Consider the following 144,179-nt stretch of genomic DNA (forward strand, 5'->3'; position numbering starts at 1 on the left):
TAGGGGTGGAGGACAAATTACCCATTGATGTCTTCCTTAACATTATTTTATGGTTTTAGAAGCTCCCATGCTGGAAGCAGGTTTGATATTTTCAGCTAGTTCAATAGATTAGTGGCGTGGTATTTAACTCGCTCTTTGAGACATACCTATTAGGCAAATAGCAGTGATTGGAAGATCTTGTTCATCAGAATACAGCACTGAATACATTACTACTTCCAGTCTAAGCAGTCTTTAGTGCAACATACACTACAATTCATACAGCATGTATAGCTTTTTTATTAAAAAATAAAAAAGACTACTACATATTACTTCATCAACATAAATAAGTAAAATAATTATAGTACCCAGCAACCATTTGAGACTTTAACTCTTTTTTATGTGTTAGCTCCACTACGCCATAAGCATCTTAGAAAATATAGGATATGTAAAATACTGCTCATTTAGTTTCCAATTTCAAAATAGTAAAAAGAAAAGTAACTGTCTTTACTCTTCTACTGCTGCACCTTTGCTCCATGAGTCTCAAAATACCTTAGAAAACATTCATTAATGAAATCTCAGTGAGGTAGGTTCAGCTTGGGTGCACCACTGAGCCTCAGTTTCCCCTCATGCACCACACTTTACGTGTTTTGACTAACATCTTTCTCTCAAGGTCTGCTCTATTATGCCAAATCAGGAAAACAGACAGCTTGCTTGGCCTACTTAAAGCACTGTCAGTTCTCACACTGGTCAGCAGGGTTTTACAGGTCACCCTCCACTATCTGTCCTAGGCCAGACACTGTCAATTCTTTTAAGTCTTTGAAGAGTCTCTTGGCAGTTCCTGCTCTCCATATGCCCCCTAGGTTTTCTGCCTGGCTGGTGCAGAGATCCCTATCTCAGATACTTGCCTAACCCCCAGCTGCTGCTTCCAAACTGCATTTTGCTAATATTAATCCTAACCAGGTTGTGTGCTCCATCCATCCCTCTTCTGCTGGGGGCTTTACTGGGAATCATCATTCCCATGCCTTTAGGGCAAACCAGAAACAGGCGGAGCTATGTCCAGGTTTCCATAAAAAGGAGTAACCTCAGCCTGTGATATTTTACGGGTGGGATACAGGAAACAGGAGAATATGTGGCCACCCTAATATCACTGAAGAAGTCAGTAGTAGTAGTAAAGCTGGTTTCTTGGTTCTTTATTTGAAGCCCTTTCCTGCCTAATGAGGGAGAATCACTGCCCTTGTGAGAAATTAAATACTCAACCGCATTTTAATCTGGAGAAATAAGAGAACACAAACTCAAGATATGTAATCTCTTGCTCCTTTCTCTCTGATTCTTAACCAGATTGAGCATATGTCTGAATTATTATAAATGCATTGATCTGACTTCAACCTGAAGTTACCAAGGTTTTATAAGACTGCAGTAAAGCTTTCTTTGCATTAACCAGCCAAGCACATAAACATTTTAATGAACTGTTTTTACATGGTTCATTGAGTAGCTCCTAGTCTGCTATAATACAAATCACTTCTATGTCACATTCAGCTTTCTCATACAGCCTTTACTTCTCAGTTTACAAAATGCAAATTGAATAGCATTTCTATGGAAGTTTGGCAATTATTAGGTTATTTCCTAATATTGAAAATTACTTTGCAGTCTATCCCTTTTCAACTTGACAGTTCTAACAATTTAAATTGTTGTACCTTACACTAATAATTTCCAGTATCCTCACACAATGCAACAATATGTTTAGAAAAGCAAGCCAAATTATCATCATGAAAACTACTATAGACCAGTAACAAAAAAGCCTTTTTTATGTTAGTTACCATGTTACACCAAGAAGATTTTAAACAATGAACAACAGTGTTGCAATGGAGTGTTGGAGGAGCTAAATCATCATGAATCATAAATAGCTTCTCTCCCCAAACAGGTATTTATTTTATATTGACCTAAAGGCTAAAATGAATTATTGAAATCAACATGAATGCAGATCGAATCTCATTGGAATAATTAAATGGCAATAAAGACAAGCATTTTGGTGTATTCTAGTCAACCTTTAAAAAGGAACATGAAAAACATCAAATATTTAGTGTTATGTTTCAAAATAAGCTTTACAACACATTATGTATTTTTAAGATTAAAGATTAGTTCTAACACATGATTTAATAATGAATGCAAATTATATATGAATATTTAACAAACCATATCACGTTTTATGTCTTAACATATCCTCTGCCATTACTATGACTGAATAAGAAATGGCTGCTTGATGTATTGTCCTGCTGTCTTAGGCCCTGATGTTTTCACCTTGATATGGCCTTTAAAATAAATTAATTTGTTAACATATAAGAATTCAGTGTAACAGTTGACATAAAACATTTATTAGTCTGTTTATGATCTAACCAGCCATGCACTAATCAGATAATATTTATTTTAAAAATATTTATTTGGTCAATTGTTCCATGAAAAAGATTTGGAAATGTTTATTTCCAAGTTGAGCTTGGGATTAAATGGTACTAATGGCACCATAAAGATGTTATATAGTGTTAATATAACCTGAGTATTAAAAACATAATACATTTGCTATTTATGAACCATTAAGTTTTACCTCGCCCCTAGAATAAACTTAATACCATTACAGACCTATTAATAACTTTACTCTCTCTTTTTCTTCTCTTTATCCCATCCCTCCCTTTCTCTCTGGTAACAAACTACTAGATTTCTAAGTGTGTGTATAAACTTTAAAAAAACTTCAATTATTTGTTTTATTATAGGACATATTTCTTTATTTTGTTTACTTAAATAAAAGGATAAGCAATTGCAGAAGTAGAAAGACTGTTCTTTTTACCAAGTCTTTATTGCTATTAGTTTTTAATGTTTCATTCAGCCCCCTAAAAATAATGTTAATTCTATCGATCATTGAGGGAATGCAAAAGAAATATAACCTTCCTACCCTTAGAACTTAGTTGTATTCATATGGCTTGATTCAGACCTACCATTAGAAGGTGCAGTACTTACACGGACCTTTAACTATTGCACTAGGTCTTAGAAACCTCAGCAAGTTTATTTAAAGCAAAAAAAAAAATGTTGTTTCTGTGGTGTGTTTATACAGCCTGATCCAAACAGATTGTTTGGAGGCTGTAGACAAGGCTTGAAGCATATAATAATTTAACTGGACTTTTCTATGCAGGGTGCAATCTTCTACAATCCATGTTTCATCTTCCAGATTTTTTAAAGGAATACATTTAAAACAGGATTTCCCTCTGCCCTGCCTGTTATTTGTCATTCCATTTTGTTTGACTTCCTTTAGAATCAGGTATTTAGAGATGATGAAGGAAAGAGCCAATGAGCTGAGAAGATTAGGAGAAAAATCTTGGCATATAGAATGGGCACAGGAGAAGGGAATGGGAAAGACACATGTGAAAGTGAATTATTTTAATTTAAAAAAGGAAACTCACTGAACAAATAGCCTTTTTGATGCAGAAGAACTTTAAAAAATAAAGTTAATGTGATGGATATAATTAAAAGCTAGAGGGAATAAGGCTACCTATATTAGCAGCTCCCACTCTCCATGCCTGTTGCGTTATATATATATTGGCACCTTTAATCCCTTGGACTTTCTAGAGTTATTTCTTATTAACTCCTTGCTATGTATCCCTCCCTTCACCCTAGCCCAGCCCTTTTATTGCCTTGGAGGGCTGTTCTCCCATTCTCAGTCTGGGGACTCTAACCACTGGGACCTTTCTGCCACTCTCTAGCAATTGCTATTACATCTGCAGGGTGCAGTGTTGTGTAGCACCCTGTAACTGAGAGAAGAGAGAGGAGATGTACAGACATCCTGGAACACATGAGAAAAGTAGGTATGCCCCACAAATTGGAAACCCCTGTCCTAGAGCCACAGGTCTAAATGTCAGGAGATCCATGCAGTCCTTTGGTTTCTCTGAGGTAAATGAACAGTTTCCTGAGTTTGGCTCTCAGATAATCCTCAAAATACTGTGGGTCTGGCCCCTCTGCACATAAACATTTCCATGACTCTTTGCATATGAGTTGAGTTTACCCCCACTCTCTTCAATGCTTCTCATCAAAGAACTAATTCTGAGCACCTGCACATCTTACTCAAGTCAATGAAAGCTGGGGTACTCAGGAGGGTGACTACCTGCAAGATGGCAAGGTGACTGTCACTTGATACTTTATAAAAGTTTGATGCTTTAAATCCTGCAGAAGCCCTCTGAGAACACAAGAGCCTCCATGCACAGGCATTGCAATAGCTGCTGCTTGAGAAAGACAAAGACACACTCAGCAAGCCCCAACTGTGCAGTTAGCTGCTGCATTTCACTGCCATTAATTTCACTGAGTTTTAGGCTGCCTGTAGCATATCAGTGCTAAGAAGCATTAGTCAAGTCAGAAAGGAAAGAGGATAAAGACAAAGTTACTAAGTTTATTTTGAGATCTATTTCATATTCACCCTTTTATTCCCCCTGGCTCCAAACCAACATTCCTCAGGATGCTGTGCAGCTCTGTGCAACTCTGGACACACAAATGCAAGGTGAAGTGAATGATAACTGACCAGCTCAATCGCTAGGACAAAAGAACTCTGATACTGTCTACTGGATTTTGCACTGATAACTTCTGAAACTACCTTACCACCAAGACTAGGAGTAGGTATAAGCCAGGGTGGTTTTAGACATTGTGAGGCATACCTCTTTATATGGAAAGTACTTACTGGAAAATGTGCACTGACTCTGAGTCAGCACTGACCAGCACTTCAAATTGCAGAAGAAGCTTGCAGATTTTAGTGCTGTTGGGGAGGGTAGAGGGGGAGCTGTTCCTGTTCTGTTTATTTCCTAGGGAAGGGACAATCAAAAAAATGAAAACTGGAAACTATGAAAGAAAGAAATAACATTTTTGCAAACCACTTGAGATGAAAGGAAGGGGAAGAAATCCCTCTTCTTTAAATGGCTGTTGAGATTTCCTTCTGCAGGCTTATCTATATGCTACTGACCAGGTCCTGCAAGCACTTTAATCTGTATCAGTGAGCAACTTGACTCACAGAAGTAGTATCATTGTACCAGAGGCTGTGCAAATACATATACACTGAATGTGCTGTCACATAAGTCAAATGCAGGGAATTACACCTAGGTTTAAGTGCAGGATTGGGATCAGGATTGTCTTACTGAGTGTGTCCAACAACACCCAGGAAGCTGAAGCAGAATATGAGACCCTGGCTGCTGCTTCAATATACATTAATAAAAATAACTTATAAGGAAATATCAAAGAAACTTTGAGTTACTCATTATTAATGCAGACAGTTCAGAAAGCAAAAGCCAACAGCATGTGGAAGAAGAGCTTTGTCGTTAAGGAATTCAGTCTGGAAACTATAAGGTAATTGATAGCACATGAAAATGATTATCTGCCTCTCTTTTTATTCCCATCTTCTTAACATAAAAATGTCATTTAGGGCACATTTTCCAAATGATGAGTCCTCCCAATATCTTACACAGCTTTGCCAGAAAGCTACCAGCTGCTTCTGGAAAACATGCAGCATGAGAGGGGAGTGAGTACTTCTTGGATGATGCCACAGTTCAAATGCTGTGGAGTACAACAGAAATGGAGCTCACACAAATGGGTTAAAGCACAGTGCAAAGAAGGGAGGAGTTAGAAAGTACAGTCCATGTGGAATCGTGCTATTTGACTGGACGACTAACAGAACCCCTTCTTAATTAGTCCACATTCTTTCCGCAGCATACATGGGTTACCAGTCTTACCTAAAATGAAACCCAAGCTCACCTCTATCTCCTGAGCCATGCCTACTAGTTCAAGCTTCATCCACCTTCAAGGCTTGCTTGGAGGGTTGTCTGGATGGAAGCACTCAAACTGTTGAACAGGTTTGCCCTACACTTAAGATATATCCTGAATGCTGACTAAAAATTTGATTCATGTGCATCATCAGCACAGAATGTCCCCCTATTGAAGAAAATTGTCAGTGTGACAGGCCATTTAGACCAACTAGTGTATTTAGTCCAACCAAAGTGAAGCTCAGTTCACTTCAATCCACTCTGGTACAATTCCCCTTAAGAATATGAGCAATAACATAAGTTATAACAGGGAGCAAGGAGTTTCTAAAATGGGCACTATAGTAAATATAGTAAATAAGATGGCTTGGTGGTCCTGGCCCTTTTTGTCTATGACACATGCCATAAACCAACAATAAGTGTTGTAGGTTTGAGTTTCTTCATTTTTTGTTGTTGATGTTGCTAAATAAAAAGATGTCTTTTTTACTCTATTTGGAAATGAAATGAGGAAGTCTGCACTGTCTGGCTAAATGACAAAATTATTAATATTTCTCTGGTGCCACAGACATGCACATTATGCATACATTTGAAAAATATTGAGAGATCCTTGCCCCACTGCCATGAGCAGCATATTCTGACATCTTAACAAATCTTAACATAAATACTTAAATAAATAAATAAGACAAAGATGAAGAAGGAGACACTAGATGTGATCTGTTCCTTATTGAAGGGATCTATCTGTTCTAGGAGACAGCTTGACAAACCAGCATCAAAAGACATGGTCACTCCCTAGGATGGTGCTGTGAAAGATACATTGGCTTCTGAACAATCACTGAAGGAATGACAATAGCAGCATAATGTGATAGCACCCTACCCAAGCCACCAACTTACCAGCTGGCAGGTGATCAGCGCAAGTCTGGAGAAGAAGAAAGGCACGTGGCCCCACTGGAGGGGATGCATGCCTACCTGTTCCAGATCAGCCTGGGCCCAGGTGGCTGGGCTGTAATCTGACCAGTTGGCACTATGCCGGCCAGAAGAGATGTGCTAATAGGCCCAGAGCCAGAGGAAGAGGGGTAAAAGACAGGCCAAAGGGAGACACTATTGCCAACTCCACAGTGTCAAAAATCAAGAGACAAACTCTTAAAAATCAAGAGATTTAGTATGTAAATCATGAGATGCTATTTTTTGGTGTGGGCTGGGTATTTGTGAAGATGTGGGGAGGGCTGTGGGGAGAGCTGTGGGTATGTGTGGGGGTTTGGACCCCAGGGAGGGGCACCTCGCACATCCTGGTGGGATGCAGGATACTGTGGGTCAGGAGTGAGGGGCAGCAGTAGGGATGGGGAGGCTTTGGCTTGGGTGTGAGGGCCAAGCACACAGACAGTGCCCAGCAGGTAAGTCTGTGTAGGGAAGGGGCATGGGGAGAGGGAAGGGGTGGAAGGGCAGATCAAGGCCCTCCTGGTGATAGAGGGAGTGGAGTAAGGGCAGGGGCTGGGATAAATGAGGGCCCAGGATTGGTGGGGGTCATACAACAAAGCCCTGGACAGCTTCTCTGGGGGGCACGCCCCCTGGGGGAGGCATGGGGGCCATCATGTGCTCACCAGATTACTGCACAGGGCAGAAGTGGGCTGCCCACTGTGGACTGAGGGTCTGTGCCCTGCTGCCTTTGCCCCAGAAGCCACACAATAACGTAAGTGCTCCTGCAGCCAGGTGGGCAGGGGACATGTGCGGCACAGCGTGGCCAATGTGCAGATCCCAGGGCAAAGTTGTGCACTGGCCGTGATGTGCGTCCCCCGTCTGCCCAATGGCAGGAGGCACACTAGTGTCATGCCACTCACAGTGCAAAGGCAGCAGGGTGCAGAGAGCCCCAGCCCACAGTGGACAACCCACCTCTGCCCTGCACACAAATCTGGGGAGCACATGATGCCCCCCATGCCTCCCCTGGGGGTGTGCACAGCAGCTGGGAGCCGTACTCCCCCTGTGCCTCTAGACAAGCCACTCATAGCTCTATCACATGATCCACCCAAGCCCCAGAGCCCCAACCCCTGCTCCCTCCCACCCCCACCCCTTCCCCTCCACAGGCTTACTAGCTGGGCACTCTACATGTGCCAGAAGGAAAAATCCTGAGATTTGAGGGTTATATCACAAGATCAGAAGTCAGAGTTCATTTTGCTTAGAAAACTACAAGTCTCGTGATTTTTTTTGCAGAAGTTGGCATTACTGGGGAGAGGACAGGGAACATACTGGTATGCAAGGAGGAAGCCCAGGCACACTCAACACTACTGGAGCAAAGGATTTGGCCTCCAATCCATAGACACTGACAGATCACAAGCCATGTCAGGGCCTCCATGTGGAGCAGTGCAGGTCAGGCAGGAAAGGGATCGAGTGGCATGGAGGAGCTGGGCACAGGAGCAGCTGGGGTAGCTGCACAGAGACAGTTGGCAAGTGCAGTACAACTGGCAGGGAAAGCTGTGGTCCAGGAATGCTCCAGGCATTGGTGAGCCAGAGCATGGGACCCGCATATAGGAGCTCAGGCCATCCTGAGCAGTGCTACACCCTGCAAAGGACACAGAGGCAGCCTGCCAGATCATGCAGACCAGAGGCAGCCTGCCAGCAGACACAGACAGCCCACATCAGGGCTGTCAGAAGTAGTATCCCAAGGCACCCCAGGGCTAACTGCATTACCCCAGTAGGGGGGACATAGCTAAAATCAAGGCACCAATGCCATGCCTAACTAACTAGCCTGAGCAATTTAAGTTTAGTTACCTGTTTTGTTGCAGTCCTTTTGAAGCAGAGGCACAGGTGTTGTCCTGAACCAGTTCAATCCTCAGATAACACCTGGAAGGAAACAAACCAAATGGAAAGCCCACTTACCACCAATGTCCGACATCAACACCTGAGTGGAAAGCGGTAAGGTGTAGGAGAGGAGGAGCCCCACAGAAGTCCAACACAGATGTGACTGGACCAAGTCCACTGAGTGACCACAGGTACCACCTCCCCATAATAAAATATTCACCCTATAGAAACAAGTTGTAGCAGGAAAGAGGAGGAAAGTGTGTCGCAACCAGATGAACAGGGCATGAACACCACCCATTGGCAGATTTCTTGGAAGTGAACCTATGACAACTAATTATGGATTGATCCAAGACTACTGGAATCAACAAAAGAAGTTGTCCCATGCATGGCAGCATGCTTTGCCTCAAGTCCAAAGACTCTCACTCATCAGAGAACCAGACTGACAGTCTTCCCTCACACATCAATACAAAATTTGGTTTTACTTCAACACGTTGGTTCTTTTTCCCCAGCATTTAGATCTGAGCTCTGTTAACTATTTAAACAGGGAGCACTAATAAAGAACAACCTGCCAAATTATGCAAGACTTATTTGAATAACATCTATCCTGTCCCCATCAGCCAACACCATCAAAGTCAGCTCATCTGTAACTAAACATCAAATTGAAGCCAGTGTTTATTTGAAGTATGAGTTACAAGATCCTGTGGGTGAAACTACCCTTCAGTGTGCTCCTAGGTACATTCTCTTCTCTGGCCATAAGCAGCAATACTGGTGCCCAGGAAAAGAAACAAGCAATTTAGATCTAAAAGATAACACTGTTTAGATATTAGTGATGGAGAAACACTGGAGGACAGTCAGACAGCTGCTTCAGAAAAGCAACAATGTTCTCAATATTTCCACATGTAACCCTAGGAAGGAAGGAAAACAAAAACAATTTTACTCAGAAGTATAGACAAAAGAGATAACCCTCCCAAAGGAGCCCAGCATGATAAGTAGCCACAGTGAGAATCACTGTGATCAGTCAGAAAGGCAGGAGAGTTATTAGCTTAGCCCTGAACCTCCTACTTAATGTGGGGCCAGTGGTGATAGTTAACAGACCCTGGCTAAGGTGACAAGCTTTGGACCTGCTTGAGGAAATCCAATTGAAAAGCAGCCAAGAGGAACAACAAGCTAGAAACAGATGTTCCAGCTACCAGGATGTGCACACATTTAACCTGAATATGTAGAAAAAGTATTATTTTCCAAATATAGTGATTTCATCTCCTTCTGAAGCCCAGATATTGTCAGGTAACAATATCCACACCTAAAATGCTTCCCTTCAGATTTTGAAATATATCTTAAGCTGAGTAGGTGTCTGAGCAATAGTTACAGAATAAAACATTTAGAGTACTTGATTGATTTTCTGAATATCATTTCACTGTCCAAGCAAAATGAGGCTGAACTTCAGAGCATGGGAAAACATACAATTCCAACCCAAAGTTAAACTACTTGCTAATCTTCATTTAACTTAAAAGGTAAACCGTTACATGAGGAAACCTAGTTTCTTTTAACTGTCAATTCATATTTAGCAACTACTGCAGATTACACGCATTTCTCTCAACAAATATCCAGCCCACTGCAAAAGGGGACAAAGAGTGGCTTGTCAAAAGGAACTAATTACGCTTGAAGGAGAGTTGTGCCAGATTCAACAAAAGAAATGTCAGGGAGTCCTAGATAGTCTTTTGTGCAATTCTGGGCTCTGTAATGTGCAGAGGACTGTGCACTGGTCCTATGGGATATTAATCTCTTGTACATAAAATATACAATTTCCTTGGCTGCAATTCCATACTGTTCATTTATATTAACAAGAGTTATATATTCACCTTATGAAGAGAAAATACCTCATTGTGCTGATTTTTTAACATTTTCTAGTCTCAGTAGAACATGTCTAGTCCAGATTTCACACACACACTTTTTATGGGCATAAAACAGTTCGATGCGGTCAGACCTAAGTATGCTTGTGCTCCTACCTTTAAAAGTAGAATAAATAATATAAGAAAAACTTGATACCATGATACCACTGACTAATGGATCATCCTACTTGTAAATATCTGAGGAACAGATTTAAAAATAAATTAATAAATAAATACATACATAAAAAATCTTTCATGATTAGCAGTTATTTCCTGAGTTCTAATCCTGTGTTTAACTCAGGGAGGGGCAGATGGAAATAAATTTTTAATTTCAATCTCTGAACTATTTTGTTTTTATTGTTATTGATAAAAATAAGCTAAATTATATTACTTTAGGTTCTGTTTTACTCCTGATATTTGCAAGAGGATCATATTGGGAACACTCAAATATTTTTGAAAAGCATAAAATGAAGACCTTGCACAGCTATTTTTTAATCTTTCCCAAATAGATATAAAGTATTTCAATATGTTACCCCAATATTGTTTTTTTAAGTTGCGCATGAAGTTTTTGGAAACCAGCAATATTTTCAGTTGCTTTTCTTCTTGAAAATAACAGTAAGACTAAATAAAGGTTAGCATTTGTAAAACCAAAACATCACTCTGAAATGCAACCAATACGTAACAATCAGGTTATCCTAGGTGCATCTATACATTATATTAGCACTCAGCAATAAACTCCAACACATATTGTGCCAGAGTGTATTGCTCCTGGGTGCACCTTTGAACATACACCCAGGATCACAACACATTGAGCCAAGCTGGAGCAGTCCTGGCTAGGAGGGAGGGCCAAGGGGGTCAGCCTGCTAGCTGGGGCTGCTCCAACCTACCTCAGCATGCTGCAGAGAGGCTGGCTGGGGCATAAAGGTGCTCCTGTTCAGGGCTTGCCAGGAAGCAGCCCCCGCACTGAAACACCCTCAGTCAGCTGTGCCAGCGTTTACATATGCAGTGATATGGAGTAAAAAACAAGATAGTATCTGCATTTACAAGTACTATCCTGCTGCTGCAGAATTAATTGGTTTCCTGCAGCCTAATAAGGCCGCATGTGTAGACGTGAGATGTTTACTGAGGAGCTAATTAGTCTGCTCCATCTCATGTTGATACACCTCCTCTGATTTACGCAAACTCATGAACAATGCACGCCCCAGGAGGCTTGGGGGGCACAGCAACTGCCTACAGGTGGCGGCGGCAGCAGGGGTGGCTGTGGGGGCGTGGCAGCAGTGTTGGGGGGGGTGGCAAGCATTGACCGGCTGTCGGCGACCACCCGCAGGCATCGCCAGCAGCATCGGCGGTGGCCAGTGGCGATCAGTGGCCGCCCACAGATGCTGCCTACGGTGTCAGCAGCGAGCGGGGGCGTGCTGAGTGGTGCCCGCCCACAGGCGCTGCCAGCATCATTGGCTGCACTTCTTTCAGGGGGTGCACCACCAATCTCAGGCGGTGCACATGTACCCATGTGCACCTTCTATGGGTCGCCAATGTGCAAACTCAAGAGAGAGCTTTGTATTTTTTTCCCCTTCCCAACTAATTCCTGAATTCCAACTTGTCAAAGCCTAAGGTTAATGGTACCTGTCCTTTCCCTGTTATTTGCAGTTAAGACAATTTAAAGAGATATAAATGATTGTCAAATATAGATTTGCGTTATATGGTTTCTCATTAACTAAAAGACAAACTTGTTTTTGATTTCTTTTAAATTGGACTTCTTTTTCTTTTAAGCAAACAAACAATATGTGTTTGCAAAGCTTTCAATTTGGGGATCATTTATAAAGACAAAAATGGCATTTCTCAGCTGCTGTTCTATGGTAAAAGGATTTATTGGCCAAGAAGTCAGCAATTTCCCTCCCTACTGATATATAAAGCTTTAATATTTATTTCTATTGGAATAACTATATAACATTTTCCAACATTGAAATATATTCTTTACTAATGTATGTTAAAACCTGTCTATTACCATGTAATACAATTTGTTTTACCAATTCTCCAAATTCATTCATTTGAAAATATGTTTGCACCTTTATACCTATAATAACTAAGTACAGACATTCAAAAAGAACCTGGTGAAAGTGCTTTATCACATTTACTTGAAGTGCTGTAAGTTAGAGTGGGAATGAATCAAACAGACATTTGCTATTTGGGCAGGGGGGGTGGCGGCGGCGCTCAGTGCCTGCCTGCACTGGCCAAGGCCAGCAGGCGGAAAGCACTCCTGCATGTGTTCCAGAAGGCTGCCAGAGTGGCCCCTCTTCCCCAGCCTCACCTGCTGCACCAGCTGGCAACTGTCAGCAGCAGATGGGAGGTAGGGAACAGAGCCTCCCCCACCATGAGGGCCCTCCCACAGCTTGCTGGCTGGGGTCTCAGGTAGAGACCAGGTCCATGCAGCAGGGGGGCTCCCTCCCCCCCCATACCTTCCCTCGCTGCAACCAGGAGCTGCAGTGTGTGCTGCCTGGCTGGTTTTTACCACACCAGGAACTGGAGACAAAGGAAAGGGAGCCCCCCTGCTGCCCGGACTCAATTCAGCCCCACCCCCTGGAGACCCTAGCCAGCAAGCTGTGGGGGGGACTTCATGGAAGGGGGGTTGGGGAGGAAATGGAGCCTCTCTTCTGTGTGGACCAGCCCAGCCTCTACCAAGACCCAAGCCTGCAAGCTTGGTGGAGGATCTGCATGACAGAGGGGCCCCCAAGATGGCAGCAGAATGTGATCTGCAATGAAGTGTGATGGATGTGGTACTGACATTCAGAAAAGCACTCTAACCTAAAGCACTTTAGTCTAATACCACATCCTTCAAGGGTTACCTTAGAACAGGATCTGCCTTTTTTAAAACACTTGAAGTGCCATGACTGTCTGTTCTCTTACAGCTTTAAAGTGCTTTCTGTGTACTAAACACAAGTTAAGTATAACATGTGTACCTAGTCTAACTTAATAAAAAAGACATCCAAACATAAAGCAGTACCTAAATCAAAGTAAACTGTCTTTTGGTGGTGGAAAGAAAACCCGCAAAACTGGCTGACTTACTGAATGTGGGTGCTGCTCAATGCTAAGCATCACTTTCATTTGCATGTAATGACTTTTACATCTTTTTCAAACAATGCTGGCACAGGACGTGCATCTCTTGCTAGAAAGCGCTGGCTAGAAATGACTAAAATGAAATTGTCATCTCACACTGATGATGCCAGATGGAAATTTTCTTTAGGGCTCTGAACCCAAAATTGATAGCAGACTTGTGCCTTCAACAAGCCCCAGATTTTAGGGATGTTCCAAGTGAGCACAACACTCCAGTCATGTGCTATTCATTGCAGAATTAATTATGGTAACTATTAAAGATAATTGCATGAATCTTATTTTTGTTTACATTATACTTCCTGTAGCAGCTCTAAAAAAATACCAAACTAATCAACCAAAGAATTTACAAAAATGTGGTTGAGAAACAGTTAACTCAGCAAAAGCTAATCTCCACCAAGAAACATATTACAAAGTCCCATGGAAAAAGCTAGTGGTATGGAATAATACACATTTGAAAACTTCTCAATGTTAAATGACATTTCCTCATAGGGAAGTAATAATTAATAATAATAGACATCATTTATTTAGTGTTTTCCTTCTCTAACTCTCCAAGAGCTTGACAAAGATGGAAATCTTTATCCAGATCATTATCCAGATCTTACTTCTGGGCAAGCTGAAGTATCAACAGATTGAAGTGATGTACTCAACATCACAGAACCAGTCCATACCAGTCCCAGAAATAGAACGCAGTTCTCCTAACTGCAAGACTGATCCCTAACCAATTCAGTCATACTGCTTTGACTACAAAATGCAAGGTAGGCCCTTCTCACAAAGCAGAAAACTCATTGCTAAGTCCCTTAAAACTGGACTAAGTAAAAATACAACTGACACAAGTTTCAACAACTTTATGAGATGCACAGGATGGCCAAATTAGCACAATTCTCAAAACAGGGCAGTGCACAAAAATATAAATGCTCAAACAACTGTTTCTACATGCAAAGTGGTATTTGGATCAGAAGCTCTTTGGGGCAAGAACCATCTTTTCGTTCTAATACAATGAGGTGTTGGCCAATAGCTGGGCCTTTTAGGCACTGCTGTAACATCAATAAATATGGGTCAATGAGCCTGCACACAATTCATGTGTAGAATGACTTTTTGGCTTAAGAGAGTGAGATTTGTTTTGATTTTAACAGTGTATGGAAAGGAAGGTAGGGGCTTGGCATTTTGCAAGCCCACAGGTTCTCTCTCCCTAGTAAAATCTACTTTTCTAATTTGGTTTTCTATGCTATTGAATAAAGGTCCTCAAAATTATGTTTTTAATGCTATACTTTACCTAAATTAGATTCCACTGTTACAAAATTTTAAGTAGCAATTGAATGACACATTAATTGTCAGGAGTTGAACATTTTTACATCCTAATGTATGTGCGGGCAAGGGGGGGCCACCTATACCTGCTACTGTGATGTCTCTTCCATAGTTAATGATTTACCAATATTTTCATCAAAGAAGTTTTCTTTCAGGGCCTTAATATGCAGTGACAGCATGGTCTCCGTTTAAGGACAAAGTATGATTTTCACTAAAAATTATTTAAAATTAATTTAAAATATACGACCAAGTTCAGATATGGTGTGATTGCAAGCAATTCAGCAAAAGAAACATACTGGGCACATCCAGATGAGCAAGCTCATGCCTGTTGCGACATCACAAAGCAGTTTGAAATGCCGCAAGAAGCATGCTGGGAATAAAAAATGTTCCCCGCACTGAATATTTGCAGCACAGACTCTAGTTTTGGTATCAGGAAATCCCGGTATCAAAAAAAAAAATGCCAAAAAAAAGTGGTGCAGAGCACACTCCTAGAGCATGTATAGATATTTAGAATTCATTTTATTATGATGATGGAGGAACTGGTAGACTTCCAAACTGCTTTAAAAATGTAAATGTATTAATAAAACATTGTCTACCTGATCTCTCTATATACAGTGGCATTTCATTTTAATCATGGAAGAACATGGATTTCAGGTATTTTAATGAGAAAACTTGGGTCTTTTATCAGAGAATTTGCTATTTTTAAACGGGGAACACCAGGATCTCTGTTGATGAGGCCAGTGGTGAGACCTGGGCAGAGGAGCCTGCCCAGGGCCAGCACCAGGGAGACAACTGGACAGCAGATGAGGTGGCTGACCTGGCCATTTGGGGCCAAGAGGATAAGCTTTGACAGTTCTAAGTGGGCCACCGCAAGGAACACATCTTCTGGGCGATAGCAGGGTCACCAGAAGACATGACAGCAGTTCCGCACAAAGGCCAACTGTGCAGACACAGCCCACTGGCAGCTGGCCCAAAGGTGTAGGAGGCTCCGGTACAGTGCCCATACCACAGGCCAGGTGGCCGTGCAGTCCCCATCTGGGTCTGGCAGGTATGCACCCATGGAGCAGCAAGTCCAAGGGAGAAGATACCGTTGCAGGTGGCAGCAGGTCACAACCAGGCAGCACCTGCCACTGCCAGACTGCTACAATGGGTAGAAGGTGCAGGGGCCGCTCTAGGTTAGGGCTGCTTCAGCAGTCTAGCTGGCACAAGGGGCTAGTTCCCCAGATACCAACTGGCCAGGCCTCAGAAGCTCCTGAGGGCAAGTAGCCCTGAGCTTCTCACCAAGGTAGCTTTTTATACTCCTGGGCCCAGCACAGCCTCTAGCTCCCCCTGGCTAAAGATCTGGGAGGAGCTGGGCAGGGTCAGTTTCCCCCAAGTGGCACAATTTGACCCACACCAAAGTGCATGTTCAGGCACAAATCTCTGGAACAAATTTGTGCTGCTGCTATTTGAGCTGCTGCAAGCCCTTCATGTGTGGACATGCCCACTCAGGCTAAATTTGGCTCTTTGAGTATCAAGTACAGAAGTATGGAAGAGCTGAGACTTTCTCATGCACTCCACTCCCATTCCAAAACCAATTTCAGATTTAATGGGTCAGCATGCAGGCCCATACTAGGCATGAATGCCTTTTATATTTATTCTAGGAGCAATAATATTCAGATCTCATCTTACCTTAAGGACCATACATCCCCAAAAGTGGTAAGGCCAGCTCTGACTTATCTCATTAAATGATTTTCATTCCTGTCTCATCTTTTCTTTCAGATATTAACTGTGACTGAGATTATGGAAAGTTAGCAAGGTTATAGCCCCACAGGTAACTTCTACTATATAAAAATGGAGAGGGCAGGGAATCTTCAGGTTCCTTCAACTTCCTTGACAGTCTCTTGCTACAGGAGAGGAAGAACCAAGCCATTTATGCCAAGATCCGTACACAGTGGAATATTTTTTTGTACATGTGGAAGGTATCCAAATAAACCAGGGTCATGAGGGCTGCAAGGTCACCAAAGCCACAATGAGCATTCTGATGAATTTTGCTCTTCTGATGTATTTAACTTGCATTACCACAACTCTGATGTGAGGTACATAAGTATTATCTCATTTACAGATGGGTCAAGTAGGACAAGGAATTTTTAATTATTTATATACCAGGTTTATAAAGGGCTGGCCTTTGGCCCCTGCGGGGGGGGGGGAACCTTCACCTGGAAAAAATTTTTTTCAGGCCCAGCCTAGGGGAGCGTGGCCAAGCGGTCCAAGGTGCTAGATTAAGGCTCCAGTCTCTGCGGGGGCGTGGGTTCAAATCCCACTGCTGCCACAGATTTATGTACACACAGCTGGCACAGGTAGATCACAAACACACTATGATGTAGTCTTTCATCAGAGCATTAATGCATGTGATCGATTCCCACCACTCCCAGTTTTTGGATTCAAGCCGGGCTTTCCAGCCGAGAGATGAGGGCAGAGAGAGGGACAGGGACTCCGGGCCCCTCCTGCAGCTCGGGCAGGCGGGAGATCAAGGCAGAGAGAAAAGGAGGACAAAGGCCTCGCTCGCTCGCTCGGGGGGAACTCCGGCAGACCCCCTCTTATGGAGCCCAGGCTCTCTGGCCCAGGGGGCCACAAGTTCAAAGCTCGGCAGTGGTCTCAAACCTCCGCTGGCCCAGCCCAAGAGTACCACACACCTGGTGCACCAGGCCACCTTGGCTTTTAACAGGGAGAAATTCTTCTTACAGTGGAAAGGGGCCATTGTGTTTTGGCGGATCTCCTCCGGCGGGCTTTAAACTAGGCTCGTCGGGGGGAGGGGAGTACGAGGGCAGGGGAAGCTGTGGACCACCAAACCATGTGGCACCCACAAGGACAGCCCAGCCTGAAGAAGGAGAACATTGGGAACCTGAAAGCCATGGGGAGGCCAGCACAACAGAACAGGTAAGGAACAAGAAGGTAAGAAACAATGGGCCCCTTGGGACCCGGAGCAGGGGGGCAGCAAAGGCACCAGTCGCAGGGCTCAAGTGCCTATATACTAATGCTAGAAGCATGGGGAACAAGCAGGATGAACTAGCGCTCCTGATTGCACTAAACACCTATGACTTAGTGGGGCTAACAGAGACCTGGTGGGATTCATCCCATGACTGGGCGGTACATATTGAGGGCTATAGATTGTATAGAAAGGACAGGTCGGGGAAGAAAGGGGGGGGGTTGCACTTTATGTCAGTGAGCAATATACATCAACCCTCATCAAGACGGAATCCGAGGCTGAGGAAGTAGAAGGATTGTGGGTTAGGCTACATGGGGGGCAAGGAGAAAGGGATTTGGTGGTAGGGGTCTGTTACAGACCCCCACACCAAGGGAAAGAAATAGATGCGGGGCTCCTGAGGCAACTCTCAGAGACCATAAAAGCTAAAGAGGCGGTAGTCATGGGGGACCTAAACTACCCGGACATCTGCTGGGAGACGCAGACAGCAAGGTCCCAACGCTCACGCAGGTTTCTAACTTGTGTTCAGGACCTCCACCTGACACAGGAGGTGTATGGTCCCACTAGGGGGAATGCCATACTGGATCTGGTATTGGCAACGGGAGATGACATGATAGGGGACCTCCAGATCGGTAGCTATCTGGGAGACAGTGATCACCTTATGATAGAATTCAACATAAGACGGCGAGTGGGTAAGGTAACTAGTAGGGTGAAAGTGCTAGACTTTAGGAAAGCTGATCTCATTGCACTCAGGCGATTAGTCAAGGAAGCACTGCAGAGTAGGAGTTTTGATGGGATGGGTGCCCAAGAAGGGTGGCTGTGCCTAAAGGAAACAATCCTTTGGGCACAAAGCAAGACGATCCCCGAGCGAGGCAAAAGAGGGAAAGGGGCCAGGAGGCTTCCATGGCTGACCAGAGAAATCCAGGGCAGCCTAAGGGCCAAAAGGGGAGCACATAAAAAGTGGAAACAGGGTGAGATCACTAAAGATGAATATACGTCCTCTGCTCGTGCTTGTAGGGAGGCAGTTAGGCGGGCCAAAGCTACCATGGAGCTGAGGATGGCAACCCAAGTAAAGGACAACAAGAAATTGTTTTTTAGATACATAGGGAGTAAAAGGAAGGCCCAGGGAGGAATAGGACCCCTGCTAAATGGGCAGAAGCAATTGGTGACAGATAGGGGGGACAAGGCTGAACTCCTCAACGAGTTCTTTGCCTCAGTGTTCCTAAGCGAGGGGCACGACAAGTCTCTCACTGGGGTTGTAGAGAGGCAGCAGCAAGGCGCCAGACTTCCATGCGTAGATCCTGAGGTGGTGCAGAGTCACTTGGAAGAACTGGATGCCTTTAAGTCGGCAGGCCCGGATGGGCTCCATCCCAGGGTGCTGAAGGCACTGGCCGACGTCATTGCAGAGCCACTGGCGGGAATATTCGAATGCTCGTGGCGCACGGGCCAAGTCCCGGAGGACTGGAAAAGGGCTAACGTGGTCCCCATTTTCAAAAAGGGGAGGAAGGAGGACCCGGGCAACTATAGGCCGGTCAGTCTCACCTCCATCCTTGGTAAAGTCTTTGAAAAAATTATCAAGGCTCACATTTGTGAGAGCCCGGCAGGACAAATTATGCTGAGGGGAAACCAGCATGGGTTTGTGGCGGGCAGATCGTGCCTGACCAACCTAGTCTCTTTCTACGACCAGGTTACGAAACGCCTGGACACAGGAGGAGGGGTGGATGTCGTATACCTGGACTTCAGGAAGGCCTTCGATACGGTATCCCACCCCATACTGGTGAACAAATTAAGAGGCTGTGATGTGGATGACTGCACAGTCCGGTGGGTGGCAAATTGGCTAGAGGGTCGCACCCAAAGAGTCGTGGTGGATGGGTCGGTCTCGACCTGGAAGGGTGTGGGCAGTGGGGTCCCGCAGGGTTCGGTCCTTGGACCGATACTCTTTAATGTCTTCATCAGCGACTTGGACGTGGGAGTGAAATGTACTCTGTCCAAGTTTGCAGATGACACAAAGCTATGGGGAGAAGTGGACACGCCGGAGGGCAGGGAACAGCTGCAGGCAGACCTGGATAGGTTGGACAAGTGGGCAGAAAACAACAGGATGCAGTTCAACAAGGAGAAATGCAAAGTGCTGCACCTAGGGAGGAAAAATGTCCAGCACACCTACAGCCTAGGGAATGACCTGCTGGGTGGCACAGAGGTGGAAAGGGATCTTGGAGTCCTAGTGGACTCCAAGTTGAACATGAGCCGGCAGTGTGACGAAGCCATCAGAAAAGCCAATGGCACTTTATCGTGCATCAGCAGATGCATGACAAATAGGTCCAGGGAGGTGATACTTCCCCTCTATAGGGCGTTGGTCAGACCGCAGTTGGAGTACTGCATGCAATTCTGGGCGCCACACTTCAAGAAGGATGCGGATAACCTGGAGAGGGTACAGCGAAGGGCAACTCATATGGTCAAGGGCCTGCAAACCAAGCCCTACGAGGAGAGACTAGAGAAACTGGACCTTTTCAGCCTCCGCAAGAGAAGGTTGAGAGGTGACCTTGTGGCTGCCTATAAGTTCATCACGGGGGCACAGAAGGGAATTGGTGAGGATTTATTCACCAAGGCGCCCCCGGGGGTTACAAGAAACAATGGCTACAAGCTAGCAGAGAGCAGATTTAGACTGGACATTAGGAAGAACTTCTTCACAGTTCGAGGGGCCAAGGTCTGGAACAGGCTCCCAAGGGAGGTGGTGCTCTCCCCTACCCTGGGGGTCTTCAAGAGGAGGTTGGACGAGTATCTAGCCGGGGTCATTTAGACCCAGCACTCTTTCCTGCTTATGCAGGGGGTCGGACTTGATGATCTATTGAGGTCCCCTCCGACCCTAACATCTATGAATTTATGAATCTATGGAACACATGAAAACCAGGTCAACAAGTTTATACATGCATATATAAAACGGATTGCCACAAAGAAGTCTGTCAGAGACAGAACTAAGAAACCTCCACTTGGCCAGTGCTCCTGGCTCTGCTAAGAGGAACAGAGATTACACTGACACTTAGTAGAAAGCCCTGCTCATTAGCTAATAGTTGGTTAAAAGATTGCAATAGCCCTACTATGACATCTTCACAGCAACTTGGTGACCTGGTTTTCATGTGTCCCAAAGGTCAGCTCTGACTTCAGTTACAATACAACTAGCCATTTATTTATTGATAATTAAAAAGTCAATAGTCAATGAATAATCAATGCTCAGCTGAAACTCTAGGCTCCTGATGAATGAACCTAAGTAATATTATTAGCCAAAGGCCCTGAGACAGCAATTACGTAATGGTCAAAACTGGTAATAACTAAGGCAGATAAAGCATCTGCTACTAGACTCTCTTATACCTAGCAGATAAAGTCATGACATGATTTACTGATCAGGAATGAAAGTTAGAAAAATTCAAACAGGAAATAGCATTCTTTCTTTTGTTTTGGTTTGGTTTTTTTAGCAATAAGAGGGTGATTTAACCACTGGAATGCCATACCAAGTAATGTGATGGATTCTCCATTTCTCAAAGTCTTTGAATAAAGCCTGGGTGGCTTTCTAAAAGGTATGCTATAAGTTAACGAGAACCAGAACTAAGGCCTGTGTTATGTAAGAAGTTAATCTAGATGACCATAACAGTCTCTTCTCACCTTAAAAATTCTATGATTCATAAATAGCTAAATTCACAGTTTTTTTGATGTTTAATTGGGGTTATTGTACCACTAGTATATTCATTAACATATATCAGTCATTAAAAGACACCTCTTCTCTATGCAGAGCCAGTGTATTCAGAGCCTATGGAAAGGTTACTATAGCTCTCTCAGATGATCTGTTAGCTTTTATATTGGCCTTTCTTCTTTCCACAACAAGTACAAGACATTCAGCTTTTAAGGGAATTCCATGCTCCTATATAACATGGTACATTATTGCAGAGAAAGAGTCAGAGCATGTTAACAGAAATGTCTTTCTTCAGCATGATCTCCTTTCCATATGTCTCATCTTTACACAACTCTGCTTTCAAGACACAGGCCTCAAACTCCTCTGACCAGCCTCTCCTTTCTTTCTCTGTGTATATTTTGGTTGGCTGGCAGAGATACCTAGATAGCTTCTGGGCCTTCAAGCTCCTTATCTTCTTGTCCCATCCCTTGTGGTGTGCAACCAATACATCCTATCACAACACTGTATACTCATTAATTAGATGAGTGTTTTAAGTGAAATAGTTCACATAAAAATGCAGAATAATTATTCTGTTAGGAACATAAAAGTTATAGACATACCTACAGGTACTAGAAAACAGCACATTAGACTAATCTACTGTGTAGTAATTGCTGCATGTGTGTAGATGGTGACATTTACTGAACATTAGATTAGTCTAATGCATAGTATAGTATCTCATGTAGACACACCTGCTGAGTAAAAGGTGTTCCACACTCAATAAGAGCCATGGTGCATATCTTTGTATTTATTGTATGTAATGAACTGGTCTGCAATCAAAATGTAGCATACAAAGAAAGATTTTCACTCAAGATTCCTCTCCTTCCATGCTTTTAACACCTTTAATGTTATTTGTTGTGTAGTCATGCTAAATTGCTTTTAGCCCACTCAAACTATAGCTTCAGGGCTTGATCCTACTCACAATTAGAGTTTTTCTACTGAATTCAGCTAAAACAGTGACAAAGAACATGAAGGAATATTAATTAATCAGGCATCAGTTCCTACAAAGTCAATATTTCAGTCTACTAGTCATAATTCTGCTTTCCTCAAGATAATCTGCCTTTGCAAAAAAATCTAGAAGATACTGATAGTCATCTAAAAAACCCTAGGGAAAAAATGAAAAAGTCAAATTCAGCAGTCAAAGGCGAGTAGTAAATTTGATGATATGCAGCAAAATAAATACTTTGCAGTTAAAATTAAATACAAATGCTCTCTTCTCCTGAATTAAATACAAATGCTCACTTCTACTGCAGGTCTTTTTTTGAAACTGTTCTACCGTTGATCTAGCATTCTTTGCTCTTCAAATGTTTATTAAAATACTACCAATAAAAATAAAATACTGCAGAACAAAATATTTTATAATTATATTTGAAATACAGATTCAAGTCTCTTGCAGATGATTGGTGTGTTTAAAGTACAAAGTTGATTGACACATGCTTTCACTTAATGATGGTAATTACAAAGAATAACAACTCCAAACCACATCTGTTCAATGTAACAATCTTGTAGTTCTATGCAGATTACATTGAGAGCTGTCAGAAATGCCAATTTTACCACAAATCATGCATAAGCACATTTGTAAGACAAGAAACAGATTAATAAGCATCAACACTTTTCTGTAAACACTTGTTGAAGAGAATAAAAGCTTTTAGCACTGAAGGAAATGATACGACATTGGAAGCTTTCTCTATCAAGCTTGAAATAAAAAATCACAGGAAGGACAAAAGTGCATTCTGGAGTCCTAAAGAACTTGTCCCCCTACAATAGATCAAATGTAGAAAATTAAAGACCCATATTTCATATGGATCATATTCAAACAAATTTACTCTGTCTCTCTGTCAGCTCTTAACTAAAATTCACATTTAACACATTCTTTAATATTACCTATTATACCAAAAGAGATATACTTTTGAGCTGAATTAAAACTGCATAGTTAGGAAGCCCAGCAATACTTTAAAAATGTTTAATTTTTCTTAAAGTAAATAATAATGCTTGTCTGTGTATGTGTGTGTATAAAATAAGTGCCCACTATTTTAATATTGTATTAATGTTATGAAATATTAATTAGCTTTCAGTCTTAATGTATAAAAGAATAAAGTAACATTGAAATAAAAACTAAAGTAAAACGAAGAAAACCAAAATAGCTAAGTCATAAATAACACGAACTTTGTTACCATATCATAATTGTAGGTTCTTTTATTCAAAAGCTGTTTAAGATTCAGGGTCATGTTTTTTATAGCAAAGGGGCATGGAATTATAGCCAGTCAGTCATATGATCTCAGACAAGTCATTAATGTAACATGACTTTGTTTGCTTTTGTATGACACAAGGCATTACAAGATATAGCTGACACACGGTATAATTGCAGAATAAATAAACAGTATGATTTTTAAAACAAAAAAGTCCTTAGATACGTTCCTTTCAGTATATGTATTTTACTTAAAAATGCAAAAGTTAACAACATTTATTTATTTGTTTGCTAGAGAAATAATTTTCCACTAAACATGTCTCAGTCATTTATAAACAACTGATACAAAAGTTGTCATACATTACAATATGTGCACACATGATGGAAGTTAACAAATCTTCTCTGAGATGAAAATATTTTCCAGAAGTTCTTTAAAAATATTCTCATGTACATGACTTTAGTAGACAAATTAGTTACAGATTTTGTATTAAATTGACTCAAAGTTAGGACTTTTTTATTTTGCATCGTTTCCTTTCAAATGCTCTGATATGTGGAAAGTAGTCCTTTTAAAAAAAGTTTGCATTTGTTGGCACACTTAAAGCTGCTAGAAAAATATAATAGAATTCTGATTCTTTGAAATAGATGCAAATGCACACACAGAGATAGCATCAGTCTTTAGTATCTATTTTCCATGTAGATGCAATACTAAGATAATGCTAGAGTTACTCACAAATTCTATACTTAATCAGCTGTACATTTTGTTCATACTCCTTAACTATTTTAAGGGAATCGGTAAGAACAATAGGAAAGATGAGACCCCTTACATAAATAGTTCCACTAAAGTCAGTGAGATTACTTGTATGAATAAAGGAAAGCATCTGTGGTATATCTGCAGAATGAGACCCTAACTCTGTCTGCGCTCACCTAACTCTGTCTCTCTATTAAGCTGCAAGCCTCTATAGGTGTGTACATATCTGATTTATCTGTTATGCACTCTGACCTGAGAAACAATCAGCCAAATATCCTCAGCTCATACTCAAAATTGTAAAAATGTGCACATATGAAGAAGTCTATAATATTTACTGAACATTACTTCAGGGTATGACAGCTAGCAGGATTTAATAACATTGTAGCGTTATTTCTATCAACCCATTAGCAATAAAATTAACATTCAGTGATTATTTACTGTACCTGTCAAGCAGGAACAGTGATATTATCTAGCTGACTTGGTTGTAAACTCTGTGTGTAACAAGGTTGAAACTTCTTGACTAAGGGCACACCTGCCCCATAGAACCATTGTTTGACCTGTTCTTCAGTGTATAACATGATGTGCTTTCTATTTCTATAGCAAAGGGCTCTCTAAAGTATTATTCTTTGCCACAACAAATCCGTAAGCCTGAGCAAATTTTCTTAAAAACAGCTGCTTCTGTGGTATCTTGGCATCCAAAGTAAATGATTTGCAGAAATTCCACAGGGAAGGAGGTACTTTAAAGGCTGCCAGGGAGTGTGATAGGGGTAGAAGAAGAAGAGTGAAGAGGCACAGCTGTGACAGCTGAAAGCAGGATAAGCTGCCACTGATCTGTTTCCATGCTTATCACAACACCCATTAATCAATTCCAATCACAGCAGGCCCACCAACTAAACCACACTCCACCTCTCAAAAACTGACTACTCAGCCTTGTAATCCTCTTGAAAAATTGTTCATCTGAGGAAATGTCAGAGGGACAGTGTGTTGTTTACTTTATTACAAATATTAAAATTATGCTTGGAATTGAAAAGAGAAGGAAAGTTCAAGCAACAGTTAAAATACCCACTGGAATATCTTCCTGGGTGTCTTATTTTCCTTCATATTGTTGTGTACTAAGCTGTTTTGGATCATTTTAAGTAAAGCAACTCCCTCTGCCTTCTATTATAAGTTGTACTATAGCTAATCTTTTTCGACAACCTAAATTTTCATCTGTTTACTGCTACGCAGTTGTAAGCTGTGTAACTTAAAGTATAGCCAAAGCTGAAGCTTGTTGTGACAGCATTATTAACGCATACACATGCACAATGGCTATGTAAAAACGTAACACTAGCACCACTCTTAAAAATGTCACAAAATGTACAGCATTATATACCAAATATCACCAACCAAATGATAGTTGCATGTGTTAGGCACAAGTGAATCTTTTTTCTTCTATATGTATGTACATCCCATTAATGTTAACTTTTGCATGAGCATTAGTTATGTGCTGTACCATGGGTTTAAAGGACACCGCTGACCAATGAATACACATTTAATGTCACTACTGGAATGTAAGTACTGCAGGTTTCTTAAATGACTGCCTACTATTTATTCAGAACCCAATTAGATAACACTTGTTTTCACTGAGTACCACTGAATCGAGCAACCCCTGTAACTCATTTGTTCACACACTTCCTACTGCTTACAGATTTCGGTCCTGCCTATGATGCCCTGAGTCTGCCCACACTGGCCAGATCCAGATGTGCAGATACGTGTGGTCGGACACGCCGCAAACCTCTTTGAGGTGCCACAAACCACATGCCTGACCACATGCCTGACATGTCAAAATGTGCCCCGCGCTGCAAATCTGCAGTGCAGGGACAAAAAAAAAAGTCCACAAAAAAGCATTCACAGTGAGCATGCACTGGCAGACACAGAGGCTCTGTTCTCCAGGAAGATGCTCTGGCTGCCTGCTAAAGTGTCTCGGCTCCTTTAGTTCTGCCCCGGATCCTCCAGCATGCCAAGAGCTGGAAGAAACTGGGAAAGGGTAGTTTCCAGAAGTGGGGTATTTTGTCCCACACCAAAGCACACGTGCAAGGGTGTGCATGGCAGCAAAAAGTAGCAGCACCAACCTGTGCAGCTACTGTTTTTGCCACTGCAAGAAGACACCCCTGCATGTAGGGACATTCCCACTGAGGCAGTTGCAAGACTGGGGCTTTTTTGGGGGGTTCTACTTTTTTTAAATCAACAAGCCAAATGAAACATTTGCAAAAATGTTTCCGTTCTGTAGCCTTGAGCCCATACACAGAGGTAAGCACATGCAGATTCTACATGCAGTTCAAGGACAATACAGTAAAGACTTTATGCACTTTAATGGGAGTCCGAGTGAGCTCAGAACTCCTACAGTGAGGAGTAGAGACATTTGGAAACAATGGGCCCCCATGGCCTCTGCTTCTGTGCTGCATGGAGAGAGACAGATTTCAGCCCTGTGTTGACAAGCTTGAAGCTTTAAAGCTTGACCAGGCATCCAAGAAAACACTTAGACAGAAGCCTGGATACTTAAAACCTCCACTTGGAGGGATTAGATGCACTTTGTGAGTCTCTGTGAAAGGTCAGACTTAAAGCACAGAAGAAGATTTTCAGACTTGCCAAAGGGATTTAGAAGCATGAGTCTCATTCACATTCAATGGGACCTATGCTCCTAAATACTACTGCAGCTTTTTAAAATCTTCCTGTGTATGACAACTCTGCAATGGCCTCCTTATTTATCCAGCTGTTATTCCTTACTTCAGCGATTATATTTAATCCTTTTCTAAAGGAGAAAATATGTTTTAATGATGCCATAAATTTACAAGTACGGGGCTCCTGGTGTGATAGTTGTGCAGTTTTCCTGGTTTCCAGAGATCACATGACAAGCACATGCAATTTATAGGACTTCAGTTTGTGCTTTAGCTGAGAACTGCAGTTATTTATACAGCACCAATGGTCTTAATACATCAGGAAGACTGAGGAATAGTTAATGTAACACAGCACAGGATACAGGACAATGCCTAAGCGGTATTTCACGTAGTCCACCCTGCCTCTCACCAGCCACCAGGTTTGGCATCCTCCCCATGAAGTGGCTGCTCTCAGGGCAGACCTCCAGTATACTCCCCACTCCAGAGCCTATGTCTCCAGCACGGGCCTAGATCTGTGCCTGTTTAGCACCTTTGCAGGCTGCTGTTTGGAAGTTCCATATTTGACTTCCCCTCCCAGCTCTGGAAAGAGGAGCAGAGGTTACATCTTCCTCTCCCTGTAGTGAAGCATGCAGAGCATGGAAAGAGACCATTAGTGTCGGGGAGTAAAAAAGGACACCTAGGGCAACGAGAAACTGCTTCCAAATTGTACCATCTACTGGCCCAGGTAAGAAGGGCATTTTTTTTAATCTATTCAGGGCAGAGACAGCAATAAAAGTTACACCACTCTGCTCAGAGCTGAAATCAAGCCAGTCCTTTAATGTATTGCCAAGCAGTCATAGGTGCACTCAGTTTGAGATGGGATTTTAAGGATTTTTAACACCAATGAGTTTGTTAAGAATTTCTTCACTGTCTTGTTTCATGCTGCCAAGTCACACCTAGCACAATCCTGTCTCACTAAATAATACTACTGATCCCAGGATGCACTGAAGTATCTTAGGTATAATCTCTACAAAGAATGTGTCAGAATAAATGTGAAGAGTAATATTCCAGCCACAAAGCAAAGAAGGATTCTCACCGAAAATACTATAAATTGGAGAAACTTTTGCTACAGGGGGTGTCTGCACCTTTATGTGTCGCAACAATGCAGAGAGGAAAGTCAGTTTTGAAAATAAAGGACTGGACTAGGATCAGAAACTCCAGGTTCAACTCTAGATCTGAATTAATCTGTGCTTGAGTTACCATCATCATTGTAGAGATGAATAACTCCCATGCCTTACCTCTCTGTCTAAACAGATAAGATCTTGGAAGCAAAGACTGTTTTTCACCATATATTTGTAAATCACCTAGCACAATGGGGCCCTGAGCTCAGGTGAAACTCTTAAGTGCTACCAAAATACATAGAGTTAATGATAGGGTGCCTGAATATTCTTTCAAATGGAAATTAGAGATTAAATTTATTACTTTGATGAGCAGACAGGCAGGCAGCCATCATTTCAGTAGTGTACAAGCAGTTTGGAGATTTTGCTTGCTTAACCTCCCTTCAGATTATAGAATTGTGGAATTTATCATTCCTAAAAACACTCTTTCTAGGAATAATGTTATAGCAGAAGCAGATCTGGATAAAAGAGACGCCAAGGAATTTTGACTCTGAGTCCTTTGCTCTAAATAGCACTTTTCCACTTGTTTCCTTTGAGCTGACTTCATCACCCTCTTCATTTGGAAAGTACTTACCATGTAGTGAGCACTGATGCAGTTTAAATCATAAATGAAAATGTCCTGAGACTAAAGAAACTGTGTTAACTTGTTCAATGTCACTTTACTTGAACTCTTCCCTATTAAATTAAAATTGAAAAGCTAATATTGCACTTTATATTTTAGGTATAAAACAAAATGAAAAACTGAAAAATAGACTTATTTCTTGCAGACGCAGCCTAAAAAAGAACAGAGAACATAAGCCTAAATATTTGTGTCATATGAAGACAAGATACATGTGCTCTGATTACTGTGATATTTGAACATATAGAAATAATAGAAAACAGATCAGATGAGCCTGTGTGCACAAACATTCAAATAAAAATGTGCCTTTTTGGCTTTATTTACAAAGAAAACAGTGTAATAGTGGATCCCCTACACAGTAGCAGTGAATTAATCTAACAGGAAACTGACAACTCAGTCATAAACCACTATACCAAATGAATATGGCTTTTATTGTCCTCATTTTTAGTCATAAATAAACATCCTTAAGATCCAAAGGAGATGTATATGATTTTGATTTACTGAACACAGAAATATTCAAGCATTGAATAACCAGAAATGTGGCTGTGATTCAACATATTGGGTACCTGTGCATATTCAGAATCCTACCTTTCATTCTAGTAACAAAGATAACATTTAATAATACTTAATTCCTGTTATAGCTATGGAGCCCACAGAGCTAGGGAAAAGCAAGCTGGCTCATGTGTTTGCTAAATGCCCAGTGAACATTCTTTGCAATTGACTCCTTCCCCACAAAAGCTGTAGGAAAATAAAGACATTTTGTGACAAAGGGACTTCTATTATGCAATGTTAGGGTATTATACAATGACAATTCAGGTCAATATAGCAAATATAGACATTCATGTTATATGTAGAAGCCCAGTATATGAAATAAGTTGTTCATCAAAAATCACATTATGCCTTTATTTCCTAAGCAGCTTCCTTTGTTAGTTTATATATGTAAAAAACCCACCCTAAAGCTCTTTTTCTATTATTTAATGTTTGCACAATGCTTTGAATGTTTAAAATGCTGTGGGCTTCCATTTTCTCCTTGTACATTTTAGTTTTACTAACAACATAAATGGCTTAAGGGTATTTCTTTTTAAACGTTTAAAGACCAGAGGATTTGTTTTCTCAGAAAGCTTCAGCTATCTGACTGCTGAGAAACTGGAAGACGAGCTTTCTAAAGTGATCTATTTTGCATGTGTGCACATGAGCACATTTGAGAACTCGAGTCCTGATGGCTCGACTTCTGGATGTAGGTGACACCTGTAAGTGAGCTCCTTCAGGACATAGCATTGGTTGCTTACAGCACATAGCACAGAACTATCTTTATTCTCTGGACATCATAACCTACCAACATGGCTTTGCCATCGCAATGTATCGTAAATGTGTTTTATGTATTGTATATCTCACTGAAGTCTCATCTTTCCTGGACCATTGCTATAAGCTAATAGCATGGAATAAAGTCTAGTCTCAGACACAATGAAAAAAAGGGGCCATCAAGTAAAGAAAGTTGACAATAGCCTCTGTTGGGGGTCCCAGATGTTATAATACTGTCATCCTTGCTTGCTATCATTAGCACTGCTGGACTACATGCTGAATTGCCAATCTGTATATAGGATTTGTGGGTGCATCGTCAATGTCAACTATTCTTGTTAACATTTCTACTTTACCTATGCCATATAGACACCTATACTAGAAGAACTACAGAATTTCTAGAAATAAATTATAATGATATAAGCACCTTTATAGCAATATATCTGCATCTACGTTGATTCTAAACTGATATCGTTAAATCCATACCACAAAAAACTCCATGTAGACTGTTTCTAAGGACTACATTGTGTAAACTGGTTACAGAGTCCTGCTGTCAGTCCGAAAGATGAGAGCTTGAATCTCCACTCTGGATTCCTGCCAGTTGCTACACTTGTTGACCCATCTGTAAATGGGTACCAGTTCATTCACTATAGAGTCAAAAATGGCCAGGCATAATACTAGCCACGTTACTCCCTGATATCTTTCTGCTGTGCCATGCCTTCTCTATGGGCCATAGTCTTAGCTGGATTTTTGACTTCAAAAGAACCTGCACCTGCAACAGGGGCAGTTCATGAGGTCATTATTAGACCTGGATTCTACTCCCAGTTCTTCCACTGATTTGCTATGTTACTTTGCACAAAATAGTTAACCTTTCTGTGTCACGGTGTCCCTATCAAAAATATTTAGATAATGATTTTTTTTCTCCCTTTGAGGCATAAGATGAGAAATGCTACATACTTTAATCTAATTCCAGCCATAGCAACCTCCCACCCAGCTGTGGAGAAATACAAAGTCTGAGGATGACTCAAGGACACAGAAGGTCGGAGAATTCACTCTGTGAAAAAAAATGACTGCGGTATACTCCTACTCTATAAAAACTGTAGCAAACTGACTCCTTTCACAATACCCCTCTACACTTGGCTTGCTGAAAAAATACGAAGTCAAGCCCTCAGGTACCAGATATGAGATCCATGCACAATGACTGATCTGTTTGCAGCGCATGCTGTGTTCACATACTCCATAACGTAAATGGCAAAAGGATCCTCTAACAAGAGAAATTCAGCAGCACTACTCACCTCTACACATTTTCTAAGTTGTACTTACGTGTTATGCTAACACTTTCATCCTGGAATAGTGCTACTAAAGGCAGACAAAACAATGTCCAAACAATCTCAGACTGTCAGGATACAGTTAATAAATCAGATTCTGAATCCATGGTCTAAATTTTTGCAAGCACGGTAATTGACAGGTTGGATTGCTTCCTGCCCATTTTTATTGGAGGGGTGGGATTGTGGGTGGGATTGTGGGTAAATGCAGATTGCTCGCTAAACCAGGCATCTCCCTTATTTTCTACACAGACTGTGTAGTTTATAGCCTCAATCTCCTGAAAAGCACAGCTGAGACTAGGAAAAGAAACAGACAGTTAATCTCAGTTCTTTGCCAAGCCACTGGATACAGTGTTAAATGCAACTGGCATCATAATTAAACAAATATCAGTTTATTTTTAAGTAGAGGACAAAGGAAAGGTTAGCTCTTAATCAGCTCTGAGCAATGAACTTCCTTGTGGATAGGTAGCTGTCTCCTCTCAAAACATACACCTGATATTGAAACAGAAAATATAATCTTTCACAAGTCTTTATTTCACCATGCAAAACAAATTGAGGCCAAGTTCTTTTTTTATTTTTTTACAATATTTACTTATTCAAAGTTGCATAGAGAAATTTGTAACCTACGTATTATCCATTATAATAAGAATCCAGTATAACAAGAATTCCTGGGTTCCATTCCCAGCTCTGTATCAATCCACCTGTGTGACCATGAAGAAAGCCACCTAGACCCCACCGATATACTTGAGAACATGTTTAAAAACTTTTCTGAATAAAGACAGCTTAAGCATTAACTTAAGCACATATTAAAAGTATTGCTGAACTGGGGTCTTTATCTCTCTGTGCTACACCTTCCCCCAAGTAAAAAATGAGCTAGGAATATTTGCATACCCCACAGAACATTACAAGGAAAGCAATTAAGGTTGCCTACTTAGTAAGGTTCAATATTTTGAGATTGTTTAAGTAAACAGTTTTGTAATTATTACATATATGCAGTCAATTACATTAGATTGCAAACAAAAGTTAAAACATAATGGGATTAGGAGTTATTTTGCCATATTGTTTTGATCTTAAAGTTTGTTAGCGTTGTATATTTTTCATCTTATTGTATTCATGACTATGGCAAGTGTGTGCTGGGAGGCCACATACAAACTCTTACTTGAAGTCCAAGTAATTATTTGTGAAGATATACAACAAAAAGGGGTGTTTTGCGATCTTAATAAGGTAAAAGCACACTGTAGAAACTGCTTTTCATGTTTATACTACAAATCTTTTAGCTAGATTCCCTTCACAACTGTGGTTAATACAGAAGCTGCCCAAAGGACTTGTAATTAGTGTATTATTGTGAAACACTTCCATCTAGTGGCTTGTAGAGGAACAACTACTGAAGTAAATCACACAGTACAGAAACAGGTAAGATTTTATGCCATCGGCTTGTTTGGTATTTGAACAAGCTTTTCTACTACCTTAACTATAGCAACATTCACAACATAAACTGCCTCTGCTCCTTATCCTTCCTCAAAAATACACCTAGGCCCTTTTTAAGGACTGACTCCTTAAAGTCCATTTGAAATTTTGCTCTTGTCAACATTATTATGAGAAAGCTGATCAGGAACTATGGTACTGAATAACAGAATGAAACCCTAGGTTTCAGATTAATGGAATAATAGAAAAAAGTATCAACAAATGATTCCTCAATGGAAAATTTCTAATGTGCAATGGACAATAAATTATTGCACCACCTCTCCCTTCTAGAAGTGTGACAGTCTTTTATTACAGTACCAGATCGGACAGGAACCCTATATACCCTTCTGTCTCTGTCCTGAGAGCCATGTGGGGCAGCTGCTGGGAAAGTGACAGCCAGAATTTCCACAACTACAATTGCCTGGGCCAGGACACAACAGAGAGCTGCACTATGCCCCTAGCACATAGGCTCAGCACTAGTTAAAGCTGGAGCTCACTCCTGCATTTTTCCAAAGATGGGCCAAAAACTCCATGACCCACCAGTGACCCAAACAGCTACAAGAGCAGAGAGAATGAGCCACGTGATCACCGAACTCATTGCAGCTGCCTTAGGAAAGCTGTTAGACAGGCCTTTAAAAAGGCCTTCAGGGACAAGCATAAAAAGCACTAAGCCATCAGGAAGGAATGGGTTTACTCACCCTCCCCTTTGTTAGGAATCTGCATCCAAGAAACCCTGAACCCTCTCTGCAGCCAATCCAAGCCATCCAATCCAATCATGTGTGACATTTTGGTCTGGATTCTGCTTCCCATTAGGATATTGAATGCTGCACCAATGACAAAAAGACACCTGAGAACCAGCTAAAATAACATCATATTGTGGAGATCCGTGGCAGCAGAGACCACACAGTGGATCCTGTGCCACCTACTCCTCTTGATGACTGGTATAAAAACACCCAAGGCTGTGACTTCCATACACATTGGTCACCCTTGACTGCTACTGGCCACAAGCATAAATTAAAGCAGTCAATGTACTGTTGCACTGCAGGTCAGAAGCAAGAAGGGCCATTTTACATGTATCCCTTTGAACATGTTTGCAGGCAACAGTTAAGCAAACAGACCTCGTATATATCATAACACACCATCATCATGAGTATAAACATCATTAATATGTCAGAGTTTAGAAGCACTACTTAATTACTAATTTTTATCTTTATCTAGTTAATACTAAGATTTGAGAGATTTTTTGTAAGACCATAATTTTGACATTTCAGGGGTGAGACAATGACTGTTTGATTTCTAGGTCAAAATTAATTGGCCAGCACTGCTTGCAAAAGTAACTTCCAGATATAGGCTATACTTTCATTGGAAAGGCAGGGAAACAAAGGTAATTTTTATATTAAACCTAGCTGCACTGACTTCACACATTTAACTGATTTGCCTTAGCTTTCCTGAATGGGCCTCATGCAGACAAGCTTCCAACAGACAGGTGATAGAAATACACTACAAACCACCAAGAGTGAACTAAGGCACCTACACTTAATGATGTGGGTGCAGATTTTATGGTAAAAATTTAAACTATATTTGTCATGCACATTTATACAGACTACTCTTTCCAACACTTTCTGCTGTGTAATTACCTTTAAAGGAACAGGTAATAGCTCTTTCATTTCATATTCACCTGAAAAACCACTTTTTAAAGGAAAATCTTCATTTTAAAGTTTTCAGTGAAGGCAATTACTCCACTTTAAAAAGCTGAGAGCAGAAGCATTCCTCTTCTCTGAAAATGTAAGTGTGAAAATATTACATCATTACATTTGTATTTCACATTAATTAGTTCCAGGATTGTGTTTTGCAGTAGTGAATGTGATTTTCAAGGAATACCTTCACTATTCACCATCTTGCCAGTTCCCTTCAACATCCCCACCACTAATAAACTTAATGAAAACACTGAAACAAAAGGGTAAAACCTAAAAAAGCCCAGGGAAGCAAAGGTTGTCAACTTACAGCCCATGGGGCCATTGGATCTGGCTCATAGATGTGGGGCTTTGGTGGCATTCAGCAGCAAGGGTATTTGGGATATTGCTCATGCTCTGGTGAGAAGCACCAGCTGCAGGAGCTCTCGTATCGGCTGCACGTATTTTCCCTGTGTTGCCATGGGGAGAGGTGCCAGCTGTGGGCAAATCCTAGTGCCCACTTTACCGCCTGCCTCTGACCTGTGATGAGTCATTCCAGCCCACAATTGGAAAGGTTGCCCACTGCTGCAGTAAAGGATCAGGCTTCGTTGTGCTAGGCACAGTGTAGATGGCATTCTCATCGTAGGGACTTTAATTAGGGGTGCACTGATAGAGATTTTTTGGGCTGATGCTGATGGCAGAATTTTAAGGAGCCTTATCAGCCAATAATGATCCAATTCTGATTCCAATATGCAGCCAGGCAGCTTGGAGACCAGCATCAGGCTGGAAAGTCTGGTGTGGGGGAAGGGGTGAGGGGAGGGAAGGGACATGGGGGGGGTAGATCAAGGCCCTGATGGTGAGGGAGAGGGGCAGGGGCAGGCACTGCTCAGCTGGGGAGGGGTAGGGTGCAGGTTAGAGCCACGGACAGGTCATCCAGGGGACACGGTGGGGGCGGCATGTACCCCCAGATTGGGGGCGGGCTGCTGCTGAGAGCTGTTCCAGACTCTTCCCAGTGGGGGCTAGCCAGACTGCACTCCAGGTGGACAGCAGTGGTGCTGGGAGAAGGGCTACAGGGGGGGCTGCAGCCACCCCAAATTTGCCATAGCCCCCCTCCCAGAGCTTCTGCCACCCACCCAAGTGCAGCCCAGCTCAACCCCATGCCGGGAAGAGCCTGGTGCCACCCTGGCCCCAGCCCACAGCAGCAGCCCACCGTGTCCCACGCAGATCCGGGGGCACACAGCCCCCATACGCTCCCAGGGTACATGCAGCAGTGGGAGCCGTCCTCCGTATGAGCCACTTGTGGCTCTGTCCCACATCCTGCCCCAGCTGAGCAGCGCCTGCCCCTGCCCCACTCCCTCTCTCACCGCGGGGACCCTGATCTAGCCCCCCATGCCCCTTCCCTCCTCCCACCCCTTCCCCACATCAGACTTACCAGCCCAACACTACTCTCCAAGCTACCAGGCTGCACTCCTAGCCCTGTGCATGCTGCAGCTATGCACATGCATGGGGCATTTATCAGCCACATCAGATAAAAAAAGCCAATTTCCAGAACTGTCAATTTCCCCTATATCAGTGGCAATCCGATATGGGACTGATGTATCGGTGCACCTCTAACTTTAGTGCTTAGGTATTAAACATGGTATAAGTGGGGTAAGGAGGAACATGTAGTTAAAAATGTTGTTAGCGGAAAAATGGAAAAAGTGAACATCTTCAATGGAAACTTCATTCTGTAGAATGTATAAGAGACCAAGGCAAGGGAAATCATTACTGTATTTAACAGATCTGGCTACATAGTCTGAAGATACAAAAACAGCATGACTGTCAAAGATGTTTAATATTTTGTTCCAATATCTCCTTTTGTAGAGATCAAAAGGACAATGAAGAAGTATTTCTTGAGCTTGATAACAGCGCAGGAAATTCTACTCATCCTAGCCCTGCATTAGTTTTGCTCATCTCATCTTACGTCTGGTCTACCATAGACTTTGTATCAGTATAACTGTCAGTTAAGGGGATAATTTTCTTTTTATTCATACAATTTTACCAGTATACAACTGAGAGTGCATATAGCTATGCCAGTTCATATATCTCCATACTGATATGATTTACAGTATAAGGCACCTCTATAACAGTAGAACAATAATCAACAGTAGGATAGTTTTATCAATTTACAGTAACTACCAGCACAGCTAAAGCAGCACTATTTTCTAGCAGAGGCAAGACCTAATTAAATAATGGACCTTCCTCACAATAGAGCATTATGAAGATACTAGGGTGCTTTTTTACCTTAACAGTACTGAAACAGATAAATCTGTACAATTGTCTACCATGGACCAGGCTTAAGTTAATAATGCCTCTTTACACCAATACAATATATTGGTATAAAAGTGCTCGATTCTAACAACATCCCCAATATAGGACAGAAAGGAAGGTATTGTATTACTTTAAATATACATATACCAAATATATTTAGTTGAACAATTTTCCACTGTAGACAAGGTTGTAGTTAAATCAGTTCAAATATCATGTGTGAACAAGACTTTGAACACCAAAGTCACTTTTGAAAATGTTTTTTATGAGCGTAAGTCACTTAGGGCATGTGTATGGAAGTGGCTATGTGGAACATACATCTAATGTATAGTGTATGATGTTTTCAGAAGCCTCTATCTACTTCACGGAGATTGGGATTTAATTAGATTTATTCTAATCAATAAGTAAATTGAACCATTTTCCAGGGCATAGAGACATGGTGGGCGGGGGGGGAGTGGGTCTGGAGTGATAACCGGTAACATCTACAAGGCATGGGTATGGCTGTAGGGGTGGAGGAGACCACAAATAAACCAAGAGGGCCTACTTGGTGGTTGAGGAGCTGGACTGGATCCAGCGGGGTCCAGGAGGGATCTGCTGGCTGGAGGATGAATAAGGGCTTACTCTGGGACCCAACAGGAAGCCTCCTGTTTACAGATTAACTGTACTGTAAAAGTACATTATAGTGTGGCAGGCAAGATCAGAGGGAGGGTGTTCAGGGAGCTTGAGTGCCACGTAGCCAGCAGGGGGTCGCAGCTGCTCCTGGGGGACTTGAACCTGCTACAGGTACAAACAACTTATTGTGTAAAAGAACCCTCTACAACTAACTCCTCCTGGTGACAATATCTGAGAGATCCTAAAGTGCTTAGCTGTTCAGAGAATGAAATGCTGCTTTCTACATATAAAAAAGTAGAAAAAACTTTAAAAGTAATAAAAATGGTTTATTCCTAGTACATTAGGAAGAGCAAAGTAGGAATATTCCGGTCCAAAAAGGTTAGTTTTGTATGCAATGAGTGAAGTTCCTGTAGTTTCCTCTATTGCCTGTAGGTGCCATTACGGAACCAAGTGAGAGTGTAAACCACTTCATGCTCAATATTCTGATGAGTTAGCGAGCACTAACAGTTTGCTCATCTCCAATTAAAAATCTTTACTGCTCCTTCTGTGAAGAAAGGCCTGATTTTAAATTGTCCTTTCCTATGTCTATTTACATACATTGTTTTTAAAAGAAATAAGACAAGTTGCATGACAAATCTTAAACTAATAAGGTGCAAACATTTTAAAGATCTTCCTCCTTCAGTCAAGACTGTCCTTTATCTAAGAGATCATGACATTCTAAATCTCAGAAATTCACTCCAACTGCCAAAAAAGTCTATTTTTTTTATTTTTTAAGTCATAACAAGTCAAAATCCTGAAGGATTTTAATTTTTCTGACATCACTGTAGTGAATACCAGACATGAATTTGCTCTTTTTTCTTTTTACTGTAGTTCAGATTATGTCACATTATTGATAGCAAATATATCAGGATCTGTAATATTAATACAGTACCCATGTAATTAAGGGAGAGAAATGGAACTATTGACTGAATGATGAAGGAAGCAGAAAAATAGAAGACTGACATTCTTAGCTGATAGAAATCCTCATCTAACTCATCCTGCACTAGTAATATTCTACGCTATTTTTCTTTGCATAAACTAATGACCAATAGCTTTGTTTCACATTAGTGATTCTTTCATCAGCTTCCAAGTAACAAAATCAGCAGTCCTTTCAACAACAGTGGAGTGCAGACCAAGACTTAGCAAAGCATGTTTGAGGAAATATTTCGAGCACACAAGCAGTGTTTATTTGTTTGGAATTACAGAAGCAGGGAAGAATTACAGAGCTGTGAGTTGGAAGAAAATCTTCTCTATATTCATTAAAACCAAATCCTCTCCCTTTTCCACTGTGAGAGCCACTAATATAAACAGGGCTATTATATAAAGTTCTGATGATCTTTATATAAACTAAAACTTGTTCAAAGAATGTCTTTATTGGGGGGATAAGGGTAAGAGCTGCTTTTCCTAGACAACCTCAATACATCAGGAATTCTTAAGTCAGCTCACGGAGGCAGTTAGGTCAAAGGAGGTGGTCATCGTGGGCAACCTAAACTTTCCCGACATCTGCTGGGAGGAGCAGCCAGCCAGGTCTAACTGCTCACGTAGTTCCTAGATGAGATACAGGACCTTCATCTAACCCAGGAGGTGCACAGCCCCACCAGGGGAGACGCCTTGTTGAATCTTGGCCATGGGCAACGACCTGGTGGGGGCACTGCGGGTGCTCGATCACCTGGGTGACAGCGATCATCGCCTGCTGGAATTCACCATCCAGCGCAAGGTGGAGAAGACCTGCAGCAAGGCAGCAGCCCTGGACTTCAGTGAGGTAAGGAGATTAGTGGCGGAGACACTGAGATTCTGGAGGGGGGAAGTTGGGTGTCCAAGAAGAGTGGTCGTTCCTTAAGGAGATGATCCTCCAAGCCCTAAGGGAGGTAATCCTTACACGGATCAGAGGGGGCAAGAAGGCACAAAGGCCCCCATGGCTCACCAAAAGCATCCAGAAATGTCTCCAAGCTAAAAAGGAGGCATATGCCCATTGGAAGGGAGAGGCCGTCACCAGAGAGGACTATACCTCTGTTGCTCGGGACTCTAGGAGGGCAGTCAGGAAGGCCAAGGCAGACATGGAACTGGGACTAGCTACCCAGATCAAGGACAACAAGAAGTCCTTTTTTAAATACATGGGGGGTAAAAAGAAGGTACCAGGTAACGTGGGGCCTCTGCAGGACATGCTAGGAAATCTGGTCATCGCACCAGACAGCAAAGCTAACCTATTTAACAATTTCTTTGCCTCCATTTTTCTGAGTAGGAACCTGGTCACCCCCCGCACTGGGACCCCCATAGGCCCCGTGGGAGGCACACCCAGGCCTAGGGTCAGCGAGGACCTAGTCAGGGAACTTCTGGAGGGACTGGACGTATTTAAATCAGCAGGTCCTGATGATCTCCACCGCAGAGTGCTGAGGGAACTAGCAGAGGTTATTGCGGGACCTCTGGCACAGCTTTACGAGCACTCATGGTGCTCTGGCAGTGTGCCAGAGGACTGGAAAAGGGCCAGTGTGGTTCCCATTTTCAAAAAAAGGGAGGAAGGAGGACCCAGGAAACTATAGGCCCATTAGTCTTACCTCGGTCCTGGGGAAGCTTTTTGAGAAAATTATCCTGGAGCATGTCCACGAGGGGCCAGCAGGGGAGACTATGCTTAAGGGCAACCAACATGGGTTCATTAGAGGCAGGTCCTGTCAGACCAATCTGGTGGCCTTCTATGACCAGGTCACCAAATCCCTGGATGCAGGTGTCACAGTAGATATAGTCTTTCTGGACTTTAGGAAGGCCTTCGACACGGTCTCTCACCCCATTCTCATTAAAAAACGAGGAGACTGTGGTGTCGATGCCTACACAGTCAGATGGGTCACTAACTGGCTGGAGGGCCGCACCCAAAGAGTGGTGTTGGATGGGTCTTATTCGACCTGGAGGGATTTGGGCAGTGGGGTTCCGCAGGGCTCGGTCCTCGGGCCTGCACTGCTCAACATCTTCATCAGTGACTTGGACAAAGGGGTAAAATGCACCCTGTTCAAATTTGTAGATGACACTAAGATGTGGGGAGAAGTGGGCATGCTAGAAGGGAGGAATAGGCTGCAATTGGACCTAGACAGGTTACAGGGATAAGCGGATAAGAATAGGATGGATTTCAACACTGACAAGTGCAAGGTGCTGCACCTAGGAAGGAAAAACCAGCAGCAGACCTACACACTGGGGAACTCCCTTCACATCAGTGCAGAGGCAGAGAAGGATATTGGAGTCATTATTGAGGCCAATATGAACATGAGCCACCAGTGTGGGGACGCGGTCAGGAAGGCCAACCACACCTTGTCATGTATCCACAGATGCATCTCAAGCAGGTCCAAGGAGGTGATCCTCCCCCTCTATGCGACACTGGTTAGGCCACAGTTGGAGTACTGCATCCAGTTCTGGGCACCGCACTTCAGGAGGGATGTGGACAACATGGAGGGGGTCCAGAGGAGGGCCACCCACATGATCAGGGGTCAGCAGGGCAGGCCATACGAGGAGAGGCTAAGGGACCTGAACCTGTTCAGCCTCCACAAGAGAAGGCTATGGGGGGGATCTAGTGGCCATTTATGAACTAGTCAGGGGGGACCAGCAGGTATTGGGGGAGTCCCTGTTCCCCCAAGCACTCCCAGGAGTGACAAGAAATAATGGTCATAAGCTAGCAAAGGGTAGATTCAGGCTAAATATCAGGAGGCGCTACTTCACTGTCAGGGCGGCTAGGAACTGGAACCAACTTCCAAGAGAAGTGGTGCTGGCTCCTACCCTGGGGGTCTTTAAAAGGCTGGATAAATACCTGGCCGGGGTCATTTGACCCCAGTACTCTTTCCTGCCAGGGCAGGGGGTCGGCCCTGCTAACTATGAAACTATCAGAACAAGTATTGAACAAAAATGGTAATTTTAACAATTTATCTCTCCCTGGCAATTCTCCAAGTATTTCCTTTTTTTACTACTGCTTTTCTCTTTCCCTTACATGAAGAATACCTAAGTTGTCTTCAGTCATGTACATTGTGCGGGCCAGGGGCGATCCAGGCCCTTTTGTGCACGCGGGCCGTGGCCAGCAGCCCAGGCACGCGGGGTCGGAGAAGACCGGAGGCGAGCTAGAATTAGTTACGGATGCGTAGTGGTTGATTTAAAGATTGTTTACTCACACCAAAGATGGTCGTGGTGTAGGCTGGACAGTTTCCAGGCACAGCTCCGCTTAAATCCCCGTTAGAGGACTACGACAAGTTCGTTCTTTCCCACGGAGTTGTTGAAGCTCCGTGGGTTCGGTAGTTTCTCGTGCAGGAAGGGATACGTCTAGGAATTTATCGGCAACGGGGAGAGGCCAGAGGCTGTTCAGGCCTCTGTTGCCTTTTATGAAATGCGTTGGGTCCGTGAGGATCCACAGCGCTTAGAGATCTTCACACGAGGCGAAGGTTTTCTTTCTCTCTCTCACTCTGACTTGGGCGGAAACCACCCAAGCTCTTTATACGGCTAGCAAGCCAATCGCTAGCCGCCACGTGTGCATATGTTAGAACCGGCCAATAATGTGGCACGAATTCTCATATAAATGGCGGGAACTCCTTGCACCGTGCATTTCTTAGATGCAAAAGAAATGCACCATGCAAAGAAAGCTTCAAATTGGCGGGAAATTCTCCATTGCACCGGGGTTCTCTTCTGCAGCAGAAAACTCCACCATGCAAAGAAGCTGCAATTTAGTGGGAAAATAATTTAGCAGTGCCGAAGCACACACAAACAAAAAATCACAACTTTGGGTTGTGACATACATGACTTATGTTTTTTCTGGAAGAAACTGGGTGGCGCACACAGCAATTTAAAAGCCTGCAGAGCCAGGAATTGGGCTGGGGAAATTCTTCAAGGCAGCAAGACAGTGCTCCACTTCCTCAGACCAGGGACTATCTGGTCTGAGGAATAAGCTGGGGGCCATTCCCTGTTACTCCACTCCCACCTAGAAACAGGAGGAGTGGAGCAGTTCCCATCTTCCCTAGACTGGGATCACCACAGAAGCAGGGGAAAGGAATGTCTGAATGCCTCCACTGATCCCTGTCCCAGAAACATTTCTCGTAGTAGAAATGTATGCCTAGCTTTAGCTTAAAATAGTAAATGCTCTAGAGAAAAGTACTGTCTTGTGACCTCTGGAGAAAACCTATGTACAGCAAACATACCAATAGAAACAGTAACACATGCTAGCTATGGTGATCTTTGACATATGTCTGTCTATTCATAATTGGATTTAGCCCAATCAATTTCACAATAATTTGCATATAGTAATAACTTTTGGTAATGTAATAGATCATCAAGGCTAGGGACAGACATTCAAAAAGCCTGAGCCCGAATTGATTCAATCTTTGCAGTTTAGTCTAACCTGGCTAGGCTGAACTGGTTTGTAACTGGACACACGTTCTCTCTGGACTGAGAAAATTCAAGCACATGCCTGCAGTGGCTCAGGCTAGAAGCCAGGGAGGTAAGGTGGGGGGGAGCCTAGAACAGCCCTCCCTTCCCCTCCAGACTGCTGAGCTGAGGAGGGGAGGGGCATGGCCAAGCCCCGGCAAGACCTCTAATTAGGGAGGTCTGCCTGCACCATCCCTGATTTTTCCCTGCTGGCTGCTCAAGGGGCAGGAGTGTTGCCAGACCCCAGGCCCCTGCTAGCACTGAGGCAAGGGGTGGGGTGTGCAGTGCATGCATCTGTTGATGATACGGAGCTTTTCAATCTCCCTCTCCCTGCTTCTTTATATTGTCTGTAGCAAACTGACAGGCAAGCAAGCCAGCAGGGAGCTGATAACTGTGTTTATCACCCCATCAGCAAAACAATAGCCTCTCTCCATTAGTTCAAACTCTTCTTAAATAGCTTGACCAGATGACCTATTGATTAGCTCCAAAAAGCCCTAAGCAGTCACTGTTCTATCTGCCTGTCACAGTGAAATTGGAGACATGCACACACAGACACCTCTCAGCATTAGCTAGCATACCACCATGCCTAGGGTCTGTGGGCCTGGGGTCTGTGCTGTGGAAGATGGGAGGGAGGGAGGAGGGGATTCCTGCTCAAGGAGCCAGCAGCAGGGGGTGTGGTAGGGGAGCAGGAAGCCAGGAAGACCCTGCTGTAACTTGCAGTCTCTGCCAGAGGGGAAGAGCCAGCTCTGCTGTGGAGCAGACAGTCCCACTCAGCCCAGGGACATTGCCGGGATGCTGGGGGAGTCTGGGACAGACATTGCATAAACCGGTTTGAGCCAAATCACTTAAGTCTAATACTACATTCAACTAGGTTTATCTCAAACCAGTTTCAGCCATTTTCAAACTGGTTTATGTACACTGAACATCTGTTCTGTTACAGGTTTAAACCAGTTTCTGATCACTTAAACCAGTTTAAGTGTAATGTCTGTCCCTAGCTCTAGGGGAGAAAATTCTACATCTCAGATTTTATTATAAAACAAACTAAATGCAAATGCCACAAATCACCTGATTTAAAAAGAGTCCTGGAATGAGTATGTTGTTCTAAGAATTACCTGTTCACTGCTGCTAGAAGCTATGGACCCAATACAGCAAGGGGGAAATGAGCACCAGCTGAACTGCACAGCCAAGAGTCAGGAAAACATTCATACACGCAGCACTATCAACCCTAACCTCTTCCTACACAGATTTGTAAGGCCCTAATGAAAACACAATGGAGGAAATAATTCTTCTGAAGGAAAGATATTGCTGGCTGCAAGGCCAACTATTGCCTCTAGAGTTCCATCTCAAAACCCAGGGAACTGTGAACAGGCTTTGGTGCATACTAAGCAGCCCAACCTTGTACTACTACCTACCTTACTGCCATTTCCCATTGCCCTGTGCTAGACCAAGCCCCGTTTATACTAAGGAGTCAGGTAATTTCAGGAGACGTAACTTACAAGACAGTCCTCTTATTTAGTTATGTTTGTCAAGCTTTATTTGCCAAGTTGTTTTAAAAAAGGGGGTGGGGGGAAGGGAGGAGGCAAAACCTCACTTATATTTTAAATTTCTGTCTTCAAAGATTTCTAGCCTGTAGCTCAAGCCCAAAACAGTTTTTAAAAAAAGACACTTAAATTTCTTCCAGTCTAAACTCTCCATGCTATCAGTACTGAGCTAGGAAAATAATTTATTCACCAAAAAAAAGTTTCATTCAGCCAGCAAAAAATTCAGGGCTGGACAGGGGATATGGTAGGCCACTCAGTTATGCTAATCTGCCAGAATGGGAGACACTTGAACATGTAACCCCTCTCTTTTCATTCCTTTCCTAATTCTCCCTTCTCTACCACATTACACAAGTTGCATGTCCCCACTTCTAAGGCTCTTCAGAGCCTATCCACCTCCCACCTCTTCTCTTTCACTATCAAGATGTCAGTTCTTGCCTTCAATGAACCCATGTAGCTAGCTCACCCACTGTTCCATTTTCTTACTGGCACCTTCATGCATTCTTCTGTGCTCCTCTTTTGGCTTAGAAGAAGCTCCCTCTAAATATCAGCAAAGCTACTTCCTTGTCCTCCTTCAGATCTCTCTTGGAAACCATTCCTTTTCTGTGATGTCTACAAAAATTTGACAATAGTCAGGTCACTGATGGGCTGAGGCTACTAGCCAATCATCCTGACAATACCAGTACCATTATTTCCCAGTATTTCACCTCCATCCATATGCCTCTGCTTTTTCGCATCTTGGACTAAGTGTTTTGGGGAACAGACCATTTTTTCATTCTGTGCTTGCATAGCATCTCTCAGACTGGCAATTAGGTACAAAAGCAATACATATAATGAAGAGGAGATGAGCAGATTATTTTGTTCAAAATTTTATATATCACAGATCATTATACTTCAGCCAACTTCCCCTGTATAGAGCCCAGTAATCTGTGTTTAGCTAAAACTACCAGGAAATCAACCAGTGTTGATATGAAGACATCAAGGAGATTTAAAACAAAGAAAAAGAAAATTGGTAAGTCTATCATCCTCACTTCTGAAAAATGTGAGCCTTATGTCCAATTTGAATTTGTCCAATTTTGACTTACAACCAGATTAAAGAGCCCTTTATTAGCCAGCATTTTCTGTTCATGAAAGTACTTTCACACTGGAAGCCACTCACTTCCCAATTTTGCTGATAAGCAAACAGTACTTTAATTTTTTTCCTTGGCAAGTATTTTTTCTGCTCTTGAATAGCTTCTGCTATTATTTTCTGCAGCCTCTCCAGTTTTTTGAAAGCCTTTAAAAACGTTGATGCCAGAACCGTATGCAGTATTCTAGCTATTGGTCTTACCAGTGATGTATACAGATGTACTGTAATGTCTCTGGCGCCTGTTCACTATTGCCATGTTCACATGTCAAACGTTCATATTAATCCTTTTTACCACAGGAATGCACTTCTGTTTAACAATTTGTCTATTGTGAATGCTAAACTTCTTTCAGAATTACTACTTTGCAGTATACCATCCCACTTTATGCAGGCATGGCCTCAATTCCTTCTTTGCAGATACATTTACACATCTGGCTGCATTGAAATGCATTCTGCTTGAATGGGTTCAGCCTACTATGCAATTGAGAGTATTCCGTATGATTGCTATTTGGCACCAGGCCTCCTTGCACTAGAAGTGCCTATGGCCTGAAAAGCATGACATGGTAAGCAGCAGCTGTCAACATGGAATTCCAGCTGTAGGTCTACTCTTATTTTCCCCTTGTCGTGTTTCTTTGGGCTTTCTTCTTTTCCTTTTCCATGTTAGTTTCCACCTTAGAACTGTATTTGGCAAGGTAGCATTCTTCATTCTACATATATGACACAGCCATCTCCAGCTGCATGCTTATACTACTTCAGATGCAAGTCATGCATAAGCATTCTTCCATAGCTCTCCCTTCGTAGCTATTTTTGGACAAAAATATTCTTATGATTCTCCTGGAAGCAGTTGTTCTGAAGTATAATATCTTAGACATCATCTTCCAACACTCAAAGAGTAACATAAAATTCACAATATGATCATATATCTGTTTTTTCTTCCAGAAACTTAAGGAAAATGTGAATAGGTGAACAGCTTTGCCAATTCCAATGTCCATATCTTTCTCACTGTCTATATTTGCTGTTATTGTATTGTTGTATTGCCTGAGTACATAAATATGTCAACATCCTTGATATTGTCATTGTTGACAGTGCTCGAATGTCTTCTTTCAATGTTCAAATGCATTGCACATATTCTTCAGTATGTTGATCTTGAGTCCAGTCTTCATCATAGTTTTTGTGAGCACCTATGTTTTCTTATGTGCAGCTTCCTTGCTCCTGGATAGCAGGCAAATATTGCCAGCATAATCCCAGTCTTCTAACTATTCATTATGTTTCAGTGGGAATACTTCTTTGCTTACTTCATAACCATGGATCCTAGTTTTCCTTGATAAAAAATTGCAAATTCTCTGATAAACCCCCCCAAATTCATGATTAAAATAAAAGGCCCCCCTAAGTCCCCCAGGCCCTGCTAGTGCCCCTTATTCCTTCCCCACAGCCTCCTGGTTCTGCTGTTGCCCCTTACTCCCTTCCCACAGCTCCCTGGCCCTACTGGTACCCCTCACTCCCCCCCCCCCCACACACACACACCCACCCCAGCTGGTGCCCCTTACCCCCCACCCACATCTCCTACTCCCCCAGCCCTGCCGAAGGGGGCTCCCAGCTGCCAGGGCTATGATGCCAGGGACTCAGGTCCGCAGCCCTCTGCTCCTGGCAGAAGGAAACAGAAGTTGCTGCAGGGCAGCAGAGCCTGGCTCCCCTCCCCTCCTGTTCCATCCCAGCCCCCTGCCAGCTGGAACTGTCAGCCTGCAAAGGGATCTTCACAAAACTGCAAAATCCACTGGTTTCTCTGGTAAAATGAGAAATCTGTGTTTGCCTCTGGTAAAAGGTAAAATCCAGAAAATGCGGATCCCTGTTCATAACTTCTTAACTGATTGCCCAAATGGACAGCAGGATGAGAGAATGTGTCCATATTTTATTCCAGTATTCTCTGTGAAATGGTCAATATGTTGGTTGTCATACTTGTATTCAAAATTCTCATACTGCATTTTAACAACTTTTGTGATTTTCATGTGGAATTCCACAATAACGCAAGAACTTCTATAATAATGTTACTGAATGCCTTCACAAAGCCCACAAAAATGACAAAGACTGATGTTCACATTCAGCACTTTGATCTAATTCTTTTGCAAAAATCCTCCCTGCTCTTGACTTTATATTTTAAAATTTTTGCTTATCCTGCTTAAATGATGCAACTGAATTTTGTCTGTGATTAGCAGCAAGTTTATTCCTTCCCATTTTTTGCAGTTGCCTAAATCAGCTTTCCTTGGTAGTTTAACTATCTCTAGACTTCTGGTAAGTCTTCCTCATTCTAAATCTTGTTAGTAGTTACGGTCCATTTATTCTGCCTTTAACATATTTGAGCAAATACTATCCTCCTCGCATTCATTTCCATCGTATAGAGGTTCAACAGCTTTCTGTGCTAGCACTTCTGTAATTTTAGATAGAGAAACATTTAAATCTTGGTAGGTATCTACCGTTTCAAATTAATCTGGTCTATATAAGATGTTTTGAAGTGTTCTCACTTTTCTTATACTTTCCATTTTATATCAATTTACTGGAAACTACAAGTTACAGGTTTCAGTAGAGTGCCACTGTTTACAGGTTCTTGGTTTCACTAAAGTCTTTGCAACTACTGTGTCTTTTCCATTCATTGTTCTGCCAATCTCTGCATCATCTTAAAATGGTATAAGTTGTTATTTTATATTTGCATCCAGATCATTGTTGGGAAAGTTCATTAGTGTTAGGGTTAGTAACAACCCCTGTAGAATCCCATTAGAAACGCATCCGTTTCCCACTGATGAATAAAAAAATGTCAGCAGGCCAGTTCTTAACCTATATGTTTTGTCTTTATCTTTAACCTTCCCACCACTAGCTTGTTGCAAAGCTGACTGGGAAAGAAAAGTTGGGTATAGGATTACCTATGCAAATTCAAGGTGCAGCCCAGCCAGAGGTCTCACAGGAATACTGTTATTGAATAGCTATGCCTGTTTTGCTTTACATGCAGAACTTAAGGAGACCTAGTTCACTGTGCTATGTTCTAATGTGCATCACAGAAACAAGGACAGTATCACTCTCTGCTTCATTCCTGCAACAGCCTGGCCAACTTTTGCATATATCCATCTCTTTCTCAACATTGTCCTATCCCCAGTTCCAACAATTCTGTAGAATACCTAAACTAACTAAAGATACCACTCATAGCCACATCAGTTCATCCCAAAAATCTGCCTGCCATGATGCAAACTTTTTGACATCCAGAATTAATAGATTGACCAGTATGTAGTTATAAATATACCTAACCCTGATGGTATATTACACCAATATATTACTGGAGTCACAGCTAGCTTGTTGATGTATTAATGCAATATGTTAGGAGAGCACTAGCTCACTCCTATGATGTAGAGTCACAATATATATTGTAAGAGTGAAGTACTTTAGTGATGTATAATGTAAAAAGGGAAGCAATCTGAAGTAAATGAGATCAGAAGCAGATTTAGTTAACATAATCAGTTAAGGTTAAAACAGCAATTATAAACTAGTGCTTAGAAGAGAGAGGGTGGAGTGCATTGGCCAAAATTCCATTTCCCTGTGGTCAGTGGTCTATGGAGCAGCTGCCTTCTTTAGAGATGCTACATGAGCAGAACCGTCTTCCTCAAAAGAAATAGTTAAAACACTGGGCCTGAAACTCAGAGAAGCTGAGCAACAGTAGACTCTAAAACACTTCAATTTGGCTTCTTCCTGCTTGGTACTTGTTAATCATCAGACCTAGAGTTCTGATTTAAAAAAAAAAAAAAAGATAAAAACAAAAATTATCTTGATAATGGCATATGACAACTATAACATTTTAAATAAGAGATTTTCTCTCTTTTCAGAGGGAGGCTTTTAATTATCAAGATGCTAAACAAAGGATTTAATCAGCTGCACAGATGCTCATCCAGAAATATCTACAGGGACCACATTAGATGCACCTTTTTGAGAAACACTTGGAACTAGAACAAGGCCGTAATCTTCATTGCAGAGATTTTAAAATCTTATGTATTGTTACATTACTGCAATGAGATCAGAATACATATTGCAGTAGTTCATAAAACTAGTTTCCCAAGCCTGCTTGTGTGTGACAATGCTTAGCATTTTAAACAGGGATAAAACCAAAAGCAGCTCGCTTCAATGTGAAAGTTCATGCCAAGGGGAAAAGAAATGCAAAACCCTCCAAAAATGTATTTGTTTACTTTTATGATAAAATAATTCTGATTTTTATAAACACACTAATACTTTCAGCTTGTATATCACGCATAAGTTTCAGAACAATCATAAAAAGAAAACTAAGAGATATGGTTGTCTTAAAATTATGACAAATTTGATGTCAATTACATAATTTGCATCTACTTTTTACAACATTTTACATGTATAATACATGATTCTGAACAGCAACTTACATTTTTTCAGAATTCAAGCAAATACAAAATAGCACATTTTAAACAGTATAAATAATTATATAATGCTTGGCTTTACTTTTCAAAGTGTTTAAAATCTGCCCAAAAGTTCTTAACAACCAAGATTATTTTGTCAACCTATGAATAAACTTCCAAATACTTTTATAATGAAGTCAGGAGTGATAAACTGAGGCAACATCATATTTTGTGTGACAGAGTAACATTGTTAGTTGCAGTATTTTTGTCAACATTTCTGATAAATGTACACTTTGACAAAACATAATTGCACTGAAAAACATTTCTGGAAAATAAATGAAGCTATATTACTTAAGAAAAGTACTAAATAAGGATAACTACTGAAAGAAAGCTTCCCCCAATAGCAAAAGGCACAGAAATATAGTTTACGCAGTGCTTACCAAAACCACTGAATTAGATGTCTCTAAATTAAGATACAGAGTATATAAGGAAGAAAAACAAAATTTCCAGCTGACAAGGCAGGTGATTTTTCTATTCAGTATAGTTTATAACCAATTCTATGAGTCATGAAGTGTTCTACTTGCTGCAGATCTTTTACTGAATGAAAGATGACTTTCAGGATTGGCTGCAAATGTATTTTTTCCTCTTACTGGGAAAAAGTCTGGCTGATCTTATGTATTCCCTTGCTTACTTAACAGTACAGGTGCCCAAAAACATAAATCTCTCAACTGAAATGACCCTTAACATACCTATCCAATTCAAAGAGAAAAAATGTTTTACCTTCTATTAATGCCTCCCTGTGTTCAGCCCAGGTGACTTCAACTAAGACCATCTCTGGTGCACATTTTGCTGTTTGGTGAATTCCTGACTTGACTGAATAGGAGTTGTACAAATGACCTCAGTGAGGCCAGAGTTTCATCCACTGTTTTTCAAGTTATATGGTATTGTTTGTGGTCTATTGCACTTTAACAAAATAAAACTTTCATTAATAAAATCAAATGAAAGGCTGAGAAAAGAAGAACAGCGATTAAAGTGATCTGGTGACTACTTTTAAATCAAAAGTGATAATATATTGCAAATTAAGTTTTATATTTCAAAGAGTAAGTAGTAGCAGGAAAGGATGATGCTAGTTTTGATTCTAGACTAAAAATGTCCCTCTTTTCCATATGGTACTATGTCACTGAGCAGATGAGGAGCTCAGATAAGAATTTGTTGTAATATAATCTCTTGGTGCCCAATGTTCAAAACCAAATGTTTCTACCATGCATTATTCTTCTCAATTTTCACAACCGTTTTTATTAACTGTACAAAGAAGTACTATAGCTTCTTAACTACATCCAGCTCAAAAGTGGGGAAGGAGAGAGAGAGGGAAGCTTCTTTGCAATCTGATACTTGTGGCCTAAATTGAATGTCATTTTACATCTAGTAGTGCAGCTATTTTAAAAGTAACAAATAAAATATATAATAGCCTGTAAAAGTGGCAGAAGATGAAATCTCTGCATTTTATCTTAGCAACAGATCACAGCCAAGTTAAATCCGCAAAGGAATATAGAAATAAGCACTACAGTAAACATGTTAAGTCACCCACCATGGCATTCCTGTAAATACTTGAATATTAGCACAACTGCTCCCAGACTGCGGTTGACCAAAGCTTCCAAAGCTGAACCCAAGGCAGATCCAGCACCACTTGTGTGGCAGACTAGTCCAGTGGTTGGTAGAGAGAGAAGAGAACCCACTTTAAATCCAGAACAAGTGTTAGACAAAGGGCAGCATTTATTCAGCAGGAATCTTGCTATTAACCAGTAGTCAAGGATTTTATTCAGGGCCCTTACATTCCCCGAGCACAAGAGCTGAGATTCTGCCCTGCAGCAGCATGAAGATTTAGACACAGTGCCTTTTAACCTCTCCTCTTATCAATGTGACTACAAAGTGTTAGGCTCTACCTAGCCCTAAGTCTTCAGTCTGAACATATTAATTTTAACTATAGAGACTGTATATTTGTGCAAATCTCTAAGACTACACATGTGGGCTTATTTCTATATTTAAGAGTTTTGCTCCTAAGCCACCATGTGTAGCACTAAAAATGATTTAACCCATCAAGAAAAGTGTGGGATGTTCTCACTATAAACCGAATGAATGGTTACAATTGAGCTGCATTCAAGTTACCTCGTATCACCACTTTACTAACCCAAATTCCTTAAGGGTTTATAAACATCTAAAAACAATCCCCCTAAATGTATATAGCCAATATTTTTATAGTCTTTCATAACTTTTTCCCTGAGAATATAAATATAAAAACCTCTTTAAAAAATATTAAGGTTGACAAAAATAATGATGCCAGGAAAACCTTCACAGGTCACCATGACTTAAGGGAGAGAGGAAAAAAAGAATGAAAAGAAAGGAGTGAAAAGTGTGTCATTTCTTAATACTAAATTTGCTGGCCTCACTAAGCATTTTTTGAACTTAGTTGTATACCTTCCTCAGACTAAGATTTAATCAATTGCCTGTACTACTTTTGATATGTTACTCTATAATTTTACTATAGTTTTAGGTAGGTTTCATCAAAAGACATACAAACTTTAGTAGGTTTCCTTATGACAAGTCTAAATGTCTTCTGGGGTTATATTTGCTCTTCTGGAATTCAGGGTACCATGTCAACTATGTCATCCACTTTCAGAACCCTGAACAATTGCAAGATAAAATTTGCAAGACATTTAACCTTGCTATGACACATAATTTTCCCCTTCTCAAAAGACCCGTATGCTCTCCTTGTATCCCTTCATGAAAGAAACAAAGAAATATTTACTTATAACAACACTTGGGAATCCAATATGCCTTAAGGCAGCAGTTTATACCCATTGTATCCCACTGAGTGAGAGCTCCGCTGAACTGGTAGATGAAGATTGAAGTTTATATTCAGGCTTTGGAACTACCTTCTGTTTTGAAGTATCTTCAGTTTCACCTCTGTCGGGCTGCTTTTCTTGAGACTCAGTCATTTGCAAAGAAGCAGTCTGAGGTTTCAGTGAATTTTGTCCTTCTCCAAGTTCAAAAGTGATAATGAGTGCTTTAGCTAGAGAGTCCAATTCATTAGCAACCATACAAGACCTTGGTATTTCATGGATAGGATTGTTTGTAGAAGAAGATAAGGTAAACAAACTACAGTAATTATTAAAATACCCAGCTAAGGTGCAAATTTTTTCTGTATAGCTTCTGAGCTGGTCTGTATTCCTATATGATCCTGTGGAAATTAAAAACAAAATGAATTAATTTTGATATTTTGCGATACTGTATGTGCATACCCATCCACCCTTCTTTAATTCTAATTAGGGCTTCTCTACATGTGGCAAACAATTAAGAGGTGAAGGCAATGAATGTAAACATATGTTAAAACTCTTGCATGCTCCTATTAAATAGTAAAAGGTTAGTTGTAGCTGAAACCTCCAGCCATTTTAATTCTAAATGAAAATATTCCCATAGGGATCTAAATATTGTCAACTGACTGTACATTATTAGTTGATGATCCTTAACTGTCCCCATGTAGATATGATGCATCAGGATAGCATCTGATAAAATGAGTTCTTGCTCACAAAAGCTTATGCATCTCCAATTCAGTTAGTCTTTAAGGTGCATCTCTATCCTGCCTTCTGTATCCTTTAAAGGATGTTAATAAATTGACTGTATAATAAACTTCAACATCAGGAATCAACTGAGGAGTGGAAAAAAGTACATGGGACTCAGACCCCAGGCAAAGGCTCCCAGTAACTGAAACCAGTACATTGATGACATCCCAAATATGTATAAAGGAAATGAAATCTTGGTCATTTATAGGCAAAAATATTTATGACAATTCTGACTTTAACTTAATCATTCCTCTGTTAGGTATTCAAGACTCAAAACACTTTGCTTCTCTACGTAAGGTTTGAAAAAGGGCTCTAGGTCCTTCAAAAGAGACTTCCAGCAATATACCAAGAAAAAAGGAAAAATAAACTTGGATAACCAATATGCAAAAGCCAAGCAAACAAGCCAGCAAGCAGTTTAAAGTAACCCCTCACTATCTGGCATCCTATACATACCATAAAGAAACTAACCTCTCTCACTCTGTGAGGATCTTCTTTAGTATAAAGTTTTCCAGTAAGACACATAGTTATGCAACTAAATACCTTGTAATGAAGAAACAACAATTTGACAGACTTTATCCATGCACTGCTCCAATTCCAAATATTTTGCAGCAAGATTAGTTGCTTTTATTATTTCCTGGAAGGCAGACTCTTCTTCTACTAATCGAAATCCCATTATTTTCTGTATTAAACAGCAATGAATTTACATATCAGTAAATTCAATATACATGCAATGTATACTGCAATATACATATCTCAGTAATGCCTAATGGTTAGCTCCCCAATATAATGGCTTCAAATCTCACACCAATCTAATAAAACACAGCAACACTGAAAGACAAAACATAAGGAACATTGGATTGTTGAAAATGTATTAAAAACAGTTTTGGCAGAAATGGCAATTTTAGCATTCTTACAATGAATATCAGCTGGAGCTGTAAGAACACGATTTTTTTTTTACATCCAACTAGTATACAGCTCTGGTATTTTGGTCAATAACTCCTTTTGTGATTCAACATCAAACCAAAATGCTAAAAAGTAAGGTTTGACCAATTGCAGCCATGGTCTTGAAGTGACTGCACTAACATTATTTCATACATGGCTTCAAAAAAACCTATTTAATATGAGAGAAGTTCACAGACATTTTAGGGTTCACATGTGTCTTAAGTTTATCATATATTATGTACTCTACAGTTCTGCATTATGATTGTTTTTTTTACGTATTCTTTATCACTACAGCTGCAATGCAATCTCTCCAATGTAAGAGATACTGCAGAATTGTTCAAAGTGACACCACATATATATGTCTCTACAAAAACATCATAGGCTTCCCAGGTCTCCTCCTCAAGTTAATTTAGAAACCTACATCATGTGCATTCAAGTCAAATGGTTTCTTCCAACTGGTGATATCACGTATTGTTTAAAGATAAATTTCACCCTGCATCATGTTATACAGTTGCCTAAACCTTAAATCCCTCTGGCAGTTATCCCATCTCGAGTCTGAATTAGATTGCAATTTTCCATCAGCAAATTCTGCCAAATTCTGTCACCTTTTTTCTAGGCTATTAACAGGCCACCGCAGAACCCTGGTTCACTTGTTTAAACTTTCTCTCCATTTTGAAGACTGGCTTTTTCCACCCCTACTTCTGTATTAGTCTCTAAACCACAACTGCTTACTTCTGACTCTATATATCCCTAGTTTTCTTGCTAGTATCAGGATTTTTTAAAAGTGTAAATAAATTGTATTTCCCAGGTCCCCACTATTTTGTCAACCACTATCAAATAACTCATGTACACTGGAGGGTTATTTTGCAAACTGTAACTGACCAGAGTTAATCATTTTTTGTTCAAATAAATAGAGAAGTTATATTTATATAACCAAAAAAGAAATAAAAGATCAGGAATAAAAAAAGAAAAAAGTTACAGAAAAGTTAACTTTGCCACAAAACACACATGCAATAAATGTTACTCCCCTTTCAAGCTAAACGTTTAATTAAAGCTGAACTTTAATTTCTGTAATATAATTTTGTGAAAGGCATCCCTTACCTTTTTGCAGTCTGATAGGGTTATTTCAAGGGATATGGCCAAAGCAAGAGCATTATTCTTTACTTGATTTTGAATCTACAGAAAGATTTTTAGTTGTTATATTGTATACATTATTCAAAGCCACAACAAAAATATAAATCTCCATTCTAGGATCAGCATATGCACGATTAACAAAGAAACTGCTTAGAAGAGAACAATAAATACAGAATGAAGTTTCTATAATGCTTTGACCGTCTTAAAAAAAGTAACCATCTACAGATTTCATTAACTGCATATGAATCACACAATCATAGAAAATTAGGGTTGCAAGGGACCTCAGGAAATCATCTAGTCCAGGGGTGAGCAAAATGCAGCCCAGGGGCCAGATGTGGCCCACCAGGCCATTCTATCTGGACTACGGGGCCCCTAAAAAGTTTAGAAAATTAATATTTATCTGCCCTGAGCCTGTCATGCAGCCCACGATGGTTTGCCAAAACTCTGTAAGCTGCCCTCTGCCCAAAATAATTGCCTGCCCCGATCTAGTCCAACACCCTGCACAAAGCAGGACTATCCCCAATGGTATCGTTCTAGCCTGGGCTTTATCGAGCTGGGCCTTAAAAAACCTCCAAAGATAGAGTTTCTACCACCTCTCTAGGTAACCTGTTCCAGTGCTTCACTACCTCCTAGTGAGAAAGTTTTTCCTAATATCCAACCTAAACCTCCCTTGCTGCAACTTAAGACCACTGTCCCTTGTGTCATCTGTCACCACCAAGAACAGTCTTGCTCCATCCTCTTTGGAACCACCCTTCAGGTAGCTGAAGGTTACTATCAAATTCCCTTTCAGCCTTCTCTCCATATGTTTCTTCTCCTCCTCAGCCTCTCCCCATAAGTCATGTGCCCCAGCCCCCAAATTTCCTTCACTGCCCTCTGCTAGACTCTCTCCAATTTGTCCACATCCTTTCTATAGCGGGGGGAGCCAAAACTGGACACAGTACTCCAGATGTGGCCTACCAGTGCAGAATAGAGCGGAATAATCACTTCCCTCGATCTGCTGGCAATGCTCCTATCAATGCAGCCCAGTAAGCCATTAGCCTTCTTTGCAACAAACACTTTTGGCTTATATCCATCTTATTGTCCACTGTAACCCCCAGGTCCTTTTCTGCAGAGCTGCTGCTCAGCCAGTCAGTCCCCAGGCCGTAGCAGTGCATGGGATTATTCCATCCTAAGTGTAGAACTTTGGTCTTGTCCTTATTGAACTTCATGAGACTTCTTTTGAGGATCCATATGCAATAGATTAAACAAGCCATATAACCAGTTTTACAAATTTTAGATTTTGCTCTACGAGTAACCAGACACAGGTCCTTAAAGGTATAGACTGATGTAACAATTATATCACTACCAAAGTGATACAAACTGTTACAAACCAGTATCTTCATGATTTTGTAGAGATACAAGTGTAATTTCAACTTCAGCCCTGCTTCATTTGGGATCAAAGTTCAGATGATTCAGTAAAGTTGGGATGACAACATAGCTGTGATGGTCCAAGAACAGTTTAAGGCAAAGATTTTTGTGGATAATATCTTTTATGGGCCAGCTGTATAATTAGAAAATACAGTAAAAGCTGTGTGTTAACAACATTCGACTATCCGGAATACTCTATTAACTGGAATTTCTGGCCGGCTCACTGTATGCAGGGGAGGGAGGGAAGCTTGCATGCAGCGACGGCAACCACCCCCCTCCCCCCCCACCTCACCCCTAGCTCCATGTGCAGCCACCGCTGCCACCCCCTTCCCCCCAGGGGTTTTCAAAAAGGTTGAAAATCCCTGCCTCAGATAACCAGAGTTTTTAGATGTCCAGCACCCCATTTACCCCACTCATGCCAGTTAACACAGCTTTTACTGTATATAGACAAGCTTTTGGGTACATAGTTACAGGAAAGAGAGACCTGAGGAAGTTGAAAGCTTGTCTATCTCCCTCCCAACTATACAGTTGATCCAGTAAAAGATATCACCCACAAAAATCCCTTGGTCCTGGATGACTTAGCAAAGTTTCATTGCTACTGGCTTTGTTAGCCTTCTACAGTCCACTGTGACTGTGCCAATCACAAGGGACCTACTGAATTTATGATTGCACAATTTATGCAAAAACTGCAAATTTAGGTGGGCTCCATGAAAAAAAATGCTTACCAGGAAGCAGAAGTCCTGCACTCTTGGATGGAGCACATGTGGGGAGGGAGGGGGAGGGCAGGGGACAGGGAGAAAGCTGAGGCAGGGCTACTTACAGAAGGAGATGTGGAGGATGAAGGCAGTAGCTACCTGCAGCATCTGTGCCTTTTGCTGCGAGCAGCACTTACCCCCTCCTCCACTGCCTCTGCCCTGTGCTCCAAGAATGGAGGGCTTCGTGCCCTTTTGTCTGCTCAGTGATAAGTTTTTTTTATTTGTTTTTGCAGTAAGGCCACCAAAATTACAGAGCCTGCCACTCGGTGATGGTCCAAAACTGCAGCTTAATTACCCCAATTAAGCCCAGAGAGGCCATTAATCCATGCTTAACAACACATGTATTAATAGCTTCCCCAGGCTTAATCAGGGTAATTAAGCTGCAGTTTCTGGCCATGTAGCAATCTGTGGAGAACTGCAGGACTGCCGAAGCCCCTCGGTCAGAGATGTGAGGGTGGCCCTGCTACAATCCGCCCATGAAAAAGGCAACCAGCCCCGGGATTTGCCCACAAAAATCAGTCAGCTGCCTCCTTGAGTTCAGCAGACCCCTACCAATCACCCATGAATCTGTAAGTATAGTCAGTAACTCCAACATTTCTTCAGAAAAAGAGTAACAGAGAGAGAATCTCTTTTTGAGAGTGTAGTTACCCATGAGGAGATAAGGGTTATGGATGGGCACCACGAACAACTATGCCAAATAGAGAGTGTTTGGGAAATGCATATGATCCACTATAACTGTTTTGTGTGGCAAGTCTATTTTACAATAAGTAGAAGATATGTTGGGGCAGTTTAGCCCTGAATGGAAAGCCTGCCTTAATGCTGCAGTTACCTTCCACTTAGTGTAGGATAAATACATCACGAAAACAGCATAACTGATAAGTTTGATGCATGATAAGCCCCCTCCGTCTTTTTAAATCTGTAAAATTGTTCTGCCTGCCCATAACGGTACACTCATGGACTGCAAGATGGATAAAAAACTGACTGGATCATCAGGCTCAAAGAGTAGAAATTAACAGCCTGATACCAGCTGCCAACTAGATATCAAGGGGAGTGCCCCCCAGGGATCAGTCGTGGGGCTGGTTTTGTTCAATATCTTCATCTATGACCTGGAAGATGAGATGGAATGCACCCTCAGCAAGTTTGCAGATGACACCATGCTAGAAAGACTAGTAGATACACTGGAGGGGAGGGCTAGGATTGAGAGAAACCTTGACAAATTGGAGGACTGGACCAAAGGAAATCTCATGAAATTCAATAAGGACAAATTCAAAGTCCTTTATTTAGGACGGAACAGTCCCATCCACACCCCCAACCCATCACCCATCCGCGACCGACAAAGTGGGTATAAGCCAAAAGTGCTTGTTGCAAAGAAGGCTAACGGCATACTGGGATGCATTAGTAGGAGGGTTCCCAGCAGATCAAGGGAAGCAATTATTCCCTTCCATTTCATACTGGTGAGGCCACATCTGGAGTATTGTGTTCAGTTTTGGGCACCACACTATAGAAAGAACGTGGACAAGTTAGAGAGAGTGCAACGGTGGCAACAAAAATGATTAGGGGGCTGGAATGATGAGAAGGTGAGGGAACTGGCCTTATTTAGTCTGGAGAAGAGAAGACTGAGAGGGGATTTAGTAGCAGCCTCCAGCTACTTGAAGGGTGGTTCCAAAGAGGTAAGAGCTACACTGTTCTCAATGGATGCTTGCAGAAGTTAAAAAAAACCAAACCCACAAAAAAAACAAAAACTGGGGCTTTACTTTAAATTTAGCACATTTCTGCATCAAGCCCTGCATGTGCCCAGAAAAGGTAGCACTTTAGTTGGACCTAGCTCATATAGATCAGGTGCTTTAGTGGGGCTTTTTTGGCACTTTTATCTAATAGCTGATTGAATAAGTTTTAGATAAAAGCACCAAAAAGACCCACTGAAGCGCCCAATCTATACGGATGTTACAGAGCCGGGGCAAAGTAATGCGCTGCTGCTTCCAGTAAAGCATGTTTGTTTGGTTCTTTTTTCCACCTCTGCAAACAGCCCTCTCAGTCTTCTCTTCTCCAGACTAAAGGCCCGTTCCCTCAGCCTCTCATCATAAATCATGCCGCAGCCCCCTAACTATTTCTGTTGCCCCTGCTGAACTCTCTCCAATTTGTCCACATCTTTTCATAAAGTAGCTCCCAAGACTTCCCAAGCCATAGTGTAAATTTCTAGCCCAGAACAGGTTAACAGGCCTGTGGATGTCACTAACCTCTGTCCCTCAAGCCACACACTACTAAAAAAAACAAAACAAAGAAACAAAAAATATAATCTCAAAACTCTTTGCTTTCATTACTCACCTCATTTTTTGGATACTGCTTCAAAAGTTCTTTCTGCATTTCCCTTGTTTTGTTCTGTACAGAAGCCAAAACAAACTCCAATCCTGAGACTACACCACCATAAATGGCAAGTATAAAATCTCTCTTTAGAAAAAGAGTTCAAAACATTAATGCTCATGTAATAGACAAAATATTCAAATTGTTACAGTGAAAATATCAATGACAGACTCAAACTGAAAGAAAATGACTTCGCTCTGTATATTTTTAAGAAAGAAGAACATCAAAATGCCACACGCTTAGCTCTACTGATACGATATTCTTCTCTTAATAAAAAAATTTCTAGTACCCAGCAATTAGTGTGAACACAAAACAATTGTACTACAGCTGTCAATGCACTGTGACCTGGACTACAGGAATTGTGTACGGACAACTGTTGGTTAGAGGCATGCTTTTTGGTTTTATTGTTATGACCCTAGTATGGATACAGCTTACATAAGCACAGAACAGAAGGTGTTTATACTGGCATAGCTTATGGGAATGGGTTATACTGATGTATGGGTTTCTTTTTTAGCAGTGCAGCTGCATCCACAGTTCCATTCACTTTTACCATAAGGGTATAATTAAAACATTGTAACTTTTGTATGTATAATTAAAACAAGCATGTAGGCTTATAAACAACATTTAAGTTGAAAAAAAAAGTTTAATTGAGTTACCAAGATGCTATCCAAGACCAAATTCTGTGTTATAGATACATACTACATTGTGGGGACAGAGATTAAATCCAATGCAATAACTCTGTATAACTATGAAAATGTGAGTATTAGGACATTAATATTTGAAAATATTAACACAAACAATTAATATAAAAGTATATTCTTTATTTTGGCATTAATCCTATGAAGTAGTCATCATGTATAAACATTTCTCCAGTACTAATCTTAGAAGTTGCTGTTTCCAACAACCTGCTGTTTTTACCTGTATGCTGGTTGTGTCATCTTTGTTCTCTTCAGAAAAGTATAAATCAGATCCTGCGAGTGCTACCAAGTGTCCCACATGTTTTGCTACTTGTTTCACTGTTTGTATTATTTTGTTCTGAGCTTCGCTTACCATTGAAGGTATATCTGAACAACAACCCTGAGCAATGAAAACAGATTAATCATTTAGATAGGAAAATTCTGTGGTGAAAGTGCAAATATTTTTAACTTCATACATACAACAGGTCTTGAAACTATACTGAAATGGTTATGAACATTATTTATTACAAATCAATGACTCAATTATCTCAACTAAAATGGAATAAAATATTTACACTAGAGAGAGAAAAACTTACTAGTGCACTACAGAATTATGCATCTACACATGTATATTATTGCAGAGCAATACACTCCAGTGCTTAGTGCACCAGAGTTTATTGCTCCTGGGCACCACATATACATGTGCACCTGGGACCAAAGCCCATTAAGCCAGGTTGGAGCAGCACCAGCTGGCAGAGGATCCAGGGGGCTAAGGGGGCAGTCTGCCAGGTCAGTGCTGCTCTGACCCAGTTCAATGTGTTGCGGAGGGGCTAGCTGGGGCACAACGGTGCTTCAGTGCAGGGCTACCCAGCAGGCACCTCCCACACTGAAGCACCTTCATGCCCCAACTAGTTGTGTGTCAGTGTCTACATGTGCACTGCTGCAGAGTAAAAAACGCTCAGCTATTAGTGTACTCCAGCCTAATAGTTCTGTGTGTGTAGACACAAGACATTTACTGCAGAGCTAGTCTACTCCACAGTAAATGTCTAGAGTAGATGCACCCCTAATTAGAGGAAACGGAACCAATAGGTATAAAATACAGTTGCCAGAAAGTTTACATAGGATGGCACTAAACAGACAGTGATAAAGGGCAAGTTATAAAATATTACACATTTAAGTTTGTCATTTGTAAGTTGAGCATGACCTGAAGAGGTGCTTAGATGTATAGATGTGTATCAGGTAGGCACCAGACTGCTATTGAAAAGCCTATAGTTAACACTATAACACTGTGCACACATTTCTAAAATGTATTTTCTTCTTTCTGTTCATAGAAAATATAGTTTACCTGCAGTAGTAATTGTAAATAACCTCCCAAGTTTTTTATTTCCTGTCTCAATTCTTCAATTGTTACTGAATCAGTGCACTTTTGGAAATTATTAAGCCAATGCTTTGTTAGAACAACAAGCTGTTCAAAAGCAGAGGTAATTCTGATGCTGCAGGTCTGAGTACCACGATCAAGAGAAAACACTATAAAAGAAATAGCAGATTAATGAGAAGGAAAAGCAAGATCCTTTTATAATTACTACTAATAATAATAATGTAAAGTAGATACAAAGCAATAAAATGCACCACAAAATAAATGGTATGGAAGATCTTGCTTGTTAAGACACAGTAAGCTTACAATTCTCTTGACTTTCTTCATCTTGCTGTTTATAGGCTTTTGAAATGGAAGTTACTTCAGTATGAATTGTAAACAAATTAGTTAGGAGACTATCTGCTATACTCCTTTCTTCTTCTTGATTTTGTCTTAGTATATCCAAAGCCAAGCCAATTAATTCTTTGCAAATTCCAGGTAGAAATAATTCAGAAGGATTTGAACACATACTTCTGCTTTTATTCAATGAACCTGTATTAAAAAAAGAAAAAGAATCAGAAATTCCTTGCATACAGCATTGGGTCTGAGAGAGAATCCCTTGTCATAACAATTTTATGTTATTCCCTTTTGTCGCTATCTAAGCTACTGAAGTATGAAAATGGTTAGAAAAATTAAAATACATGCATTTTTCAATTGATAAAAATATTTATATAGAAAAACGTATGTTTTCTTAATTCAGCTAAGATAATGAAAATAAAAAGCAAATAACAAAACTTTCCTTTCCACTTGCAATTAAGTATACACAACAAAATAATAAAATAACTGACCTTAAATGACCATGTAAAGAAAAATGAAAAATTTTTTAGGACGTTCAAGTAGTTTTATATTTAAGAAAAAAAAGACAAAAAAAACAAAAAACAAAAACTTTCCACACATTTTTAAACGTTTCCAAATTTTCATCATTTAACTGACAGCAAAAACAATTGCAGATAAGATTAGTAATGTCTCAAATGATATAAATCGAAAGTAACTATCAGATGGAGCTATATAACAGCATCATCCAAGTTAACCTGCACTGTTAAAAAGGATTATATTATATAGACATGGGACAGATTTAGGCAAAAAATCCCATAAAGACCTGCCAACAAGCAGCCTAACACCCATTATAAAAGATATAAAATCTCTTTTGTAAAGCATCATGTTTCCTATTTTCTTTTCAATCAGGCAAATTATTGAATTATTAAACTGCATATTTTTTCATTAATAAACAATGAGGTCCCATCTTTTCAGTATTAAATAAGGTAATCTGCTGTATAAAATTTAAAAAAAATACCTGATAACTGTGAAATGTGTAGGTTCTGGATTGGATGCATTTTTATGCCAGACAGACAATCAGAAATTCTTCGATTCTTCATGAAACTTCTGCTCCTAGAAAAAAAAAAAAAAAAGAATGGTGGTAGAGAAAACACATGATGGACAGGTCTTTAAATTCATCACTTTACATTTGCTCATAAGGGCAGTAAAAATTGCCTCATTTTCCTTTTAGTAGTTGGAGTAATACAGAGCAGACTCCTCATGTACCAATAACTACTGAATGTAGTGAATATTGCCCTCTAACATGCGATTTGACCCAAGAAATAATGATCAGGGCAGATTGTCAGTTGAGTAAATTATTGTACGTCCATTTGAGTCAGAGCTACATCTTACAAAACCTGAAGACCACTAACTAGTAACTAAAATACACATTCTATATATTCCCTTGAATTTGTCATGAAGGATGAGCTTGATGGCCAATCAAAATAAGCAAAATTCTGGCTCCCACAAAAGACTCCTTCATCCAAGTCCAATTCCTAATCATCCAAATGAATGTGTTAGCATATATTAACTTCCTACATACAAGTCCCATCACCTTCAATCCCAGAATTCTTAGGATTTGATGCAACTGTCCTAACCCCGTCACCAAATACAAAGTCAGATTAATATGTACATCATTCTCTTTCTGTAATTGCTGAGTACAAATCTTTGTTCATAATCTAAATGAAACTGCACTAAACACTGAGGTCTTGAGTTTATGAAAACCTTTGTTGTTTTGTTTTAAATATATACGTGTGTGCATGTGCATGTGCAAACACACACATGCACTAGCTAACGTGGCAACTGACACGTGGCAATCCAATTGTAATTTTTGCACAGATTGGTGAAAAGTAAACTCTAGATTCCCTCTTAGCACAGATAGGGACAGAAAGAAACAATATTGGATGCTTCTATTCTTCGTTCTGCCATCAGGTGGGTTGGAAACTTCTAAGCACCAGACTGATCTGGCCACAGTCCATGCAGACTAGGCAAAACACGCTCTTTCACTTATAACATGTTCTTCTTAGCAATTTAGGTAGCTTGAAATGTATGAGGTTTATGAATACCAGGTTTTCTTTCAGTCACTTAAACAGAATAATGCCCTCCATTAACAATATGAAGATTGTGGTGCTACTCAGGTAGATCAAATATGCTACTGCTGTAACAATGAAGAATGTAAAAGGACCTGGCTTTATCTTGGACACTGACCTTAGATTGAGGCAAGCTCAAAGAATTAAACTTAGAGATGCAGAAAGAACTTTTATTTTCCTCAAAATAGGGAAATTCAATTCTGTCTGTTTTTCCAATGAAGAACTGAGTCAGAGGATATGGACAAATATAATTTTTAACCTCTTTTAAAAGGGAGAGGAAGCTGCCGCTCTAGAGCATGCATCAGTTTTCACATGTAACATGTGCATGCCCCTGCTCCTGTAGCAATACAGGTTAGCTAACTTGCTGCAACTTAAACTGTGAATGAAACAAAGTTAAACAGGAGAAAGCAACCAAAACAGTTGCATCAGAACAGTTCCTATTGGTACAATTGTACTAGTGGGGATGGAAAAAAAAGGATATGGGAATGGAAAAATGTTCTGCATGTTGCAACTCTACAAAATCCAGGTATCAAACCCCATCCCCAAAAAACACAAAAAACCCGTGGAAAAAAAAGCAGCGTGGGGTGCGGTCCAGGAACATGCCCTGAGGCAAACAGATGCTTTGACATCTGGCCAGAGCATCTCCATGGTGCTCCTGCTGCCTCAGCATGCTGGGGCAAATAGGAGCAGGTCAAGGCTGCAGCATGACCCAGACCCAGACCCAGGCGCTGTACTTGGCAAATATGTATGTAGGGGTGTGTGGGTGGGGAAGGGGGGTGCATGGGGGGCTGCCACATGCCTACCCCCACCCACCCCCCTACAGTGCACAGACCCTGGTGCTGGCGGCAGCAGCCAGCCGCTCGGCGCAGCACAGCAGCCAGCCGCTCAGCACAGCACAACACTGCCTGACCCAGGGTCTGTACGTGACAAACTGACCTGACCCAAACTGCCCCACTAGTGTACAGATTTAGACAAGACCAGGACTGGTAGGATCCTGCCACCAGTCGCAGCTCTTGTCCAAAGCCATGCAGTATTGGGGCAAGCCAGGCCGGGTTGGGTCCGTTCAGCACATACAGACCTTGGGTGAGGCAGCACTACAACTCCACAGGTTTGTGCCTGCAGCCAGGCCATGGCTCCAATGGCCCCACTGGCTGCTGCTGCCAGCACCACAGGGGGCAGGTGGCAGGCGTGTGGTGGTCCCTTCCAAACACGACACCCACAAACCCACCCACAAATCCCTCACAACCAAGCAAACCCCAAATCCCCCTATACCCACACCCCCCACACACCCCCACAGACCCACAAACCCCACTACCCCTTCTCACCCCTCTGCAAACCACCCCCCCACACACACACACACATCTCACACCCTGTGTGCCCAGCTGCCAGAAAGGATGGGACTTACTGGCAGGAGCTGTGGCTGCAGGGCCAGCTGTCTCCACATCCTGATTAGCAAAGGAGTCAGAGGAGCTCTGATTTTTCTTTGATAAAAAACCAAGAGCAAACACCAAAGCATATAGATATTTAGAATTTATTTTATTATGATGATAGAGGCACTGGTAGGCTTCCTACTTGTTTTAAAATGGTAAATATATCAATAAAACATTGCTCACCTGATCTCTCTCTCTTTCTAGTGGTGTTTCATTTTAATCTTGGAAGAATATAGCTTTTTAGGTATTTTAAAGAGCAAATTTTGGATTTATTATCAGATAATTTGCAATTTTTAACCAGGGAACACCAGGATCTCTGCTACTGAGGCAAGTGGCAGGGCTCAGGCAGAGGAGCCTGCTCAGGGCTGGCACTGGGGACCCAGCTAGAGGGCAAATGAGGTGGATGACCTCCTGGCCATTTGGGGCCAAGAGGACATGCTTTGACCGTTCAAAATGGGCCACCACAATGAGTACATCTTCCAGGCAATAGCTGCCTAGATGGCAGGGTGGGGGCACACATGGCAGCAGTGCTGCACAAAGGCCAACCGTGCAGCCACAGCCCAATGGCAGCTGGCTCTACTGCAGGGCCCATGCCACAGCCCAGACAGCCATGCAGTCCCCACCCAGGTCTGAAAGGCATGCAGACATGGGGCTGCAGGTCCAAGGGGGCAGATGCTGTTGTAGGTGGCAGCAGGTCACAGCCAGGCAGCAGCCCCCACTGCCAGACTGCTGCAGTTGGTAGGGGCTGCAGGGACCACTCTAAGCAGGGCTGCCTGCAGCAGTCCAGCTGGCACAGGGGGCTAGTGTCCCCATATGTCAACTGGTCGGGCCTTAACAGTTCCTAAGAGCAAGTAGTCCTGAGCTGCTTGCCAGGGCAGCTTTTTATACTACTGAGGTGCTGGACCCAGCCTTCGGCTACCCCTGACTGCAGATCTGGTAGGTGCTAGGCAGGATCAGCTTGCCTCAAGCAGCACAACTTGCCCCACACCAAAGTGCATGTTCAAGCACATGTGCCGAGGTACAAATCCCCAGCACAAATTTGTGCTGCTCCTATTTGAGCTGCTGCAAGTGCACATGCCTGCATGTGTGGACACACGCAGGGAGGTTATAAGCGCCTCAACTCGGGGAGAAAGTTTGTGGTAGAGCAAAGTCTTGAATTCATGTCTCCCCAGGCCTAGCCTTGCACTCTCACTCAGTAGAGGCCAACCATTTTGGTAGGTATGCCACAAGGTAAGCCCCATGCCCTTCCTAAGTGCCACTCTAATCCCCTTCTGCTGCTCTGCTTTCTGCTTCCTTCCCTACCTGCTATTGTGTTCCCTACTCCGTGGCACTTCTGGCACACTTGCCATAGGGCGGCCATCCCTGCTCTAACTAATGGACTATTCTTCCTCTCTAGACCCTGAGAAACAAAGGATTGCTTCCTTCCTCAGAGCTCCTTACAGAAAAAAGCTGACCTTTCTGGACCCTGTCTGGCTAACCTACTGGAAATAAGAAAATAAATTTCATACAGTCATCCAACCAGCTTCATTTTTAAAAGGCCAAAAAAACCAGAGGAACTGCTAACAAGCTACATCAATATATTTTAAAATGAGCGATCTGAAGAGTCATTCTCCTTTTATTTGCTATCCATTCTATGAGATTCAAAATTCTCTTCCCTCCCCACACTGTGGTCATTAACATCGCGAACTGCTAAATCAGGATCTGGAATACAATACAATTTTCCCCATCATTTGACATTTAGCAATGTTTGCAATGTCAATCAATTATTAAAGGTAACCCCAATTTCAGATATTTACAGTGAAGCAGTCTTTTCTTTCAGCTCACTTTTAAAGAGCATAATGTTTAAACAAACAGAACAAAAACAAATAACTCCTGCATCTCATAGTACAGAAAAATATAATTTCATTATTGTTCAGAACTCAGCTTTGGAGCAGAAAACCTATTACTGTTCCAACACTATTCTATTGTTAAAACAATATTTAGACTAAAAATAAAGAAATGCCCGTCAGATTCCTTTCAAACAATTTTTATTTAACCCTGGAGTAGAATTTACTTTGAACTGTCAGCAGCACATATCAAAAATTTACAATCAGCTGAATCAAACTGCTTTACTGCAGAATAACAGTACCATATTGGTGCCCAGTAGCAAAGCTATAATTAAGGATCTGTCAGCATTTCCATTATAAATACCATTTGCAGGAGGTTTGCAATTCAGTCGTAAACAGTGTTACAAGGCTAGAACTTCACATACAAGGTCTCATCTCAGCTGCAATTTACTCTTTAAAATGACGCTTTTAAATTACAGAAGTGTACAAAAAAAGCCTTCAAAACCAGCCAGACGCCTTATTCTGTAATGCTACCACCTAGAAACATGATTTGAGGGGAAAAATTGAATCTATTTAGTCCTAATGTACTTTTGGTGTTTTTGATTTTCTATATATACACATGGTAAATATTCTAGTATTAGATTTAATATTTACTTGACAGTAAAATTTTAATCACTATTCCCATTGAAAAAGCTATTAAGACGCACACGCGCATGCACACACACATTATACACTAATCCTGCAATTACAGGCAATCTGTAAAGAAGAAAAAACATGCCTTTTCTTAGTTTTTCTTTATGTATGAATGTGGCCTGAAATTTTCTGGGGGACCATTAAAAAAAAAAAAAATCTATGTATTTATGCCATTAAAAATTCAGTCTGTTATTCCTATTTCCCCCTGGTAGACATCATGGAATCCATTATATGGAATCTCCTTCACTGGAAATTTTCAAGAACAGTCTGAACAGGAATCTGGTTAGGATGTTTTAGAAATATTAGATCCTGCATCTGAGGAATGGATTGAATGAGATAACTCTTGATATTCCTTGCAATCTTATGACTGGGTGGATACCTAGAAAATTTAGGATGCTGCAGATACATAAGAAAGATAAACTGATAACTCAGGCAGTTTCTATTCAGACTTCTTTTTTCCATTTGCGTTAAGCAGCTGTTAAATGAATACTTCTGTCAGAGCTGGAAGTAGAGTTTGGGAGGCTTTTATAATTATAAGGTTCATCCTTGTCTTCACTATCTTAGTTCACCTGTCTGGAGCTTCTAAAGGCTTGTCTAAAATGGTGCTTACCTTGAGAATTAATTGATTGGTAGTTCAGCAAGATTCACTTAGACACTCCTCAAACAATTTCTTAGCTTCCTCTACCTAGTCAACAGTCAATTATGTAAGAAATCTACTTCAGATAAGTGTTAAGCCTGAAACTAGCATCTAATCTATACTACAATATTTTACCAGTACAACTCTGAATGAATGTATACACAAAGCTCATCTGTGGCAGCAGTCCCCCACCAGCAGTTACAGCACCTCTTCCAAGTGACAAGTTTCTGTCCCTATCTGGAGGGTGGCATATTGACACTTCCCAAGGTTCACTTCATACTCTGCCAGCACAGTAGCCACAGGGGAACTGTGGAGAGCCTCCACAGTGCATGGATGTCATGTGTACATGTTCCAGCAGCTCAGTGGCAGCAGCTGTTGCTTACCACCAGAACTTCTGCCAGCAGAACCAGCCAAGGGCAGAGAAGGCCCAAGAGTGCTTTTACCAGTATAGAAATGCCGGCCGAGCACATCTAGATGCTTTGAAGGGAAAGAAACATCTAGCTACAAAGCTTCACTTTACACCTAGGTAGAGGAAAACTAGGCTCCATGAGTGGAACAAGCAAAATGAACACTGGTAAAAGAGTGACTTTTGATTGTATCTGCCTGCACAGTAGTGGCTGTGGCGGGCACAGCTCTGTGTCAGAGATGAAACTACTTCACACCTCTGACGCTGCTACACCAGCACAATATCAACATAGCTCTAAAAGGAAACCAAAAGCAAGGGACAAGTTGTGTATGCAAGTCTTGATGTTGATATTTCTAAGGTCTTGCCCACACTGTACAAAATTTTGCTACACTGGCAAACCCTTCAAGCAGATTCAGTTTATACCATCAAAAGCGTTTCCCTGGCAGTATATAGTTATACCAGTTTTCTAAATGCAGTAAGTTACACTGACAAAAGGTTATGGACCGTTCAAGCTGCAGCTCCACCAGGACTTCTGCCAGCATATCCATGTCAATAGGGGGTGAGATTCTACACATGACATACAAGACAACTAAGCTAGGAAAAAGCTTCTCTCTCCTTCATGTTTAAAATCTCCACAGCTTTCAAGCCTCCTTTATATCTCATTTAAAAAAAAAAAACATAGCAATTAAATTTTTTTAAGGAAATATACAAAATGCACCATATATTCATAACAGCAAAATTATTAATGTGAGCCAATATCAACCTGTAGCTATTCTGCCATACATAAAATTCCACTTGTCGCTATTGGCAAAATGAGTGCAAAGGATCCTTCCCACCTCACTGAGGTACAGCAATGAGATTCTACCCCTCCTCTAAGTAATATTATATTATTTAAAAGTTAGTCCTGTGATGAAGCAAACAAAAAAAGCAATACTTGTACGTCATAGATCACAACCATGTTTATTCAGACATTTAATTAGACAAGCAAACAGGTTTTTTAAACACAATATTAAAAAATAATAGGACTTCAATAAATTACTTACCTTCCTCTAGAAAAGGAGGAAACTGATGTAGCTGTGAGGTCTGGTTCCCATTCATCAGCAGGATCATAAAATATATCATCAGCCTTGCTACTACCATTACTCTAGGAATGGGGGAGAAAAAAAAACTCTTTTACTCATGTTATAAGGAAGAATTGAGTAATAATGAAATGTGCAAGTTATTAGTAAGGATTCTATTTTTAAAATGCTCCAAAACTCAAGTCATGTCCTTTTCAAATTCCAAGTTGACTACTGAGCTAACTGAGGATACTTGGTTTTGAAACAAAAAGCATCTCAATATTTTGTCTAATTCTTAACACTTTTTTTTTTAACCTATTTTTGCTGAACTTTATGCGATGTTGAAGAAATGGGTAAGAAAAAAGCTAAGCTTTATGCAATATAGATATTGCGGAGGGAAAATGAATATATATAAATCTGAAGCATTTTTCACTGAAAAACAGTATAAACCATTTACTTTAGGGGTTTTTGTGACCCATTTGACAACTGTCCACAGTGCAGGAATGGTCCAAAATTCACTTTCACCTCAGAATGTATACTAATAAATGTGATAAGTAGTAATCCTATAACTTCAATTCATATTTTCTATGTACCAAAGAAATCTCATAAAATTAGCACTGGAAAGCTGAAAAAGAGAAGAACTGTTGAGCCTTTTTACAATCACAGTTTTCTTGAGAAAAGGTGGCATGTGTCTTACTAAACAAGTGCATTGCCCAAGGAAGAACTGAGTAAAAACTAAATACAGGCTTCAGGATTTTCTACACTCTACATAAAAATCACTTACACAGCATTTTCTTGCTTAAAATCTGACAACTTATAGATGCTTCTGCTGTTTCCTAGTACAGGAATCAATAAACAATTTTAGTTCAAGATGGGAAGCTAAACTTTTATGATTAATGAAGATTTTCTTCAAGTGTTACAAACCTCATAGAGTTCTTTCATTGCTGCTAGTTTATACTCAAACTTCTCCAAGCTCCAGAAAGTTGCAATTCCCAGCTTCAGGTTACGAACCTGCACTTGAACAGAAGGCCCAGTGGCACTTTCTTTGTCTGTTCCATCATGTCTAAAATTAAAATGAAATCTTGAACCTTAATGACCAGGATTAAAAGGTTTTTAAAGGATCGTTCTTAAGTAAACAGTTTGCCCCACTGTAATAGAAATAGTATTTTTGAAAGAATTGATCTTATTAAACAACACCTGGTGCCAAGGAGTCAATAAAAATAATGTTGGTTCTGGTTTTGTAAAGGAAAAAAAGCCTAAAAGGAAAATATCTTTGTATTATAGTCAGTACCAAGGGGGAAATTCTAAGATGACAAGTACAATCCTGGCTCTTGATAAACCATAGAAGAAATCTGTAATGTTGACTTCTTTGATTGATGTAAAGAGGGTAACATAGCTGTGCCAGCATAACTTCTAGTGTAGATGTAGTTATACTAGCAAAACTGTACTTCTAGTGATTATGATTAGTTTCATTCCAGTGGAAATAGTGGTACTATTGCTATACTGGTACAAAGGCTGCTTCACCTAGTCGTATTTATACAAAGAGAACTTTGCCAATCTGGTATACCAGTATAGGTATGCTGACTCCTAGATTGATTTTGTCTTAGATGTAAAATTATCTTTTTACATCTGTATTTGATAATAAATCAGTTTACTCAAAATAGATTACAAGTTTAAAGAGGATAAAATCAGTTATAATTTTAGTTCAAGGTGGGAAGTTAATTTAGGGGAAAAGTTTGAGTTAACAGCATCAAGCAATTCCCTGCCTCACCTCCTCCACCCCACAAAAGATCAACTCACTATAGCCAAAGTTTTATGGTTTAGTTTTTGAAAAATGCCCTACATTAGACTACATATTAATTGGATAACTCCAATACTCACATACTCACCTGCAAAAAACTGTGTGTGTTCCTAATTTGCTACCAATTGTATTAGCTTCCTGGATCATCACAGAGAGTTTCAAGGAATTCCAGTTTGGCTGAACTAAATACAAAATGCATCATTCACATAATCAAAGATAGCAAAGCAAAATTAAAAAAAAAAAAACACTGACAAAAGAAGACCTCTAAAATAATTTAGTAGACAATATACCCTGGATTTACGATATCCTGATAAAATGAAAAGACAGTTAACACTTTCACAGACTATTTCAAAACTGAGACACCAGTTAAAAGCATGTCAAATATTTATGCTGGACTGATTAGATACTAATACATTTTAATCTTCTCTGTTGGTCTTCAGTCTCCTAAGTGCTACTTTCTGTTATTTCTAGTAAAGTTTATCCTGTGAGATAATGGAAAAATCTCTGATGAAGAGCAGTAGGTACATAAACTTAGTGGTTCACTGAGCCCTACTAAATGTGATCATAACGGTACTCATGGCCCTGCCTCAGGCACATGTCTCAAATCACATCCCAGCTAATAAAGATCTTGCAATTTCAGTACTAATGGGACTAATATTCAGTACTAATGTTGGAAAACAATAATCTACTAGGATCCAAAAATCACCAAAAATGTAGCAACCAAGGAGATGGGCAGACAAGGTTCCTTGGGTGAATTTGATATCTTTTATTAGACCAACCCAGATAGTTGGAAAATAGTTATTAAGCAAGCTTTTGGGTTCAAAAACCCTTCGTCGGGCTAAGGAAGCTTCAGCAGTTGCTGTGTGCTCTTCACTGCTGAAGTTTCCTTAGCCTGACGAAGGTTTTTTGAACCCAAAAGCTTGCTTAATAACTATTCTCCAACTATTTGGGTTGGTCTAATAAAAGGTATCAAATTCACCCAAGGAACCTTGTCTGCCTATGTCCTTAGACCAACACAGCTACAACCTACACCCCTGCAACCAAGGAGAGATACTACACTGGTCTCACAACAATATGTAAATAACTCTTTCTGCCAGGAGGTATGTCATCTTTATCTGGTTGCTGGAAGACAAGACATATGCCCCACAACAGGATTGGATGATGAGGTAAAAGTACATTACTCCCCAAACATACTTGTTTTACTTTTATCCCCATTTCCATGATTATGCTGGAGAGTTTGTATTTCTTTGGAAAGTTTCTGCTTTTCAGCCTCCAAAGCTTCAAGAATCTTGGCATGGTGAATAGTATGATCTTCTAGAGCCTGAAAAAGGAGCAGATCCATCCATTTTAACTTATTTTTAAAATAAGCAGAGGATTAAATTCCCCTCCCCATTTTGGTTTGTTTGGTTGGCTGGTGTTTAGGTGTTCTATGATCAATTTCATTCTGGTCTGATCTTTCTACTGCAATACAGGAAAGGTTTCATTACTGTAAAGTTCCAACAATTTTTTACTGCATACACTGAAGTATCTCGTATTTAAACTGGTGACACAGACACCACTTGAAAAGCAGAAAAGGAGCAACTGTTTGGGAGCCTGCATTAGCTGTTACAATCGAACTGTTACCTACGTGATCCTGTAGCAATATAAGTTAACTAAATTGTTCTAACTTTGACCCCAGATGAAACGGGGTAAAAGTTACAGTGGTTCTGCTATATTTTTTTCATTACAGAATCATGCAGACATAACAGGTAGACTGTAACAGGTGATGTTGGTATTCTTTGAAATGTCTATAATTGTTGACTCTATTCACAGCCCAAGATAGCCGAAATGAAGAAAACATTCCCTCTTTCAATTAAGATGTTTAAATGGCTGTTTTTCATTGCACACGTTTAAAAATTAAAAACTTGCACTGCCTTCCTGGAAAATAATGAAGGTGTAACAAATATGAAAATTTAACCTAGAACACAATGCAAAGGTGTTACGTTCTAATTATTCTATTTAGTAAGAATTCTTTACTTAGTCTCCTTTCACGCTTAACTTGTGAAACAATTTTGAAAGTAACCTTGCTCACTGAGATCTTTTTCTAAGCATGTAACATGAAAAAGCGCACCTGTCCTTGCACTTATGCAGGAAACTACCACTTCTGGGGAGTTTAACATTTCCTAAGTTAAGGACATTAACAAAGTGGTCATCACTACATAGAAAAGTGATTCTCCACCTTAAGTGCTGCAGCAGATGGGGTGGCCCCAAGATCTTTTTAAGGGTGTTGCAGGATGCCATGCAGTGTTTGCGCTGTTAGGTGTGCAAATGTGATTCACAAAATAAACCCAAAGATTTCAAACAAGAATTCATAGTGTTAAAAACATTCTAACCTGCTGTGCTCTGAGTTCTTTACAAAAAAAACAAAAACGGTTCTATTATTTTTCCATAATCAAACAATAAATGAAAACTAAAAGCTGGCATTTTCCCAGGGGTGCCTTACATCTAAAAAGCTTGAGAACCATTGACATAGACTACAGATGACTTTATTACTGCTCAGCTCCTAAATAGCAGCTGATTTAATAAGAGAACAGGTTCCAGAGACTAAATAGGATATCAGTCTTCATAAGATCATTTGAAAAAACTATTTTTAAAAGAAGCAACAAAGTTATACAATTATTTAATGGTTTATTTAAAACCTGATTGATTGGGCAAAACGCATTTTAAAGATGACCTGTTTCGTGGCTAATGTTTCCATTTCCAGGCGCTTCTTGTTGAAACACACTTCTAACTCAAGATGATGTTTTGCTTTTTCCAGCTCCTGTATTTTGCTTGCAGCCTTCTGGTTATTCATTTCTTGTATTTGTTTCCTATGAGATTCATCTCTCTAGAAAAAACAAAAAGACAGAATGAAGGGTTCCTGGTAAACCTAAATTCCAACCTACCTAATCTATTCGCAAAAGATACATTTTAGCAGCTATTTCTTTTTCAATAGGTGGAGAGATAAGGCCACTAAAGATCATTCACAGTAATCCAGTCCTAACAACAGAAGGGGAAAAGGGGTGGCTACAGCCTAGACAAAAGCCTTGTATACTATAGAATTGTTAGCATGGTGATATAGCTGTGATGGTCCAAAAATTATGAGAGAGGCAAGGATTTTTTTGGCAGTATCTTTTATTGGACTATCTGTATAGTCAAGATAGTTAGACAAGCTTTTAGACGTTGCTTTCAAAAGTTTGTCTAACTTAAACCCCAACAATGCAGTTTGTCCAGTAAAAGATATCACCCAAAAAATCCTTGCCATATATCCTATAACACACGCCTGTTATGTTTATTACTTTGCCAGCCTACATCATCTATTGAAGCCAGAGTGTACAATGCTGTATAATACAGGGGTAATCGACTGCCAATCCTTGGGCTAGATGCAGCCTGCAGAGCCATGCCATTCAGCCTGCAGGAGTCCCCACAGATCTGAACATTTAGTGGTAGGGGAGCAATAGCAACAATTGTTGTTCCACTGCTGCCAAACTTCCAAACCTGTGGGAAGCCCTGCTAGATCAATGTGCGGAAGTGGCCCAGGGCCTGATCCATGCACATGGGGACCAGCTGGAGACAGCCTGGGGCTATAGGTGGTAGCACAGGCCCCCCATCTTGTGGTGGGTCAAGTAGAAGTGGCACAGGACCCAATCCTATCACACACTGCCCGATTCAGCCTGTGGAGGGATCCTGTACTACTCATCCAGCCCCCTGCACCAAAAGGAAGTACCACTAGGAAAATAGGATACAATATATTCTTGCCTCAAGAAGCATGCAAATTAGCAATCCTGTAAGAACAATAAAAAAAAAAATGAACGAGTACAGTATAGATTAAATGCTTTATGAAATGGAGATGAGTTTTTCTAAATGGTTTATCTACTCATACAACATTTGAAATAAAGAAAGATACAAATAAAAATGGTTTGATTATTTCTGATTCACCCCCTATGCAAATGGAAGTATATTAAGTTATTTGGAAGAAAGAACTCTTATTCTAGAGTAATATTGTCCACACGCATAGCATACAGAGAGAATCTTATTTTGCAATTACTCCTTTTGTACATAAGGGACAGAGCCTGGTATTCATGAAGTGAGAGGCTACTCAAGCAGGACACCATAGAAAATTACATGCTATATCTTTTCATTTGATTATGCAATAGCAGCTTACCAGTTCTGCTTCCAGTGATTTTATCTTGCTTTCATAAACTTTTTTTTGAGATAGGAGTTCTTGCTGAGCCATTTCTTTTGCAATTTGGATACCTTGAATCATTTCTTCCTTAGCTTTCAGTCGTGCCTCCTCAATTTCTGATTCAAGCCTAAGGGTCAAGGAATTTAAAAATTTAAATGTTAACTTTTAACCTGCCTTTTACAGCTCTCTCAGAGAGATTATATTATTCCTTCTGTTAAGAATGTATTGCATATCCAAAACCCTTTGATCTTAATAGTGGTGAATTTCCTGTTTATTTTAAAAGTATTGGTGTCCTGCAGAGATTCAATTTCTTAAGGCAAAACATACATGTGATGAAAAATAGGGTAATCATATCATATTTTAGTCTCAACTAATACATTTTAATCACATTTTACTCCAAGATTTGTTTTATTAAGAATCTTTCACAATTAATATCCACATGAGAGACCGACAAATCAACACTAGACTGGAAGAACTCAACATTTAGTCAAGGAAGACTGCAGAAATCAAGCATGTAGTCAAGGAAGACTGCAGAAATCAAACATGCCATGAAGGAGCTAGTGGAATGGATATCACACCTGTGGGCCAGTAAAACACCTTATCACCAGGGATCCAGGTTTTCTGTTTGCTGTGAAAAAACATGGATCTTCTCCTTTAAACGCAGGGGACAGAGTTCTAGCATGCTTGGGGCTGGGGGGAAGGAAGGGGAGTGAAGTGGGATGCAGGGGGTAAGGGGTGCCACCTGCATGTGTGCAGGCAGCCAGGCAGGGTGTTGGAGGCAGCCAGGCAGGGTGTTGGAGAACAGCTCCCATAGCTCCCTCCAGGTAAGACTATGGTGGTAGAGGGCAGAAAGGGGCACAGGCGACAAAGCGGAAGGGGAGGTGCCCCCATGCAGGGCTGCAGCCTAGTCAGACTAAGCTCCAGGCAAGTGGTCTCCCTGGCCCAGCAGGTGAGACCCAGTGCAGGAGGGAGTGCTACACTGCCATGGCTGCCAAGGTGAGGTGCCCCCTGCCCACCTGGCAGCAGTGGGGGCACAACTCCATGCCATTGTGCTCACCTTGGAGGCCATGCCCCCCTTCCCCACACACCCACTCAACCCATTCCCTACAGATTCACCCCCTTCCTCACACACTGGGAGGCTGGGGCCTGGGGCAGCAGGTCAAGAGTAAGGAGCACCAGCAGAGCCAATGGGCTCTGGGTCAGGAGTAAGGGCAACAGCATGGGGCACCAGGCACAGCACCAGCATATCAGGGCTGCTCAGTACCACAAAGCAGCAGGGGGGACAAGTTCAGCTGGACCCACATCCTGGTGAGTGAAAGGGGCAGGGGGAGCTCTGCCATGATAAAAACAAAAACAAATGCCAAAACATATAGGTATTTAGAATTTATTTTATTATAATGATTGAAACACTGGTAGGCTTCCAAATTGCTTAAAAATTGTAAATATATCAATAAAACATTGTATGCAACTGATGCAGATAGATAGATAGATAGATAGATAGATAGATAGATAGATAGATAGATAGATAGATAGATAGATAGATAGATAACCACACTAATCATATGCAACAAGTTGCACTGATATACCCTTGTGGTAGAGTGACTAAGATCAAATATAGCATTTTTGGCACCAAGGACAGGGTGTCAAGGTTGACTCTGGCCACCACAGTGCTGACCTAGTATTACAGTACCTCTTGACCCAGTGCCAGTTTGGAGGTGGCCGAATGGATGGGGCTCCTCTTTAACAGCATCAGATGTGCCTCCCTGCACATCAACTGCAGGAAGAACTCAGTTCTGGATTCCAGCCTCATCATCCAGGGCAAGCAGATAAGGTGCCTAAGGGACAGCGAGAGCTACATCTACCTGGGAACACCCACCAAACACTGGGCAAAGCAGACACAAGAGACCACCCGTGGAATCGTGCAGAACGTGCACAAGCTGAATTTGTCCCTACTGGCCCCCTGGCAGAAGACAGATGCAGTGAACACTTTCTTCATCCCCCACATCACGTTCATCCTGAGGGAATTGGTGGTCCCCAAGACCCTCCCCCCCCTCAAGAAGGTGGATCCCGAGATCCGACAGCTGCTTAAGAAGTGGCTGCACCTCCGACTGTGGGCCAGCAACAAAATCCTGCATGTCCCGTTGGTAGGGAGGCACCAATGTGCCACATGGGAAACCTCTGCAATACCACAATGGTCACCCACACCTTCCGCCTCCTGATCTGCCTGCCCTGAAGGAGAAACCCCCAAGAAGATTGCAAGGCAGTCCACCAGACATGACCTAGCCACCTTCCTGAGTGGCTTGCTGGAGGGCGAGTTCAGTGGAAACAGCAAGGTCTCTGCCTTCCTGTGAAGCCAAGCCCACAATGCCACGCGCAACCTTGGGAAGCACATTGACTAAGCCTAGACCTGGAACGAGGAATGACAAAAGCTGGAAGTATTGCTGCTCTTGACCTCCAACACCAACTGCATCGTGACCCCACCACATTAGGACCTTCCTGGAACAGTTCTTGAAAGACACCATCCGAGCCAAGTATGCCAGCGACCTAAGGGCAAAGCCTAGCCAGGGCAAGGTCTTTGAACTCACCTCAAAGTGGGATGCTAGCAACCACTTCATACCCAATGGGAGCTTCACCTGGTTTGTAGACTGGCACTTCATCCACCATACCCGCCTCAACTGCTTGTCATTCAGCAGCGCTGCCTAGTACAGGAACCACAACAAGAGGTGCCGACACTGCAACTATGAGGCAGAGACCCTCCCCCATATACTGTGTGCCTGCAAGCTCCATGCCATATACACCACAATGCCATCCAGGACCAGCTGACCAAGGCCATCCCAGCCTCAGCAGGGACTATGTTCATCAACCACACCGTCCCAGGCTATAAGACCGGGTGTGCCCAGCCACTGTTGTAAAAAATGAGGACAGCAAGTGCATTTACGATGGTAGATGTCACCATTCTGTTCAAGAACTGGTGGCAAGCTTTCGTCAAGGTCCATTAGCAGAAGCGAGAAAAATACCAGTCACTGGCGGACACCCCAAGGAGCCAGGGATACAATACGACAGTCAAGGCACTGATCATCACGGCTCTCAGAGTATGGGACCCCAGCAATGAGTGTGTCCTGCATGCCTGCTGCATATCCCACCAGTACTCCAAGCCTCATGGTGTCCAACACCATCCACTGCTACAGGGACATCTACGTGAAGGACATCACGGGACAGTGCCACTATGTGGACCCCACCACATATGTGACAACCAGAAGCAACGTGGTGAAGACTGCTTGACCGCCCCCTGCCACTCCGCTTAACTAACTCTAAGGATTTTGTCCATCCTGGACTCTTCCCAACCCCCACAACTGTATGCCACATCATACTATCTGTAACCAAATGTGTGCTTTTTGTAAACCACCTCCAAACCTGAATAATGCATCATTGTGCAGGTTCTCTGATATATTCCTGACTCTATAAGCATCGTGTTTCCCCCCAAGCTTTTCTCCCTTCCTACTCGTCTCAGTTGGCTGCGTGTTTTGATACGTAATTTAGTTACATTCCCACCCCTACCCCTGCTATATAACCCCTCGCCCCTCGTATTACTTTCTGCCTTGACCTTTTTTAACTTGAACTTTAACATTTGTGGTACCAAGGGGAGGGTGTCAAGGTTGGCTTTGGCCCTCATGGTGCTGGCCTGGAATTGCAGTACCTCCAGGCCTGGTGCCAGTTCCCGGAGAACACCCACCCTTTTTTTTTTGATACACACAAATAAAATAAAATAAAATGGCTTTCATCACTATATTTGCCCAATTTTAGCCATGCGTTTTATAGGCACGCTCACCGTTGACTGTATTTAAATCAGCTTCATGGATGGTTTCCATTACGGAGTTCATGCTGCTTTGGCAGCACTTTCATGATAGACAATGTATTTAATGAGGTTTCCCTTAGGGCTGTGCGAAATTTCAGCAGCCATTTCATTTCAGAGGTGTTTTGTGATATTTCAGCACCTGAAACACCAAATCCGAATCAAAACGAAAGAAACATCTCTGAAACGAAACAAGGCATCCAAAATGTTTCAGAAATGTTTCAGAAAATATGTCAGCGTTTTGGAGCCGGGCTTGCAGCGAAACAGCTGTACGCTGCTGCCCTGCCGTGCGACTGGGCTCCGGAGGGAGCAGGGATCCGTGCCAGGGGTCTCCTCACGGCCACTGCTCCGGCAATGCGGGGCTGCACGGGGCGGGCAGCAGAGGCAAGGAGACCCCAGCGTGGATCTCTGCTCTCTGTGGAATCAGGTCGCATGGTAGGGCAGTGCTAGTCCCTGCAACATGACCTGGCTCTGCAAGGAGCAGAGATCTGGGGCTGCACAGGGTAGGCAGCGGCAGCAAGAAGACTCCAGCGCAGATCTCTGCTCCCTGCAGAGCCGAGTCACACAGCACGGATCAGCAGGTTTGCTTGCCGTTCTGCACTGCTTCCCTGATCCACGACCCAGCGTGACAGGGATCAGAGATCCATGCGGGGGTCTCCTTGCCTGCACAGTCCTCCCCCTCTCCTAAATGAGCCACCCGCAGCCCCATCCTACTCCCTGCTGGGGTCCTGCAGCCCCCCGCCCCAAGCCCTGCATGGCTAGGTAGGGCAGCGCGACACTTGCAGCGCGTTCGAAACAAATTCAGAAGAGATTTGTCAGAGCCAAATCTCTGAAACAGATTCGGCCAAAACGAAACAGGACAGTGATCCGAAACACCAAAACGAACCACTGTCCTCTGAAATGGCTGAATCCAAAACTGAATCAAAACATAGACGTTTCGCACAGCCCTAGTTTTCTTGTATGCAATTGTAAGATGAGGGGCTTTTTTATGCTGATTAGAGAAAAAATAATTTTACTTTATATTCAAGTAAATACAGTATTAAAAATAATCTTCATTCAGCTTTATCCATGTTTTTTATGCATTTTTTGAAGGGGGAAAGCCCTACATCTATGAAAGATTCTGGATACCCAGTCTACATTCCACAAAGCCACCCTACAAAACACTGTATGCAGAAAGCCCACAGATCACCACACAAGTCCACAAAACCAGCAACGACCCTAGACACACCAAGGAAGCAAAGTCCTGCACTTAGGATGGAACAATTCCATGCACAAATACAGGCTGGGGACTGACTGGCTAAGCAGCAGCTCTGCAGAAAAGGACCTAGAAGTTACAATGGACTATAAGCTGAATATGAGCCAACAGCGTGCCCTTGTTGTGAAGAAGACTAGCGGTATACTGGGCTGCAATAGTAGGCACGCTGCCAGCAGATCGAGGGAAGTGATCCTTCCTTTCTATTTGGCACTGGTGAGGCCACATCTGGAGTACCATGTCCAGTTGTGACCCTCCCCCCCCACTAGAGAAAGGATGTGGGCAGATTGGAGAGTCTAGCAGAGGGCAAGGAAAATGGTTAGGAGGCTGGGATATATGATTTATGAGGTTGGGAGAAGTGAGTTTATTTAATCTGGAGAAGAGAAGACTGAGGGGGGATTTAATAGCAGCCTCTAATTACTTGAAGGGTGGTTCCAAAGAGGATGGAGCAAAACTGTTCTCACTGGTGGTAGATGACAGAACAAAGAGCAACGGTTTCAAGCTGCAGCAAGGGAAGTTTAGGTTAGATATTAGGAAACACTTTCTCACTCAGAGGGTAGTAAAACACTGGAACAGGTTAGGTTACCCAGACAGGTTGTAGAATCTCCATCTTGGGAGGTTTTTAAAACCTGGCTAGACAAAGCCTTGGCTGGGATGATATAGCTGAGGATGGTCCTACTCTGAGCAGGGGGTTAGATTGGATGAACTGCTGTGATCCCTTCCAACCCAAACTTTCTATGATAAACTCTCATCTACTGTCAGGCCCTCAAATACCACTGCATCTTCTCCGAGAACATTTGTGACAACCCACTTCACCAACATGAAAAGCGCCTTTAACTAGCAAGGACACTGCAGCAGATCAATAGATTCCATCTATGAATGTGCCATGCAAATAGCCTGCAATGGCTTACTTCAATACTGGAAGAAGATTCCCTTCACTCATACTCCTCTGGTTGTTACATACCATCCCAGACTGGAATCTGTTAGAAGGACCATCAAACAAGTTATGGCCTATAATTGAAAAAGTTCAGACTTGAGGGAAGTATTGACTTCAAGCAACCGGCAAACCTGGCCCAACTCATCAGCTAAAGCAAAATCCCCTCCAATCACAAGACTCCAGATGGGACACAACCCTGCCTCAACAATAAATGAACCTATCAACACATCTCCAGTGCCACAAGTGAAGACCCCTCTCAACAAAACCATCAGAATCCATGCACATCACGCAATGTAGTGCATCTCATTCACATGCGTCCATGCAAACTGTGTGAGTGAAACTAGACAGGATTTACACACCAGAATGAACTTTTACTGAAAAGATAATAGACAGAGACACAGGAACATAGATAGAGCTATATTTTTCACAGAACAACCATTTCTTCTCTGACCCAACAATCTTCAAGCTGAAAAATAATTTACAAAACATCTCCAGAAGATAGGCCTGGGAAGAGTGATTTGTTATTCTATTAAGACCAAATTTTACCTGTCTAGCATAGGCAATGCCTTTGTGGCTCACTACAGCCTTACAGATACTGCCAATCATTTCCTTGAACTGCTCAGGTAATTGCCCCCAACCTCTTCTAGAAAGATCTGCTTTGCCGCTAACCCGTTGCACCTGTCTATACCTCTTCATTACTAGCTCAAAGCCCTCCTCCATCCCTCCAAGCAGACTGTTTGTATTTGCATGGAGTCCTTTTATTTATTTTAAATTTAGCTTAGCCTGTGTCTGCTTCTCCTTCAGACATGGGGAAGGGCACTTGATGCCCAAAGGTTCATCTAACAGCTCTCCCAACTATACCATTAATCCAGTAAAAAAATAGCACATAAAAGCCTTGCCTCTCAGCATTTCCTGGACCAATTACAGCTGAAACAACACTCCGGATTCTTTATAAACAGAATAATTTAATTATTTGTCACAAAGGAAGAAGCTATGCAGGAAAACTTAAGCCTAAGTGCTATTCAAAAAGTGTGATATATTTCCAAAATAAAAATAATACATTAGAATCCCATTTTAAAAATCCAAACAATCCACAATTAGAGACTACAAAACAAAGTTTGCAGTAAGAAAACAAAATAAATTGCAATATTCTTTATGTGCAAGCATACATTTACATTTATTCAAGTTAGATTTAGGACTTTAATGTCATGCTGCTTACTAGGGGAACACGAAGCGGGCCCTGTGTGATTCGGATTCGGTCTGAATCAGGGACAGTGATTCAATTTGTTGATTCAGATCACTGTCCCTGATTTGATTCCGAATATGAAGATTCGATGCTGATTCGGAGAGTCAGCAATTCAGACGTAGACAGAGCTTTAAGAGTTTTTTCTACGTACCTTGAGGTAGCAGGTGTGGTTCGTGAGTGCTGCAATGCTGGGGTGCATGGAGCATCCCACAGGAGTGCAGGGGGGCCCCTCCACATGCTCGGCAGCGAAGCCACAGTGGTTCAGAAGCACTTCCAGTCCACTTCTGGGTCTGCCAGGGAGCATGCTGGGTGGCTCCCCCCACGCCTCCCTGGCTTGGTGATCGGCCACAGGGGACCCCAGGTGCCCCCCAGGAGGCACCAGTCACCAACCCGGGGGAGCGCAAGGGGCCCCCCAGCGCACTCCCTGGCAGACCCGGAAGTAGACCAGAATTGCTTCTGCTCCACTTCTGGGTCTGCTGCTGAGCACGCTGGGGAACCCCCCCCCCATTCTTCTGTGGGACACTCCATGCGCCCCAGCATCACAGCATTCATCAGTCGCTGCTACCTAAAGGTATGTAGAAAAAACATTAAAGCCATCTCTATGCCTCAATCTTTCCGAATCAATTCAGAGGGTTCCGATTCAATTCAGAAAGATTAAAGGGTCCTCTGATTTGATTCAGATTCAGAGGTTTGGCCACTGAATTGGGCCAAATCGAATCAGGGACCAAAGCTTCACACAGGCCTAATGCTTACTTCTCCTAAAAATGGAGTGCATGTCTTTTACATATTGGATGTTTATATCCTTACATTCCATATTTCACAAAAAAACAGCTTGCTGCCATAGCAGAAATAATCACAAAAAAGGCTGAAAGGGTCTCCCCTAAAGGTCTGCTAGTTCAGCTGAAGGCAGAATCATCTCCATCTCAACCACCAACATAAATATTTATCTAACCTGCACTTAAGAACTTTCTATCTGTGCCAGGTGGTGAAGTACTGGAACAGATCATCTAGGCAGGGTGTCATTGGAAGTTTTTATTACTAAATCTAAATCTCCCTGGGTGCAATTTAAGCCCATTACTTCTTCTCCAGTTCTCTGTAATGCTCAGAAGACAACTGATCACTATCCTCTTCATAAGAAGACTTTTTTGTATTTGAAGGCTGGATCAAATCACCCTTCCATATTCTTTTTTTTTGTTAATATGTCATGTTTCTAGATATCTGATTACTTTTGCTGCTTTCTTCTTCTTTCCCATTTTTCCACCTCCTGGGTATGATATGAAATTGAATACTCACACTTGGACACAATGCTCCAGGTGAGGCCTCATTTGAACCAAATAATGTGAAGAAGAATCACTTCCAGCTGCTGGTATACAAACACTCCTATTAATATAAACTAGGGTGCTCTTTTATGCATCTTATTTTCAGACTGGGAGAACCAATACTTACTGTGACCTTTGTGCAACCAGAAGTTCATTTTTTGCAAATTCAAAATCTTTTGGACCATCACTTGAAAGAGTCGTTCCACAAGATAGCCTTTTTACTTTCTGAACTTCTACAGGATGATTAAACCTAAAATAATGGTCTCCACCAAGGATTACACGATCACCCTGAAAAAATACAAAAAAATCTGTAGTTCTCTAATTTTACAATAAATATACAGTAAAACAAACGTGGGAAACAATAAGAGATCTAATACTCTTGTCAAATTTAACCATTTCAGAGCATTCTCAAAATCTACAATCAAAGCCTTTAAACCAGTGCTGGGTGTTTATTAATATGCAATATGTAAACAGAGTTAATCTTTTGACAGTCAACTTACATGGTGCAGAATTGTTCGGTCCAAAATTTGTTTCCCATTAACATATGTCTTTGCTTCTCCCAGGGGGGTAATACTCACGTTACTGTGAACATTTTTGATAATGCTGAAAACAAAAAACATTTGTGACATCAACAGGCATTGTGAATTTAAAATAAAGTTTATAGACTAGAGCACATTATAGACAGACAGACATGCAACTTATGGCACTCTCTCTACCCTGAGTCATTCATTTCTCTGCCACATGCTCAGTGCAGCATCTAGCTGGCAGCTGCCACAGCCCTTCCGGCTCTGTGACAAGGGCAGATCTTTCACACCACTGCTGCAGCCTGAACTTACACTCCCCCCACATAATTCAAGCTAGCCATTACCAATAGCAACAAAAATCAGAAATAACTGGCAGCAATAGTAAGTGGAGACTGTATTAGGAGGGAAGTTTGAGAGCAGCCCTTGGCACAGACCCAGGAGGGCTGGGATGCTGCAGATGGGATCAGCATCACCATTTTTAAAAGGTTGTCTAAATTATCAGGGGTGACAAACTTGTAGCATGACTGCCACAAGTGGCCTGGGGCACCATACAGCAGATCAGCAAGGTAGTAGAGAGTACAGTGGCAGATAGGGAAGGAAGCAGAAAGCAAAGTAGTAGATCAGGCAGAAAAGAAGAAGCATAACACAGAGCAGCAGGCCAGGCAGGGAGCAGAGGACTGGGAGCAGAAGGCAGGAACAGAGAGATCAGGCAGAGGAAGAGGATTGGAATGGCACTCAGGGAATGCGGGGTTAATTTGTGGCATGCTTGCCAAAAAGCTTGGTTTCACTGTTTTAGACTGCTTTTTCCCCCCAGAAAAACTGATAGTCTTCACACTAATCATTCATTGCACCATGTAGCAGGACACTAAGGTGCCTGCTACTGAGAGAGCGCGGAAGACTCCTCAGGTGCGGTTCCCAAGGCAACGGGAGCCAGCAAACAACCCACACCTGCCAGCGGTCAGCTGGCTATAAGAGGCAAGACCTGGCTCACATGAGAAGGAGGGGAGCCGAGACCAGAGGCAGTTGCTGACTGGCATCTAAGACAGTAGGAGTTCCCTACCAATGGGGAAGGATAAGGAAACTCCTGGCCAGGAGAGAGAGAACCTGAATGCCAGAGCAGCATTGGTCACTGTGGTAGGAGAGAAAACCCGTTTGTTTAACACCGGTGGTTTGGGTGAGGCTATAAGGGGATGGAGGAGGCCTCATAGGGGACTCACGATAGAGTGAGGACCCCAGCCCCAGTGAGGGCACGGAGTTCGGGGGTACAGACCCCAGCTCCACAGAAGAGCCCCGGTGAGAAGGGCGGCACCGCAGAGGGAAGAGCCCCGGTGAGAAGGGCGGCACCGCAGAGGGAAGAGCCCCGGTGAGAAGGGCGGCACCGCAGAGGGAAGAGCCCCGGTGAGAAGGGCGGCGTATAGAGAAGGCCCGCAAGGCCTAGACACGCCGGACACCCGGAGCAGGAGAACTGTGGCCAAGTGGAGGAGAGGTAGCCTCCCTACAAAAGAAACATATCATCAAAGTCGTGGCGGGTGAGAATAAGAGGGTGCAAATCTGAAGCTTGGCACAGTAGAGGAGGCGGCAAGGGCTAGCACGGCAAGCCTGCCGTCCCTCCTGTTACACACCACATTCCTCAAGTATATTGTTTTATGACTAACAGCCTTCATTTTAAATCAGAAGTAACTTTAAGTATGAAGAGATCTGCTACTAAAAAAGTCAGAGCAATTTTCTGCCATCTGAACTGATAAAACACATTACCTTTTATATATTATTTTTCACTAGTACATTTAGATTTTCTTGTTATATAACAACTGGTTCTAGACAGATATTCACATGGTAAAACAGTTCTACAACCTGGCCAGCTCACAGATAAAAGTTATTTAATTCAGAAATTTTAGCTATGATGAATAATACAGAGAGGAAAATATTGAAACATGATGAAAAGAAAAACTACAATGGCATCTAAATTTTAGAAGACTACATTTTCTATTCACATTTTAGAAAGTTTATATATACACTTTTCCTAAACCAAAACTGAAACTTTAAAGATGAAAGCTCCTGCTACCTTGTATAGTGGTCTCCTTGGTCAAAAGCCTCTCTACCAAGGGGCAAGGGCAGAGGGGAGCAGATGGAGGTGAAAGTGGGCATTAGATTCCTATTTATGGATAATTAACATGCATGTTCACCAAAACATTTTTGCCCACAAAAATCCTTAGTGAGGGCTAGCACAGTATTTCTCAACTTACAGACTCCTCTATGTATATAAAATATCACAAAACATTCAGTAACCTGCATATCTTCTGCGTGTTTAATTGTATTTTATTGTTTCTCAACAGGAATGAATCCATTAAAATGTTTTTCGTTTGGTATGGAGCAGTGACCCATAAACAAAATACTATTCTTCTGTCAGCTAGAATCAGCATTGTGCTTCAAAGAAAAAGTGAACAATGGCCAATTAAATATGATAAAACATGAAGACTTAACACTCATTGCCTTTTCTACATCTTTCACTATTTAAAATGGTCTAATCCTGACATTATAATTAATATTTTTTGCTTATTTTTAAAGTGTTACTTTTCATTCCTGTATAGAACTGATAATAAAATTTATTTTCATTTGAGATATTCATGTATTTATATTTTGCATTTCCTATTTTATATTATGAAACAGCTCTCTGTAATATTAGTCATTCAAAAACATTATCACCTCACACAAAGGAAACTGACTTCCTTTTTAGCTGAGATTGAGAACAGCAACATAATCCAGATGACTGGGACACTGAAAAATTCTGTGATCATTCCAAAAAAATGCAGAGAGTATTTTAATGTTTTATAAAACTAAGCAAAGTACTGATCAACTACCCTAATAAGTTCCTCACTTTAAGCACTTGGATAGTCTTTAACTCAATGCAACTCTATACAAGATTGAAGTTAGGCACATATTTAAAAAAACAAAGTATTTAAATGACTTCTTTCAATCCTTTGATTAAAGTCAAGTTGCATCAGAATTGTGTGACCTTCCCATTCAAAGTGAGAAGTTACAATACATAGTACCATACAAAAACATTTCTTTCAAAACTTTCTTTCCTAAGCAGACAGTTTAGCTAGGCTAATCCTAAAGACACAAACAAGATTACTATCCTGACAAAGATCAAACATACTTGAAGTAGTTAACTTTTTTTTTTTTTTTTGGGGGGGGGGGGGGGGGAGGAGGAAGAGCAAGAGAGAAAAAGACGGTATCACATACCAGTGATCATCAGCAATCAGCACTCCAGAAAGCTGAATATCATGAGCTGAATTTGGTTTGTACTTTCCAACTGTAGTTTCTCCTCCTTTTATCATGTATAAGAGCAACTCAGAGAGCTGGGGATCCTCATTGAGATTGACAAGGTTTGGCAAACGATTGTCCATCTTGAATGTAATTCCTGCTTTCTACGCAATGGATTCAGAAAAAAAAAATATTTGAGATTTGTTTATGTGTAACGATATGTATTTAAGGAATAAAGTGTGCATGCCCTACACATGTAATTTTAGAACACTAACCTGAAGAGGATAACTAATATTGACTATTCCCTGCAATAGTTGTGTAGAAGAGGGAAACTGATTCTTGGGACAAACCCAATTCTTCACACTAAGGTGTTTATTAGTATAAAACTTGTCCTATATAACCATAATTTGTATAAAAAGGGTACCTGTAATTCTTTTGTTTCTTCAAATTTTCTTTTTTCTGCTTGTTCAAGTTTTTCTTTCCAGTCCCTTAGCATAACATGAACACATACAAACACAAAAAAATTATTTTAGAAAAATAAAAATTAGATTTAATAGAGTAGGAGAACTACTTTGCTATTTCTGCTAGTTGCCATTTCAAAGACATTCACTACCTCACCTCTGCATCTCTGCCATATCCTTGTCTTGCTGGTGTAGTTTTCCCCTTAAAGATGTTATTTCCTGCAGATAACGTCTGTATTTTTCAGGGTCAGTCTTCTGAGCATTTTTCTGAGCTGCTCTCAGTTTTTCAATTTCTGCTTTCAGTTCTAATTAAGAGCAAAATTCATCCATTACACAAAATACTGGATGCTAGATTAACCAATGTTTAATTAAAAGCAACAACAACAACACCGTATCCCATTTTATCAGAGCTCTAAGGATTTTATCCTAACATGGAGTGTTCCTTGGGATTTTGTCAATATAAAACATCCCATTCACTCCTTAATTTGGGGAAGATTGGGAGTGTGGGTGGGAGGGGTGGGGGGAGAAGAGAGAGCAAGAACAGTTTTGAGGTTTATTAATTTATTTTTAACAGAAATACATTAGTGTTTTATTACACTGTACACCTGAAATTCAAGGCACCAAAACAGTTTGCATCTTGTTAGTCTGAAACACTTTAGAGTTAAAAAGTGTCTTTTATATATAGTTAATTTATTTTTTGTAGTTAAAGTCTAGTATTCACTCATCTATCATGTATTTCTCCAAAATGGTGATAACACTGGCAACAGCAGCTGAAAGGAGCTGCTGGCACCAGAACTGCCAAGAAGTGGAGTCTGGCTGCTGTGCCACTCCAACCCCACTACATGCCGGGAGGGCGGTAGGACTGGCTACACATGACACGGCGCGGGCTGCCCCCAAGCCTGGGCCAAGGGACCCACCACAGGCCAGATAAAAATCCTTGGCAAGCTGAATCCGGCCCATAAACCATGTTTTGCCCACCCCTGGCTTAAGCATTAGTAGGCCTGAATTTCTTAATGCTAATTATTCTGAAAAAAAACTAATTAGAAACAATATTAAAATGAATCTCTCTCAAATATGCAATTGTTACAAGAAGACACTGATAGTAGGATCTATTTAGACAGTAGATTAAAAATGCATGCAAATAAAAAATAATCCCACTGATATCAGCCTTACCTCGGATTAATTTAGCATTCACGTCTTCATTTACTTTGGCAATGTTGATTATCAAACAGGCTTGCTTAGCATATCGAAGAGTGCTAAGCGTTTCCTCTACATAACTGGCAGCTGGGCTTATTGTGGAAATCATAGTAGTTTTTGAATTTCCACCTAAACTTTCCTTTAACAACCTTCATTAAGAAGAAAATGAAATGGCATTTATTCCCAATGCTGAAAGCAAAATTTACCCCTACAGTTCATAATGGATTACATACTATATACATACAAATATAAACAAACAAAGAAACCCTTATGTTTACTATTTGGTTCAAGATGGTTTTCAAATCAACTAGAAGCCATCAGAAGGAGCAGGAGAAGACTTGAGATACATGGCCCATATCTCAAGATATCTTAATTCCCTCAAAGTGTAAGATAAACTCAACTACTTTTTTCTGTAATAAATGTGACATATTGTTTAATTCTTTATGACTCATAAGATTCTTACTGTCACACACATTTCTACAGCACCTCCACAGCCACCGTTCATCCCATCACCAGAGGTGGGTCCAGATCTGGCCCACAAGGAGCCCAGCAGTTCAAATCAGGTCTCAAACAATTTTGACACACTTGTTTTAAGAGTTACATAAATAAATCACAGGTCAATTTTGAGCCAAGTAACATGTCAACTATTTTGTTTGTTCCTTTCTTACTGACAATACCAAAGTAATACCTGGAAGGGACTATCATGTGGATTAAAGATTTTTTATTGTATTAGATTTTTAAAATTTGTTCTTGTATTAAAATCTCATGCCAAACTACACTATCCCTGTTATCTCCTCATCTAAACAATTTCCAGGTTTTTGAGCGCTGTGCAAAACAATACATCTTGCCAAAATGGATATTGGAAGCATACTGGGAAGGATAAAAAGCTTGCCTATAAAGTTATTTGCTTTGCTCCCTTCAGGCACAAGCGGCATCTTTCCCTCTATGCTTAAGTATTATCTCCCTCCAGGTTTATTGTTTAACTATTGTTAAAACTGCCAGCAATGGAATAATTCCATTATCAAAAGTTCTAATCTATCTTTGAAAAAAAATCCTATTAGGGTACTGCTTACCTATACCAGCTGATTTAAAAATGACACAGATTATCCTGTTATCCAAGATGAAAAAGCAACAGCAGAAATACTACTTGGATGAGACTATAAGGACTGCTCAGTTGGACAGCAATTCATGTTCTTAAGGTTTTGCCTTAATCTTAGGAAAACTAGCTGATTCCCAGGTGATCCTACAGAACTAACAGATGGGAAATGAATGAGTATCTCATCATTAGAGAAGGAAACCTGGGAACCGGGGATAGCTAATGAGGAGCGATTCCCACCCATGCCTTCACCCAAAGACTGTATTCTTGCCTCCTACCTTCCTTTGCCACTGAGACAATCTGGCTATCAACCTGCTATAAAACATTACAATAGGAGGAGAAAGAACCACCATGGAGTTAAAATGATTCATGCAAAAAACAGAAAGGCAGCAAGGAAAATATAGACAGAGTAGAAGGTTGCTTGCTTTTCCATGGGGAACAGTTACAGTGCTCAAGATCCATGAGAGGTTGTTCCTTCCAGACAAAAGACATACACAACAAAGGGTAGAGACAGAGGTAACATTTGAAGCACTTCAGCTGTAGACAAATACATGGCCCTCTGCCACACCTCTAAGCTAAAGCACTTCAATGTCACCTCAGCTGCATGCAGCAATATGTTCTCCAGCCAGGAAGCATGACACGGGCCTGCTTTGTCCCCCAAACTGTGCCCTGCCCATCCCCACTGTCCCTTCCAGTTCCAGTGCAAAGGGCACTCTGGGAGAGTGAAAGCAGAGAGCATCTGCAGACAGTAAAGTGCTCATGGACACTCAGCTGCACTCACCAGAATGCTCTGCACCCCATGGTCTTAAAGAGCAGAGCAGCAGGCTGCAGCAAACCCTTTCTCATCCCCTCCCACCTACCAGAACATTCAATGAAGAGCTGACTGCCAGTGTGCACTCCACCTCCAGGGTGCCCCTCAACCACAAGTGGGAGAAGTGTGGAGCATCCATTCTTCTGGTTCCAGTGGAAGGACACTCCAGGAGAGCAGAGGTAAAGGACACAGGAGAGCTCTTGTTGACAGTCTACCCCACTCCATGGCCAGGGAAGGCAAGAAAGGAGATTGGAGCAGCATGGGATGCTGGAGGATTAAGCCCTCCCTTCTTGTACCCCATACAGCATGCATATGTAACCGAAAACACTTCTAAAGAGTAGGGGGGGGTTCCTACAAGGTTGTTTTGGAGCATTTTGCCATTTTTTAAGTCTGTCCAGTCAGCCTTTTAGGTGCTTCAAATGTTATATCTATCCATACCCAGAAAGATGAGGGTGCTGTCAAAAGGAAAAAGTACTAGAAAACTGATTTCCTCATCTATAGAGCAGAAAACTAAGGTTCCATGCATTAGCTTCCAGAGTACCCAGGACGTTTAAGAAATAAATAAATAAATCATTCACGATTATATCAATTTTGCAAATGGTAAGAAAAGCCCATTGGACAGAGTGAGGCATTACAATGCTACTTCAGATGTTGAATCCACAGTCCAAGACAGATGGTTGCCATTTAATATCTAATTGCCTGCCCCTGTACTGTGTAGTACAGGGCAGGCAATTATTTCAGGCGGAGGGCTGCTTACTGTATTTTGGCAAGCCATTGAGGGTTGCATGACAGGCAGCTGGGAGCAGATAAATATTAATTTTCTAAATTTTTTAGGGGCCCCATGGGCTGAATAAAATGGCCTGGCAGGCTGTATACAGCCCGCAGGCCGAATTTTGCCCACCCCTGGTGTAGTGCCACTGGATATATACGTACCATGTAAGGACAGATTCCCGGTAAGGAATGAAAATTCTCTTCCCTTTTTGAGTCTGCTCAGAGAGTGCAGAAATGACCTTCCCAAGAGTTAATAATGACTTATTAATACTCACACCCTCCTATATAAAAAACACAAAATAAAAATAAATTCACAGTATAATTCTGAAAATGAAATACTTCAATTTATATTTTTACAGTCCAATTACTAAGACTAGAATGTACTAGACTGGCAGCATCATCTGATAAAGTAGCCTGGATCTAGTTGACTATATGACACAAGTACAGTCCCTGACAGTACCATCTTATGGCAGATTTAATTAATTTACTTTGTCCTAATATTCGTACACATGTAGACTGAGACACTTTACTGTGGAGCTAATTAGTCAACTCTGCAATAAAGCACACATCTAGATGCACCCATTTTGCTGTAAACTAGGGTGGATAAAAATCAACAATTTTTTTTAAAAATATAAAAAAAACCCTCAGATTTTATTTAAATTATATATTTTTTAATTTAATCGTATTTTTTGTTAAGATGCTTTAAAAAAAACCCTATATAAAGTAAGTTTTAACTTAAGATATGTTAAAGCTCAAAGATATCACCATGGAATAGGGATGATAACTTCTAATTATATACTATTTAAGACAATATATTTATGTAATCTTTTTAGAAAAGTTTTATAAATAGATCACAACAGGTCATAGACTATATCAGGAGCCCAATTTTATGGGGTTCCCAGAGGCTCCTGTATAGATTAGTAAAGTTTAAAGAAAACCACTGTACCCAATGGGACTCAGCCTAGAAGATCCCATTAAGCATTTCTGCTTAGTTTCAGTTCTCAAACTGTGGATTTGTGTCTCTAGAGATAACATCCTTGTTAATAGCAGTATAGGGAGATGAGAGATAGCAGGCCTGATTAACTACCCATCAGCCCTATGGTCTCTCTGCAACTTTGTGTACACAGAGTCAAGCCCTTGCCTCTCTCTCAAAATGCAAAGTCTCAAGAAGTTAAATGAATAGATGATTGTTGAGCGTGGAGTAGAGCTGGGCAAGGAGGAGTCTGAAGTTAAATGCAAGGATTGAGGGACAGTAGAAACAAATGAGAAACATTTTGAGCAGAATATTCCAGAAGTCTTGAGGGATAAGTTTCTGAATATAGCCTCACCATTAATTTGAGATCAGGTGAGGGAATAGTAGGGTAGAAGGGAAAACCTATCATAGCAGCAGGCTTTCCAGGCCATAAAAGAGAGAAGAAAAAAAATCAAAGATAAGAAGAAATCTAGAAGAAAATGAAGAAAGCCCCAAACTAATAACATATGGCTGCAGCACTCATTTGATGTCCTCCTAATATGGCGTGACAAAAATATCACCCAAATATCCATGATTAATCTAGTGAATTGGAGATAGTTCACCACCCAGTGACTTTCACAAATATCTTCTTCAATTAGCTTTCGTAAATAAAATAACCAATCATAATTCAGTTTTCTGATGTAGCTGAAAAATTAATCTGAAAAAATATAAAATAAATCACTGTTTTAAAATGTATAGTGTGTACCTACTAAAAATGAAACCTACATCTATCTCCGATTTGTGAATAATATGAATTACGGTTATATCAAACAAGAATGCACTTTTTGTAAAAAACAATGATTAAATCAAGGCATCCTGACCAGTTATTTAAATCATGATTTAAAGTTGATTTAAAGTTCAAATCCATCCTGCTGTAAATTACTTCATTAAGTTTGGCTCCAGATTGGGGTAGGGCACTTAATTGTACATTGTGGGGGCAGTGGTTTAAAAGCAAGTTGGAAAGAACACTCTCTCAAAGATTTTTTTTTTCTTTTTTGCTTATTTCTATTTCCAAGGAATTAGATAGTTCAATAAATGTTCTCGCCTTTGCTCAGGAGAAGTGAATATTATAGGTTAAATTACAATAAATTTGCATCATAAGAGAACATCTAAAACAAACATCAAATAATAAAGCAGTTTTAGATGAGAACTAGGATGTCAATCAGATATCAACCCCCCCCCCCACACACACACGTAACAGACTTGCAGAGAACTGTTTTTTCTAATAACAACAATAATAAAAAAGTGATCATCACTGCAAAAAGAAAAGCACCCACTATGGCAAGATTTACTGATTTACTTGACACAGAAACAAATATTTTAATTTCATAGCCTCGTAAGACTGCGCTCTTTAGGATAGACCATTTTTTACAAAATGGTAAATGCAATTTACCTTCAGCCTCTCCCCATCACTCTGAGTTGCTGAGCAGCGTTCGCTACCGGCTAGATCTATTAGATTTATGCGACTAGTAATCCTATGATCATGTTGTTCCTCTTCCACAAATTCTGTCTGGAGCAAAGAGATTACTGTTTTTAGTCTGGAAAAAATTTAATGTTCTCTATGACTGATCACCAAAATAAAAAAAATCTATGAAGAGGTAAAGTTCTACTGCACTATTCACCATTAACAATAAACAAGACGTCTATCCATTTTACTATTTTGGTGGGACAGCAGCAGGTTAAAAAAAGAAAAGGCCAAGCTGTTAAACTATGACATCAAGAGAGAACAAACCTTGGAGAGTTTACAATACCAAAACATTGCATAGTAGTACTTACTTATGCATTTATGGGTTATTTGGGTGTGGGAGGGGTTCAATATTTTGCTACCTCAGCTTAAATACTGCTACCTGTCTCAGCTCAGAACCCATGTTATATAGCGGAATTACTGCTGATATGACTAAGTGCAGGATCAGACTAATGGTTGATGAGAAGTATACTTACCTAGCTTGTCCGCAATGGTGGGAAAGACAAGGTGGTGACAACAAATGCAAAAGATCAGGAAACTGTTTGTGGGAGGATAAAACTGATGGCTTATAGATGTGAAGCACTGTGTCTACCTGGTCTCCTTTGCTACTCCCATGCTCGTCTTCCATACATACACAGATCACATAGTTAAGGAGGATGCTCAAAGCCCAGGAAATGCTGTACCCCTTAATGTCTCAGCAACTCCCTCCTAACAGTCTCCAGATGCCCTTGAATTATCCAGTGTCTAACCCAAGACATGAAATAATAGAACGTCACTGGGATGTAACTATACAGAACCGTGTATTGTAGTGTTTTCTCCTTTAGCTAATTTATATATTTCTGTAAATATGTAAAGCTTTGCGTTATGGAAAGAGTTGCTGACCTGAGAAGTTTACAAGGACTCAGATATTTTTAAAACATACATTTTAAAAACACTAATTAACACACCAAGACTACCAAATAAACCATATGTGGCTGCTTGGCAAGCAATACTTGCCTCTCCCAACACATTCTTTTCTAACCATACAAACTGAATTTTCCACCAGTAGATTACAAACATTAACTGGAAACAACCATCCAGCCAAGTAATACCTTTGTTTGTGTCATCACAAGGGTGAACACAGAGTGAGATCTAGAGCTCTTGTCATTCATCCCAGTGGCAGCTGTTGCTCTCTGTTTATTTCCTAGCTCGAGCCAACTCTGATGGAGACAAGAGGCAGGATATAAAATAAAAAGATGCCAAGAACAGCTATCTGAAGTTAAAAAAAGAAATCTACAAGTCCATGACAAAAGTATACAGTGTCTAAATTTAGAATCCTGTAAACTACCAAAAGGAAAAGTTGAGCACCCACAAAATGCTTTGGATATGTAAATTAAGTATAATGACAAAAAGAGTCATCAATGTTTTGGGCATTTTTTATGCTTTTTGTTTTTTAATGTGTTCTCACATATGAAAATTAACTTGAGTAAGCTTTTTGAGACAGTACGATATCTCAGAGAAAAATGGATGCACCAGTACTTCTACCTAACATTTAAAGAGAAATTAAAACTAGAAGTTTAAGTCTCTGCGTTATAATAGTCTGCAGGCACATGCCAAGTTGTACAGTCAGGGTGCGTCCAGCGCAGTGCGAGCGCAGTGTGTGGTGCTGCAAACATGCTTGCAGCACCACATACCACATAGTCCAGTGTTCTCCACGCTGCAAAGGGATGCTGCCCAAGCATGCACTATGCTGGGATTTTTTTGATCCTGAGATATCCAGTGATTAAAAATCACAGGAAAAAAAATGGCGCAACATATGCACGGGCAGTGCACGCTGCTGAAAAGCAGAGCCACACAGCCCAGGGCTGCACTCCACTGGTAGCCAGGCTCCGCACAACAGAATCACCATGGCTGCAGCCCTCAGGAGGCCCCCAGGAGCCCAGATAATGCTGTTGAGGGCAGCACAGTGCTGGCCCCAGCCACCCCTACCCCACCCGGGGCAACTTGCCACTCGCCAAAGTGCACATGGCACAGGTGTTCCCCAGAAACAAGTAGCTGCAGCACAAGGTGCATCGCTGCTAGTTGTCCACAGGGAACCAAACGTCCACACACGCCTGTACGCACGCTCAGGGTCAAAAGCATGTTTTACTTTTACCAAATCAGATAGGATATAGTTTTATGGACTCGACTTTAGAAATTTCTCTTCTACAAATGGACAGAAGTACAGTAAAAAAAAAAAAGGAAAAAGAAATCATGGGAAGAAAAAAATATGAGAGAGAGTTTTAATAACAATTACTAACCAACTGATTTTTTAAAGTTTCTAAAGAAGTCTTACCTGGACATCAGAATAAGAACTGACAACATTCCTATAAAATAAAATAAGTAAAGTGAAGATCAGTTAATTTAATTCTACACAATTCATTAGTTTGGTTGTGAAATATTTTACTGAACTATAAATGTACATATTAAATGCTCAATTCTGACAAAGCTTGTGTTCTTGTCATCACTTAGCAGACAAGCATCTGTGCCTACCTTTCTAGAAGGTTTCTATGGGCTAAGATCCTGACCAGTCATACTAGGGTGGACAAATATGTCTGCCTGGAGTCTCAGGATAAGAAGCACATATTCTAGCCTGATACAGTTACTAAAGTTATAATAGCTAAGAAAGACTTACGCTGTCAAATCTTCCACATATGGTCCAAACACTGGATGTTCTCGCACACGAAGCTGTTGAGATTAATTGTAAAAAATAAAAATAAAAAAAAATAAAAAAAGATCTGTTAACATATATGAATTGGTCATAAACATTTTGTAAGAATCCCTTAAAATATTAATTACAAAAAATATGTGCCATAGTACAAGTTTTAGTCATTCCAAAAATAGTCTTCTAGAGTAACAAATCACAAAAATGATAAAGCTTCAGTGTTGCAGGGGACATAACAGAAAATGAGTTTCCTATAACAAGATGGACCATGCCAAAGTCAGACATAAACTGGGCAAGATTGTTGCTTAAAGGACACAACAAAATATACAAGAAGAGTTGCACAAAATAATATAGAAGTCCATTATGAATTTATCATAAAGACTCTTCACACTGAGGTGACAGAATTTTTCAAAACTACTGCACATTTAGTGTTAAGCAGAAATTTAGCCCAAGTCCATATATGTATTCTGCCAATAACCACAGCCTACCTTGCCTTTTTGAGGTTAACAGAGCTAGAAGGCATTTAGAAAAAACAGAATGAAATACTACTATAGATGAAGTAAAGTGCACTAACATATGCTATGTATTCCATTTCCAGCCACATAAGTGTTACCATTTTATGGCTTTGGCCACATAAAGACATTACATTTCTACCAGGAGAATTATTGCTCTCCCAGTTGAAATTACCAGTGTACAAACATTCGTTACATTTCTTGCAGAGGAAATGTGCACCATCTACAATAAAGATCTTTCACCTGGACGCCTGGAAAAATCTCCCCATAAGAGTTTCTTTTGCTAGAATGAGATAGAGGAGAAGGGACAGCAGCATCCTGTGTGCCTTCCCCAAACAGGGCATATTCCCTGGAGGCTAGAACACCTGTACAGTTCCTATCTCAGAAAGATTTCTACTACTGCAAAATTTCCCAGACGTTTTTCAGCAGTAGAAATGAGTACTTGTCCTTTGTCCATGTCCTTTGTCCACTCTTTCTCCTGTTAAAACATCTTTCCCACCCCTTCAGTTTTACTTATTCACTGTCTACCTTGTATCTCTATTTGTGGTATTAAAATCTCTGCTTCTGCAGGCAACAAGATTTCTATATTGCATTCCTCCTCTTTCAAGTTTGTTTTGCTTTTCTTTCTCAATTTGCCCAATGTTCCACTGCTGTCCTCTCTCCCTAGATCCATGGCAAAAAGTGGCCCAGTTTTATATTTATCTTGATGTAAATTACAAGCAAAACTAGGCACTGTAATGTTTATCTCTGTGTAACTAATCAAGATAAATACTAGGTCAGTACTATGCAACTGCTGTCTACTAGGGACAAAATGAAAGTGACATGTAGGTTGTCTCCAGTAAGATTTTACATTGAAATATCTATCTTGAGTTGTCCATATCAATTCAGACAAAGCCTATATGGTTTTTGCTTTCTCTGAAAAGACAGAAAAAAAGTAAATTAAACAGCCAGATCTTCATCTGATTAACTGTCATATCCCCGATTATTTCAACAGAGCTATGATAATTTACACAAGATGAGGTAGCAATTGTCCAGTTCAAAATTGCAGCATCTCACAAACAGAAAAGTTGAGTCCTGCAACACAAATGTTGTATTAAGTTGTTATGGAAATTTCTTAAATGCCACAATTAACACATTCATTGTGCCATAAATGTAACATGTAGAGGGTCTGCTGGAGACCCACCAGATTAAAAGTCAAAATGAGGTTGCCTCCCTTTTAATTCTAATCTTTACACCAAAATTCAATTGGACAATGTAAATGCACTCAGGAATAAACATTTCCAAAGGGAAACAAAGAGCAAAAAACAAACCTCCTAATATTAGGACATGACTTTTAATGCTTTATTTCAATTTCTAATTTCAATGAAATGCACGAATTCTGTGTACCAGTGGGTGCATCACCAAAGCTAAACATTTAGGCGGCTCACAGATAAAGCATCCCTCTAAGCAGAAAGCATACCATAGTTTTATATAGCTATGGGGCAGCTTCTAAAACACTTTCTAACTCTCTATCCTAACCACTTGCCCATCTACACCCAGATTACAAGAATGCTGATAGGGAAAATTACCACAGAGACACCCAAATTATAACAATGAAGAGAGAGAGAGAGAAGAAATAAACCTTAATCTGAAGAAGTCATACAAAAGGCAGGTCAGGGTAGCACCTTAGTCAGCCTCTAAGAGTAAAAACAGACATTGGATGTCAGTTTTCTCCCAGGACAAAGCCTTTTATCTTGGGATCCTAGAGGGGCAAACCCATCATCCCACTTTAAGTGCCTGTGAAGTATCTGAGATAACAGACTTCAGAGGACAGTCAGGCTAATTTGAGTTAAGGCCATTCATTGCAGAGACAAGCTACCTACTAAGAGGGCTATGCTGCTCCCAGAACCACTAACCTGTTCTACCTTCTGCCTAAATTGTGACAATGTCTACCAATAGTCATCAGCAAATCAAAGTCCTATATTAAATATTGATATTATCTTCCCCTTTTTACAGATGAGATAGAACTGAGATAGGAAGTAAAGTTAATGATCCATTTTCAGAGGTGAACATTTTCCAAAGTTTTCCCACCTTTTTGACTGCCATGGGAGCTAAAGTTACTCAGTACCTCTGATAAATCAAAGGTATATCTCCTCCATGTTATTTTTAGGTTGAAGGACCTTACATCTGATGCAGTTACAGGAACTGTGATTTTCTTTAACACCTTTGCTATTTCTATTTCCCCTGAACAAGGGAGCCTTAACTTGGCTAGATCTTCCCTGCAGAAAAAAATTGAATTTTTACATTGCTCAATGTAATCCCTAGTGCAGGGATTGGCAACCTACAGCCGGCAGGCCATAAAGCCTGTGAAGAGGTCCAATCCTGCCACAGAAGTCTGATCCAACATGAGGGAAATCAATGGCACGGAGTTGCCGTGTACAATCCATCCCTTCCCACAGCCCTTTTCTCTGCTGTGGAGCCTACTTCCATCTGTGCTTCTCTTGCTGCAGAGAGATCAAGAATCTGGCCACTCTGAGGTGGGTGGGGGTGGAGGAGCAGAGACCACTGGCCTGCAGGCACAGCCAGTTTGCAACTTATAGCCAGCTCGCAAGTCCTGGCCCACACTGGCAAAAGCTGATGCACTGGTGACATGTAGGGGGTGCATGTGCACCTCCTAAACTTGGAGGTGCATGCCCTCCGAAAAGTGTTGCCGATGCTGCCGGTGGTTCCTGCAGGTGGTCACTGCTCACCACCCCCCACCACCAACGGTGTCTGCAGGCAGTCCCCAGTCGCTGCTGGACACTGCCAAGGGCATCTGTGGGTAGTTGCCAACAGCCAGTTGGCGTTCACCATCCCCTTTCTCCACTGCTGCCAACACCACCATAGCCGCCCCCCCCCCCCCCACCACCACCACCACTGCCTGCAGGCAGTCACTGTGCCTCCCCCAGCCTACGGGGGCACACAGCATTCATGATCCCTGCCTTCATGCGGTGATTTCCCACCAGGGTACCACCCTTAAGCACAACAAGCTTCTTTTAACTGTGCTGCAGGGTGCTGTGTAATATTAGCACTGCTAGGTGTGCACAGAACTACACATTTCATAAGATAAACCCAGAGAATTCAAATAGGAATCCATAGTGTCAAAATATTCTGCGCTGTTGTGGCTTTTCTGAGTTCTTTACAACAGAAGAATTGATGTATTATTTTTCCACGCACAAAGAAACAAGCAAAAGAAAGGAGCTGGCATTTTCTGAGTGATACCTTGAGTCTAACTGGGGGTACCTTAATCTAAAAAGGGATACACCTCAAGTGTAAAAAGGTTGAAAACCACTGCCCTGGTGGAAGCAAAGTCATTTCAGAGTTTTCTTGATGTAACTCATTAAAGCAGAGTTGTCAAACTCAGCCCCAAACTGGGCTTGTAGCTGATCCCATCTCCAAATTCTCAGGTCCACCCGGAGCCCGCTCTAAGAAATGGCTCTACAAATCAGATGCAGCCCTTGGGCCATGTGTTGCACACCCCAGCCACATCCACATGAGCAGGGGTGTGTGTTTGCAGCAGCACAAATGTGTGCTGCTACTTTGTGTCACAGTGCATGCCCCTGCCCCTAGGCTTTGCAGTAGAACACATTGTCCCACTGCTCCATGTGTTGCTAAGGGGACTGGCTGGGGCACAGGGTGCCTCAGTACAGTGATAGCCAACCGGCAGACCCCACATTGAGGCACCCTGTGCCACAGCCAGCTGGGGAGAGACCCCCCCTGTCTCCACACACTGCAGACCACGCCCCCCCAGCTGAGGCATCCTGAATCCCAGCCATCCACTCCCCAGCTGGCTGGGGCACAGTATGCCTGGAGACAGGGGAGCAGGCAAACCTGGGCTGGCTGTTCCCATCTCTGCGTGGGAACTCTGCTGCAGGGAGTGGCTGGCTGGAGAGTAGGGTACCTCAGTGCTGGGGGCTCCAAAGCACAGAGACAGGGGAACAGGTGCCCTGGGCTTCCTGCTCCCCTATCTTTGTTTATCCTGGCACATGCCACTTTGGCATGTTTTGCACCACTTTTTTTTCTCTAGGGTGGTTTTTTTTGGTTGGTTTTTTGTTTTGTTTTTTTTTGCTACCAGGAAATTCCAGTAGCAAATTTTGACCCAGCACTGCAAATTAGCATCATTCACATGGTTCAATGTGCAACACGTGCAGTTTTTGGTACCTCAAAAAGATTTGCAGCACTACAAACTGCATGTGCCTGCATGTCTCAATCTGGCCCTATGAATTAAAGTAAAAACCAAGTTTGGGAGACTGTAACTTGAGTCAGTTCTCACCCCCACATCTGGGCTTAACCTTGACTAGCTACAGTGAGATGAAAGTTGCCTGTGCCTTGTCTTCAAGATGCCGCTTGATCAAACAAACACCTTCCTTCAGTGAAAACAAGTCCTAGTTTGTCTATGCTAGAATTTTAAGGTGTGGCGTTAAATAATATTACCTGACCCAGTCAAAGACCACCTTGGATTCTAAGACAAGTTGTTCCTTAGCACAACTTAGCTGGTGTTGTTAAGAGTATGGTTTTAGTAGGTGTTAGCCAGATCTAACATCACACCCTTGAACAAGGCAGCAGCCGGACTTAAGTCTCTGCTCCTCCCCAGTAAATGTAAAGGTTTTCCTGAAAACCCCCACAACATAAAAGTGGCAAAGGACATAAAAAAAAAAAAAGAGAGAGAGATGGGAACCCCAAAATTCATAGAATGAGAGATGAGAATATATTACAAAGAAAACCATTAAAATTACAGTTGTGGGGAAGTATTTATTTCAGCTATAAATCTAGTTATCATCTTCAACTAGTTTGATTCCAAGAGATATCCAAAGAGATCAGCCCTTTAAGGCAAAGCTATCCAACTCCTGTGAGGCCACAGTCATACCCTACATGGACTCCTGGGCTGCACACCAGGTGGGCTTCCCCCAACAGCCCCACAGGCAATATGATCATCTGTCCTGCCGCCTTATATCCCCCACAGGCTACAGACTCTCTGGGCCCAGGAAGAGGGAGGCAGTGGGAACAGGAAGCGGAAGCTGGGGAAAGGGAGCCCAGAGACCATCTGCCACAATACTAGGAGCGATAGGGGGCAATGGCCAGGCACAAGTTAGACAACTCTGCTTTAAGGAGAATTGCTGGGTAAAGGAATAAAAAAAAAATTGAGATCAGAGCCCTTGGTACAGATCCCATCCATTTCTGTCCGTCTGCCTGCCATTAAAAATCAACCTTGGTTCTATTTTTGTCTTCTTTCTATGCAATAGCATGAATAGCAGTAGCAATATAGTAAACAGATTAGTAATAGCATACAAGTGCACAGACCCCCAAAACCAGTGCCTATTTGTTCATTTTGTTATTTTTAGCTACGCAATAGCAGAGGAAAAAAAAAAAAAATATAGCCTAGTACTTCCATCTAGACACCGAGTCTAGACACTACACATAGAACTAAGAGATTCTTCACAGCAGTATCTATCATCTTTACTTGCAACTAATTTTGTAGGAACTTTGATAAAAAGGTAAAATATTAACAAACAAGAAACACATGAGCCTACCTCATAGATAATATGCAGATGCATTTACATTTGCTTAAGAGAAAGTTTACTATGTTCTTATATTTAGAACATGAGTTCAACCAGAGGCTAAATATTAACAGATGTAATCATTATGTATATTATTGAGAAATAAGTTACCGGTTGTTTTTTCTGTCCATTTTCAGCTTTAAAGACAAGCAAATCATGAATTTTCTCATTGTAGACCTCAAAATAACTCATTTCAAGATGGTATGAAATCTAAATAGAAAAACAAGAAGTTATCCAAATAATCTACCAACATTTTTATCTTCAGTTCACAAACTCAATAGGAGTAGTTACTACTATGGCACCACTGTTACAAGCTTTTCTACTGAATTTTCTACAGCTTTCTTCTAACAGGAATGAGATACTATCTAATCCAAGGATTTGTGATTGCTAAAGTATAAGTGTATAAACTTATTAGAATTCTACCCACACCACAGCTTCTCTTGGCTGTGAAATGTCATGCTTTGAAAAAAACATTAGTCTCAGAGAAGTTAACATTGTGCTTTTATTATGTAAAACTATGTGCTGTTAAATCCTGAAGGAGTCTCTCATTCCATTATGAACTAAGTATCCACAGCATGGTACATATAATACATGGAAAGAAAGGTTTTTGCTTGGTGGTGCCAACACACTAAGGTGATTTTTTTTTTACCTTCCCTCAGACAAGGGGTGTGTAATTTTATAGCTGATACCCACATAGATATTAATCTACTGAATAATGATTTTCTGTGGAGACACAAACATTTCCTTTAACTCCTACAGTTGTTTCTGGTTTATTTATAAACTAAATTGTGTTTCTTAAAGAGCAAAGTGAAGTGAAAAAAACAACAGGGGGAAGGATCAAATGACTTCTCGTAAGAGAATAAATAAACAAAAGTAAGTATATGCAAAGAATTAGCTCTTGATATCAACTTTTTATTTATTAAAAACAACAAAGAAATACTCTTTACAAAGAAATACAATGGTATCCTCCTTGGATCCTTCAGTGTGTAACAGAGAATTGTAGACTGATGAATATACTTTGTAACTATGAGTACAGATACATTTGTTTAAAACATTTTGACAATAACTAAACACATTCTAAAGAGTTTAGATGAAAGAATATATATATTGGTGTCAAATTTACTGAAAATTCATTACTATTTTATAGCCCGTTAACAAAATTCTATTTAATATTTAGTCACTAAAGACATGTTGGCATCCTCTCTAACATTTGAGAGGCATTTTAAGTGCTAGTATCAAAAAAAGGAATAAAGATAACCTTCAGCTATCTGTTTTACATCTAAAATCTTCTGCAGTGCAACAAATTCAGATTAAAAAAAAAATCCTAAAGATCATCTATGCCATTTACAAAGGACTGTAACTTGTCTTTCTAACCAGGGGAGCATTAGTTATCTTGACTGTCTCTCAAGCTCTTTGATGTAAATTAAGAGGTCCAGTTCCAAAAAATACCACTCCGTAGAAAACTAAAAGGCATTCAACTGTAGGATAGCTTTGATCATGGTAACACAGAAACAAGAAAAATCTCTCAAAAGTTTTTATAACAAGAAATGCATGGTCAATAAAACTAATCAAATCTGCTTCTCTAGACAGAGTACATGCACAAAGTATACATACACTGAGCTACCCTCCCCACATACTGAACACGGAATTCATCTTAGGAGGCTGAGTAGCTCTGGTGACCCTGACACTAGACATCCTTACAAAGTTTCTCCAGGAAAACTTCTTAAGGACATAGGCAGACAAGGTTCCTTGATATCTTTTATTAGACCAACCCAAATAGTTGGAGAATAGTTATTAAGCAAGCTTTCGGGTTCAAAAACCCTTCGTCAGGCTAAGGAAGTTTCAGCAGTTGGTGTGTGCTCTTCCTGGATGGAATCTTAAGGACGTAAGCTTTCTTTCCAATTAACTGCCGCTTTAATTTAATTGATCATTTCTCACTGGCTGCTCCCTCCATCCAATGTTCCTCTCTGGATAACGAAAACAACTCTCCCCCAGTTGCTTTTTGACTTGTTACTAATCCAGGTTCAGCATAATTTCTAACACACTAACTTGGATAGTGGTAATGTTACAGTCTTCCACAAACTCATTAATAGAACTCCTTTTTCTGAGTGGCATGATCTATCTAGCTATATATATGTTTCTATCTATAGAGATAGAGATAGTAGGGGTGTGCGAAATGGGCCATATTCGATTTGGATTCAGCACAAATAGGGGACAGTGATTTGATTCGTTGATTCAGATCACTGTCACCGATTCAATTTGATGCCGATTCAGAGAATCAGTGATTTGGCCATAGACACAGCTTTAAATGTTTTTTCTACATACCTCAAGATACCAGGCGCAGCTCGTGTTTGCTGTGATGCTGGGGTGGATGAAGTGTCCCACAGGAGCACGGGGGCCCCGCCCCCGTGTGCTCAGCAGCAAACCCAGAAGTGAACTGGAAGTACTTCCAGTCCACTTCTGGGTCTGCTGCCAAGAGCGCAGGGGCCTCCCCCATGCCCCCCCCAGCTCCGCAATTGGCCCCAGGGGGGACCCTGGGCGCCCCCCAGACCCAGACGAACCAGGGAGTTGCACGGGGGCTACCCTGCACACTCCCCAGAGGACACAGAAGTGGACCAGAAGTGCTTCTGGTCCACTTCTGGGTCTAGGAGCCCCTCGCACTTCTGTGGGACTCTCCATCCGCCCCACCATCACAGCATTCACAAGCTGCCTGGTACCTTGAGGTATATAGAAAAAACATTTAAAGCTGTGTCTATATCCAAATCACGGAATCTTTCTAAATTTGTCCAAATTGATTCAGAGGGTTCCGATTCGATTCAGGGCTCAGATTAAGGGGTCTCCCAATTCAATTCGGAGATTCGACTACCAAATTGAGCCAAATCTCCACCAAACTGAATCAGGGACTGAAACTTCACACAGCCCTAATAGATAGAGAGATAGGTAGAGAGATAGAGACTAGCCAACTGCCTGTAAAAAATGATGGGGGTGCGCAGCCAGGGACAGTGACCTGCATCTGGCCACATTCCCCAACCCTACCTTCAAGGCCAGGCCCACTCCCACTCTACCCCCTGCTGCTTCCGATCCAGGGCCGGGGCCAGGCTGCCCTGCCCTCCATCTACTGGTCCCACTCTCCCACTGTCACTGCCACCTGCAGCACTGAGGAGGGCATGGCCACCGCTGGCCTTGCCACCTCATCCTCTCTGTTTTGGCAGCCTGCAGGGAGCAGGGGGGAAGGGATCAGCGCTGTTGGCCTGCCGGGGGGTGGGTGGAGAGAGAGTCCCAGGGCTAAGCTAGCTCCCCCCACCCTCGCACCTGCGACTTGGGGGCTGGGGCCACTCCCCCAGCCCCACCCGGAGGGCCAGCAGGGACAGAGCCCAGTGTCCAGCCCTGTGCCTCCACTCCACTCAGCCAGCCCCACCCCCCCCCATTCAGGCCTGACCCTGTTCCCCCGCCCCCCACCATCGCTTTGGACCCAGCCCCATTCTCCCCCAGCCATTCAGGTTCGGGGACGCTCCCCTTGTCCCCTGTCCTCGCTGCAGCGGCCCCGACCCAATTCCCCCACCTCATGCGGGTGATGGGGTGCTCCCCTTTTCCCCCACTCCACCGCAGGGCCGGGCCTGGCCCCTCCATCCTCCCTGCAGCCGTTGTTGGGCTGGGGCCAGAGGCAGGCCCGCCCCCCCCCCCCCCCACACTCTCCCTGCTGTCATTGAGAAGCCTGGTAGATTTTATAATATTAGGTAGATTTAGCTATCGAGAGAGAGAGAGAGAGAGAGATCACTCAGCAGATCACGTGCGCTGATGTTGCCTCATAAAAAGTCGACAACACAGTCTCCAATCAGGAAGGTTGTCCTAAAGGATGGAGCGTTTTAGTGTTAAGAAGAATAATGGATCAGCCATATAAACCAATGATATATAGAGAGCATTCACTGATGTCCAAACAACTGCAAGTCTGTTTCCATTTGACCCACTTGGTTACCATATCAAAACAGATATATTACATACACGAGTATTCTAATAATAATCTAATAATAATCCCAGGGTTTTATAAGACCAAAAAAAAAAAAATCGTTTCACAATATTTATAAATTGTTGATTATAATTAATAGTTACTACAATTTGTAGTTGTTCTAGCTTTGATTCTATGTCTTGGTTCCCTGTTTCCTATTATGTTAATGTATTTAACCCAAATTGCTGTAATACTATGCACATATTTCATGTTATTCCCACTTTGGGATCATAGGATAGTGTATGTTTGTTTGTCTACAACAGTGGGGCCAATCTTTTCAAAAGGTGTGCCATAAATTAGTCCCTGACTCTTACCGGCTATCATTCTGATCCCCTTCCCCTATCTAATCTGCTGCTCTGACTTCCTCTTCCTGCCCTATCTGCTTCTGTGCTGCCTCCCAGATCTGCCACGGGCCACACACAGAGGCTGCCCATACTGGTTGTAGCGTGTGTGCAGCAAGCTGGCCACCCCTGGTCTAAAGAACATGCTTGTTAGTTCTATGAGCAAAAATAAGATTTAAGATGCAGCATACTGAAAACAGGAAGTAAACCAGGGCTGATGTATAAAATAAAGATAAAAAAAGGAAAAAGAGAAACACACCCCCATAAAACAACAAATCCTTAATATCAATATACTAGCTACTTTTTAATTCAATACAAAAGAAAAAGTTCTGAAGAAATACCTTTTCTGTATCTGTTTGTCCAATTTGAAGGAAAAGATCTTCACAAAATCTTGGAATGATTCCTGGTTCTTCACCAAATCCCATCATCCTATAATTAGGAAAGTATACATTTTCAGATTTTTAACTCTTTAAAAGAGGTTACTTGTGGGAAGAAAAATATTAACCATGCTGCAGTTAAAAGACCATTACAGATCCCAGAGCTCTTTAAGTATTTAGTTACAGAAACAAATTAGAGAACCATTTACGATACAGTTGGATAAAAATTATTGCTTTACAATTGTGACTTTCCAATGCTAATACAAACAGATCAGTTTATCCCTCTGCTTCCAAAGTGAACTGTTTGGGCTTCCTATGAAAGTCTGCCTATAAAGCCCATCTTCTTGAAAACATTCATATCAAGTTTACTTTTAATTGTATTAAGATATTCACACTAAAGATATTTAAAAGATTTTTTTTAAATCAACATCTTATTTATAAAATAAAGAGAGGCCAGCTTGTTGAACTTTTAAAAAGTCACCAATTTATTTAAAAAGAATTCACCACACTTCACTGTAAAACAATTTAGTTTCAACTTCACTTAAATTTCAGTTCCACTAAAAATACTGAGGAATGGTAGAAAACAAAATTGCCTAAATAAAAACTAACGAAAATACTACAAACAAGATGACAATTTTGTCTTTTCAGGTCAGATAGTAAATACTGAAAGTAAAACCAGTTTTGCATAATAATGATGCCACTGACTGGTCAATAAAAGTGGATTTAGACAGAGCTGATTTTTTTTCTTTTAAAGTTTTGCAAATAATATTTAAGCGAACTATAACTGAAAGAGTAGATATAAATATTCTTCTTTTTCAGCTTATTTTGTGCACTGACAGAACTTTATATAAAGTCAATTGCAAAGATTTCAATAAACCCATAGTAGTTGTATATTTATTACTGTTTTTAATGCAGTATATTTTTCCAGCATAATTTTTTCACTTATACCTGGCCAAACCACAATTTCTTTACCAAAAACCAACTGCTCAAACTTGAATTATGTTTTCATTGTCTAGTCAACTAAGCCTTCACCATAATGCAGTAACTTTTCTATTAATATCTGTCTAGCTCTAAGCATCTTAATTTCTAGTCAAATGTTACATTTAAAGCAGATTTTCAAAACTTGAATAAATACATTTCAATCTAGTTTCTTCTAGCAACTGGAAGTGACTTATTAAACCAGCTCCTGAAATAATATTTCCTCTGAAACTTACGTATATGATTTTCCAGAACCAGTCTGTCCGTAGGCAAAAAGACAGGTGTTGTATCCTTCAAAGGCTCTTTCTAGCAAGGGTACTGCCAAAGTCTTGTATATTATCTCCTGACTTGCAAAATGTGGATGACATTTGTCAAAGGACCAGAATGAAAAGTCATAAATAAAGCTGTAAGTTTGTTTGGTGTCTGGATGCTGCACAGCTGTCTCTGGGCCATTCATGGAAACCACTTGGAATGATTTTTCATTTTTTTCTCTGAATAAAAAAAGACCAAACAAACCAACATTAAAAACTAAGGTGGTCACCTCAATCTTATCTCTTTAAGAATCAAGGTGTTCTATAAGCAACATATTGTCTGATAAAGAACTGATTCATTCAGGAAGGAAGAAAGAAGTAAGTTTCACCTAAACAATATTCAAAAGGTCACTGCTCTACCAGTAGTTAGTTCCCTGTCCCCAACCCTTAACTACAACAATGTTTTTTAAAGCATCCTTAAAAAAAAATTCAGATCACATTATGTACTAGCTTATTAAAAACATACAGACTACTGGTTATTACTTTGAAAGAAGCAGTCAATTGAGCATATACTAGAACAACAGTGTGCATTTATAGTACCCAAAGAACACCCAAAAATAATAGGCTCCACACCTGTTACTGAAGGGTCGTACTCGCACAGCTACCGTCACTTTGCTGTTTTCTACTTTGAAAGCATCTTCCTCAGTGCAAGGGATCTGAGTTGGGGTTTCTTCTTTAAGTGCAACAGCTGGCACGTGTGTGTTATTCACTTCAGCTCCTCCACTTCTACTTATGGAAAGAGAATTAGATGCCCTCATTTGCTTTTTCTCTATAACTTGATGGCAAGGTGTCCTGTTCTTCAAAGTAGATATGGCTGGACTTTTGGCATTCTGAGGTATCCCACACTTGGATATTACATTCATTCCTTCTGTGGTGCCTTTCCAAGGAATTCCTTGTCTTCCTAAATAGCCATGTTTTGCAAGTGAATTTTGTACCTTTTCCTTCCCAGATAGTTTATTAAAATCTTTTTCATTCAACTTTATAGCCGGTGTCCTGTTAATGGGCTTTGTTGCTATTAACTGTGCTGATTTAGGGACTTCATATTGAGTTTGAGCATCAGCAATATGGGCCTTATATTTCAAATATGTACAATTACCGTTTCTACTTGAACCATTAATATTAGCAAGGCCATCTTTATTTTTCAGATCCATGTGCATCTTTACATTTGACTGACCTTCAACTAACCGAAAACCTGGTTTAATATGGTGGGAGTCGTCAGTACAAATGCTTAAGGGAAACACATTTTGGCTATTTGCAACTGCAGAATCAGAAGTTTCTACCCTGGGCACACTTTCTTTATTGGTTTTACATTTCTCTATTGATCCAGTCCTCACACGTCGCTGCAGGGTGAGTCTTTTCTCCATCTGTGCACCACCAGAATCCTGCATTGTATTCTCGTTGAACTGATCATCAGTAGAAATGGTTTCTTTGCTTGCCCCATTTCGTCTCTGGAGTGCGAACCTACCTTCAGGTTTAGGTGCAACTGTGGCAACACTTGCTTTTTTACAGGCAGAAATCACGTAGGTCCTATTTATTTCTTTGGTCTTATTCAGAGATAGTGAAAATGTGTTATCTTTTTCATTTTCTGACACATGTCCAAACCTGTTGCTTCTAGAGAAAGTACTTTGTGAAGCATTCTTTTGTAAAGCAGTACAAAATGCATCAGCACAACTTCTCGTAGGGACCGTGTAAAGGGACATTTTTGCTTCATGCAAGTTTTAAGATTAGGACCTAAAATATACAGCCCAAACTTTGCCTGCAAGATTAAATTAATTTTTAAGTTTCTCTTCTCTCTGCAGCTATGAACCTTTGTTCCCATGGAATCTGTAACAGCAAAGCATCAAATTCTTACTGTTATATTGTAGAACATTAGCTATTTTAACTAAATCCTGTACAAACCCGCCTCCTACATGCTCGCCTGTTTAAAAATAAAGCAAAAATTAAGGGAAATGTTGTTTGATTTTTCTCTCAGCTAATTAAAACAATGTAACCGAGTAAAAGCTCAGTGGCTGGGAGATTGTACTTTACCTTACTGAATGCCTTTCAGGCCACCACTGGAAGGTGCACTATCACGATCAAATTTGATTTATTTTTTTTTTAAACAATACATTTGTGAGAATTAGACCCAACACCATGAAAAAGTTCCAGCTGGTAAAAAAGACACAACATCTAATTCCAACATACAGAACATACAGAAGCTGATCACCCAGTGATACATATTCCCAACTGCAGAAAACGCATTTAAAGTTGCTTGGTTTTCATAGCCCTCCATAAAATTAACACTACAGCCACCTGAGCAATTGCTTCTCTCCCGACCACATTGGTCAACAACCATATTCCACTGGAAAATGCAACAGAGCACCGAGACAAGGAATATTTTGCCTATTGGACCTTCCAGAGGGCCGAGACCTGAACTCTGAAAGACGTTTATGAGAAGAGAAGACTCTCAGCACCAAGTACAGATGAGATAAGAAGTAAGATGCAGAAGAGAATTCTATGATTTAATTCTTATCATTAAAAATGTTATCGTTTTAATAGGTATGGAATTCTCTCTTGTCTATGTCCATACTTGGTGCCAAGGAGCCTTCTTCTGATGATGCCTGTCAGCGTTTAGGTCCAAAGGCCTCTTTCTCGTAAGCTTCTGGGATATGCTTAACAGCAAAAGGCTCAGCTATTCCCGCTATGTCTTCTACAGCTTAGGGCAGAAAGGCAGCCTAGGGGAGAGCAGGGGGGCTGTTTCCCAGCGCCCTGGGCGGCGCTCGTACCCCTTCGCGGCCGTGTATATCGTACAGCAGTTAAGCAGATCCGCCGCACGCCGATGAGTCAGCCCTCTGAAAGCACCTGGCACAATGGGCCCGAGCTGCAGACGCCTTTAAAGCGAAACGGCAGCGGCACTGAAGCACCTTGCAAGGAGCTGGGGGGCCGGCGCCTACCCCTCAGCGCTCCGGCTTCCCTCCGCCGCCCTCTCCCGCTCCCTCACCTCCGCTCCGTCGCAACCGGCCGCCGCGTTCCAGCGCCTGGTTCGAATGCGCCGCGCTGCCCGCGATTGGCTGCAGCCAACGGTGACGTCACGCGCCGCGTGGGGCGGTGGAGGAGCCGGGAAGGGAGGTGCCTTGCTCCGCCGCGGGGGACCCAGACTCAGAGGATAGCGGGTGCGACGAGGACTAGGTGAAGCTGGGCGCTGGACAACAGCTGTGTGGTCACTGCTCCGCACTGCCGGCCGCGCTGTGCTCGGGGGTGCTGATCCTCACGGCAAATGGATGGTGCGCTGGTAACACGCTCCCCTCCCCACAGGTTCCCCTGCGGCCCTTGGCTCCTTTCGCCGCTCCCACCTCTGCCGCCCCCTTAGCTCTATGCCCTCTTTATCCAGGCTGCCTTGGGCATTTGGGATGCCTCCAAGCACTGATTCCCAAGGCCAGGCTCCTCTCTCCACCCGTTCTCCCAAGCCCCTTAAGAGCAGTTTAAGATTAAAACAAAGTCAACGCCATTTATACCAAAAAGCATACTCCTTCCGGCATTGGTAATGCATAGCAGGTGCACTGCACCCTCTGAACATGGCAGTGCACCCCGTGCAAAAGGTGCCACTGACACTGTGGGCATTCGCCACTTGCCACCAACACCACTGGCGGCACCCATGGGTGATCTGTGATTGTTGGCGGCATCTGCAGGTGGTCGCTGAGCACTGGTCGGTGCTCGTCACCCCCACTCCCAACACCCAACAGCTGTGGGAGCTCCCCACTTGCTGCCACCACACTCCCACCACCACCAGTGTCATTACCGCCTGCAGGAGCTCCTGTGCCCCCCCCCCCCCCCAGCCTCCGGGGGCACACAGCATTCATACTGTAAAGCATACTCCTTCGGGAATAGCTTCAATGCTAGCTGCATATTTCTCTGCCTTCCTCCCTCCCCAAGCCTTAAGAACAGTTATCTCAGCAGCTATTTGACGCTTGGCTCCCATTTCCCAATCGTCTTGTATTGCACGCATCAGGATGGACCTTCTGTCCTGCCTCTGACTAATGCCGTAAACTCATATCATACTAACAACTGCAGAGTTGTGACCAAGTTGTGGCACTACACGCACTTTGGCAAAGGCATGTGCCCCCAGATCGGTGAGGGCGAGCTGCTGCTGCGGGCTGGGGCCAGGGCAGCAGTGAGCTCTTCCTGGCGGGGGGCTGGGCTGGGCTGGGCTGCGCTCAGGGCTGGCGGCAGCAGTGCTGGGAGCGGGGCTATGGGGGAGTGGGCTACAGCCACCCCAAAGTTCACAGTAGCCCCTGTTGCAGCGCTGTTGCCACCCGCCCCCAGCACAGCCAGGCCCAACCGCCTGCTGGGAAGAGCCTGGCACCACCCCAGCCCCAGTCCAGAGGCAGCCCACCCTAGTCCCACACAGGTCCAGGCACACACCACCCATGCGCTCCCAGGGTGCATGCAGCAGCAGGAGCCACCACCCGCTTCCCACAACCCCTGGATGAGCTGCTCGCAGCTCCGTCCCACGCTCTGCCCTGGCTGTACAGCGCCTGCCCCAACCCCAGCACCACTCCCTCCCTCACCGGTGGGGCCTCGATCTGCCCCCCGCCCCCCCTCCTCTTCCCTCAACAAACTTACCAGTTGGACCCAGCTGCTCTCCACGCTGTCAGGCTGTGCTCCTGGCCTCCTGCATGTTATGCTGCGGCTGGGTGCACGCACAGGGCATTTATCGGTGACATTGTCGGCCACACCAGCCAAAAAAAGCCGATTGCCAATACTGTCAATATTCCTTATATCAATGCCAATCCAGTATGGGACCAATGTATCGGTGCACCTCTAGTCATCAATTGCACTGTTCAACCTGTTCACAATAACAATCTCCCGGATTGCTTTCAATAGTCACCAAGAGATTGATGCCAATTCCGGTAGGCTCCTGGCCAATCCAGGCTATAGCTAATCAAAATTGTAAAATAATTTAAGCCATTTAATATCAGTTTCTATGGGCACATCAACACAAGATGTTTACTGCACAGATGACTATCTCTGCAGTGAAGTCTCAGCATCTACACATGCAGCCCTATTAGGCCACAGTAAACTAATAAATGCCACCATAGCATAGTACTTGTAAACACAAGTACTATTCTACAGCAGTGTTGTTAGTGTGCTGCAATACACATGTAGACGCTGACAGGGCAGGCTGGGGCACGAGGGTGCTCCAGTGCAAGGGCTGCCTGCCAGCTAGCCCTGCACTGGAGCACCCTTATGCCCTAGTTAGCCCCTCCACAGCATGCTGAGCTGGGTCGGAGAAGCCCCAGGCTGGCAGGCTGGCCCCCTGGGCCTCTGCCAGCCAGGGCTGCTCTGAGCCAGCTCAACGTGTTGTGGTCCCAGGCGCACGTGTAAATGCAACACCCAGGAGTGTTGGGCTAATATCATGTGTAGGCATGCCCTATATCAAGTTTTCTCCTAGGGAAATGGCCAGGGGACAAATAGTAAACCTCCAAAATGAAGATACAGTATAAAAAATAGCTCAAACTATAGCAAGGCTGTTGTGATTTAAATAGAGGGTCCCATTTTAAAATCAACCTCTGGTAGGTTAGTGGTTCTCAAACTTTTTAGGATCAAAGCATCTTTCATTAGATGCAAGACACCCCTTAGAAAATGTCAACTCTTAGCTTTTACTTGGTTATTGACTACAGAAAAATAACAAAGCAATTCTTCTGTTGCAAAGAACTCAGAAAGACCACAACAAGTCAGAATGTTGTTGACAGTATAGATTCCTATTTGAAATCTCTGGGTTTATCTTTTGAGTCATGTATAAGTGTTTACATATTTAACAGTGGTAATATTGTGTGGCACACTGCAGTACCCCTGAAAGGATCTTGTGAGACCTTGGTTGAGAAACACTGTGCTAGGTACTGTGAATACTGTCACATTACTAGAAGATGACCATTCTACTGTTTTCCTATGGTGCACCGTTGATGTACAGGATGGTGCACTAAGTGTAGTGCAGTAAAAATAGGAAACCTGCATTGAAAACATATACAAGAGAGTTACTCTACCTTTTAATCTATCCTCCTTAAGAATAACAGTCCTTCTCCCATTATTGTGCTCTTTTTCCACATCATTATAATCCAGTTTTGCTTTAAAAATGTTTTACAGTTGCTTCAAAGTGAGCAAAATTACCAAATATTCTTCCGTGAAATTTTCACAAGAAATAATCCTAAATTGTTCTCTTATACCTGCTGAATCATGTATAAGATTGATCAAAACATAAAAATCATCAAAACATTCAGCTCTCTTTAATAGGGCAGGTAGAACAGCCGGTACTCACAAATACTGGTGTTCAAACTAGCCAAACTAATATGAGCAAAGGAAAAAAAAATCCAGCAGAGGGAGACAAAAGGAAAGCTAAAGTATAGAAGAAAACAAGAAATGACTGTGTCCCTCCAATCGGTAAAAAAAAAATGTTTAATGGCAGCAGCATCTGAAAGACAGCTCAAATCTGAAGGAATACAGAACTTTAATGTAAATATTAGCTCTGGTCAAATGGAAAATAGCATTCAAATAAAAGAGTTTGAGAAGGTGCTCAAAGTGCTGTAGTCACCTTTAAATGGACACCTTCATATTTACATACATGACAAATACTCAGTAATGGGAATTAACTAGTTATTTAACTAGTTAAAAAGTTAAAGAAATAGCTAACTTTTAACTTTAACTAGTTAAATTTTTCAGCTGTCAACTTTTAACTTTAACTAGTTAAAAAAAGGTTAACTTTAACGTTAAAGGTTAAAAAATATTGAAATCCAGCTTTCCCAGAGTTTTCCCTGACATAGTCTCTCTCTAGGACTTAGGAATGATATGATATTTCTTTATTGAAACTCTAGGACTTCTTGTTAGAGAGAGAGAGAGAGAGAGAGAGAGAGAGTAGTGCACCTTCCTATGAAATATGGTCTCTGAAGAACTACAAGTCCCAGAGTTCCTTAATTCATGCTGGCATTTTCTGTGCATTTGCAGAAGTCAACAGGGCAGCTAGTTGGCTGCAGGAGAGGGAACAAGCACAAACAAGCAGAGACATTTATCTCAGTAGGAGTGGGAGCAAGTAGTGAGGGTGAAGCAGATAATGACTTAATTTTAATGACTTCAGAACCAGCAGCCCAGGGCCCAATAAGTTGAGAATTACTTCTCATCCCTGAGAAACTTATCTGAGATGTCACCTACTATGAAAAAAACTATTCATCCGTTAGAACACAAGCATCCCCTCATCTTTAAAGGAAGGGTTTTTGTTAACCAGACAAGGACAGCAGGCCATACTGGGCTTAATAAGCAGCTTGCCCGTACGTTAGCTAAAAGAACACATGACCAGAAGTGGGGAGGGTTCTGGACATATAAGCCAGAGCCAGAACCAGAGTAGGGGGTCAGGCCCTGGGAGTTGCTGAGAAAAGCCTCACAAACTGCTGAGTTCCCTTGGGGTTACCAGTGAGACTCTGGGAGCTTACAGGGATATAACCCAGAACTGGGGTTTACAGAATGAGGGCTGCCATGAGCGTTTGCCTGGCCTGAGGTATGGGGAAAGGGTTCCCCTCTTGCAGGGGCAGTGTCCTGTTTTCCCTTTCTTTCATGTGGAAGGATCCAAAAGGGAGTTTTTGTTAAAGCCAGGGGGCTTACCTTTCAGTTCAGACCAGTGGTTTGGGTCAGGACTGTCAGGGGTAGTTTTTAGGATGCCCCATTAGTGTATTAGGGGCATATGTTTGTCTCGAGCCTGGCTGGGGGCAGACTCAAGGCAGAATGAGCAAGCAAAGCCCAGAGAAGGCAGAGTTTGGAGCCAGGGGGCTCAGTGCCCATAGTTGGATGGAGCTTGGGGCCAGGGGGCCAGTGCCTGAGAGGGCAAGATGGAAGCTGGTGCTTAGAAGCCAGACCCAAGACAGTGAGCCCAAGCTAGAAGACCCAGCTAGAGAAAAGGGGCTGAGGCCAAGAAGGTCGAAGCCCCAACAAGAGAGTGATGATATGGTGACACCACGAGGCTTGGAGCATGGTGTAAGGAAGGAATGGAGCCACACAGTTTGCAGTTTGCCCTGCAGGGGTGTTGGTGGCTGCAACGGTGTCAGCGGCAGGGTGGGTAGCGACTTCCTGCAGATGCTGCCGGCGGTGTCAACAGCGAGGGGGCACCGCCCAGTCTCAGGGGGTGCACCGCCAATCTCAGGGGGTGTATGTGCACCCATGTGCACCCCCTACACATCGCCAATGCCTCAAGGAATCCATTTCTAAGCACTTGGAGAAGGTTGTGATTAGGAAGAGTCAGCATGGATTCACCAAGGGCAAGTCATGCCTGACCAACCTGATTGCTTTGTATGATGAGATGATTGGCTCTGTGGATGTGGGGAGATCAGTGGATGTGTTATACCTTGACTTTAGCAAGTCTTTTGATATGGTCTCCTACAACATTCTTGCAGACAAGCTAAGGAAGTATAGGTTAGCAGAATGGACTGTAAGGTAGATAGAAAACCAGCTGGATCATTGGGCTCAAAGGGTAATTATGAATGGCTCAATATCTAGTGCTCCAGGGTATCAAGTGGAGTGCCCCAGAGATTAGTCCTGAGGCTGGTTTTGTTCAGTATCTTCATCAATGACCTGAAAGATGGGATGGAGTGCACCGCAAGTGTGCAGATGGCACCAACCTGAGATGAGTAATGGATATGCTGGAGGGTAGAGCTAGGATTGAGAGAGACTTTGACAAATTGGAGGGCTGGACCTAAAGAAATCTCATGAGATTCAAAACAGACAAGTCCTGCACTTAAGACAGAGCAATCCCATGAACCAGTACAGGCTAGGTCCTGACTAACTAAGCAGCAACGCTACAGGAAAGGACCTGGCGGTTACAGTGGACAATAAGCTGAATATGAGTCAACAGTGCGCCCTTGCTGCAAAGAAAATTAACAGCATACTGGGCTGCATTAGTAGGAGCATTGCCAGGAAATCAAAGGGAATGATTCTTCCCCTCTCTTTGGCACTGGCGAAGCCACATGTGGAGTACTGTGTTCAGTTTTGGGCCCCACACTACAGAAACGATGTAGACAAATTGGAGAGTCCTGCAGAGGGCAACAAAAATGGTGAGGGGGCTGGGGCACATGACTTCTGAGGAGAGGCTGAAGGAACTGGTCTTATTTAGTCTGGAGAAGAGAAGACTGAGCAGGGATTAAATAGCAGCCTTCAGCTACCTGAAGGGTGGTTCCAAAGAGGATGGAGCAAGATTGTTTTCGTTGGTGGCAGAACCAGGAACAATGGTCTCAAGTTGCAGCAAAGGAAGTTTAGGTTAGATATTAGGTAAATCTCTTTCATTAGGAGGGTAGTAAAGCGCTGTGGAACAAATTACCCAAAGAGGTTGAAGAATCTCCATCCCTGGAGGTTTTTAAGACCTGGCTAGACAAAATCTTGGCTGGGATAATATGGTTAGGCATGGTCCTGCTTGGAGGAAGGGTTGGACTAGATCATTTCTCAACCTGTGGGTCGCAAGAATATATGAAAGGGTTGCAAACAAACTTCAAACATGGATCAATAAACTTTAAAAATGGACTCTCCTTTAAAGGAAAAAAACATGGGAAACTGTGACTGTTTTCCAGCAGGCTGTCAGGGCTCTAGCCTGCAAGTGACAGCTTGGGGTCCTCTGCCCCACATTCCCCCATCCCCTCCCCTACACACTGGGGGGCTGGGGCCTGGGGGCAGAAGTTCAGGAGTGAGGGGAATTGAACCGGTATTGGCCAGTGTTTACAAATGGGTCCTGGTACAAAAAACATTGAGAGCCACTGGATGACCTCCTGAGATCCCTTTCAATCCTAATTTTTTTACAATTCTATGATTCACTTTTGTTAACGTTAGTTTCAAATGTGTTACCTAAGTCCAGACTTTATAAACTTAAAAGATATATATGTATATAACTTGTATAAGCTAAAAAGATATGCAAGTTATTTTGCTGTGTTTCATAAGTCACTTCTATCACTGTGTTGCTTTAGTAGGAAAGCAGCTATCATCTGTCCAATCAGTAAACAACCACCATGTGATCAGTCTTTCCAGATGAAAGAGGGATATTTCCTCAAACCTCCATTTTCATGCATCGTTCCAAACCCATCCACATGCCTACACAAGTTTACATAATTCACAATTCTATCTGCATTCTGACTCACTCTGAAAAAATGTCTACTACCAGAATATGGTAAGAATAATGTTTTCTGTATTAAATGTGACCCGAGTTACACCAACGTTCCGTTCTATATATTAGGATGGGCACATGCTATTTTATTCCATGATAAGCTTGTATTTTAAAGAATGTGCCTGGCCTTAAAGAATATTCATAACAAATGTTTGCAGGCTTGGTGAAAATATTTGCCATGCTTAATTTTAACCACATATAATCAATCCTTCTGAAGTCTATATGCTAGATCAGGAGTGGGCAAAATACAGCCCACAAGCTAGATCCAGCCCACCAGGCCGTTCTATCCGGGCCCCTAAAAATGTAGAAAATGTATATTTATCTGTCCCAGGCTCCTGTCAAAGATGACAGGAACCAGGGGCGGTAGGACCCAGGGGAAGCCATGTCAGGCTCCTGTAACAGCAAGGCCTGCCCAGCCCTGCCCCCCAGCCGAAGCCCCTGCCTAGCAGAGGCTTCTGACCTGGGACCCTGGGACTGGTCGCATCTCCCTGCACCAGAGCAGGAAATTCAGGTAAGAGGATGGGTGGGGAGGCAGGGGAGGACTGTGGGGATCGCCCCAGTCCTCAGGGTTAGGCTGGCTTCTGCTGAGCCCCACGGTCCAGCCATGCAGCCAGGAGCCACATGGTGCCAAAGTGGGTGGGCAGGAAAGTGGGAAAAGCCACAGTGGGAGTGGGAGGGAGTGGAAGTAAGTGGGCATGCAGGGCTTGCATGGTGTCCCGGGGCCAGCACCAGTGAGGCCCAAAGCAGGGTGGCAGGAGTGCCAGGCGCAGGCCGGCAGGGGTCTGTGGAGCTGGGCTGAGCTGCGCCAGCAGGGAGAAGGGGGATCAAGCCCAGCTCCATAGTCCCTGCCGGCTGGGACCCCACGCTCCTGCCACCCTGCTCCGGGCCCCGCTGGCGCTGGCCCTATGACATGGTCACGGGTCCTGCACTCCTGCCTAGCTGTTGCTGGCTTCCACATGCCCACTTGCTCCAGTCCCCCTGCCCCAGCCCTGCGGTACAGGGAAGGTGAGCACACGCAACCCTGACCCCATGCTCATCCATCTGGGCTGAGCAGCAGGAGCGGGGAACAAACTGGTGCTCAGCGTGGGAGAACAGCAGCCCCTCCCACTCCTTGTGGCCAGAGCTTCCTGGTGCAGCCACCCGGGGCTATCCTGTGCCTCCGCCATGTCACTGCTGCCAGCGGAGAGCAGGCACAGGCAGCCCCACATGGGCTGCAAGTGGCTGTGCCACGGAGCACTGGCGGCGGAGGGGGAGGCACCGCTATTCTCCAGCGCTGAGCACCAGTTTGTCCCATGCTGCAGCTGCTCAGCCTGGGCCCTGCACCAACTCTGGGCTCAGAACAGCAGCAGCTGCGCACAAGCTGCTGCTTACAGCGGAAGAAAGCGCCCCCCCCTCACTGCAGCAGGCAGTGTTTGGTGCGGCTGTTGGGAGTGTTTGGCTACAATGCAGATCCTTTGCTGCAACTTGTGAGCTGCCCAGCGCGGCTGCTCCACACAGCCACTGCTGCCACGCTGGGCAGCTCACAAGCAGCAGTGAAGGACCCGCATCACAGCCAAACACTTCTGGAGCCAGCGCAGGGCCCAGGGCAGTGAGTGGACGCACACAGCGCAGTAACAGCCAGGCAGGAGTGCAGGGCCAGGTTACCAGGGCTCTATGGAGCTGGTTGCAGGGGCTCTGGAGCTTGTTGCACTGCACAAGGAGGGAGGTAAGGGAGACAGGCTAAGGTGGAGGCAGAGGTTTTGCCCACCCCACCAATGCCAGCTGCTCCTGCTGTCCCTGGCACTGAAGCTGGGCTGGGCTGGCCAGCCAGCAGGCAGAGGAGAAGCAGGTAAGTGGCTGCAGTGGGCGGGGGAGAAGGGGCAGCGAGTGGGTGCCCAGAGCGCAACAACAGCCGGGTGGGAGCACAGGGCCACGCCGGCAGCATCCAAAGCAGGCTGGCAAGAGTGCAGAGCTGGGGCTACCAGGGGCTCTATGGAGCTGAGCTGGCTCCTCTGGGTAGCCATTTCCTTGTTCTCCCCCCAACCCACCGGCCAGCCAGCCCAGCTTCAGCACTGGGGATGGCAGGAGCAGCTGGGGCATGGTGCTGGAGCAGCAAGCTTGGGGGGCAGGGAAGCGGCAGAAGGGCAACAGTGGCAGATGGGGGGAAGTGGCGGCCAGTAGGAGCATGGGGCTGCGCTGGTGACCCAGAGCCTGGGGCCAGGAGCAGAAGGAGCGCAGTGCCTGGACAGCTCTGCCTGCTGCAGGGGGGACTGTGGGCAAACCCTCCCCCTCCACCCAAGCCACAACCCTCCCCAGCCACCCTCCCCCCACAAAACTCACAATATACAAGAGTAGAACTTGATTTTAAGCTATGATACTATCACCTCTATGTACACCACACACACACACACACACACGCGTAAATCAAGACAAAAATATTTTTTGAAATGAAATTAATGAATGTTGTAATACATGTTTGATTTTTACAATATAATTTGGTATTTTTCTGGTTGCAAGATGGAAAGCCCCCTTGCTGAAAGGAGTACTTCCAGGGGGCAAGGGGAGGGACTTCTGGTGGCAAAGTTCACAGCTTAGGGGGTGGAACTGCCAGTCCCAAGATGGTGACCAGGGGCAGGGTACCCATCTAGGGGTGGGGCTACCCATGCAGCCCTCAATGGCTTGCCAAAACTCTGTGAGCGGCCCTCTGCCCAAAATAACTGCCTACCCGTGCTACATTCTTAATTACATGAACAGTCATTGTTCACCATCTCAAATTGAATGGTGATGATTTATACAAGGTAGGATCTGGCCAGGTAAGCTTATGCTTAAAATTAGGCATTTATATAAATGTATAAAAGGCTCAGAATCTAGATCACCAGCTTAAATCCAGCTGAGATCAAGTGTGATATATGCAGAAGTTAATAAATTACAGAAACTGGTAGCCCCCAAGGAAATAAACAGAAATGTTATTTTTTTCAATAGTCAATTATAATAATTTTACTTGTAACACCAGGCACCAAGGGAAGTTCAGCCATAAATGTGATTTTTAATTCAGAATGTCCTTTTAAAGCGGACACTACTTTAATTCTAAATAAACCAATGTATTTTGCAGGTATAAATAAAAATCAGATATTTTTCCACATTAAAAAATTGTAAAAATATGTACCAACCATCATGTAAATAAACATTTAATTTTTTACTGAAATACAGAACTTTAATTATAATTACACAAAATTAATTTTTAGTAATAAATAGTCACATTAATCACTTCTGGGGATTACTTTTGTCATGTTTCCTAATAATGTCCATAAGATTATCACCTGTTACAACACTGTTCTGTAACTGTTTAATTCTCTGTTGTTCTCTTCTCTTTTGGTCATGAAGATAAGGGGAATTTAGCAACTGTGGAGGAAGAATGGTTCCAGTTGGTTTTACTCTCTTCACAACATCCCAGAAAAGCTTCTTACTGTTGTTATTTATAAAAGTAATCGCTGTTCCATTGTGACCCAATCTCCCTGCTCTTCCAACCTGAAAATGAAAAGTAATATGTATTTTAAGTTAGCAATATTAATGTCTCCTTCTAAATGGGAAAAATTTGCCTTACTTATAATATTGGTCAGACAATTGCATCAGCTGCATAAATGGCTAAGCCAAAACTCAATATATGTAGAGCTAGCACACCAACAATGTAAGAATCCACTGGGATGCATTAATAAGACCTAAACCTGGTTAAACCAAATACTCATGGTTGTACTATTCTTTAAAAAGTGACTTGCACAATACTTAAGACACATATATATTTACCTGATGCACATATTCATCCATACTTGAGGGCATATCAAAATTTACTACCAGTTTGACATTGACAAGATCAAGCCCTCTTCCAAGGACTCCAGTGCTTACTACAACTTCATACTTCGCTTGAAATAATCCCTGATAAAAAAAGACCGGAATTACATTTATCCTCTGGAGGTACAGGATACAGCATTATAACTTGCCCAACAAGATTATTCAGTTGCTGAAGAAAAATGGTGCCCTACTGGGGTCGGCAGCCTGGGGAATTTCAGCAGTCGGTGGGCTCTGACATGAGGGATTTTCATAGACATTAGGGCTGGAAGGGACCTCACAAGATCATCAGATCCAGCCCCCTGCCCCAGGGGCAAGAAGTCTGCTGGGGTCAAATGATCCCAGCAAAATAAGCCTGCATGGCAACAAGGAGAAATGATTGGTGGCAGTGGCAGCACTGAACAGAGGAGCACTGACTGGCTACAATGGTGCTGGCCAGATTGGAAATGGCCCACACTTGAAGCTAAGCTCCAATAAAGCACATCCCCTCCCAAAAGTAAACCACTGTCTGCCCCTGCCCTTCTTTGTTCTGTATTTCATAAGGGTATACAGAACTACAATTCAGAGATTCACTGAAAGCTGCTTGAAAAGATGTTAAGAGCAAAGAATAAAGACAATCATAATGAAGATAACATTTACATTCTCAAACCAAGCAATAAATATTCAAGAATACATTAACAAACGAATCAATTTTACTGCCATTGCAATCTGTGCTTTTGTTTCAGTTCTCCAAATGCTCTATCAGTCACTGTGAAAGCACAGCAGTAAAAGGCAGAATTAGATCCTATTTCTCCCTAATAAACAGCATCCTGAAGAAAAAAAAATTGTCTGTAGTTTAAAACACAATTCCAAACACCAAATTTTGTGTAGTCTGAAGCTTTACTATAAGATAGTAAAGTAGTCATCTTAACATGATCTACTAACTCAAATTGATCATCTTTTTTAAAATAAAGTAGAATATTTTATAGTTACACAGAGCTTTCTGACTTGGTTCAAACCTGCAGTATAGTAGTTCTTTCGGTTTGGGACTTATCCGAATGTATGGATATGGACTGCAACCCTGTGATTTTATGAACAGCATCACTCAGCAGATCTGCTCCTAACTTGCAGTCTACAAATACCAACACAGGAGGCTTGAAGAGTTTCTGATCCTATAAAATTAGAGTAGATTTAATAAAACTACTTTAAATCACAGTTTGTTACTGGTCAACAGCAACTATTAATTTCTAGTTATTCATTCACTCTCTAATATTTGATCCATTATATTGAAAGAAGCATATTTACATAAAGCAGTATATTTACATAAAAAGGATTTCTAAATTCCAAGTAAGAAAAAACAAGACTTATGCCATAATCCTGTGGACGTGTGTGTCAAGATACACACAGGAACAACTGTTTGTAAATTCATAGGCAATATTTTAATAATTAAATAAATTGTATTTTAAATACAAAAGTATTTGTGACATTAAAAAAAAAAATGAAACGGTTCTACGGTTCCCTTGTAAGAAAAGCCTGAAATAGTGAAAGGATTACGGTCCACAGGGATTTTTCTTGGATTTTTTGGAAAAGTTTCATTAAACTGTGGCCAAAAGAAGTAAGTTAAGGATCCTCTACAATCTTTCAAATGGCATTTAAAATGACAAAGTACTCCTGCCTTTTTGTTTTAATAGGCACCATAAAAGAAACATTTCTACACTCAGTGGGACCTGCTGTATGCCATCCCCCTCCTCTGTCATTCACAAACATCCACTTGAATTAAATAGGCAAGACTTAACTTAAAACCATATAAATTGTTATACACAACAAGAACAATAATAATAATTTACAAAGTAATATTTACAAAATCCAAATTCTATACTTACATTTAGTATTTCAAATAGTTTTTTCTTCTTAGATGGTTCTTCTACCCACAAGATAATCTGTCGAACATTGGCACATGGCAGGTTCTTTTCTCCAATAGTTATTCTCACAGGATGCTGAAGAAGCTGATTTGCCAACTGTTCAATACCTACTGGAATTGTGGCCGAAACCAGTATGGTCTGGCGATCAGTGGAGGTGTTTTCCAAAATATCCAGCACCTGCTGCTGGAAACCCATCTTTAACATGGTATCAGCCTAAATAAAGATATTAATTTATGACAGCATGATTGTTCCTAAAAATCTTTAAGTAAACAAAGAGCACCCTTAATCGCCAGAAAACAATTAGTGTGTTGACCCTGTCATCTCACTAATATAAGCTCTCTTTCTGGGGAGTCAGAAGACAGCCAAGAAGAGACACAGACAATCACTGGACCTGTTCATGCTGATGTGGCACCATGGCACAGCCTTTGCTCCAGCAATCAGTGACAGAAACTGACCACAGCCTTCAGTGTGTGTCAGTCAGGTATCTCTTACATAATACATTTACTTTTTAATACTGAGAAGTATAAAGTACTTTTGGAAATAAATACTTTGAATATTTAATGGATTTAATCAAGCACCCCCACTGAAACTGCTTATAAAGGTATTATGTCCACGATCCAGAAAATCACTAAACTACATGCTAAACGTCAAGCACATGGCACAGTCATATGAAGTCAGTGGATCTACACATATTTAAGTTAAGCACTTGCTTAAGTACTTTACTTTATCAGGGCCTGTATTTTTTAAGTGCTACTATATAACTGTACTACTAAGAGTGCTTTAATAATTGCCACTTCTCATGACATTTTGATAACATTTGCTTCCAATTTCAGTATTTAAATGCATCTAAACTTACTTCATCGACAACTACGATTTTTATATCATGGAGCTGAACACAGCTTTGTTTTAAAATATCTAAGAGTCTTCCAGGTGTTGCTATTATAACCTAAATGAAGAAAGCAACATAACATTAGAAAAATTAAGTTAACATCAGTTAAAAATTGTGTGCAATTTATATGACATCTTTGAAAATATACTACCATATTTTACATTAACATACACAAGCATTTGAGGATAGAAATTCAAGATGTAAGCCATTATTATCAGGGACAAATGACTATTATGGGCAAGTCAGTGAAGTATACATTTGTTTAATTCAAGTGTCAAGACAAAAAAGAACTGAAACTCCAGAGTTTCAAGTACATGATTCTCCAAAATTGTGTATATCTGAAAGTTAATTAAATCTTTAGTCTTCTAACAGAATTTATGAATGCCTGCGTGCTGTGCCAGAAAAAGAGCATATCCTTCAGTCAAGGAACTAATGTGCTTTCTGTTGTAAATTATATTTCTTCATTTAAGAAAATGGAAAATGTTAGTCTTTGAAAGCTGCAAAATATATAAATATATTTACAGATTTCAAAAGCTTGTTTCCCCGATGTGTAACACTCAAAACAGGTACATAAAATTATTTTCATTTATAAAGAATTTAATATTCTATGAATACTCAAGAGCTAATCTTTACTTGTAAGAGATTAGATTCACTGTGTAAAATATGCACTTCTCATTTAAGTCAAACATTGAGTCTTTAGATAGTTTTCACATTCTGTGCACAACTTAAAAAGAGCATTCTTCACAAGACTCCTTCATATAACAGTTCTTACCTTAACACTTTGTTTAAGGCGATGAAGCTGGGGCGGTAACGGTAAACCTCCAACCAAGAGAACTGTCCTCATGTTTGGCAGACCTGTCATCAGCTCCTTGGTTTGTTTCTCTATCTGAATTGCTAGCTCTCTTGTAGGTGTCAGAATAAGTGCAGATGGTGTTTTAATCTAAAAGGCAAAGAATGCTTCTGTCCAAGATAGAATTATTTCTTTCTTAGGCAAAAATCTCTCAACACAAATCTCCTTATAGCGAATATAATTATATAGCTAGTGACAACATTATTTCACAGACACAGAATAAAGAGTCAGGGGTTGCAGCTGTAATTCTACCTAGTGAAGAAATCTATCCCCAAAACATACAGCCTCTAAAAACAAAACTAAATGTAACTGTGCTTGCACTGTCACAGTGTTGTTTTAATTTATCAAGAAGTTATAGAATATGTGGAACAGCTTATACCAGTGGACAGCAATTGATAATGGGTCTTAAAACGTGGACTTTTTCAGCTGTGGGCAACTATCACTGAGTATTCAGTAATACATTGAATTATGTACTGCAAAAGCAATAAAAAGGTTCATGCTTCCGGCTTAAAAATGTAAAACAAAAAAAGAAAAGAAGTATTATCTAAGCATGTGACTTGAATTTTCTCATCCCTAACACTTACATCCCTCTGTACCTCTGGGCAAATTATTTAACCTTTCACCTCAGTTTCCTCTTTGGTTAAAATGAAAATAATCAAACATATCTCCCTTCCTGACATAAGTATTACTTTGTAAGGTGTTTTGAAACTGAAAATTGTACAACAGGATCAGTAATGTCAGTGGAGGGAAGTGGACACCTGAGGCCCCTATTAGAAGAACATTAATTACTTTAAGGCATGTGAATAGTCTTTTTTGGTGCCTATACACATGTCCAACGCGTTGGAACAGACTCAGTTAAACACTCCAGCAGCCTCAGCATCACATATATTCAGCACCCTCATGCTTCAAAATGATGGTGGGGTCACTTTAACTAAAGGATGTCAAACGAGCTTTAATTAAAGCACCCTCCACCGCAATTTTGAAGCATGAGACACTGAATACACAAAACGCTGCAGGCTTTTTATTAGAGCAGCTCCCAAGAGCCACTCTAATTAAAGTGCCCCACCACCACCCCAAAGCCTTTGTAAAGAGGCCCACTGACTTCAGTGGTACAGCTTAGATGCTTAGTTATGCATGTCCTTCAGTACGTTGCTGAATACAGCCTAAAGCAAACTAGCTAAAAGAAAACAAAACAACCCCAATATTAATCTAAAAGAGATATAATTCTCATTCACTAAGTCCAATTTAACCTGTCTGACCATCAGTATAAAGCAGGGGCGGGAAATTATTTTGGGCGCAGGACTGCTTACTGAGTTTTGGCAAGCCATTGAGGGCTGCATGACAAGCAGCCCAGGGCAGATTAATATTAATTTTCTAATTTTTTTAGGGGCCCCACAGGCTAGATAGAATGGTTTGGTGGGCTGCATCCAGCCTGCAGGCCACATTTTGCCCACCCTGGTATAAAGCAATTTTTGCTCAGTTCAGAACTACTTTACACTGCCCAAATGGTATAGCAAGCCCTTAATGTCAGTGAAAATAAGTCCCAGAATTTACACTTTAATAAAACATCAAAAAAGATTGCGTCACCTATGCGGTTTAACTTTATTTTTATTTTTACCATTTAAAGTTTTCACTTTCACATTCTTCTAATTCAGATCGCCCTATAATTGCTTTCCTTAATTTTGAAGTATATACTAAAGAAAGATGGCAGCCCAGGAATTAACACTAGAAAACAACACTCTTAGATGTATCATTATTTTTCTCCAGCATTAGCAGATAACAGAACCAGGAATTAACCAAACAGAATTATCTTGATTACTATTTGCACAAGTACGACAACATGCTGAACTGTAATTTCATTTTTTTTACAGTATAAATAATACAGCTGTAAAATAAGAACGTCTACAATTGTCTAATTCTAAAAATAATATTTATCTAGCTTGTTTTCCCCAACATTACCAGGAGCAGACTATTTCCAAAAAGAAAAATCTATTTTACTTGCTAGACTATCATGTTTATTCAAAATATTGCTTACCATTAAAAAAAAAAACAGGGGGCTTTATTAATCCATGTAAACTTATACTGTCATCACCTCTTTGCTTTACCCTCAAGAGTCTCAGGCCAAAACAATAGCCATTCCATGGCTACTCCTAAAGCTTCAGGGCTACAATAGCCATAGAGTGTGTTGCAATATGACTATAAAAGGTTGCTCTTCATCTGATACCTCACCTTTGACCTTACCACCATGGGTGATCCTACTAGGAGTACAAAACTCCCGCCAGTGTTGCTCTTAGGGTCATCAATGCATGCAAGCCTCTGCACCCTGTCAAGGTGGCAGTCCATGGGGAGGGAAGAGCAGTCCAACACAACAAAAACCTCAGCAGTGGAGCAGGTGGATGAAAAGGGCATACTTCTCAATGGCTGTGAGGCAGATGAAGGCTGCAGTGGAAATGTAACCCCAGTCTTGGATCTCCATACCATTGGACACAGGTTTCTCCACCATCAAGATCCGTGTGGTTGCCAATGTGCAGTAAGCAAATCACATGCAAGCTTCTCCCACTGGATCCATCATCTACCACAATAACCAATTACTAATACCCATAACCTCTACAAAGTCCTGCAGTGATGGACGAGTGGCGACAGGGACAGATGAAAGGATTGCTGGGTGTCCCTAGTTATAGATCCATATACATGCAGCAGTCGCATGTTGGTTGATTCACCCTTGAAATGGGACAGGAGGGTGATTTTGCAGCTGTGATCATGACTCAGCAGTCCTTTTTAGGATCCCCTCTGCTCACCCCACATGGGGAGGGGGCTAGAAAAGGTGCCCCAAACATAGGTGGTCCCACTTTATCTTACCCACCTGGATAGCCACTTCCAGGGGAATCACTCAAATTGCAGTCAAAATACAAAAAAGTCCTTTGCATCCTGGAATGTACGAATTCTACTAGACAACCCAAGCAGTGACAGACCTGGACACAGAACAGTTGCTGTCGTCCAAGAACTCTCATGATACAGCATCAATATCATTACTCTCAGCAAAACCAGACGTCCAGATGAAGGCCATCTGAGGGAAGATGGGGTGGCTATATGTTCTTCTGCAAAGGGAAACTTGCAAGCAACAGGTGAATACACAACACTGGTTTCACCATTAAGAACCAGATTGTTAGCTGAATGACCAAATTCCCTGATGGTATTAACAGGGAATTTGGCTTATGATTCTCCACCTTCAACTGACCAACAATTCATTTGTTATTATCATCCTTGCATGTGCCACAATGCTCAATGCTGAGGAAGAACAGAAAGAACAGTTTTACACTAACCTTGATGAAATCCTGACTATCATCCAAAAAGAGAATAAGATCATCCTCCTTGGAGATTTCAACATGAGAATTGGCCAAGACTTTAGCATGTGGAAGAGAACCATTGATAAGGAAGAAGTGGAAAAGGCTCATTACAAAGGCATCCTCTTAGTCAGTAAATGTGCAAAGCGTGACCTTGTCACTACTAACACTATCTTCAGACAATGTGACAGATACAAAACAACACGGCAACACCCCAGCTCAAAAAGATGGCATCTCCTCAACTAAGTCACCAAAAGAACACGTGATATAAAAAATGTTCATATCACATGTTATGAGAGGAGACAATGACTGCTAGACAGAACATTGCTTAGTGAGATGAATCATGTCCACTAGGGTTGCATTTAAACATCAAAAGCAACCCAAATCAGTCCAAAGAGAGTACAACATCAAACATCTTCAGATATGTAGACACCACAAAGCCTTCCAAACAAATCTTAGAAAGAAACTCACCAATCTTAGGACTGAAAATGATAACGCTTGTGTTAAGGAAGTTTGGCAAGCTCTAAAAGAGACTATGCATGAGGCTTACACGGAATCAATTGGCTTTATCATCCAATGCCGTCAGGACTAGTTTGATGAAAACAATGCTGAGTTCAAAGCCCTTCTCAACCTGAAGAGAATAGCTTTCTGTGACAGGCAAAATCATCCTACGCCCAGTCAGAAGCAGGGAATTTTTTGACAGCTTAAAGCTGAAGCCCTAAGGATGATTCAAGAAATAAAATTAAAAAATGGTGGGAAAAAAAGGTGAAATAAATCCTACAGTGTACTGACAATCATGACATGCAGAGCTTAAAAAGGCAATCAAGGCTATGTACAGACAAAGCTCTAGCAGACTCACCTCACTTCAAACTGAAGAAAGCAGTACACACCTCAAAGACAATGAGTCCATAAAAAACTGCTGAAAGGCGCACTACCGAAAGCTCCCAGATTGAAAGTCAATGATGAAAACTATCCCATAGCATCTAGTAAGGGAAGCACTTGCCAGTCCACCAACCTCTGAAGAATCCACCAGGTGATAAAACAGAAGACAAAAACAAAAGATCTTCAAAGCTGGTGGGGAAATTATGACCAACAAGCTCCACACACAATCTGGAACACTAAGGAAACTCCTGCTGACCTAAGGAATGCCAATATTGTCATTATTTTTAAAAAGGGAGATAAGTCTGTCTGTGATAACTATCAAGGTATCGCCCTCCTCTCCATCACTGGGAAGAGCCTCACTCAAATTCTGCTGAACCAACTGCTCCCTCTTGCTGAGGAAAGCCTTCCTGCATCTCTCTGCAGCTTCACACCACCGAGAGGCACCACGGACATGATTTTTCAAGCCTGGTAGATCCAGGAAAAATGACAAGAACACAAGGAACTACAGATGTCCTTTATTGATCTGACCAAAGTCTTTGATTCTGTTAACCATGAGGCTCTATGGGAAATCTAATCAAAGCTTGGCTGGCCAGGGAAATTTATCACCATCTTAATACTCCTTGACTACATGACTGTCTCCACCTTACATAGCTGCTCCACTACGGAGCCCTTTGCAATTGGAACTTGTGTCAAGCAGGGCTGCATGATTGCACCACTTTTGTTTTCTATCTTTCTTGCAGTCATCAAAGATGTTCATCCATGACCCTCTGCCATATGGCACAGAGTACAGGATGGATGGGAACCTTTTCAATCTCCCACCTCCATATCAAAACCAAAGTTACTTCAGCTTCAATTGTGGAGCTTCAGTACGCCAATGACTGCGCTGTTGGTGCACATACAGAAAACTGTCGCACAAATGCCAGTGTCTCAGCGATATTAACACCAGTATGGAAGCATTGATTATTCAACATCAGCTGCAGTGGACAAGGCACTGCATGAACATGCTTGATGCACAGTTACCAAAACAACTGCTATACTCCTCATTCAGCCAAGGACAAAGGACATGCAGAGGCCAGAGAAAACCCTTCAAGGACACCCTCAAGGCAAACATTAAGAAGTGTGGCATTGATACCACAACTTGAGAAAAAATAGCCTGGGACAGGGCTACATGGCAATGCCTTGTGAGAGAGGCTGCATCTTACTCTGAGGAAAACCATCTCTCCCTGGAGGCAGAGAAGTAACAGAAACAGAAGAAAAGGAAACAAGACTGCAAAATCCATGATCCGACCCTCCCTTTAACCACCACCCGTGGCATTTGCCAGAGAGTCTGTGGCTCTAAAAATTGGCCTTTTTAGCCATCAATGGACTCATTTACAACCCTTTACTTGACTCATGAGAGTGATAATCCTCAATTGTGAGGGATCGCCTCTGATGACAATAAAAGACAGTTGGGAGGGATATACATTGTACTGGCATAGTCAGTGACTTACCAGGCTTAATTCTTCCCCTTTACAGCCCCCAAAATAATTTCTAGACTTGTGCAAACATATGGTTAAGACACTCAGTATCTTCTCCCATTTGAAGGAAAATTCTAGTAAGATTCTGGTGCATTAGGAACTGTCCAACCCAGAAATGCCAGCAGTACTTGAAAAAGTAAGGCCACACTATTCTGCACCCATTCCACTCTCACCCATAATAGCCAAAAGTTACTATCCTAATAGCACAGTGACAAGTAAACTAAAGTTTTTCAGATGGCATAAGCAAAGTCATTGGGCTATATGTACGTCATATGTTAAAGAAAAACAAAAAATCTGCTTATAGACAGGTGAATTTAAACCTATAAAAATATTAGTGTTCAAAGAATAATCTGCATTGAAAATATATCATATGGCACCTTGGAGCTGAGGCATATAATTGTATGACAAATCACCCAGTACTTCAAGATCTGCAATATGTAACATAAATGTCTGTTAGTCTGTTTTAACTTAACTTGTATGTTAATGCCCAGGATTAATACTCAAGCAAAAAGGAAAACTACTGAAATGCATATTGAGGTACACATACTGACCACCTCCCACCAGTGAGGGTGTAGGAAGCAATAAGCACAGAACTGTGTTTCAAATGTTTAAAAATATCTTATTCCCTGAAGTCACCTAGCTGCTTAATGACTGTTTTAAGACATCCCAGAAAGATTAATCTGTGAAGCTGAATGAATGCCAGAAACCTCTTTACCACCCCCACATTTATGATGGCACTGAACAATGAATGATGGGATATCAGCTGCAATTGCAAAGTACCCAGAAAGTTGAAAAAATAGGAAAAATATCATAAATGTACTTTCAGAAAGTTACTTCTAAGATCAAAAGAAAACTATGTATCTGATAATGCCAGTAAACAAATTATATTTTCTGTCCACTAAACTAGAAAATGTTAATTAGAAATATAAAGACCCTTTAAAATGCAAAATAAACCAATGAGCTTCACTACAGATTGCTGGTTTGTAAATTACGTTGAGGGCTCTGGAGTCATTATACTTTGCCAATTTGTTCTGAAGATATACCTAAACTTTCATTACCTCTTCCAAAGCTTTAATAATAACTGGAAGCAGGAAGGCTGCTGTTTTTCCTGATCCTGTGTCTGCACTGGCCACAATATCCCTTCCCGATAGTCCAACAGGAATCATCTGCATCTGGATAGGTGTTGGAACTTCATAGCCTGAATTCTTTAAATTATAGTTTAAAATTTCAGGAAAACCAGAGTGTTCAAACTCTATAATAGGTCTTGGAACGCCTTGACCCTGAACAGCAATACCTAACTGCAATTTAAGGTTCTCAATTTGGTCCTCTTGTAGACTTAAAATAAAGGGATGTTCTTTATAGACATAAGGGATGTCAAGCAAAGTTTCTTTTTGAGATTCAGGTTTCATAACCCCATCAGATTTTAACCATTCTTCTTTTTCCTTAACGTGCAAAAGGTTTTTGGCTTTGCATTCCAAGCTACAAACATCTTCATCTGTTTTATCACAAATATATTCCCCATACCGACCACAAACAATACATATGGGTTCTCCAGGTTCTGCCCAACGCTGAGATTTGCTAAAAGATTTTATGGGTTCTTCCACATTAGAGCCGTCTCCATCAGCATTTTGGTTGTCTCCTCCCAAAGATGTATCAGCAAGGTGAAAGTCTGAATATGGAGACACATGTGGCTTTGCGCATTCTTCTACTGTTTTACATACATGATGTCCAGAAGCAGAAGTTCCTTTAATAGCTGACTTAACATCACTAAAGTCTGTAACCTCCTCTAAGGAGGGCTCTCCAGATGAGGACTTATTTTTCTTAGCAGTACAGCTTTTGTCATCGTCAGCATTCCTCTTGACTTTAAGAGACCTCGGCACAAACATTGTTCTATAGTCTGTGAAGAAAAAAATTGTAATTCTTAAAAGTGCATTATGTCTTAGCGGTAATAGCTTAACCAAGAAAAATAACTAAATGGCAAGACACTGACTCATCGTATCCCATATACCCAAGTGTTAGTTAACAGTTGCTTTAACTCAGAATGCAGTACTAAAAGCCTTAGAGACCAATACACTTAACGGTTCTTTGCCTTTCTGTAACACCAAAATTGAAAATATTTATGTCCAATAACCTTGTGATGTCATCTGCATACACACTACTAAACTTTCCACCTTGAACATGGAACTGATTCTTATTTCAAACAACATGACACCCTATTATCTGCATTCCCATTACCTAATCACATTCAGACCAAATTGCCTACTAGGAATCTGATACTTCTCACCTCATTTGGCACCTTCATCCTTATTACCATCCTTCTATCCCTACGGGTATATTTAAACTGTAATCCAAATATGCAAAAACTAAAACTAGAGAAGATGTATTCAAGCTAGCTTTGGGCTAGCAGGACTTCTGCAGCAACCTAAGCTTCAGGTGCTGAGTATTTACTAGAGGTGCACCGATATATTGGTCCATATCGTATCAGCACCAATAAAAGAAAAACTGATGTTACTGGCAATTGGCTATTTTTGGCCGATGTGGCTCATAATGTCATGGAAAAATGCCACATGCATGTGTATAGCCAGTAATGCAGGCTGGCAGCTTGGAGAGCAGCCTCCTGCTGATAAGTCCGTGGGGGAAGGGGCACGGCGGGGTGTAAATCGAAGCCCCCATGGTGAGGGAGGGAGGGAATGGAGCTGGGTAAGGCACTGCCCAGCTGGGCCGGAAGGCAGGGTGCAGGTGGCTTGTCCAGGGACACAGAGGTGGGCAGCTCCCACCGCTGTGCGCACCCCCGGGGGAGGCATGGGGGGGGTATGTGCCCCCCATATTTGTGCACAGAGCGAGGGCAGGCTGCCTGCTGCAGGCTTGGGGGCTGCACCAGCCTCTTTCTGGAGTGGGGCTGGGCCGAGGCTGCACTCAGGGCAGCTGGGGGCGGGGTGAGACAGGCGGCAGTGGGGTAGAGCAGGCAATCTGCCCCCACCACACCCCATTCGCCCCTACAGAGTTACCGGACAGATGCTGGTCTCCAAGCTGCCAGAATGCATATTGGCAATCGGATCAGTATCGGCCGATATGGCTGGTTAATAATCAGCCATCAGTATTGGACAAAAAAATCTTTATTGGTGCACCCCTAGTATTTACCAGGGCCCCAGGCAGGCTTATGCAGCTTGGGATAAAGCTTTCACTGCCACAGCTAGACTGCTACCAGTACCACAGCTAGCATAGCTATGTGAATTACAATCACATCTCTAGATTGCAGTACACACACCCCATTTGTTAGGGGCCACCCACCTATTCCTTCACATTCTTCCCATTACCCCCACCTGTCTCTTTATTCCTTTCCCTGACAAACTGCCATTTAAGCCTTCTTAATATGTGTATGTCCCATACAGAATGACAATTAGTAATTTTTGTGTAAAACTGAAAAAGTAGCCCATAATCTTTGCGATGACTACACAAATCAACACCTCACCCCAAACATATTGTATAAACTTCATCATACCTTTCTTAATCCTTACAATGCCACCATTTTGCCTTCAAAACTGTATTATGCCAATCTTAGGCCTCAATCTTCCACATAAATCCACATAGATGGTCTACCACTCATCCCCTCACTTTCAATATGTGACTTCAGTCAAACAAATTCTACCTGTTATCCTTTGGATGCCAGAAGCCTCAGATTATACATTTTGTAGAGCAAAAACAATGACTTGTGCATTTACAAGGCATCTAGCATACTTTGAATTATGTAAATAAAAATATACTAATAGGTAAAAGGTGGTTTTCTTGCACAATAATAAAGTAGTACTGGTCAATTGTGTAGTCTCTGTGAATATTACATGCTAGCCAACTGCCCGTCAAGAATGACGGGGGGGGGGAGGGGAAGTGGACAGGGATGGAGCCCCATGCCCCATCCCCCCAATCCGAGCCTGCTTCCCCCTTCCCTCCTGCTGCTTGGGGTCCGGGCCCATCCCACCCTCTCCCCCGTAAGCATCTCATGCAAGGGCTCCCCCTGTTCCATCTGCTCCACTGTCCTCGCCTGCAGGGAGCAGGGGAGGAGGGCGGGCAAGGCCTTGCCCCCGCATCCTGTGTCTCTGCCATCATGGCAACGCTCCACTGTCACCAGCTCCTGTTCGAACACTTGTTCACATTCTGATTGGCTGTATGTCAGCCAATCAGAGCGCAAATAAAGCACAACAGACAGACAAACAGACTTAGGCTTTTATAATATTAGAATGTATAACTCAAAATAATTTATGTGAAAACACTTTGCCTAGATTTTATTCACCCTATTTGGCTAGTTGAATACAAAAATACATACGAACTTACAGGTTTTAAAAACACTAATACCGTGCAAAGCTATATTTAAAAATAAGGATCATGTTAAAAAATAATTATAGTCAATATATTATTTTACCTAATGTGTAACATTACCTAACATTTCCATTAGTAGACGTTGTTTCAATTGGTTATAACTTTGCCAAAGTTTTAACAAATGCAATGAAATTTTGCATTCTGATTGTCTGTCTCAAATTGACTTTTTTGGAAAGTTTAGTTGCTTCCAAGACTGGGGTACAGAAAAATGAGTTGTTTTGCTTATAATCTACTTAAATATCAATATAATTTCTTAAGAAGCTCAAACATCACTAAGCTCTACAGCAAAGACTTGAAATTTGGCAAGCATCTCCTCGAGGCCACAGAGGTAGTAAAAATCCACCAAATCTGAACAAGCTGTAAGCCACTGGAAATTGTCACTTTTACTAATGTAGTATTGTGTGCAAAAAAATTGTGTAAAATCAGTTATAGACAGTCTTGTATTACTTATCCACAAGGAACAAGACCTAATGAGCTACCTTATTTCTGGCATTCCGAACTTTTTGGTTATCTAGTGCTTGAACAAGACTTGAGTCTACATGCACTATCTAAATTTCTGATACTCTGAACTTTCTAGTTACCTAGCGCTTGACTTCACTCACTTCATGATCTCTTAAAATTTTTGCTATGGCATTTTGTTTCAAAAGTCAGACAGTCTGTATGCCTGTATGCAAAGCAAACTGATGTTTTCTAAATTAATATTTTTGTATGCCTACCTACATTTTATTTACAATGTATTATTCTCTTACTGTAAAAAAAAATCCAGTGCATATGCAAAACCTTATGCTTACACACCTCAAAGCAGTTTAAGTAAACCTTACAATACAGACATCAGATAAAAGACTGTTTGCCCTAATTCTATACGATCGGAAAAATGTCTGCACAAATAGTTTAAGTGAAATTGTGAAGGTCAACCACACAGTGAATCAGCAACAGAACTGGATACAAAACCCCTGAATATTAATTTTTTACTGGCATTTAAACCAATCCCTCCTCTATAAAATCCCTTTAAAGCCATATTAATTATTAAGGAAATATATACAACAGATGTGTGCTGTCAGTGGTAAGTAATGCTATACAGCACAATGACATGGATAGAATATTCTGTCCTTTAGCTTGAAAATCTTTTCAAGTCGGTCAATTTTTTCATAAACAGCGTGTTTATAAACATGATGTTTTCTTCCAAAAGTCCTAAAATTACATGTAAGCCCCAAAGCATTTCAGATGAAAACCAAGTGATTTCAGCTAGGATATCTTAGGCCTCATGGATACTGCATTTCAGTTCCTGTGTTGCCAGGTATACGATAATTATTGTATTTGTACAATAATTTCAACCATTGTACAATGTACAATCAATAATGGTAGAAGTCTTCAAAATGAACAATAATTTTTGAGGCAGTTAATTGATACAGCATCTGTAAAACCCAAGTCACTCTCAGGGGGTCTTAAACAACTTTTGGGTAGTTTTTTTTTTATTAATATATTTCATGTTCTAGGTCAAATCAGTTCCAAATCCTATCAATTAAGCAGGCAGAACTCAATCATTCTAAACACCATATACGACCTACAACCAGCCAGCATCTTCCATCCCAGGCTCTCACTCTGGAACTATACCTTGGATACTCCAAAATCCATTGGCAGGCATCCTACATGCAGACCCAAGCCCTAGAGGTCTTAGGATTCAGTTGCTCCCACACTTAATCTTAGCCCACACAAGGCCAAGAAGCCAATCTGGTCTACACTTGATCTGAGCCAAAAGGCCAAATATTAATATTATTATGATGGAAAATTTTTGATGTTCCAAGCCAAATCAATTCCATATCCGTGAGTCATTCAAGAACCATATATGGCCCTACTACTGGCAAAATTCCACCTCCCCACCTGGCGCTTCAGATGTTTCCAAATCATTTGGCAGGGTTCCTACATGCAGGCCCAAGCACGGAGGTCTTGGGATTCAGATGCCTCCACTTGATCTTACCCCACAAGAGGCCAAGACACTCAATCTGAGCCAACTTTTTTTTTTCCAAGAAATTTTTCGTGTTCCAAGCCAAATCAAATCCAAATTCATGAGTCAGTCCAGAACCATAAATGGCCCTACAACCAGCAAACATTCTCAGGGGCTCCAGATGTTTCCAACATCTTTTGGTGGGCATCCTACCTGCATTGCATCTCCAAGCCCAGAGGCTTGGGGTTCGGATGCCCCCAATTTTCACTTGCCCTCAGCCATAGGGCCGCAGAAGCAAGCTAGGGAGGCGCCTCCCGTTTCCATAAAGCGGGCTCTAAGCCCCAACACCTCGGCAGGGGCAGTTATCCCCAGGAACACTTAAGGAAATCTGCCTCTGTAAACCCAGATACATGCCATTCCCCCTGCCAGGTAAGTATTTTGTTGTCAGCAATTTCTTATGACTGCTTGCCTCAAAATAAATGCTTCAACTTGGATGACCCGGTTCTCACTCACTGACCCTTATAGTGAGCAATAAAAAGTAAATAAGACGACTAATTTGCATTCTTATTTGCATATTGATCTGCATATTTTCTCGTGTACGATAGTTTTTTTTCAACAAATACGAGGATTTCGAGGTTCCAATGCAATCGTTTGATATTTAAGACCTGGCAATGCTGCTTAGTTCCCTCCCAGCCCTGTGATCCTCTACGGCTGGGGAGGGAGGCTGCATCTTTCAGCATGAGCAGCCCACGCCGGCCCAGCCGCGCTCCGGCCTCCGCGGCCCGTGGCTTCCCCCCAAGCCCCGTCCTGCCCCCACCCGGGCCCCGGCCCGCGGCCACGCACCCGCACCGCGGCGGCAGCAGCGTGCCCCGGGGGCGCTCCGCATGCAGGGGGCGGTTGCTGGGAAACGCAACGTCACGTAACGTACCGGGAGCGTCCACCGCCCCGCGCTCGGCTGAGAAAATGGCGGCGCCGCCGCAGGGTTGAAAGTAGCCAAAGGCGGCGCGGGCGGCGACGGAAACCAAAATGCTCTGGCAGGGCGGGGACGTGACGGGAAGGGACGCGGAGAATAGGGAGCAAGAGAGTGGCGCGGGCGGGCGCGAAAGGGAGCGTTTGTAGGGGCAGGGGGCTCTATTAAAAGAGGGAGGTCGGGGCTCGAATCGCCGGTGGACAAGGTGGCTCGGTAACAGCGGTTCCCAATGCTACATTTGGTAGGCTGCTGTGCTCTCTGCTTGGAGGACGCGCGGCCCTGCAAATTGCCCCGGGCTGGCAACAGGCCCCTGCCCCAGGCACGGCCGGCTCCAGAGACACCGGCTTTACAGGACTCCCTGTTTAACTCTTCTCAAGGTTTTAGATGGGCATGTGCTGACTTTACAGCTGCTGCTACAATCCCTGTAACCAGCGGGCAATCCCTCTAAAGCCTTTCCCTGCAGTACCCCAGCTCAGCAAGCTGTCGCTCACCCAGATTTAATGTATTAATTTCTACCGAGTGTAAATCCCCCTATGGCAGACGAGGTTCGTGGGGTAAATCCGATATCTTTTATTAGACCAATTCAAATAGTTGGAAAAATTCTTCTTGGCAAGCTTTTGGGCGCAAACACCCTTCATCACACTTTCTCAGCCTGACAAGGGGCCTTTGTGCCCAAAAGCTTGCCAAGAAGAATTTTTCCAACTACTTGAGTTTGAGTTAATCCGATATCTTTTATTAGACCAACTCAAATAGTTGGGAAAATTCTTCTTAAGCTTTCGGCCACAAACACCCTTTGCATCACGCTTCCTCAGCCTGACAAAGGGTGTTTGTGTCTGAAAGCTTGCTAGGAAGAATTTTTCCAACTATTTGAGTTGGTCTAATAAAAGATATCAGATTTACCCAAAAAACCTTGTCTGCTTATGTCCTTAGACCAACACAGCTACAACCTACACCCCTGAATCCCACCCCCATGGAGAGCTTGTCTCTGTCTTGATGATTGAACCAGCAAGGAGAGCCAACCTTCCCAGGAGCTCTGAACAGTCCTTAGAAGATACAGGATCCAACTTTTGAGTCCATAATCCAGTGAGGTGAGGGTTGTCAAAAGAGGCTGGGAGCCTACAAATTCATTCTGCAATATTCCAGACGTGTGTACTAATAGATCCCCTTCCAGTTTGGGTATTAACACAATACTAGAGTAAAAGTGTTGTTGCAGCTGTGATGGTCCAGTAATGATGCAAGAAATGAGGATTTCTTAGGGTATCTTTTATTGGTTGGTCCTAAGAAATCCTTGTCTTTCAGACATTAACAGGACAAATTCTTGCGGTGTCCATTCATAAACATCTCCTCCAAAACTGGGAGTTTCTTTTTAACCCCCAAGGACCCAGTATTAAAAGCAGCAAATCAGACTAGTACCTAGGTTAAAGGCCCATCACCCAGATCCTGCTTCACCTTCATCCCTAATCACCAGAGGTATTAATATGCATATACAGATTTATTTCAATAGGCTAGCCTACTGTATGGCTATTGTGGATACATTACAATTATTACAGCTTTCTGTTCAGTCAGAAGCTGACCAAAATTTCCATCTATTGACATTATTTTTCTGTAGGTGCCAGTCTTCATCAAAATTAAACTGAAGAGCTTAACAGGCTATGATTCTGATTTGTAAATCGTTCTGGAGCTCTGTAATCAGTTCCTGATGCTTGTTGCTGACAGTAATGACTGAGGTTGCTGACCACTTCATATTAGGTACTACCTTTATTTTGTAGTGGTAAAGTAATGGTCATCAGCTAGAGATCATGCTGAGATCACCAATTACATGCATATGTAGGAGGTTCTTCTGTGGACTGTCATTTGGGGAGAGGATTAGCAGAAAGTGATGCTTGCAGAATATACCCAGGATTCATTCATTTTACAGGAACTGTTGTATGTATGCATGTGTATGAAACTAAGGTGTACTTTCAGGATGACAAAACCTTGGAATGGAAAGTGTTACTGTGGATAACTAATGGTGTATGTGTGTTTTCTGTTTTTGAACTAATAAACTCTTGCCTCAGGTTTCCTATATTTGTATACAGCATACCCAGTGTCTTTCATCTGAATGCATTTTCAGAGATATCCAAGCAGTGTTGTACAGTTAACATAATGCAGTGGCAAATGATTTTAAAGGTACACAAGAATTCATAACAGGGACAAGAAATAATTTTATAATTAAGATTTTTGATATAAAAATAGGCCTAAATCACTTGCATTTTACATATGATGGAACACCACAGAAATATTCGGTATGTGTAGACCTTAAGAGAATTTTGAGTTTGAATGCGTGAATAACTCAGACTTTAAATAATTTGAATATAAAAATTTACTAACATAATTCTGCTTCAACAAGTTCCAGATGTGTTATTCCACCCAATCAGTTTTTCAAAGGGAAATGAAAGTCATGATAATTATAATGGTTCTGTCACAGCGGGGTCCTACCAGAGGGCCATGATCTCCTTAAGGCCCCCTTCCTCCCTGCCAAGTCAGCCCAAGGGCACCCTCTAATTCTCGCCTGCCACGTCTTTGATATTTAAATAAGTTTGGGAGGCTGCCTTACACCCTCTTGGTCATTTCTCGGTGTTGATTCAGACCCTGTGGTTTCCCAGACTCTTCACGGGTCTCAC

The 144,179-nt window shown here is 41.8% G+C and overlaps 2 protein-coding genes across 6 annotated transcripts; both read right to left on the minus strand.

Annotated features, from left to right (window-relative positions):
- Nucleotides 1-49,888: 49,888 nt before the first annotated feature.
- Nucleotides 49,889-113,907, minus strand: KIF14 (kinesin family member 14). Of its 2 annotated transcripts, XM_019491208.2 has the most exons (30): nt 113,832-113,907; nt 111,425-112,675; nt 110,777-111,031; nt 109,527-109,614; nt 104,950-105,048; nt 98,721-98,773; nt 98,382-98,412; nt 97,159-97,266; nt 95,996-96,112; nt 93,753-93,871; nt 90,889-91,061; nt 89,873-90,020; nt 89,679-89,742; nt 89,234-89,418; nt 85,967-86,069; nt 85,594-85,754; nt 76,839-76,986; nt 75,369-75,521; nt 73,850-73,976; nt 72,744-72,837; nt 71,779-71,917; nt 70,840-70,940; nt 63,694-63,788; nt 62,667-62,891; nt 62,331-62,512; nt 61,227-61,385; nt 60,273-60,395; nt 55,753-55,827; nt 54,250-54,388; nt 49,889-53,327 (listed from the first exon to the last, which is right to left on the minus strand). In XM_019491208.2, exons 2-30 carry the CDS (start codon nt 112,549-112,551, stop codon nt 52,939-52,941), a joined length of 4,980 nt encoding a protein of 1,659 aa, XP_019346753.2. In that variant the 5' UTR covers nt 112,552-112,675; nt 113,832-113,907; the 3' UTR covers nt 49,889-52,938. The 2 variants fall into 2 exon arrangements, with proteins under 2 accessions (XP_019346753.2, XP_059584425.1); XM_059728442.1 differs by lacking the exon at nt 113,832-113,907 and having other exon boundaries at nt 111,425-113,286.
- A 10,117-nt stretch (nt 113,908-124,024) lies between these two features.
- Nucleotides 124,025-141,564, minus strand: DDX59 (DEAD-box helicase 59). Of its 4 annotated transcripts, none has more exons than XM_014602933.3 (8): nt 141,475-141,564; nt 135,286-136,124; nt 128,407-128,574; nt 127,602-127,691; nt 126,707-126,958; nt 125,843-125,995; nt 124,803-124,931; nt 124,025-124,526 (listed from the first exon to the last, which is right to left on the minus strand). In XM_014602933.3, the coding sequence occupies exons 2-8, from the start codon at nt 136,111-136,113 to the stop codon at nt 124,263-124,265; spliced, it is 1,884 nt and encodes a 627-aa protein (XP_014458419.1). In that variant the 5' UTR covers nt 136,114-136,124; nt 141,475-141,564; the 3' UTR covers nt 124,025-124,262. The 4 variants fall into 4 exon arrangements, with proteins under 4 accessions (XP_014458419.1, XP_014458418.1, XP_019346745.1 ...); XM_014602932.2 differs by lacking the exon at nt 141,475-141,564 and adding an exon at nt 141,390-141,472; XM_019491200.2 differs by lacking the exons at nt 127,602-127,691; nt 141,475-141,564 and adding an exon at nt 141,390-141,472.
- Between the last annotated feature and the right edge of the window lie 2,615 nt (nt 141,565-144,179).

This window comes from Alligator mississippiensis, chromosome 5, assembly GCF_030867095.1.
Source record: "Alligator mississippiensis isolate rAllMis1 chromosome 5, rAllMis1, whole genome shotgun sequence".
NCBI lineage: Eukaryota > Metazoa > Chordata > Crocodylia > Alligatoridae > Alligator > Alligator mississippiensis.

Bases quoted from the DNA above. Each gene is read 5' to 3' on its own strand.
- KIF14 (XM_019491208.2), bottom strand. From the start codon at position 112,551: ATGTCCCTTTACACGGTCCCTACGAGAAGTTGTGCTGATGCATTTTGT. The intron at 89,743-89,872 runs GTGAGGTAGTGA...TGTTATGCTAAG, and splicing joins GATATGGCAGAGATGCAGAG to GGACTGGAAAGAAAAACTTG. The intron at 62,513-62,666 runs GTAAGCTTACTG...TTTCTTTTATAG, and splicing joins TGAAGAAAGTCAAGAGAATT to TGTTTTCTCTTGATCGTGGT.
- DDX59 (XM_014602932.2), bottom strand. From the start codon at position 141,432: ATGCGGAGCGCCCCCGGGGCACGCTGCTGCCGCCGCGGTGCGG. The intron at 136,125-141,389 runs GTGCGTGGCCGC...TTTTCTTCACAG, and splicing joins CTGCTGCCGCCGCGGTGCGG to ACTATAGAACAATGTTTGTG. The intron at 124,932-125,842 runs GTTTGAACCAAG...TTTTTTTATCAG, and splicing joins AAAGAACTACTATACTGCAG to GGATTATTTCAAGCGAAGTA.